General features: G+C 40.9%; 1 long non-coding RNA gene across 6 annotated transcripts; it reads left to right on the top strand.

Moving 5' to 3' along the window:
• The first annotated feature begins 497 nt into the window (after positions 1-497).
• Positions 498-64,185, top strand: LOC102553022 (uncharacterized). 6 transcript variants are annotated; one of them, XR_015631222.1, is made up of 8 exons: positions 498-572; positions 1,855-1,917; positions 14,226-14,309; positions 30,683-30,774; positions 51,246-51,315; positions 51,472-51,539; positions 57,722-57,932; positions 63,777-64,101. It is a non-coding gene; the product is annotated as an uncharacterized LOC102553022 (long non-coding RNA). The 6 variants fall into 6 exon arrangements; XR_015631221.1 differs by lacking the exon at positions 14,226-14,309 and having other exon boundaries at positions 63,777-64,185; XR_015631224.1 differs by lacking the exon at positions 51,472-51,539 and having other exon boundaries at positions 63,777-63,927.
• The last annotated feature ends 79,994 nt before the right edge of the window (positions 64,186-144,179 follow it).

Below are 144,179 nucleotides of genomic sequence, written 5' to 3' on the forward strand. Positions count from 1 at the left end.
TATAGTTCTGACCAATCAGCAAAAAACAAGGATCAGAGGTGATAATGCCAAGAAACCTATACCTAAAGGCTCTCTGTCAGTCATTTTAATAGGACATGAAGTAGTGGCTTATTAAAAAGCTATTCAGGGTTTGTTTGAGTAATTTTAAATAGATATAGTATGGGAAAGCTGCTAAGCCTGGTCCAGCAGTTGCCTAAATAGGCTCTTTGGACAAGGACTATAAGAAAGAAGAAACAAAACAAAACAACAAACAAACAAACAAAAACAAGCAATCAAACCAAGGAAACAAGGAAAGGAACGAGCGTCATGGAAAGCACAGCTACCTAAAGAAGGATACAGAGATGGACTTCATAAAGCCATGCCATCCTCATGTTCCAATACCTTCTAGAATCTTTATTTTCTACCTTTTTAAAATAATGCCTAGCAACAATTATTTGAAACATCCAGACTTCCATTGTGTTCTATAGTCTTTTGTGACCTCATACAGTACAGGCTGGGCTGTAGTTCAATGTAGCTAAAGATGACTTTGAACTCAGCCCTTGTGACTCCACCTCCAAAGAGCTGAGATTCAGGTATGCACCCCTGTGCCAGGCAAGTACTCTACAAACCGAGCTTTCCCCTTAACCTATACTATAGTCTAATGACTGCCAGAAACAGAAACCATAGTCAGCAATTAATGAACATGGATCAGGTACTCTGCCTGGGCCTTATGTGTGTACTATCTCACTCTAAGCCATATACCCTCATATACAGGATTACTGGGAGTCAAGCTAGTGAAGTCACCTGGGAAAGGGAAGAGAATAAGCAACTGTTGTAGAGAGAAGTGGATGAAACACCAATGATAACCATACAAATTTAATTATTGCTACAAAGCAAACTTTGGTTCTTTGCAGAAGGTAGAGAGCAAGGACACCTGACCACCATGGCTTCTACGTTTCAGCTAATGCAAGGGGACATGGCTATTTCTCATTGACTGAGTTTCAACTCGAAGTCTATACTCTGAGGCTACTTTGAGGGAGGTACAAAAAAGAGAACAAAGGAAGAGGGGGGAGGGCCAGAACTGTTAATTAATCTTAGAAATGGTGGCAATCTATCCAACACTAGGACCTTCAAGGAAGGGTGTGAAACATAGTCCAAAAGGTATGTCTTAGCATAGAGGCTGGGTGAGTCAAAGGGAAAACAGGCAAAAGAATGTTTACATACATTTGAAAGCCTGAATCTTTCAAAGTGACCAAGTACTTCTCACATAACAGACAATGCCAGAGTCCTTCTGTGACTTTTACACAAGGCTAAAGTTACATTCAGTGTTCAATTTTCTTTATATTTCGTTTTAGCAATGGTTTCCCTTATTATTTGTTTTCTAATGTCAGGGATAGAACCCAGAGCCTTTTATGTGCTAGGTCATCAGTCTTCACGAGATCTAGCCTAAGCCCTCTTGGAAGCTGTAGACTATTGATTCTGACTATAGCACTGAATGCTCACAAAAAGATGTGCTTATCATGGACCTTACAAACCCCGGTGTTGCTCTTTTCTTGTCACCAAACAGCTCCATCTCTCTCATTCTGAATCCACAGGATGTGACTTACAGATTCCTCTCCTTGCTAGTCTTGGGTCTCCCAGTCCATAGCAACCAGAAGCCTCTCACTGTGGTCAGTGGTCACCTGAAGAGAACATAGTCCCAGGATGTGATCTGGGGGGGGGGGGCACAGAGTGGACCAGGGACCTCTGAATCTTGGCAAGCATCCACTACCATTATCACACTTGGAAGTCAGATTCTTGTGCAAATTAAAATTCAGCATACATATGTAAATAGACCTGGATTTTGACCTTCATGGTTTCTTCCTTTGGTTTTAGATGGCGTAGATCCAGGAGAATACAAGCTACTTTTGCTAGGAAGAATCTCCTAGTTGTAAGCTGGTGAGTCCCTTCCAGCAAATTCTAGTTGACCCTACTGGCAAAATAACCACATTGCCTGAAGAGATAGAAATGTAGGTGACAGATGTAGGAGCTGTCATTTATCCTGGGTCAATTTGACTTCAGTGCACATAGGAGGAGCTACTTGGCTGTTTTATGCAGTGTCCTCTGAAAATGTGGTCAATGTTTTCTGTCCAAGTCACTGATAAATAGCAGTGATGGCCCATGTGACAGCTCCCTGTGCTTCTGTGCTTCACCCAATATCAGGCTCTTTCTGGGACCCCCTTGTCTTTTCTAGAGTTCATAAAAAGATTGGACAGTTCAGTAAAAAATTCTTGCCATACTAATTGGCAAGTTCCATACCTAGACTTCCAAAAATAAGACACTAGGAATAGAGCCCTGAAGACATTTGCTGGACAGAAGGCATCTGACCCTTCTTAAAAGTTAATGGGTGGATTATCATTCTGGGGTGAGTAGTACCAAAATCAAAAGACACAGCCCTGATCAGATATTGGTTTTAGATGATGTCATTCCAGTGTCAGACAATTATTTAAGCATCATTTCCCCTTGGGACGTAAGCGTAACTGGTCATAGTTAACACTGAAATTGTACTTATATCACACTGTCCCTTCAAGTCTCCCCTGTTGCTTTCTTTTCTCTCATATCGCTGCAAGTCTGAGAGGGATTATTTCCCCCAGAATGGCAATGAAACAACTGAAACACAGAAATGATAATTGTAATTTTTAGAAACCTAATAGTGGCAACAGTAAGAAGATTAGGCCGGTTCAAAAGTAAAGAGGAATCACCTGAGTTTAGAACAATGCAAAATAAGAGAAGCTATGAGCCAGGCCTGCTGGCATGTGCCTGTTAATCCATCTAGAATACGGGGAAAGGTGGGAGGAAAATTAGTACGATTATAAGGCTATATTTGGGTCCATAATGAGTTTGAGACTAGCATGGGCTACATGTATCCTGGTCTTAAAGAAACCCAAGTGGTAGGAGCGAGTACTGCTTTTGTAGAGGACCCAAGTTCAGTTCTCAGGTCCTGGGTCAGACAGCTCACAACCACCTGTAACTTGAGCTCCAGGAGATCCATTACCCACTACCCTCTTCTGAACTCTTCATGCACCTACACTCATGTACACATAACACACACACACACACACACACACACACACACACACACCATAATTAATTAAAACTGAAAGTCTTTAAAAATAAGCAAACAACCAAATAAATAAATGTAAAACTAGGATATTGTTTTAGTCAGGGTTTGTATTCCTGAGCAAAACATCATGACCAAGAAGCAAGTTGGGGAGGAAAGGGTTTTTCAGCTTACACTTCCACATTGCTGTTCATCACTAAAGTAAGTCAGGACTGGAACTCACACAGGGCAGGAACTTGGAGACAGAAGTTGATTGCAGAGACCATGGAGGATGCTGCTTGCTGCTTACTGCTTCCTCTGACTTGCTCAGCTTGCTTCCTTATACAACCCAAGACTACCAGCACAGTGATAGTACCACCCACAAGGGGCCCTCCCTCCTTGATCATGAATTGAGAAAATGCCTTACAGCTGAATCTCATGGGGGCATTTCCTCAAGGGAGGCTCCTTTCTCCATAACTCCAGCTTGTGTCAAGTTGACACACGAAACCAGTCAGTAAAGTTATAAAAAGTGTCTATTTTGGCACTAACCTTATTACTGTTTCTGCCTTGACACTTTATAAGCTTGTCTGAGGAAGCTCAGACTCTATCTCTAGTTCTATTATCTAAGAGTATGGACTCCAGCAGAAAGGGACCCCATAAATGGCCTCATTTTAAGCACACAAGAGATCACTTCTTTGGATGAGAGGTACATACTTCATAAATGTCTCTGAGTTAGTTACAAGAAATATATCAGGGAGAGCAGTTAAATTTAGAACCACAAACTTCTGGAACTGAAACTGAATTCAAATCTTTTTAAATGATCTGGTTTGTAAATGCTCCTAGGTCCTAGTCCCCATTTTATAAATGGAAGACATGGAGGTAGATGATATCCATGCCACAAGACTTACTAGCATTTCCATCTTAATTAGGGTTTCTATTACTATAATAAAACATCATCTCCCCGATAAACAATTCGGGGAGAAAGGGGCTGATTTCATCTTCCAACTTTTAGGCCACCTCCAAATGTTCGGGGAAGGAACTCAAACAAAGCCAGGAACCTGGAGGCAGGAGCTGATGCTGAAGTCATGCGGGGGTGCTGCTCACTGGCTTGCTCCTTATGGTTTGAACAGTCTGCCCTCTTAGAGAACTCAGGACGCACAGCCAAGAGTTGGACCCACCCACACTGGTCATGGCTCTCCAGCAATTATTGGCTAAGAAAAGGCAGGGCAGGCTTGCCTACTGCCTGATCTAAAAGAGGTATTTCCTTAATTGAGGTTTCCTCCTTTCAGATGATTCTAGTTTGTGGCAAATTAACATAAATACCAGTCAGCATACAATCCCAGTTACCCAAATAGGAAGAAGGAACCAAACAGAAAACAAACAAAACAAAAAAAAAAAAACAAAAACAAACAAAAACAAACAAAAACTACCACCACCTCCATCTCCACCACCACCAACAACAACAAGAAGCGCGCGCGCGCGCGCGCGCACACACACACACACACACACACACACACACACACACACACACACACACACACAAACCTTCAGATTAAAGAGTATCTCAAGTGCCTTCCCAGAGACTCTGTTATTTTTCTCCCAGTTATTTACTGATTCACTGTACATGCCAGTCACCGAGCCCCCCCACACACAGTCCCTCTCCCCATTCCCCTTCTCCTCTGGGAGGGTAGAAGTCCCCCCTGGGTATTCTCCCTTGCTGGCGTATCAAGTCTCTACAGGGTCAGGCCCTCTTGTGTCTCCTCACATCCTTCATCCTGAACCTCCTTTCTCCTTCCTATCCCCTCCCCTCCCCAGTCCCTTCCTTCTCTCTGCTTCCTGTGAATATTTTATGCCCCCTTCTAAGTGAGATTCAAACATCTTAACTTGGGACTTCCTTCCTGTATTGGTTTCTTGGGTCTGTGGAGCAGAGCATGTTTATCCTGTACTTCATAGGTGATATCCACTTATAAATGAGTACATAACCATACATGTCCTTTTGGGTCTGGGATAATGCATTCAGAATGATATTTTCTAGATCCATCCATTTGCCTGCAAAACTCATGATGTCCTTGTTTCTAATAGCTGAGTAGTATTCTGTTGTGAAAAGGAACCACATTTTCTGTACCAGTTCCTTGGTTGAGGGGCGTCTGTGTTGATTCCAGTTTCTTGGTACAATAAATAAAGCTGCTGTCAACGTAATGGAGCACGCGTCCTTGCAGTATGATGAAGCGTCTTGCGGGTGTATGTCCTGGAGTGGGTCTTCAGGCAACACCATTTCTAATTTTCTGATAAACCACCAGATTGATTTTCAGAGTGGTTGTACAAGTTTGCACTCCTACCAACAAAGGAAGAATGTCCATATTTATACACACAAATTCACTCAACTCCATTCTCAGCCCTTCTATGGCTTCTAATGGCACGTGAGCCTGAAAATCCGATGCTTCCAGCCTCCTTGCAAGCCCAAGGATGGCTAAACCAGCTCTGTCTGTGTCCCCTGCCTCAGACTGTGCATTCCCACTCCCAAGTGATGTCCTGTGGCTTCCTTATAGCCTGACAGGGACCTGGAGATGGCTGTGGTGTAAGCATGGTCAAACTTCCCAGGTCCTGCCTGAGCCCTGTGGCAAAGCAGACACGGGATCCCCCAATAACCCTATAACTGGTGCCAGTTATAAACTTACAGAAGTACTGTTTTGTGTGTGTGTGTGTGTGTGTGTATACCATACTTGTTCATGTTTATGCATGTTTATGTGAATTTGTGTGTATGTATGTGTATAAAATGTGCATATGTATATAATCTTTGTGTCTGTGTGTGAGTAGGCAAGTATGTGTGTGTGTGTATGAAAGAGTAGGTATGAGTGTGTGTGTGTGTGTGTGTGTGTGTATGTGTAGATGAGTGTGTGTATTGTATGAGTATGTGAATGTACTTGTAGGTGAGTGTGTGAGGGAGGTGTATATCTGTGTGTGTTTGTGTGTATGGGTGTTTGTGTTTTTCTGTGCTTTCATAGGGTGTGGGGCAGAGAGATACATGAAGATGATAAAAGCCAGACCCCCTAAGGAATTTCACTATTATTCTTAAGAATGCAATCTACAATGTGGTTATAAGAGAGGTAAGGCCTTTTGTTTAGCTCTGTTTCTGTTGGAAGTTAACTGTTTTCAATAATTGAAAAAATCCTGACCAATGCAGGGCTTGCCGTACCCTTTAGAGAAAAACAGTTCTGCTGCCATAGGCCATCCCCTGAAGACAGCAGGATCAGCCCCTGCCCTGAGAGCTCACAGGTGAGTGATTCAGGATCACAACCTTCTAGCTCAGGTACCGGAAGGCCTTGGATACCAGGAAGACACCCAGATTCCTCTTCCGTTTCCGTCATCTGCTTACATTCTACACCCATGCTTACAAACATGCAATTCAGAAAGCCTCTGAGAAAAGGAAAAAATGAACTAAAGTGCATGAGAAACTGCCGTCATAACCAGAGAAGTGGAATTTCAGCTGCCGTAGATATGTAGTGTTCTGTCAGGACATCGCCGAGGCAGGGACTCTATCTTTAGGACAACAGGCATTGTGGAGAAGCCTCAGTAGTTTTCAATTATCACAATGAGCATAAAAGCAGGACTGGCCATGCGTGTCTGATGTAATTATAAATAGATTGCATGCTAGAGCCTAGCACTCTATTAGGAGACATGAGTTTCATCAGAGGAGAAATGGGGTGTAAATATGAAATCAGAGAAGTTAAATAAAAGCCGAGGCCTTATAATATGACTTGGAAGGGACACGTGAATGGCAATTATTTTTCTTCCCTGTTCTTGATTTCTGAGCTCTGCCTATGAGAAATGCTGTGGCAAGATAATAATCTGCCCAGAAGCATCCTATACCATAGCTCTACATATAATGGTCTAATTGAAATAAACCAATATTCTCCAAAACATGCTTGATTCTAAGTTTGGAATAGTAAATGTATTAATGTAAGAGGACCCTAGACTTTCTTGTCAATTGAGAAAGTAAAGAGGTGACGATCACTTACAGTATGTATCGTATCACCCTCAGGAACCAACGTGATGAGGCTTAATGTATGGGACACTGTAAGAGTAACTCCAAGGACCAGAAAACAAGACAAATTTAAAAAACCTAATGGGCTAAATGCTTATGTTCATAATAAAATCAAGCAATAACACATAAGAAAAATTCACTGGTTGGCACTGACAGCTGAGAGAGAACAAAGTTTAACAGTTTAAAAATGGTAAATGGAGTGAAAGAATTCAGCAACCATAATTTTGTCCATATATAATTTGTAATTTTTAATATATATGTACACACAGATACTTATGTATATACAGCTCAGATAGCTAATGGATAAAAGATTGTGAAAATCACTTTTTAATCTGAGCCAGATGATAAACAGAGTAGACACTGTGCCTATTCTGATGAAACTAAGGCTTTAATTCTACATCAGAGAGATAGGGCAAGAGGAGGATGCATGGTAAAAAATATACAGAAAATGCTACCTAAGTTCTTTAAAAACATCACAGGGGAAAAGTAAGAGACCGAGGGAGAGACTATATATAAGGATGTAAAGGATGCCAAAATACACAGCAATAAATTAATTGCTTATACATTCAATATATGTATATTTTGATAACTTGAGAAAAGCAGAAATCAAGAGGAAGCTTACTCTTTTTCCTGGCACCAATTCAGTTCTTCCATTGTATCCTCCTTACTTGTGAAGTTACTCCCAGATCTCTGCCAGTTCTGGTTACAAATGCAAGTCTACGTTTGTCAGTTACTGTGTGTTTCCCAGCTGCTTTCCCTTTGACGGGGCATGAGAAGGTATCCGTAGTCCACGTTCAACTGCTTCCAGCAACTCCAAGCTGCTTGGCTCGTGCTTTTGACTCAGCAAGTATTTGTTGACTCCATAAAGAATGAATGACCAGGCCAATAGACGTAGGGCTGAGAACAGTGACTGAGAGCTAGAAGTCATAAAACCACTGGCCATTTTTGTAATCTGTGCTGCTACTGTTTCTCTGATGTAAGAGCCCCAGAATAGAAGAACATTCAGCTTAAATAAAAAAGGGTAGAGGATTTAAGGGAAAATTTCAGCCATGCTCTAGACTCAAGAGAGAGCTGGGGACGGTGTGAACATGAAGTCTGAGGCAGACTCCCCATCCACCCACCAAAGCCATGTCTGAGGGCACCTGCAATCTGATGTATGGAGGACCACACAGAGCATGTGTAGCTGTGCACCCACTATGGGTGACTTTCTCAGACTCCAGGCTTCTCTGGTCAGAAGTTTAAGCAGAATGGCACTATGACAGAAACACAGTGGTCCCCCCCCCCCCTCAGGGAGCCTAAACTGTCATTGGGCAGTCCTTTCCAAGTTTGCAGTGAGTGGGCAGAGGAACTCAAAAAGCACTGAGTTCTGTTAATGAAGACTCATTCAAAAACACCAGCTGCAAATGAACATGAGCTTGCTCCAAAAGCCTTCGGAGCCTGTGGCATTATGGGTTGACCTATAGTTTCATAATAACTGGCATTTCACCAAAGTTCACCCCTGCTATGAGGCATGGAAAAAAATGAAAGAAACAAATGAAACCCCCAGCTCCTATGCCCTAGGCTTTTGAGGAAGGGACTGAAAAAGATTTCCATTGTAACAATGGCAGTTGGGCTTAGACTGGATTAAGAGCGGGCCGGTGGGAAGCACCTGTGTATCTTGCAGGGTGTGGAGGGTTAAAGATGACTGATTGACAAGTGGGACAGTGACTGAGAGGTTGTGAAAACTTTAGGAGGTGGATCCCAAGTGGAGGAAGGGTGTCACTGGAGTGGAGGGAAGGATTGCAGAGAGAATCAGTTGGCTTTAATCTAGACCGAGACTTGATGCACACGTGGGACATGTAACTAGTTGACACTGTGCTGTCCTACCATGATGGGCTGTTTCCTCTCAAGCCATGAGCCAAGAGATATTTTCCTTCCTTTAGCAATTTTGGCCACAGTGGTGAAAAAAATTGTGATCTGGTATCTGTTAAAAAGTTTTGGCTTTCTTTTACTTTTGATCTTGGAAATAAGGAATGGTTTGCACGGACCTTATAAAACATTCAAGGCAGTTGTTCTTAAATTTTTAAGTCCGTTTTCCTTTGAGACTCCAGTGATAAATGTAGACCTTTCTCAGAAACAAATTTGAATATAAATAACAAGTTTCTGTGGTTATCTCTAGGGTGTTCATAGAATTCTGGGAACTTGAATAGAGGCACTCATGTAACAACAACCATTATGGCTATGGAGCTGTGACCTGGAGTGTGTGTGTGTGTGTGTGTGTGTGTGTGTGTGTGTGTGTGTTTGATTTATGTACATATGTGTGTGCAGATGTGCACACCTGTGTACACAGAGAAGCCAGAGGAGGTCACCAGATGTTCTGCTGTATCACTCTGTGCCTTGGTTCCTGATCCAGGATTATTCATTGAACCTGGAGCTAGACTGGTAACCAACAAGCCCCAGTGATCCTCCTGCCTCCGGTTCTCACAGTGTTGGAGTCACTGGATTATATTACCACATCTGTCATTTGATGGGGTTGAACTCAGATCCTTATCCTTGCACAGCAAATGGCTCTTACACTCTGAGCCATCTCCCCAGCTTCAGTGGCTGTTTGTTGTAATTATATTCAATGTTGATTGAAAACAACCCTTGTGTAAAGTAAATAAAAACTACAGAGTTGGCATTACACCATGAGAAGGAAAGATTATAACTGGTTCAAAGCATATCGCTAGACTATCGATATGGTTTAATGTTAATTATTAAAGATGTCAAGAGTGAATGTGATGTAGATACAGTGTGTTAGTGCATGAAATTACCAAATGCATAAAAATGGAGACAAAAAGAAGAGCTCAGATGAGAGAAACCTGAGATACATTGTAAGTATCTGCTGAGAAGATACTGTGTCTCAGTGGCTATGGAATTCACTCCACACACCTGCCTGAAAAACAAAAACAAACAAACAAACAAACAAACAAACAGAACTTTCAAAGGCCAGCAAGATGGCTCAGTGGGTAAAGGCACCTGCTGCAAGTCTGATTGTCTGGGTTCAACTTTCTAGGACCCATGTAGCATAAAGAAAGAAGGAACTTGCTCCTACAAATCTTCCTCTGACCTCTATATTTATGCTGTGGCACACATACTACCCCCACATAATAAATACAATATAATGGAGATTAATAATTTAAAGTTTTGTGTATGTTTATATATATGGCAGAAAATAATAACACACTTGCAATATTTATTACAGTGCTGACTTTAGCACAGGAATAGAGAGGACACAGTCATTGTAAGATATGATATGAAGAGGTTTAAACATGAAGCTTTCATCATAGAAAAGGAAGGATAAAACAGACAAGATGCAACATTACACACTGGCTGTCTAGGTGGTTGGTAGAGTTAATACTGTGCTAAGGTCTCTCACTATCTACACTCATACATCAAAGCAAAGTGCTTTGATTGTAAAATTACATATTGCCCAACTCATGAGGACATCAAGGCAAGTTAATGAAAAGGTAAAATTACTTCCCAAACTGTAAATATCACGAAACATTTTTAGAATATAAGCATCCCAATGTAATGTGATCTCATTTAAATTCAACCCCAAAGGGTAAGGAAACAGGGTTAGCACACTTTTATAACGGGACCTGTGCATATAAGAATGGCCATAGACTCCACATTTTCAGTTCCTGTCTATTCATCTTTTAAAAAAAAGAAAAATTATTTGATTTTTTTAATTATGTGTATGTCTTTGTGTGTGTGTGTGTGTGTGTGTGTGTGTGTGTGTGTGTGTGTGTGTGTAGGAGTACAGTGTCTATGGAGATGAGAGGGTATTGCATGCCCCAGACCTGAAGTTTTGAATAGGTGTGAGCTGTAGGTTGCAGATATGGGGAACCAAACTCACAGGTCAGGTCCTGTACAAGTGCAGCAAATGCTCTGAAGACTGTGCCATCTCTCCAGTCCCTTCTTTTCACAAGAGCCACCACACTCCTCAGATTCTTGGGGTTTTTGCAAAGCACCTTGGGAAGCCTTGAGGTGAAGGGAATGTTGTAAGAAAATACCCTAGTCTACCCACATGAACACCCTTTCTGTTATATTTAATATATTATCTATCTATCTATCTATCTATCTATCTATCTATCTATCTATCCATCCATCTATCCATCTGTGTTTGTGGGCAGTGTGAACATGTACTGACAGTTGTGTTGAGGTCATATACCTTGTGGGAGTGGTTATTGTTGTTATCCTTCTACAATGTGGGCCCTCCATATTGAATTTGGGTCTTTACAATTAGCAGCCAAGGCATTTTTTTTTCCTGCTGAGTCATATTGCTGGACCCTTATCAGCAAAATGGATCATAGACCAATTGCTGACCACAAGAATCCTGTCTCCAGAATTAGTGAGAGAAGCTTGTGACTTTTTTGATGCCTTTTCATCTTTGTTCATGTGACCAGAGAGTCCTGTTCCAACACACACACAGCGGGTAGAGTGCTACTGAGATGACCCTTGACAACACTTTCTGCTTAGGTTGAGGAGACCAGATCCAGACCTGGCAGTTCAGCCACATTGTATGGGAATCATGCAGACCCAGTCTCAAAATTCAACCAGTCCTGAGACTCAGGTGCTCCCTCCGCAGAAAGTTCCTTACTTGTGACAAGCTCTAGACTTGTCATAGTGCACGTAAATTAGAAACTTCCAGAAACCCTTTTGCTAGGTTGAGAGACTAAGTTTTCTTGAGACAATGGAATTTGAGAGGCATGGGAGTGTGGAGCTACCACAGAGGTCAGCAAGGATCTTCCATACAAGTTTGCATGAAGCCTCCACAAAACCAGTAGACACTTCAATGGAAAAACATGATGGTCCTGATAATGAACCCCTGGATCTCATGGTGCCTTGACTATTCAGGGGGATTAAATAGGTGATCCCTTTATTGGTGGGTGTGAATATACAGGGATACCTGGGTATTTTTTTAATTAAAATAAACAAGAGTCAATTATCTTTCCTCACTTCAATTGATGGGAAACTACTGTCGTGTGTAAATTCCATCCTTGGATTGTCCCTCAGCTTCCCAGAAGGTTCTGTGCTGCATAAACAATACTTTTGTTCCCAGTCTGAGACTAATTCTCATCCCTAGCTAGGACGATGGGATTGTGCCCTTCTTCTCCCTGCCCATTTCCTGTCCAGAGTTTCTTGTACACCAAGAAGGCACATCTAAGCCATAAGCTTTTTCCCTTATCTATAAAATAATTGTGTGCTTTTGTGTATGAATGTGTTCAGGAGGGTGCACATACTTGAGTTCAAGAGTGTCTTCCTTGGACACTCTGCCTCCTTATTTTGGAGACAGGGTCTCTCATTGGTTTAGAACTCATTGAGTTGGCTTAGAACTCATTGACTTGGCTTGTCAGGTCTTTCAGGGTCAGTGGTCCTTTTGGTTCCACCTTCTCAGCACTTGCACTAGAAACACATTAAAAACAAGAAAACAAAAACAAACAAGCAGACAAACAAACAAACAAACAAACAAACCTGGGTTCTGGAGGATCTCAATTCCAAGCTTGTATGGCAAACATTTTACTGACAGCCATTTTCCCAGCTCCCACAAAACAAAGCTTAATCTGGATATATCAAAATGACGAGTTCTGCTATTTTTGAGTAATTGTTAGAATTAAAGCTAAATCATCTTTCAGGATCTCTACTCAAGTTGATGCAGATTTTATGGAGTGATAATTTGAACAGCAGGAATGATAGATACATTCCATTTACACAAAAAGGGCACAGGCACAAGTATCCTGGAGACAGTTGCAAAGCCTATTCCCCTCATTTTTCATCAAATGGGAACAGCTGCTGAGAGGCTCGCAAACATCTAGGGCAGGACAAGAAAAACCTCACAAAGGAACTGTCCTCAGGAAGTGTGTGAGCCAAGAGCCTTGGAAAATCACCGTAGAGAATAATAAAGCTGGTAAATTCTAAAAAGGGAGGCTGAGTTCCGGAAAAGAGGAGAGCCCAGGATTGCAAAGAGATGACAGCAGGTCTTAGCCTCCAGATGTCCTCACTCATTCAGATTTTTTTTTCTTGCCAGTTTCACACATGGCATTAAGATGAACTATTGAGAAAGTCCTCAGGCTACTGCCACACTAATACACACTAACACACACACACACACACACACACACACACGTACACTTACATGCACACTCACATGCACACACAAAGTCTACTCAACTCAGGTTATTCATGATAGACCAAATTAAGATTTCATAACGCCCAATCAAGAGAATCAGTGAGTTTCTACTGGGGTAACTAATAGGAATGTGGGTAAAGGGTCACTTACAGGATAAGGAATGATTCAAAAGCAGTTGCCTCAACAGAAAGTCTATTGCAACAAAGCAGACAGCTAATGAAAGCAACAATTCTGGAACTTTATGTACAACTTGCAGGCATCCGAACAGCTCCAAGAATCTTTTCTCAGCACCTCTGCCAATCAGTACCCTCCTCCCACCAGCTATTTTCTCCTTTCATATACCTGGGAGGAACCTTCTAGAGTCTCCTAAATGTCTAAGTTCCCAGGCATGTGTACTTCGTTTACCTCCTGAGTGCCTTGATTCTCCTCCACCATTCTGTAAGGAATGTTTCAGTTTGGAGGAAACTGCCACACAATGCCATGTGTTCCAAGAAATGGGAAGGAAAACTCAACAATCGTTATTCTTAAATTTCTCATTTAATCTACCAAAATGTGGGCCAGTTGTTCAACTATTCAACCATATATGTATGCGTGTGTGTATATGTATATGTCTATATGAAATTGTATATATATATATGTGTGTGTGTATGCATGTGTTTGTGTATATGTATATGATGTATATGAATATGTATATGCATATGCGTATGTATAAAATTTGTATTTACATATTATATATAATGTACAGTATATGTATATGTATATTTATCGAACACTTGAATATCCTGGATGAGGTACCATGTGGAATGAGCCATGTATGCTATCCAGGCAGACGTTGTGGAGGTGGGCAGGAAGTAGATGATGCCTGTGTTCAAGAAATCTGCAGATTCTAAGGAAATTCCTCCACCATATGTTTAAGCCAGGTTAAGTAACAATAAATATGGGGCTGTGTTCTAATTCTTTCTTTCTTGTAGAGTCACTGGAAACATCTTTGTCCACAGAACATAGGAGACCACAGTGTTCTGAAGCATTTGGAAATTTTGTGTCCAGGTGAAGGGGTGAGATGAGGCATTAATCTCATGTGCCATTACATCATACTTTTTATAGTTGTTCAATTGCAACAATTAATTCTCCTAACTCTCTACTTTTTGCAAAGCTTTCTTTAATTCTCCCCTGCAGATATCATCCTCATTATGAGCTCTTACAATACATTACTAAAATATATTTTGGATGTACTCAACTCCTGAGGGAAGACTTATCACCCATGACAGTAAACATATTTCATATTAATCACTTGCCAGGTCATCCTAAAGCAAGGGAGCCATGTGAATCTCACTCCCTTCCAGTTTTCCATGTCCAACTGAGTCTCCTCAGAGTCTTTGTGTTCACCATTCAAATCAGTTGCTATTATTAATAGAAAATGAACCTTAAAGAGTAAGTGTGGAGAATGGAATTTTATAATGAGAAAGAACTAGAAAGGATCTAATTAGCCAATATCACACTGGAGCTTGTATCACATAAAGTATAATACAATAAGTAAAAGAACATTTTAGGTCAAAAAGAAAAAAGAAAAAGAAAGAAAAGGAACAGCTATTTACAACTATAGTTTGTTCACCAATAATCCCACCTGAAATTTTAAGGAATTCTGATAACATGGCCTATGTAGGAATGTGGAAGCTTTTTCAATAATGGGGCTCAGCCAACTATCAAGAGTGCTGAACTAAGTAGCAAAGAAGGAAGAGGACTAAGCTTTAATGACTCCTAAAGTGCTACTAACAAGGAAAGATTGGATATTAGTATATGTCCAATGTGTGTCTTTTTTATGATATTGCATTGAATTTCAACCGTAAAATTAAATTTAACATGCTCGGTGTTCTGGTTAGCTTTAATTGTCACCATGACACAGTCTACTTATTATATTCTACTTTCTTGTGTTTATCATTATGTCTTAAAAACTTCTTTTCTAATGAGAAACAGATATGGAGTAAATCTAACTGGGAGGACAGGAGTGGAGGAACTTGGAGGAACAAAGAGAGGAAAAACTGTACTCAGGTTATATGATGTGATATAAGATAAAAGAATATATTTTCCACAAAAGAGGCAAAAAGAAAAAAGATTTGCCTAGGTCATATTGGCCTATGGACATGTCTGTAGGGCATTGTTTTGGTTATTAATTAATGCAGGAGAACCCAGCCCGCTGTGGGTAGCTCCAGATTATGCAGATTCAACCCAGGTTGTATTGGAAAGTTAGGTGAGCATGAACCTGTGAGCCGGCAAGCAGTGCTCCTTCATGGTTTTTTCCTTGAAGTTTTTGCTTACATTTCTACCCTGACGTCCCATAGTGCTGTATTGCAACTAGGAAGTGTGAAACAACCAACCCTTTTTCTCTCCTTCGTTGCTTTTGGTCAGCATGTTTTATCACATCAACAGGACTGAAACTAGAACACTTAGTTATTTATAACCCATCAGGAATACCCTCCAAGCCCGTGGCAAGCCTACCTGGAGCATTTCCCCTTAGACTGAAGCATGTTTTAATGATGGCAGTGGCCAAATCAAATGCCTAAGATTGCCCTCGAAGGAAACATCTTAAGTGACAATTTCAATTTATTTTGTTTTACTTGGTCTCTGGCAGAATTAGCACATGCTAACTTACACGCAGAAAGGAAGAGAGAAGAAGACAACAGGGTCCATTTAGACCTCATTCAAAACAGAAGAGCATCAGGAGACATGCTCAGTGGATTGTTAAATGCTCATCTGGGTTTGCTCTAAATGAGAGGTAAGATCTCAAGCAGGCTCTCCCAGATTGCAATCTGCTGTCCTAGTTTTCTTTTATTGCCGAGATAAATACCATGGCTAAAAGGAACTTGGAAACAAAAGGGGTTATTTCATCGTGCACTTCCAGGTAATGATCTACCACTGAGGGAAATCAGGCCAAGAACCTGGAGCCTAGGCCATAAAGGAATGTTCTTTGCTAGCTAGCTCTCCATGACTGGTTAAATTTGCTTTCATAAAAGGGCCAGAGAGATGGCTTAGTGAGAGATTACTTGCTGCCAAGACTGACAATCTGAATTAAATCCCTGGGACCTCCAGTGAGGAAAGAGTGAATAGACTTCTGCTGTTCTCTGACCTCCAGACACATACTGGTACATGTGTAAAATCCCTCTGTGACATGTAGCTACACACACAAAATAAATGTGTTAAGTTAAAAAAAAATGATACCAAATGGATTTCACCCCCACAGATATAGTATAGTACAAACATTAAATTTAGTAAGAATAGAACACCGAAGTCTAGTTTAAATGTGTATTCCTGCTGTGGTCATGGAAAAGAAAATTTATCTTCCATGAGGAATCCTCACAGTGAATTTGTTATGGGAACAACAATATTGCCATGTGCCACACTGTCGAGAGAAAGAGTAGGAAGCATTACCATGACTCCGAGGAGTGTGGATTTTCTGTTAGAGATCTGAGGAGAGTAGTATGAAGCAGACATTGCTAGCTGCTTGCCGAGTTTTCTTCTGCGGATGAAGCCCATGCACCATGAGCTTGTGTTTCCTTCCTTGTAGTCACAGAAAAGTCTCAGCTAGAAAAAACAAAACTCTTAGAGGATTGACCTGCTGCCTGTTCAGAAACTCACTAAAAAGGACAGTCACCATAGCCAGATCCCCAGAAGCAGAAACTCTGGAATCCTGGCCATTCTCCTTTCCATGTACACCCATGTACAGAATCCCCAGGCCATGATTCTGAGTGTTCTGTTCTATAGCTGCACAAGTTGGATCATCTTAGGCCATCTTCATAATAAATTGACTGTTATGTGTGGAACCAGGCATACCCATAAATTTTCTATTGATTTTTCAACAAAGAGGCCAAGTTCACTGGGGAAACGACAAGATTTTCAACAAATAGCACCATAAAAAATTTGATGGCCTTATGCAAAAGAAGCCCTAAATAGTGAAAACACACACCAGCCATATTTCACACTATATATTAAAAAGGATTACAAACTTAAAATAAGCCAAACCATTAGTAATATGACTTCAGGGAAAGTGAAAGGGACCAAATAGTTGTAGCCTTGAGTTTGGGTCATATTAGTATGAATGAAAAGAAGAAATAAATCAGTAAACTAAACATCAAAACCCAGATTTCACATTTGAAAAGACACTGATGAAAAATATGCTAATGTGGACTCCAGATTGGTAGAAAATACTTAAAAGGTAACAGAAAGGGCCAGAGAGATGGCTCAGTCATATAAGTTTAGGTTCACAGCCAAAATTATAAGAGCATTGCTGTTCTTGTTGAAGATTAGAGCTATGTTTCTAGAACCCAAGTTGAATGGCTCACAACTACCTATGATCCTGTTCTCTAGGGGTTCAGCTCCCTCTTCTGGCTTCTTCAACCAACTGCACTCATGCACAAATGGCCACACACATGGACACACATACAGTCTCAGAAAAAAGCACACACACACACACACACACACACACACACACATACACACACACACAAATGGAGTGAGCATGAGGAGAAAGGAAGGCAGAAGCAGAGAGAATAAAATTTTAAAGTTAAGACAGTGGAAGAGTGGAAAACCTCACACCCTTGACTTGAGCATGATAGAAAGAAGTTTGTTCTTGTCCTAAACACTAACATGGGGAGTAATCATTCCACTCCTGTGTACTTGCTGACAAAAAATGAAAACTTATTTCCCTCAAATCTGTGTACACGTATCCACGATAGCCATTTTTTTTTGTTTTGTGAGAGAGGGTCTCACTGTGTATGCCTAGCTGATTGGAATTTGCTATGTAGCCCACACTTGGCTCAAAATCATTGCAATCCAATTGCTGCTGCCTCCTGAGATCTGGGATTGAATATATGTGTCACCACTGGTCCATAATAGCTTTTGCTTGTTAGAGACCTAGACTGCCAGTGAGTCACATGTTCAAGGACACAGGAGACTTGAATACATCTAAGTAAACCCATATACATTCACACCAAATGTGTCAGTGTCATCCGAGCTGTCTTCATAAAGTATTAGAGGTTGACCAGAAGATTTTTCATGCTGATGACTTAGCACAAAAGTGGAATGAAGTTTTGTTTTAAAAGATTTAAAAAATATTTACACTCTTGTGTCTGTTGAGTATATGTGCACATGTGTCTGTGAGTGCCCCTGGAAACTAGAACAGGACACTGAATCCCCTGGAGCAGGAGTTACATTTGTTTGTGAGTTGTCTGCTTTAGGGTGCTGGGAAACAAACTCAGGTCTTCTTCAAGAGAAGTAAGCACTCTTAACTCCTGACCCATCTCAGAAGACCCTGCAAATGAATATTTTTAACAACATGGATGATTCTTTAAAAAAAATATGTCAAATAAAAGAATCCAGAAATGCCTTCCTCCAAAGGCATTGATAGATCAAACAAATACCCTATGAAAGAAAGCAAATCAATGGTGTCCTTGAACAGGGTAAGAGAGACTGGTAGGTGGGCAAGAGCAGGAATGATAAGGTCATGTTTAGCAAACAAGTTCTTTGTCTTGACTCAGGAAGTAGAGGCTGTTAACTATGTTACAACTCCATGCATAACCCACATTTCACACTTATGGTTTATTATTGCTCAACTCTACTAAAATTTCAAACAACAGAGGTAAAAGAAAAATCTCATTGAAAGATTTTTTTTGGTGTGGTACAAATGAATATGATATCAAGTAAACCAGGTTGCATGGGTAATTCAGCTATGTGAGGTTAGAGGGAAATTGGCATTGTTCATTTTAATATCCTCTCACCATATAATCTTTTTCTCTCAATGCATTATATACTTATATCTCCTTCCATTGAACTACGTGTGTCTGATGTCATAAGATTATAAAAACTTGCACTCTGGAATGCAGTTAAGTCGTTTAATTAGTGTACTTAATTAGCAATTTTTGAAAGAATGAATGGATATGGCACCAAAATTCAGTAACTGATGAAAAGGTAGAAAGGGCTTCTGGTTCTAGCCACTCAGTAAACTAATAGTAGTTGTTAAGAATGCATCCTTCTCTCGGTCTTCATTTTAATCTTTGTGAGAATCTGTGTACTAAACAGAATGAATGAAAATTGCCTCCTTTTATGAATGAACTTGGAATTCAAGAGGTCATGGATGGTAAAGATGGTAGAGTCCTGGGAACCCAAACCTGGCCATTAAGGCTAAAGTCTTGCATACTTAAACCACAGTGTGTGTGTGTCTATGTGTGAGTTTGTACATGTGAGTGCAGTGCCCCCACAGGCCAGAAGAGGGCATAGAGGGCATAGAATCCTCTGGAACTGGAGTTACAGGTGGTTGTGAGACATCTGATGTGGGTGCTGGAAGTCAAACGAGGGTCCTTTGCGAGAGCAGTTTGTGCTCTTAACGACTGAGCCATTCCTTCAGCACCAAGATGCTATTTTAAATCATCTTCATCATCTCATTCCTGGGCACTGAATGCACCGTGGAAATACAGGCTGTTTTGCCAGGAGTCAAGCCTATACCCTCTGTTTCAGGAATGTCAAGCCCACTTACACCCTCCGAGAAGCCAGTAGTCTGTTCCTATCAGCACACCTGCAATTTGTGGTTTAGGGTTAAAGGAACCAAAAGGACAATGGGAGGGTGGTGACAGTAGTGAAATTGGTCTTGGGCCCTGAGTGGCCTTCCCACTTGCTTGTCTTTATAAGTCACTAACCAAAAATAAAATTTGAGAGCTTGATCAGACCATAGACTTGCTCTCCTTCTTTGTGCCTCCTGTCCCCTATTCTTTCATCCCCTCCCAGGTCTCTGCTGAATTCCCACAGGTTGGGTCACAGTTTGTTATTTGTCTGTTTTTCTACTTCTGTTCCTGTGTCCTACCCTCAGAGATTTTGGCTTAATGGGTCTAGAATATTGGGTATCTATTCTGTTCAAGTTTGTGTCACTTGTTTATATGCCTCAGGTTACAGAGTTGTATTACCTCAGACCATCATCTCTTAGAAGCAAACATCACCTTTTTCAAAAAGTATTTGAACATATTGCTACACACCATTCAGGATGTCCCACAACCTAGACCTCACTTGACAAAGGACCTTCCCCAGTAAATGACTGTAGTCCATGCCTGGGGTCATGAAAAGAAGCAATGAGCATAATGCATCTAGTGCTAGTGAACAAAAGAGTAGGGAAAGATGAGGAATGTATGTCAAAAAGCCACTGGAGACAATTTGGTAAGACTCCTTCCCGAAGCCTCAAAATAATGAGAGTAATACATTATAGCCATGTCCAAGATAGGAAGCCCTGACTACATACTGACCAAAGTGAAGGAATACATCAATAAATACAGAAAAGTGTGGGCCTTTTTAACAAAAAGAATGACAATAAAATTAGAATGTTGTAAAACTATTAAGTTGGTAATTTAAATAACAAAAATGAGCAAGGCTGGCTAAAATGAGGTCATTGTGAGGAAAGTTTTATAAGAACTGGATATTGACATAGCCTCAGGATCCTGCCTCACAAATAACTCATTAATTATGGAAGTGAAAATAGAAATGTTCATGTCCAGAGTCCTTGTTTATACACACGTGTTTTTACTGCAGGAAAGTACCAGCTATTGTAATAGGGTCCAGTAATCCTGGAACTTGGTTCCCTTCATTCACACGGGTCATCTCTTTTCAGGCTAGCAAACTCACTCTGAAAATACCCTTCTCTTTGGGAAGCCATGCTGGTTGACATCTCTTCCTTAGAGAGCACTTACACATGACTGTGACACACATTTCTCTCCCAAAACTCAGGTCCCCCTGTCCATGTCCCCCTGGAAAACAAGTGCTTCTTAGTGTCTCTCCTGGCTGCAGTTTTTCACATGTTAAAAGCATGCAATATAACTGATGACAAATGGTTGAATGGATGCCCTTCATTAAGAAAAATATTGACACCAAACGTTGTATACATCTTTGTAGAGGAAAAGACAGCAGCTCAATTACATTACTGCTGTGACTTTTTATTTAGTATGTACCATAAAAAGATATTTTATATGCATGCCCTATATAGATGTTAACAGAACTCTGAAATTTGTTGCCTTCTGGCAGACAAATAATTACTTTTCCTTTATAATATCTAAGGAGAGTGACTTGAAACAAGACTAGAGTTCTGCTGGGTTAGCATGAATTGTCTTTACACACATACCTGCATATATAAAGTGTGCTTTAAATGATGAATTGCGGTACTGTATCTGTGGTGATTTACCCTGCAGAAGAGAGAATACAAGGGGGGGAGGGTTAAGAGGAGGCTCCTGGAAGCTGCATAGAGCATGTGGCCACATGTAAGAAAAGATGAGAGGAAACAGGAAAGACCTGAAGACAGAGAGAACCAAAGGAGCTACTGGTGAGAAGACCTTGTGCTTCCTGTGAATGACTAGGAGACTCACGATGAATGAATTCAAACAAGACTCAGTGCTAAAGCCCTTCCTCATCTTTGGCATAAAACTTTTAGTGAAATACATATATTTAATAGTAATTTGAATTGAGATTGACCTTGGGGAAATAAAGATAAACAATAGGGGATATGAGATGCTACACAGGGGGGCTGCACCCTGCTGCATGGGGGTTTTATGGCTTACATAGTCAGCTAGTGAGGACAGATGTGACTGGCATGATCCTGCTTCTATAGCCAGTATTCAATATGAATGGTCAGGATGAGAACTACATACCAAACGTCAATTGTTTTGAAGACACCTGATGACATGAAGGAATACTCAAGAAAAGATTAAAGTAATTAAATCAATCTGGGAACGACATGAATTTTCCAAAGCTGTTTGTGAAAATAAGTCTAGTGCTGGTCTCATTGTGGTGTGTGTGTGTGTGTGTGTGTGTGTGTGTGTGTGTGTGTGTGTGTGTGTGTGTATGTATGTATGTATGTGTGTGTGTGCATGCACATGTGCGCTCTGTTAAACCAGAAATTTATGGATGTCTGTTTGGGCTATTATATACACATGCTAATAAAACTTCGTTGACTATGAAATTTTGGTGTATTGTGAATTGTAGTTCTTCTCTTCAAGATTCTGAGGTTTGGTATCTTAAATTAATGCATAGCAAATAATGGCATACCGTGCTTTAGGATAATACTCTGGAATCCTAAATTATCCCGACAATAGATTCAGAAATCAACCAAAACCAAATCTGGGCTGCACCTCGGAGGGCAAGAGCTTTCTGTCTGAGGACTGATCTGGAAGTTAGAATGACTAGGGAAGGGTATGCACCCAGATGCTATACAAATGTGCAGACTGAAAACGTTATTGAGCACATTCTTGTATACAAGAAAGGCCCTAGACAAGGTCAGAGCTATCACATATTCAGGAAAATGACTGAAAGGGGAAGAAAGCATCTTCTGCTCAGGAGAGGGACATAGGCTTTATCTGGAGACAAGGGGAAGAAGCTAACACAGGAGGAAGGAAAAATAACCAAGGATTTTTGAAAATTCCATAAGGAATCATACTATTTTTATTTATGCAAAATTATCTGTATAATTTTAGGGAAGTCTACATGTATAAATATAAATGAAAAATGAAATTATCCTACTTTGACTGGCAATGTTTCCCCTAAGAACCATAGACTACCTAAAAGAAAGCCAGATATTAAAAAAAAAAAAAACCCTTTTGAGTTTTGCCCAAGGGTATCCAAGACTCCCAAGACAGGATAGGCTATCACTGTTGACCTTTGTTCCCTTCTGGGGGTCAAAGGTTGACTCTGAGCATCTGAGCTGTATCTGACTTGAGAGTCTCAACTCTGAGACAAGCTTTCAAAGTATCAGAAGGTGCTGTGCAAGCTGCCAACAGAGGGGAGCAACCGACGGGTCTGCTCTGCTGTAATACCTATGAGCTTCTTCAGGCAACTGGAAAGATGCAGTACTGCCATTTACATCTTGATGGGAACTAGCAGCTGCCTAGTTGGGCTTAAGACCTGCTCAGCAGGAGGAAGATAATGTCTAGTACTGGATATCCAACCAAGTGCTTGGGGCAAGTGAGGTCATGGGGTTTAGAGAGGAGTTTACTCCAGCTGCCTACTAAACCAGTATAACTCCCACTGCATTCTAAATATCTGTCTTTATTCCCAAATATAAGTAAAGCTCTCACCCTTTATCAACAAACATCTTCTACTGTTTTGAGCAGGTGGAGAGAATTCCAGAAAACCACAACTGGTTAACATATAGAAAGCAACCGATTGTGGGGCATCCAGCCCCAGTGTAGGCATCTACAACACAACTTCTGCATCTGAAGTCTAGGGAAGAGCACAGAAAAGGGGACAGAAAGATTCTGTGGGCCAGAGGAGCAAGAAGCCTGCTGCAAGGCTGTACCTCTTATGGAAACTTTAATCATGATATTTCAAGACATTTCAGTAGGAGCTGGGGTGAGGTGGGCATTGGTGTTCTACCCTCCAAGAGCCTGAAATGTAGAATGTAACATTAACCTACAGAAAATAGTGAAATACAATGTGTGATTAGGAATACTCTGGCACCCTAAGTTATTTCAATGCTGTATTCTGAAGTGAATCAAAAGAAACTCTGAGAAACAGCTTCCAAAAACTACAGGTAACTAAGAACTTCCAAATGCATGTGGGAAAGCAGTCTTCCCCAGGGGTGAGCACCTATTTGCCTATTCAGTACTAAGTGGTAGGCTCTGAAATCATAAAAGAAACACTTAGATGAACTCAGCACATTGCATTTGTGTATAATAATAATAAAGAAAAAAGACATGCATTTCAGAGAGAACAAATGGGAGAACAGGAGAAAGGTTAGAGGGAGGAAGGGGAGGCAAATCATGAAATTATATTTAAATTTTAGAGAATAAAAAGAAAAGAAAGAAAAGATTTTATTTTACAAATTCCTGCAGGTATTTTCAGGTAACTATTTAAACTGTTATCTACATTTCCACACTCCCCCACTAAGAAGTCATATTTACTTGTTTGCCTCTGATAGAATTAAAAATCTTGATTGCTCTCTTCCAAAGTTCTAACCAATTAACAGCTAGAATTTCATGCAAGCAGAATCTAATTAACATATCTAATACATTCATCAACTATTAATTTAATTAGAGCATTCTGCAAATTGCCATCATGTACCCAAAGCTGGCTGAGTGCCTCGAATACTTCAGGGAAGTCACGATTGCCACAGGCATGCATGGTCTCTTTAGAGACATAAAATTACAACCAAGAGGAAACCTTCAAAACCTGTTTATCCAATCTCAAGTAATTTGGAGATATTGATCCTCTCCTAAGAGGCTGAGGTCATTGGCTGGCTTCTGAGGTGTTCAAAATTATTTTTCTCACTTCCCATATATGTCATGTTTCTCTAGAGATTTTCCTCAGTTTAGATAGTTTCCCTCCCTCTCCCCCTCCTTCTCTCTCTCTCTCTCTCTCTCTCTCTCTCTCTCTCTCTCTCTCTCTCTCTGTATGTATGTCTGTATGGGTGGTTGGGTGCATAGGGGATACATGCACATATGAGGCCAGAGGTCAACATGAGATGACTTTCTCACTTTCTGTCTACCTTTTGAAACTGGTCCTTTCATCAATCCTAAAAGCTTGTTAGTGTTAGGCTGGCTGACCAATGAACTTCTGAGGTTGGACTATCTCAAGTCTCCCTGTAAGTCTGGGGATGCAGAGATTGGCCATTATCCCTAGCTTGATGTGTGCTCTCGAGATAGAAGTTCAGGTTCTTATGCTTGCACAGTGTGAGCTTTTCCTACAAAGCCATCTTTTCCCCAGCCAAGGTTCATAAACGAGTTTTAGTTATATTATTGATGGTAGACTCCATTAGGTTTGAAATGGCAGTGGTTAATTAAGGTCCATTCTAGTAAATAATAGACACTGGTACAATCCACTGTCCCATCTCCTGCTCACAGCAGACATCATATTCTTGCGTCCAAGTAACTCATATACAGGATCCAAGACCATTCTTATTTTTCTTTTCCTTCCTTCATTTAACATTTAAGGCTGACTTTGGGGAATGGAGAGTTGAGTCATCAGGCAACAGTTGTTGGAGAAGACAGGGTTTAATTCTTAGCACACATATGTTGGCTCATAACCATCCATGGCTAGAGTTCCAGGTGATAGATTTCTAGAAGGTACCCTCTTCTAGACGCTATTGGAACTGCCACGCAGGTGGTTCATTGACACACATGGAAGCAAAATATCTACATATTAACTAAAAATAAATAGCATCTTTAGCCAAACCATTTTTACAAGATTGACTTTTATCAAAAACTAGATATTCAGTTCCTCCCCTCGATGACATACCTTGCTTCTCCTAGTCTTCTCTCACTCTTTAGCCATCATTACATGTAGAAATGGTTAGAATTTCACAGATAACTCAGCAGAACTTCACAAACATAGTTAGAACTAGAAGAAATTAGTGTATTGTCCCAGCTCCTAACTACGAGCAAGCACCATGCACTGTAATTAAACCCTTCTTTTCCTTCAACTTCCCTCCTACCTCCCTCTCCCTCTAATTCCCATTTCCCCAGGGATGTCCTCCTCCTGCAAACTTAAATGTGGCAATTACTTTATCCAGAGGAAGCCAGCAGCACACGTATGACTTCAGTTGTTATACCCTGCCCTCTCCCAACTCTGCCCCAGAGAGGATGTTAATTACTGCTGTCAGAAACCATTGGTAAAGATTCCTGGTGTACTGAGCTCTGGGATGGCAAGATTGACTTGATTGAGCTCTGTGGATTTTTTTCAAGCCTCATGCTGAGCAGAATTTGATTGACTCCAAGACCAGGGAAAGCAAGCAGGAAGGTGGTCTGGCAAAAGCATTGGCAGTACACTTGGTGCCCAGAAGCCCTGAGACATTGGCTAGCTCAAGTTCTACACAATGGTGTTGGTAATTGTTGCTCTCATCACAGGTGATGAAATTAAATAATAATGAGTGTAGGATTCTTAAGAAATGGTTTAGCCACCTAGTGAATTGTCACCGGGTTCCATCTGTTTAGAACTTCAAATACACAGAAGGGAGGTTTTCTTGTTAACCAGAGCTAATGTGGTTTGAATGAGAATGTCCATCACAGGCCCATGTTTAAATGCTTAGTCTTGACCTGGTGGCCCTGTCTGAGGAATCAATTGTGAAACCTTAGGAAGTAGAGTCTTGCTGGAGGAAGCATTTCTCCAGGGGCAGGATTTGAGGGTTTAGAGATCCCGACTCCGCTTTCTGGTTTTTGGTGGTTTTTTTAACCAGCCAGCTTCCTAACTGCTAGGCCAGCCTCCCATTCCTGCTCCCTTGCCCTCTCCACTGTGATGGACTCTCTACATCTGAAGCTGCAAGCCAAATTTAACCCTTCCTTTCCTAGTTGCTTTTAGTCATAGTATTTTTTTTTTAATTATAGCAGCAAAGCAGTGGCTGTTACAAGCCTCTTACCAGTCTGTGTATACTCCTGGTTGGTGACTCAGTCTCTGGGAGCTCCCAGGGGTCCAGGTTAGTTGAAACTGCTGGTCTTCTTATGGGGATGTCCTCCCCATTCAGCACAACCAATCCTTCCCTTAATTCTGCCGTAGGAGTCCCCAACTTCAGTCCAATGGTTGACTGTAAGTATTTGTGTCTGTTTCTGCTTCTGGTAGTCTCTCAGAGGACAGACATGTTAGGCTCCTGTCTGTAAGCCCATCATAGCATCAGTAATAGTGTCAGGCCTTGGTGCTGCCCCCATACCCCATGAGATCGATTCTAAGTTGGGCCAGTCACTGGACAGCCTTTCCTTCAATCTCTTCTCCATATTTGTCCCTACCGTTCTTTTAGACAGGAACAATTCTTGGTCAGAAATTTTGACTGTGGGTTAGTAACCCTGTCCTTCCACTTGGGACCCTGTCTATCTACTAGATGTGGACTCTTTGAGTTTCCTCTCCCCATTGTTGGGCATTTTGGCTAAGGTCACTCCCATTGAGTACCCAGAATCTCTCATATCCCAGATCTGTGGGATTTTCTAGAGGGTCCCCTACTGCCACACCCAGAAGCTACATATTTCCTTCATTCTCCTGGTCCTCTGGCCTTCTTTCCCGTCCCCCTCCCCCAATACCTGATCCTGTTACCCTTTTCCCCATCTGCCCTGTCCCACCCAGTTCCCTCCTTCCCTCTACTTCTCATGATTATTTTGTTCCTCCTTCTAAGTGAGATTGAAGCATCCTCACTTGGGCCTTCCTTCTTGTTAAACTTCTTACTGTCTGTGGTCTGTACATTTTACAACCAATAAAAAAGTGAAATAATAGTATTAAAAATGCACCAGGCCAGCAGGATGGCTCAGCCAGTAAAGGAGTTTGCAGTCAGATCTGATAGCCTGAGTTTGATCTCCAGGATCTATATGGCAAAGAGAGAGAGAGAGAGAGAGAGAGAGAGAGAGAGAGAGAGAGAGAGAGAGAGAGAGAGAGAAGAGAAATCCTTTAACACTTGGGAGGCCTAGGCAGGAGGATCTTAAGGTTGAATCCATCCCAGGATATATAAGGAGATCTCATCTTACAACAAGCAAACAACAGTAACACATTTCTTAGTCAATGAGTAGAACCAGGCTTGCAGAAGTCTGAAGGCTCAGTTGTCTGTCCAAATCATGACCGTTCTTTCCCTTTGAACTCTTTGCTGTACCTGTAGTCTATCACTGTGACCTCTCTCTGCCATCCTCGTTTTGCCATACATATCCTTCCTGTGGCCTTTGCCCAGTGTTTGATGGGTGCTGTTCTCCATAATCCTGGATGTAGATGAAATAAGAAGTAGGAAGATCAAATGAGTAATGAGGGGTGAAGACTCCAGAAGGTGATGTGACATGCCTCTAGATCCTAGTTATTTTAGTTCCTAAGAAATTTTCATGTTTTAATTTTTAAGTTGCATTTTTAGTTTTGATTTTGTGTGTACAAGTGTGGGTACCATGAACACACCATATTGTACGTGTGAAGATCAGAGGACAACTTGCAGGAGTCAGTTCTTTCCTATCATGTTGGACCTAAGAATTGATCTCAAGTCAAAAGGTTAGGTGGCAAGCACCTTTACCTATTAAAACATTTTGCTGGCCCATTCCTTAAATTTTAAAATATTTTCCTATTAACTTCAACAAACTAGACTCTTTTCTATACTATATTCCATAGCTGTCTCGCTTATGTGACAAGATATCATTCAAAGTAACATAATGAAGGGAGTATATATGTTGGTCCATACCCCGAGCGGATGGAGTGTCACAGTATATCCGCAGTCAAGAAACTCACTTGAAAGCTGGAGGTCTGCATGCATCTTTTTCTACTTAGTCTTGGACACCTGCAAGGCTATGGCATCGCCTCCATGCAGGGTGGGTCTTTCCATTGTGTTTAACACAATCTAGAAACTCCTTCATAAACTTTCCCAGAGGTTTGCCTTCTAGGTAAGATTGGATCCTATCAACTTGACAAGCCATATTCATCATCTCAGGTATATATCTGAGATAAGGTCTCTTTCTGAGCTCACTGATTTGGCTACGCTAGATAGAAAGACAGTCACAGGGATCCTTCCATCCTCTTCCTCTCCCTGGTTTTGGGATGACAAATGCCCACTGTGTACATGGCTTTTTCATGTAGGACATGGCATCCGAACTCGGGTTCTTATGCTTTTGCAGGGAACCCTTTACACACTGAGTCACCTCTCAGTTCAAAAGCATTTGTTAAACAACCACCACCCATTCTTCCTTTATCCATTCAATAGAGTAGTCCACTCCTCTTTCATTTGGTCATACTTCTCTTTTTGACTTAAGGTAAGGTGGCTCTAAGTACAATTTGCTCCATGCAGATTCCACCTAGTAAGAGCCAGCATGGTCATTCCTGGATATCCAGTATTGCTTCAGACATGGCATCATCTGTCTCAAAGACCTTGGTGTTCTTAGGTGTCCACCTTCTGTTTTGGTCTGGGTATCTGCCTGTCTCATCTCTTTTTGTAGAAAATTGACAACAAAGGACACAGTTATGAGTAGTTGATTGCCACACAAAAGGACGAATCACTGTGATGAGTATAGAGGAAGGGAGAATGGAGGAAGGCTTGAAGACATGGGTCTGAAATAAAATGTGGACTCTAGCCCAGGTCTGAACAGTTACAAGACAAGCACAATTAACATAAAACTGCATATGTATGAGTCCAGAATTTTGTAGGCTTTCTTGTGTAGTACCTTCCTACAAATTAACATAATTTACTCCTGAAACGGGGAGGTGACTCTTTAAGGAAGTTGCAAAGATTCCCAAGCCTCTCCTCAAACTTAGTCTTTAGTGAGGCTACCTGCAAGTTGGGTCCACACTCACATCCTATGAGCAGACATTGGCTCATAACTCCCAAGGAGAAATCATGTAGGTCACATATAAATTCAGAACTTCACTTATTTACAAGAAGAAGAGCCCACCTAGCCTGACCAACCCAATCTGTACAAGTGGAGCTAAAATTTTGAAGTTGCCTTCAGTTGCTTTTCATTATCTATTATTTCAAAAATAATTAGATTTTTCTATTCTTCTAAGATATTATATATGGCATGACTTATTCACTAATGCATCATCCTAGCTCAAGTTACCTACCTAAACTATTACTGCCTCCATTGTGTAGATCCAGAACCCAGGGACATATCACTATATCTCATCACTCTTGGGCTAGGTGGAGAGAACAGAGACCACCCTCTTGCTTTTGCCAAATCATTCATGTCTTGCTTCCTTAACACTGCATCATCCCAACCACACTGGCTTCTTGGTCTTTTGTTGTTTGTGTCTAACCTAAGGTCTGTGTATTTTCTCTACCTATAGTGCTTTGTCATGGGCTTTTCATGCTAACTGTTTCTTATCTTTGAACTCTGAGTGTAAATATCATCTCCTCAGGGAAGACTTCTTGACTATAGAGGTTGTTGTTTATCAATTTCCCTCAAGCTGGAAACCACATTTTGGAAGGAAGCTCCTTAAGATACAGAGTGTTCTATAGGAAAACTTGCTGAGACTCATGAAGTAAACAACTCAAAAGCCTCAGGAAGTCCCTAAAACTGACCAGATGCACAAACTATTCCCCCACTGTACCCTATGTTACAGAAGCAATAACAACTGCTGGAAAGGAGACTTGATTAACCAACCTACTTAAAAGAAACCCGTATACCTGTCAAGCTGTCTCAAAGTGGTATAGAGATCTCTAGGGTTACAGCATTTGTGAGTCATCACCTACGTTGGGGTGGGCCTCTGAGTCATCTATTTTCTAGTAAGGAACCTCTCCCCATCCTTCTGTAAGTAACCCCAATAAACTAATTGCTTCAACAAGTTGAACTTTGGTGGTATAGCTATTTTGATCTGTTATCAACCCCCTGTATGGAGGAAGAGCAGCACACAGCATCCTCTTTCATCCTGGCTGTTTCCTCTTGTCCATTGAACATCACCCACATAGTAATCCTCTCTATTTCCCAGGTCAGCAAATTCTAACTGTATTTTGCTGTTTGTTTTTGTTTAGATCTGTCTCCCGGAGCATACCTCAGCAGAAAGAAAAAAAAATCTTCACAGTTTTATCAACCTACCATGCTGACTAGGTGATGGCTTGTCAAGGCAAGTTTAAAACCCAGCTAAAAGTTCCCTGAAGTGAGAGGTGGAATCTCACTTTCAGATCTCAAATCCAGTGAAATTTGACAAATCCCCAAAGCAGGAGAAGTGTTGCTCTCTGACTCTCTAAGAGAACAGCCCAAGCAGCTACACTGTTTCTGGATGTTACTAGGGCTGCTGAGTCATGGAACCTTGAGACAATTCAGAAGAAATCACCCTTTTCTATGCCTGTTAGGATGGAGAAGCTACCCAGAGGTGCTTTAGTAAATAGCCCATGCTGATGTCTCCTCACCCATTCTAGCCCAGCATTTAGATGCATGAGCTAAAAATCTATCCCGCAATGGGATCCCATAGCGCAGTCCCAGGCCAGTCCTGCAGCAATCCCTGAGGAGAAGCTGGAATTCAGACCATACAATAGAGAAAAGAGGTCCTCATGTTTCCACCTGAGCTCCTGAGTCCCCCAAATTGACAAGCACTGTGAACTGATTGTTCTATGCCACTACAATAAACAATGCTCCATGATAAATAATGATTTTCTATATACTTCAATTAATTAAGACTATCTGCTGAAAGTGACTCACCACCTATAGTGTGGAACTCTCTCGAAGGCCCTGGGTTCTAGGCCCAGCATAGCCCTAAAGAAACACCTGACTGGAAGAAAACCTTACCAACTGAGTTTCTACTCCCTTCTGTGTACCAGAGTTGTAGGTAGGAACAAGAGTCCCAGCAACCCCAGGAAGGTTAGTAGCCAGAAGAGTCTCTTCCTTCCTGTATTAATCGCTAGGTTTATAGCTGCAATCAAATGTCAGATAAGACACAGTCTCAAGGAGGAAGTTTCATTTTGCCTCCATCACAGCAGGGAAGGCATGGCATCAAGGAACAGGAGGTCGTTGTTTCATAGCACCTCTGCAGTCAGAAAGCTTTAAATACTCAGGAAGTGGGTGTGGACTATAAAGTCTCAATGCCTCTCTCCATTTCCATGACCTTTTTCTTCCTGCGAGGCTCCACCTCCTAAAGGTTCAGCAATCATTCTAAATGGCCCTTCTATCTGGGGATCAAGTCCCCAAGCATGAGAGTCTATTGGGGAACATTTTACATTGAAACCACAACAAAGCATATGATCTACATTTGATCTGCAGATCTTTGGAAATGCATAAGGAACCTGCATAAGACACCAGGCTCCTTGCTTTTAAATTCATAGAAATTAATTTGCCTTTGACCCCATAGACTTACCAGATTAAAAGAGTTGGAAAACCAGGAGGACAATCAATAAAAGAATTGCTATGGGTTTCTGTTTCACAGTGGAACCATTTTCATCTTATGTTTTATCCACTGAGATACTGAAATGAGTATTTCCACAGAATCAACTTGAGAATTTATAGGCTAGTCCTATGGTTATAACAGAAACGAAATAGGGAAATGGATCTGCCATCCGATCTGAAGGCTAGATTACATACAAGGCACCACTCTGACCTCCCATCCTAAATATTTGTAAGAACCACCACTCTCCTGTCTTCTCTAACAGTAAATAAGAACATGTTTCAGAACACGAGGTACAGTGGATACACAAACACAGGCTTCCTGGTTTGTTACCTAGAGGCTTATCGCCATCCCAAGACTATCCCTCATGTACCACCCGGAATAGCATCAGGTTCCAAGGATGAGGAAAATGAGTAATAGTTCTTGCCATCTTCAGAATATTTTATGACATTATTCACTAAGAACAGATATCCGGGGTTCTCTGATTGGATGGCATTTGAGGGAAAGATAAAGGTCTTGGGATGGTCTCAGCAAGGTGGTAGTTATTTTTTAAACCCCTCTGGATATGGCAGAGGCACACTCTAACCAAAAAAAAAATGGAGAATACACTTGCATAACCAGTTGTTAAACTGACTGGTTATGGCTATGTCAGACACTAATTTATTGTATTTTCCTCTTTGAAGAGTAGGAAATCCTCACTTTTTCTCTCCACAGCATGATAGCAACCATACAGAAACATGAGGATCATAACACAAAACCAAAATTATTTGCTATTTCTACACTCAGACTACTTCATCAGAAGGAAGACGGTCTTGAATATAGCTTGGCATTCTAAAAATGTCCTCCCCTACAAGGGAAGATCCTCTCTAAGATACAGGTTTTATATGTCTGGGATAACTACTGGGTAAATTATTCTTAATAACATAACTAGTTATTAATCCTTGGTTCTATATCTGAATCGATAACTCTCACACCATATTCCCCAGAATTCCCTCTAACAAGGATCCAGATTTCTACATCCTCAACTTACTAAGAAGAAATTAAATTTGTTTAATCTTCTGCCTTCCTGAAAGAATAAAATTTTATATGAGACTGCAAGACAAAGGAAGAAAGGCAATGGTTGTTCACACGAGAATTCATTTATGTGACGAAACAACAGCAAGACTGTGAGAGAAAAGGCCATAGATATAAGACGTACTAGGGACCCACTTTTCTCACATTCCCATGCAGACATCTCCATTTGATCACAGCACCATTTCATCTACCTGCTGGGGCCCCACCTTTCCGACATAGAATGCAGACATCACCAATCTATCACACCATTTCTTTTACACACATACCAGGCCCTATAATCTTCTTCCTGGTACAATCCTACAAAGGGAGGGTTTCTATGCACATGTTGATAGGTATAAGTATATAAATTAACATAAGTATTATAAAAATAGAGTTGCCTTAAAACATATAACTAGAAGTAGACTTTATGTCTTTAAATCCCAGTATGAAGTAAGTATTCAGAGTATATTGAGATGTTCTTACAATCACATGCTAGAGTGACATCTGTCCCCTCTGCCCCCAGTAAACTATAGCATTTTTATGATAGCCAAGACAGAGAAGAAACCAATTCATTAATGCATATAGAAGAAGTATGGAGTTTAGACAGACAACAGAATACTATCCTACCATAAAAGGCTAAAATCCTTCATTTCTAGAAACTTGGCTGAGCCTAGAGGGCATTATGCTCAGTAATGACAGAAAAGGCTCAGTAAAGGAGCCAGACACAGAAAGACAAGTACCTTATGCCATTCTTTATCTGTACAATCTAAAATGGTTTATCTCATAGAAAATGAAAGTTGAACAAAAGTTAACATAAGCTAAGGAGAGAAAAGAAGGAGGAGGTAGAGAGAGAGAGGTTAGTTAATAGGTATACATTTGCCATTCAACAGTAATTTTAAGCTCAAATATTCTACCACATAACAGGATGATCACAGCTAATTTTAACATAGATGGAAGAGAAATCTTGAGTGATCATACCCTGAGGAAATAACTAATGTTTATGAAGATGAATATTATGGTTGGATCATGATACAGTGTATGCTTAGCTAGGAACGCATGTTATACTTTATGAACAAATATCTTGTGTTAATTTAAAGGAAAGCTTGGGCCAGTAAGATGGGTCAGCGGTTGAAACTATTTGCTGTCAAGCTTAAAGACCTTAGGTCAACCTCTTGGACCCAAAAGCGTTCTCAAAAAGTTGATTTTTTAAAAAAATGTATGTCAAAGATATTAAAAGAACAAAAAGCAAAATGCAGAGTCAGCCAGATGGGAGCTTGAAGTAGAAGGATCCTTGATCAGGGCTTCACAGCTCTTGAGCCATAAGGTAGAATTTGCTCCATTCTGATGTGATGGCTTCCTAGACAGATGACTGTATTTACCACAGCCTTCACCTTCTATTGAGTTCATCTTCAGCTTTTTAATGTGAGGTTGGTGGTAAAAATCTCTGAACTATTCAAGGCGAATCTTGTCTGTCATCCCCAGACACCTCTCCAGATACGTTTAGACAACGATCTTATCTTCGCTTCCTCTTCCTTTGAACGTGAGCAATGCTGTCAAGTCTATCAGATTGTAGTAGAATAACAAGAATTTCTAAGGAGGGGTACAGGAAGGAGTCCCGGCAAGGACGAAAAGCCTGCCTCTTCAGCAAAGAGAGAACCTGAATGAAATACTTGGATGTTGCTGCTTCTGGCTCCATCGTCTATCCTGAAGTGGGGTGATAAGTGAAATTACCAGAGTCTAAATTTAGAGCAGATCAAAATAATTCCTTTACCATACCATGTACCCTGCTACTATAGGGTATTATTGAGGCAAATTGAGATAACCATTTGGGAAAGGATCGGGGACTTATATGAATAAGAACAGCTTGTGCAGGTCACAGCAGGGATCACAATTACGTGGCCAATTAGTTCCCCAGTAGGGACAGAGTGCCAGCAAGCACAAGCTGGGGTCAGAGAGCAAGCTGCCCACAGAGTAAAACAGTGGCACCTAATTTTCTTCACATGTGGTATCTGTGTCAAATTTTCCTTCCATAACTCCTCAAAGGGTCTGAGGGGCATACAGTTCATCTGGTGTGGTGTGAATCACTTTAGGACTGACTTGTGGCTCTGGGTCAGAAGTGGAAACAGCCTCGGAGAAATTAATAAAACAATTCAGTGCCCCAAATCCTCCAAATAGATTCTCAAGCATGGTGTCACAGAAAGGACAGTGTACATCTGTCTACAGAGCAGCAATTGTGGCCCTGTTTCATATCAGCTTGGTGGTTTTGAAGAAGTCACCTGCCTTAGCCATCATCAATTCTCTCTTACAGGAGCAAACAACATTATGCTATCCTAGCCTACATATTACTGTAGACCCTGGGGCTCCACGGCAGAGGAAAGTGGCTCACACCCCGCACCTGGTGTTTGTAGACAGCAAACAGTCACCTGGAGGAGACTAGACTCCCATGCATTAACTTTGGAATCCAGGAATCTTCAGCAGTGGCAATTACCTTTAATTGTAAGCCTAAGGTCACTGGTACTGATGACTCTCTTGAATTTTAATAACCTTTGTTTTAGAAGTGCCCTTACCATTCTTTTTCCTTTTCTTTTTTTAATTATTGGATTTTTTAAATTTACATTTCAAACGTTATTCCCTTTCCCAATTTCCTGGCCCTAAGCCCCCTATCCCATCCCCCTCTCCTTTTTCTATAAGGGTGTTCCCCCTTCCCAACCACTCCCCCCTTCCCACCTCCCCCACACACACATCCCCTCCCCATTGGTGCCCAAGGAGGCCATCATTCTTCTTTCAAATCCTTAACATAAGAAAGCCTTAATCTTTCTCATCTGCATGTGAAATCTTTCCTATTAGACCCCCTTGGAGATCCAGCTGCCTAGAAGGTGTGATTGAAGGCATAGTGTGCTTATGAATACAGACAGGGGCAGAGGGATGCATTTAGGTTCCTGGATATTCATTCTGTCTCCTTATTCAAATGGAGTACACACACACACACACACACACACACACACACACACACACACACACACGTGAGCACACACCCCTACCTACACGTATACATAATACACCCCACTCGTACACATACGTGCACACATGCACGCACATTCACACACTCACACACATTCACATAACTGTCGCAGAATCAGGAAATATTTTTTCCTAGCAGTGGAAGAAATGTAAGGATTGATACATTAAGACTAATTATATTTTTTAGGGGAAAACAGAGCATATCAGAATGAGAGATGAACAAGCTGATGAATAATTTATCATGAATACAAGTAGATACACTCTTATCTATATCTTCTCACTCATAATGGAACAAGAGGCAAAGAATAATTAACAAATGGTGGGGGATTTTTTGTTTTTTTTTTTTATACCATTTCTCATATGGTATATCGGTGCTTTTGATTCTAACTAAAAAACAATATGGGAACAAGATTTCATTTCAACCAGGAAGGCCTTTTCTTTTGCTTGAAACACATTGTTCCACTTCTGGGCTCTTTGCCTCCCAAAATTTTTGATAGCCATCTCTTGTCTCTTAAGTCCCTAAAAACATTCTGATTAAGCCAATGTGTAAACACATTCTTGCTTCCTTTGGTCATTCAACCTTAAAGGATCCCCCAAAGAAGAAACTGATGGTGTCAGGGACTTCTGCTTAGTTGCTACCCTTCCCTCTCCAACACCACTTTCCTGGGTAGGCTGGGGGTTCCCCCTATCATTGCACAGAACTGCAGTCAAACATGTTTCTTGGTTTGTGTATCTCTTTTTCAGTGTACATTTAGAAAATTATGATATAGAAAAACCTTAAGGCACTGCCCCCAATTCACACAGGAAAGAGGAAAACAGAGGAGAAGGTCTGAACAGTTATAAAAAACTGCCACGGCTCAGATGAAAAGGAACAGATCAGAGAAATACAGGTGTCTCCTCCTGTACTGCTGCGGAGCCGAGCTTGGTGTAGGGGCCTAGATGGGAGGTATGGAGAGAGTGAATGGAGGGAGGCTAGGGAGAGCTAGGGGGGAGCGAGGTATAGAGAGAGAAAATGGAGTGTATAGGAGGGCAGGTGAGAGAGATGAGACTCTGGATAGAATAGTGGCCTTCTCACACTCCCCTCAAAAGCATCGGAGAAAGGAAAACAATTCCCCAACTGTTCCCATCAAGGCAGGGTGACACTCAGAACAAAACCCAACAAAGGCAGAGGGGAAAAGAACCAGAAAAATATCAATATCGGTTTTTAGTAAAACATGCAAATACAAAATAAATTGAAAACTAAACTTAATTTAATGCCATTTAAAAGGAATAACTTACCATGAGCAAACAGAAATTATTATCCAGGCAAGCACCAAGGGTGCAACGTTCAGAAGCCTCCCCGTAGCACTTTACCCATAAATAGACGCAGGAGAAGTAAGCATCTAGGAGAGGAAAATTAAACATGCATTACAGCTAAAAGCCTTGCTAATATGTGAAAAATGACATCACCTTATCTTGGAAGTAAAAACCCATCTAAAATCTACTGCTAGCGTTATACTCGGGGGAAAAATCTGCTATTCCGTTTTAAATCTAAAAGAGAAATAATGTTATCTGGGGCCTGGGAGGCAGCTCAGTGTGGAAAGTGCTTAACACTAGAAGATAATGTATGTATGTATGTATGTATGTATGTATGCATGTATGTATGTATGTATGTATATATGTATAAACATACATGAGAGATAATGACAATAGAGGATACTGTATATGCATGTATGTATATACATAAATGAGATTAATGACAATAGAGAATTATGTATGTATGTATGTATGTATGTATGTATAAACATACATGAGAGATAATGACAATAGAGGATACTGTATATGCATGTATGTATATACATAAATGAGATTAATGACAATAGAGAATTATGTATGTATGTATGTATGTTTATATACATATACATGAGAGGTAATGACAGTAGAAGATGACTCCTGACATACATATTCATAAATTTGTGCCCATCCATTTGTGCTCTCACATAAAATGTTACCATTAGAATGGTCTGGATATTCTGAGCATTAAGCTAGACAAAAGTCGTGTAAGATACATAAATTAAAAAAAAAACAATGACAACCACAAAAACATATTGGGGAGGATGGAATCAAATGTCAACAGAAAAAACTACTGAGAATAAGATAATTTACCTAAAGATTCTAAGGAAAAATGGGATGCTTATTAAATGTTAGCAGAGTTTGGCAAAATGATTACTGATGAAGAACCAATAATTGGCGCAGGAATTTACAAAATCAAGGTAGAAATATGCTTTTGGGAAATCTTATTTCTGGGGGCTGGAGAAATGGCTAAGCCTTGAGAATCACTTGCTGCAATTGCAAAGGTTCCGTCTTCCCTTCCCAGTCCCCACACCCAGTAGCTCACAGCCACTCGTACCTTCAGCTTCAATAGATCTCCACCCTTTTCTGGCCTCCAGGAGACTCCGCACACATGTGTGCATAAACAGAGACACACAAAGACGCATCAACTGAAAATATTTAAAGCCCTGTTCCTAATAACAAAACACCAATCATGTTTTGAGCTAAAATTAACTGGAAATCTGTGGGAGATATTTAAATGTTTTTTATGTGATTATGGAGGCAAAAGAGAAGCTACAAACTTTCTTACGTTGGATGCTTTCATTACTTTTTGAGCTTTTTAATTATTAATTATTTTATTTATTTACATTTCAAATGTTGCCCCCCTTCCTGGTTCCTCCTACACAAGTCCCCCACCCCATCCTCCTTCCCTTTCACCTCTAAGAGGCTTCCCCCCGCCCTCCCACTCCCACTTCACTCCTCTAGCATCCCCCTTCTCTGAGGCATCAAGTCTCCATAGGACCAAGTACACCCCCTCCCACTGAGGCCAGGCAAGGCAGTCCCCTGCCATATCTGTAACAGGGGATATGGACCAGCCCGTGCATGCTCTGTGGTTGATGGCTTAGTCCCTGGGAGCTCTGAGGGATCTGAATAGTTAATACTGTTGTGGTTGCAATCCACTTCAGCTCCTTCAGTCCTTCTCCTAACTCTTCCACTGGGGTCCCCCGGCTCAGTCGAATGGTTGACTGTAAGTATCTGCATCTGTCTCAGTCAGAGATGGCCAAGCATCTCAGAGGACAGCTACGTCAGGCTACTGTCTGCAAGCACATCTTGGCATCAGCAATAGTGTCAGGGTTTGGTCTCTGCAGATGGAAATGGGTCCCAAGACGGGGCAGTCTCTGGATGGTCCTTCCTGCTCCACTTTTTATGCCTGCATTTCCTTTAGACAGAAACAATTCTGGGTTAAAAATTTTGAAATGGGTGGGTGGCTCCATCCTTCAACTGGGGGCCATGTCTATCAAGTGGGGGTGGTCTCTTCAGATTCTATCTCCCTGCTATTGGTTATTTCAGCTAATATCATCTCCATTAGGTCCTGGGAGCGTCCCACATGCCTAGTGTCTGGTACTTTCTAGTGGTTCCCTGTAAAAGGCAGCCTGGTTCCTGGTTGAGCTAAGGCTAGAAACCGTGGTAACCCTAAGGGACAGTAGGCACTTCATTTAACTCCGGGGAAACCAGGCCCCATCACGAGCCACAGCCCTCCATAGATTTGTGGCCATGAGTCCTGTAAGGGCAATGACTCAAGGCCCTCCAGAGGTAGAGTTCATGAACAGGTCACATGGGCTCAAGACAGATCTCCATAATAATGAGGTACCTAAAGGCCTGGAGGCTTAGCCAATAACCTTTCCTTCCCAGACACTCCTCTCTGTAGAGGTATTTAATCTCAGTCCCATCCTGAGAAGGAGGGTATGGTTTTATTCACCCACCTTCACCCATGACAATAAATGTCTTAAAACCATAGACTGTCTCTTTTCATCGGGATCCATCATGGAGAGCCACAGAGAAGGCTTTGCCTATAGAACCGCCTTCTAATCTCTCATAGAAGGCCTCCCTGTGCTCCCAGTCACTGCCACCAAGCCTTCAGCCTATACCCATCAAGCCAAAGACTATCCCCACAGGACCAGTTGAAGCTTTCCCCCCTTTTTTTCCCCTCGGTCTCAGGCTAGATCCAGCCTGTGGGCCCCCAACTCCATTCTCAGCTTCCAGCTGCACCTGGATGCCCAAGAGCCTGAGAATCCAACAGCTCCGGCCTCCTTGCAGGTGTAGAGATTCACAAGCCAGCTCTGGCAGTGACCCCTGCCTCAGACTGTGTCCTCCCCACCCCCCTGGTGTGATGTCCTGCCGCTTCCCTACAGCCTGACACGGGTGCACCTGGCATTGGCTGTGGGGTAAGCCTGGTCAAACTTCCTGCATTCTGCCTCCCCAAGCGGCCCAAGTCCTGTGGCAGAGTGGACGCAGGAGCCCCAACAATTCTACAGCTCCCCCACCCTGTTCCTTACCCCACACTGTGGAATATTTCTATTCATTCTCCTGGCCCTCTGGGATTCACTCTTGTGGCCTTCCCCCCTTACCGGATCCTGCTCCTTTCCCTCCCTCTGTCTCCTGTGATTATTTTGTTCCCCATTCTCACTGGTATTAAAGCATCTGCACTTGGGTCTTCCTTCTTGTTAAGCTTCATATGGTCTGTGAGTTGTATCATGAATATTCTGCACATTTTGGATAATATCCACTTATCAGTGAGTGCATACCATGATGTCCTTTTTAGGTCTGGGTTACCTCAGTGAGGATTAAGTTTTCTAGGTCCATCCTTTTGCCTGCAAAATTCATGATGTCCTAGATTTTAACAGCTCAGTAGTATTCCATTGTGTAAATATACCACACTTTCGGTACTCGTTCTTCAGTTGATGGCTGTCTAGGTTGTTTTTAGCTTCTGGCTATTATAAAGAAGGCTGCTATGAACATAATGGAGCATGTGTTCTTGTGATATGGTGGGGCATCTTTTGGGTATATGTCCAGGAGTAGTATAGCTGGGTCTTCAGGTAGAACTGTTTCCAATTTTCTGAGGAACCTCCAGATTGATTTCCAAAGTGGTTGTACCAATTTGCAATCCCACCAGCAGTGGAAGAGTGTTTTTTTCTCTACATCCTTGCCAGCATGTGTTGTCACCTGAGTTTTTATCTGAGCCATTCTGATTGGTGGAGGTGGAATCTCCTGGTCGTTTTATTTTTCATTTTCCTGATGATTAAAGATGTTGAACATTTCTTTAAGTGCTTCTCAGCCATTTGAGATTCCTCAGTTGAGAATTCTCTGTTTAGCTCTGTACCCCATTTTTAATGTTATTTGTTTTTGGTTTGTTTTTTCTGTTTTGTTTTGTCTTTGGAGTCTAACTTCTTTGTATATTTCGAATATTAGCCCTCTATAGGATGTAGGGTTAGTAAAGATCTTTTCCCAATCTAGGTTGCCATTTTAGTCCTATTGATAGCATTCTTTGCCTTATAGAACTTTTTAGTTTCATGAGGTCCCCATTTGTTAATTTTTGATCTTAGAGTCTGAGCCATTGGTGTTCTGTTCAGGAAATTATTCCCTGTGTTAATTTCCCACTTTCTCTTCTATTAGATTCAGAATATCTGGTTTTATGTGGAGGTCCTTGATCCACTTGGACTTGAACTTTTTACAAGGACATAATAATGGATCAATTTGCATTATTCTACATGCAGACTACCAGTTAGACCTGCAACATTTGTTGAAGATGCTTTCTCTTTTTCCACTGTATGGTTTTTGCTTCTTTGCCAAGGATCAACTGTCCATAGTGTTGGGGTTTAAATCTCGGCTCGTGTCCAGACAGATCAAACCAAGCCGATATGATTGAGAGGTTTAATGAGAGAAGAAGAGTAGAAGAGGAGAGGAAAAGCCTGTCATGAGCACGTGAAGGGAGGGAGGAGAATGGTGAGAGAAGGGACAGGGACAAAGTGGAAGAGGGCAAGAGAGAAGAGAAGAGAATAAGAAGGGGACAAGCAGCCTTTTATATAGTGTCAGACACAGCTGGCTGTTGCCAGGTAGCTGTCGGGGTGGAGCTTAGAAAAAATACCAACACATAGGTGTGTGGGTTTATTTCTGGATCTTCAATTCTATTCCATTGATCAAACTGTCTGTCTCTGTACCAATACCATGCAGGTTTTATCACTATTGCTCAGCAGTACAGCTTGAGGTCAGGGATGGTGATTCCCCCAGAAGTTCTTTTATTGTTGAGAATAGTTTTTGCTATCTTGGGATTTTTGTTATTACATATGAACTTTGGAATTCTTCTTTCTATCTCTGTGAAGAATTGAGTTGAAATTTTGATGGGAATTGCATTAAATCTGTAGATTGCTTTTGGTAAGGTAGATTTTTTTACTATGTAAGTTCTACAAATCTATGAGCATGGGAGATCTTGCCATCTTCTGAGGTTTTTTATTTCTTTCTTCACGGATTTGAAGTGCTTGTCACAGAGACCTTTCACTTGCTTGGTTAGAGTTACACCAAAATATTTTATATTTTTGTGACTGTTGTGAAGGGTGTTGTTTCCCTAATTTCTTTCTCAGCCCATTTATCCTTTGTATAGAGGAAGGCTACTGATTTTGTTTGAGTTAATTTTATATCCAGCCACTAAACAACAGACAGCCCACATACTCATGGAAACTGAACAACTCCCTACTCAGTGATAACTTGGTCAAGGAAGAAATAATGAATGAAATTAAAGACTTTCTAGATTTTAATGAAAATGGAGACACAGCATACCCAAACTTATGGGATATAGTTAAAGCAGTGCTAAGAGGAAAATTCATGGCACTATGGTCCTCCATAAAGAAATTGGAGAGATCCTACGCTAGCAACTTAACAGCACATTTGAAAGCTCTAGAACAAAAGGAAGCAAACACACCCAAAAGGAGTAGACAGTGGGGAAATAATCAAACCTCATGGCCAAAAAGCAATTAGAAACAAAGAGAACAATACAAAGAATCAACTTTTGTTGATTCTAAGACCTGGTTCTTTGAGAAAATCAACAAGATAAATAAACCCTTAGCCAAACTATCTAAAGGAAATAAAGACAGTATTCAAATTAGCAAAGTCAGAATCTGAAAGGGAGACATAACAAAAGAAACTGAGAAAGATTTAAAAAAATATCATTAGATCTTACTACCAAAGCCTATACTCAACAAAACTGGAAAATCTAGATGAAATGGATGATTTTCCAGACACATATCATGTACGAAAGTTAAATCAGATTCAGTTAAGCTGTCTAAAAAGTTCCATAACCCCTAAGGAAATAAAAAAAAAACCCAGGGCCAGATGGTTTTAGTGCAGAATTCTATCAGACCTTTAAAGAAGATTTAATACCAATACTCCTGAAACTGTTCCACAAAATAGAAACAGAAGGAACACTACTTAATTAATTCTATGAAGCCACAGTTAATCTGATACCTAAAACACACAAAGACCCAACAAAGAAAAAGAACTTCAGAGCAATTTCACTTATTAATATCAATGCAAAACTATTCAATAAAATTCTTACAAGAAGAATTGGAGAACATATCAAAATGATAATTCATCACAATGAAGTAAGTTTCATCCCAGGGATGCAGGAATCTATCAACATAGTCCACTAAATAAACAAATTCAAAGGAAAAAAAATCACATAATCATCTCATTAGATGCTGAAGAAGCCTTTTACAAAATACAACACTCTTTCATGTTTAAAGTGTTGGAGAGATCAGGAATTCAAGGCACATACATAAACATAAACAAAAGTAATATACAGCAAACCAACAGCCAATATCAAATTAAATTGACAGAAATTTGAAGCAATCCCACTAAAATGAGGGACAAGGCTGCCCACTCTCTCCCTATTTACTCACTATAGTACTCAGAGTTCTAGCTAGAGCAATTGGACAATAAAAGGAGGTCAAATGGATACCAACTGGAAAGGAAGGAGTCAAGGTATCACTATTTGTGGATGACATGATAGTATACATAAACGACTCCAAAAATTCTACCAGAGAACTCCTTCAGTTGATAAACTACTTTTCCAGCTTTATGGCTGAATCTTCTCACCTCAGGAAAAACCCGGATCTCCGTGGAGTTGTGCACAAGGCTAAAGTCAGAGGGGAAAGAAAAACTAAGGACACTCTCAAGAGGCACAGTGGTGACATGCAGCCAGGGGTCAGGGGTCAGATGCAAGTCAGTGTTCCAGTTGTTAATTCGCATTAAACAGGCTGGAGGTGTGGACCAGTTTGTAGAGTGCTTGCCGGACATGCACCAATCCCCAGGGCTTGATCTCCAGCACTGCATTAAGTGCTCATTGTGGTACATGCCCGTCATCCCAGCACTCAGGATGCACAGAGTGTCAGAGAGAATGGAATTTCAAAGTCATCCTTGGATATACAGTGAGTCTGAGGCCAGCCTGGATTATCTGAGATTCTACCTCAGAAAAAAAAGAAAAGAAATCTTTTAATGGAAATAGACTAACCAGTCAAACAAAAGTGTAGTCACAGAAGCAGATCCAAGAATACAACAGAAATTAGCACAAGAGAAATTTGACATTTTAAAACATTAAAGGGTGGGTTTTCAATAAATTGTACTGAGATAGCTGGTTAAATGAAGGCAAGCTACTTCTCTGTCTCTACTTCAGTCTTAAAGTAACTGAAGTATCTGAACAGTTAACGTTAAAAAGGAACTGTGAAATAAGCTAGATAATCCTGTTTACATAATTTTGGGGTAGAAGGAATTTCTAAATATATGATGCAGAAACTGTAACTTAAAGAGCAGATGTCTACTATAGATAGTGTCCCTGAGATATGGTAGAAAAAAAACACAACCGCTTATCTACCTAATGGTTGCCTGAACTAGACCAGCATAATACACCACCACTTGACATGCAAACACCATCAAGGTAAATTCTACACAGTTCCACCCATAGATGAAGAGCTATTAGTGAGCTAAGACTGTGGATAGAGGAAGAATCCCTTTCCTCCAGGGATGAACCCATATAGAATGTCCAATCTCAGGTGGTCAGTTCTGGAGCACTGCATGTACAAGAAATGTTAAATGCAATCACTACGTTAGATATACATATATATATATATATATATATATATATATATATATATATATATATATATATATGATCATAGGAAGGAAAAACAGCTTGAGGTACTGGAGAGATGACTCAGTAGTTAAGAACAAAAACTTCTTTTGCACAATTTAGTTAGATTCCCAGTGTCCCAGTTTTGAATATTACGACCACCTGTAACTTCGTCTCCAGGGGATCTGATGCCCTCTTCTGGTTTCTGAGAATACTGGCACTCATAGTGCAGTGGATCTACCCACATGGGCACACTCATGCCCATAACTAAAATAAGACTAGAATAAACACTTAAAGAATATTGCAGGTAGCTGAAAAAGCGGGATGACCACAGTATTGGTGTCAGGAAAAGGCAAGTATCATGCATAAAATATAAGGAAGATTTTTTTTTTTACTGCAAAGTATACAGAATGAAAAACAGTAAAGCAAACAGAAAAAGACCACACTGTAACAATTTATGCATGATAATATAAAAATGCTAATAGCAAGCACCTCAATTGTGTAAAGCATGAGATACCATGTTTAATCTATCACACTGGAAGGAGATAAAGCACAGCGGTACCTTGAACTGACACCGACACAGAAACTGAGTGCTCAATGCGGCTGCCGCGCCTCTGCCTCTATCAGGTACCTTTTACTGGAGAATACAAGACTAGTGGTGGAAGATTTGCCCAAGGCTATTATGGTGGATCTATATGAGTGGTTATTGAAAGAATATTTCCCAAACCTTGCTTCAAGTAATGAACACAATCATAAAACTAAGCAAGACACAATGGGGGAATTGAGAAACAATGTACAAACATGTTAATATTCCTACTGTAAGCACTGTGTTGAATATTGATTCATAGTAGATCCTTAGGTTTAAGACTGTTATAAGCTATTTATAGAAAACTTACTATTTTTGAAAACTTCATACATACTTCACAAATACACACACACCACACACACACACACACACACACACACACACACACGTAATATAAAACCCCCAATTTCTACTCCAACTACCCCAGTACCTTCAACACATTCCCTTCCCAACTTCATGTTCTTTCTTCTTTGTTTATAATAATAGACTAAGTCTAATTAGTGCTGTTCACATACCCATAAATGTATACATGTGGGCATTGTTCACTGGTCAATGATCCCCTCCACCTCCCAGCAGCCAGCCAGCAACAATCAACATCTCCTCAGCTGGGTAGTAGTGAAGCTTGGTGACACTTCTAGGCCCCACACTAGAATTTTTTAACTGGCATGATCTAGTCTGAATCTTAGGCATCTGTGGCTATCTGCATAAGACCTACATTAAACTGATTTTTGACTCGTGGTGGCAGTTTTGTATGCTCAATTTTGCTAATTAATTATTTTCTTTTAAACTGTATATACACACATGTAACAAAAGACCGTAGAAAAATCTGCAAATATTAAGTAGCATGTGTCTACAAGTTGGAATATGGAACGTTTCCCACAAACTATTTCTCTCTCTCTTTCTCTCTCTCTCTCTCTCTCTCTCTCTCTTCTCTCTCTCTCTCTCTCTCTCTCTCTCTCTCTCTCTCTCTCCTCCCCTCCCTTCCCCCTCCGTCTCTCTCTATAAAATAGCCTGCAATCCCAGCTATTCAGGAGGCAGAGGTAGGAGTATAAGACTAGCCTGAGATATAAATTCAAGGCCTGCATGGGAAACCTAGCAACATACCACAACAAAGAAAAAAAAGTACAAATTAGGCAAGGAGGGAGATGTCTTGGCTGCAGAGCATTTGCTTAATGTGTGTAATTTCCTGGGTTCAGTGCCCCAGCCTAGGTAAAGAAAATAAACGGCAATATGAAAATATCCTGTATTTATTTGCTTTTCTTACTCAAGACCCCATCACTGCCCACCTTATAGAGCAAAACCTAACAAAAGCAGTGGATGCCACTGAAAGGTGGGAGGGTACGCTGGTTCCCAACTCTGATGTCAGGCTCCTGGCTTATGTATTGAACTGATCTGTTCATGGAAGCAAGATGACAAGGACTAAGGTAAGAGCTGCAAAGGTGCAAGTTTCTCACATACACAAATATGGTCTTTGCCTATGCTCAGTGTCCAGAATCATGTCTCTAAAGATATATAGTACAGTCCCACCCAGAAACTCCTGGAGAAGGAAAAGTGGCCTTCTAGTACAAAGGGGTGCCACAGATATTTTCAGGGTCAGAGGCAAGGGGAAGAGAAAGCAATGTTTTTCTGAAAGCTAAGGCAGAAAGAAAATCTCCCTGAATTGTACAAAGACTATTTTCTGACAGAAATTTAATAATCTATCTTCAGAGACAGCTTTATTTTTACAGGACTAAAGGAAGAATTTGAACATGTATACAGTTTGTAAAAGGCACTGATGAACAGTATCTGGTCCCTAGAGGTGTAGCCTCTGGGCAGTGGCTTCAGCATCAGCTGGTATGTGACTGGTTAGACATGCAGGGGGCTGGCTTTAATCCAGCCCCTAATGAGGTTTTTATTATTATGCTCTCTGGAGATTCATGTACTTGCTCCAGGCTAAGAAACTGTGATGGTTAATCTAGATGTCAACTTGATAGGTAGACTGTAACTTCAAAAGCTGAAAAAGAAAACACCTTGTCCAGTTACTTTTCTATTGCTGCGATAAAATACTATGACTGAGGCAACTTATAAAGGAAAACTTTTAATTTGGGGCTCATAGTTTCGGGTTAGAGCCCATTACCATCATGGCGGGGAACATGGCAGCAGGCAGACAGACACAGCACTGGAACAACAATTGAAGGTATGTATCTTGAGAAACAACCAAGAAGCAAAGAAAGATAACTCAAAATGATGGGAGTATTTTAAAACCTCCAAGCCCACTCCATGACACATGTTCTCTAACAAGGCCACACTTCCTAATCCATCAGAGTTTCACCAACTGTCAATCAAGTATTCAAACATATGAGCCTTTGGAGACCATTGTCACCTCAACCATCAAATCGTCCTTCCTTAAGTTGCTTTGGTCTGGCAGTTTTCTTTGTCACAGCAGTAAGAAAAATAACTAATGCACGAGCATGGGTGTATTAGATAGAACATCTTTTATTGCAGTTTTATAATAGGATGGAGACACTGGTCAACTATGTATCAAAGTGGTATTACATCATGAAACAAAAACACCTGAGGCACCCCCCAAAGAGAGACATTATGCCTCAAAGACCAGGGTCTCTCTTCCTTTATCCCTATTACCCTTGTTCCCTCCCTCTAATCCTTTCTTCCTCTCTGCCAGTCTTTCTTCCTCCTCCTTTATTTCTCCCTCCCACCCATCCTTTCTTTCACTCTCCCATATTTCCTCCTCCCTAGTTTCTCCCCCTCCTCTCTTCCTTCCATTCCCCCTTCCTTCCTTCCTTTCATCTTCCCTCCCTTTTCTTAATCTGAAGTCCCAATCAGTAGGTATTAATTTCTTCCTGGTATAAGTTTTTGCTTGATGTCTGCTTTTAGGTATTTTTCCTAAATATCTCTCAGTCCTTTAAACAGAGTTATCAACTCAACTCACATGAATTTCAAAGATGCCAGGCATTCTGATTAAGGGCACACCGAAAACCACAGAGCTGGCATCCAAATTCAAGCCATTTTGCTTCTGCAATGACCCTGATAGGAGAGTAACTGAGGAGAGAAATTCTTCATGAATCAGACAAATGAGAGGTAATTTAGTATTTCCTGAAACTTCCGTACCTAGATACGAAACACTTCCTGCCTACTTCCATACAAACAGTAATAGGGCCGGGAAGATTTCTCTGTGGGTAAAGTCACTTTCAGCTAAGCTTCACTCTCTGAGTTGGATTCCCAGGACCCACATGGTAAAAGAGAACCTGACTCCTGCATATTGTCCTGTGACCTTCCAAGCTGACCGTGACACTTTTAGCCACGTACATGCATGCATATTACACATTAAAACTTAGCACATGTTAAAAAACAATACATTTCTAGAGTTTCATTCTGGAAAAGTCTAGTGGAGCTTGAAAAGAGGAGGAAGCTAGGAAATGTATGCCTCTTGAAAGATTCCTTGCACGTTCTTTAATGTAGCAATGCATCTGTGGACATGAGGATGGGGTACATGGAGGGACTTCTAGGTTTTTCCACCTCTGACTGTCCATTACCAACAGCAGAAGGTACATTTTAGGGTGAGATCTATATTCTTTCATCCCCAAACACACAGATCTCAGAAAGGATCTCAGCTTCCAGAGCTTTCAGTGAAATGAGTCATCTAACACCAGTCAACATTTCTGCACTACTTTTCTTAAAAATATATACATACATCATACATACATACATACATAATACATACATACATACATACATACATACATACATACATACATACATACATAAGTGAGAAGGTTTGTGTACTGCTATCCCCCCAGAGATGTTGCAAAGCATTTTAAAAACATGAACCATCTTTATCTCCTCTGGAGAAGCAGGAGGCGATTTGAATAATAACGACAACAAAAACACAAATGAAAGCAAACACATACAGGCAATTTCTCTAAGAAAACACACTCCAGGCGCCCGCCGACCCAGAGCAGACAAATAGAGTCACTCTGGTTTTGCTTGTGTTCTTTCTTCTTGCAAAGCTCATTAAGCAGCAATTATACAGTGATCTGCAGGAAGAATAGCTGTGCCATTTGGATTCCATGTGACTGCGGAGACACTGCTGAAGAAACTCATGGAGGAAGAGTTGAGACTTCTTTTGATTGAGAGGCTGAACTTGTGTGCTGAAGTATATAAATCACTGCTCAAATACTGAATGGGAAGAGAACCCACTCATGCCTAATATATTTAAAGAGCAGCGGTCCAATTCCAAAACAATCCCTACCTTTGGCTCCTCTCATTCCCTTCCAAAGAAAGTCTTTATCTCCCTGAGTAGATATTATCTTTCATTCAAATAGTTCAAGAATGCTAATACAATTGAGAATACATTCCTATTGAAAACTAGGTAAAATCAAGAACATTTTTAAAAGTCGACCTTTGTTGTATCCCTGCTCTATTCTCTCACTGAACTTGGACAAGTACATTAACTTTTCTCAGGAGGGAAGATTCTCATCCATCCTCAACTTAGTGCTTGAAGTTTCACAGATAATTTCTGTAAGGTTTTTAATGTGGTACCCGGCGTTCATGTTGAAACAATTTAGTAGACAAGATTCTTCCTTCTCCCAGTTCTCTTCTGAGTAGAAAAATAGGAGGAAGACTCAGACCTTGCAAAATACCACTTCCTATAGCTTCTACTTACCATTCAAGATGTATTGTTGTTCTGAGGTTGTGGGCCACATGCTGCAATGTCTTCAAAATATGATGGCTTGAGCTTAGGTCAGAATCCTTAAATTTAGGAGTTCGCTTGCTTTCTTATGCTTGGAGACATATGTACTTGTGCCAATCTGGCTTAAAGTGCCTGTCTCCTCTTGATACACATCTTGTCTTTAATTTCCCACTTCCTAAAAGGCCAAACTTCTTGGCTCCTGCATGTTGACAGAGATAGGTACAGACTGCATTTGCCAGAGATACACAGGTGGTCCACCCTGCCAATGGACCTGTACCCCATAGAATGGTAGCCTGTCTCTAATTCCAGCACTGTTAACGTTCACCTACCAGGAGAAGAATTTACCCTAACCCAAGCCCTTCCCTCCACTCTCAGTCTGAAAGTTGACATGATATATTCCCATTAAAACATTGCTGGTAAAAATTCACATTTGAAAAATCTACTGTATTGTGGATAGGCTGACTCACTCATGGGAAGAGAATAGAATTTTATATTCAAAATTGGAATCTAAAAATTTGTTTCTGTCCTGTCAGAGTACTAGCTAACAGAATCTATTTGTCTACCCCTGAAAATAATCATTGTCTGTCTAAGCCCAAAATCATCTTTGCCACCAATTCCCTGTTGTAAAATGAGTCTAGTGCCCAACTGTCCTAATTAGGGCATCTAGTTCTGTGATAAACACAACAAACAAAAACAACTTGGGGAAGAATGAGTTATTTCAGCTTATAAATTGAAATTTATTACTAAGAGAAGTTATGGCAGGATCCTGGAGGCAGGAACTGAAGCACAGACCAAGAAAAAACATTGCTTACTGGTTTGCCCCTCATAGCTCACTCAACTCATTTGCTTTCTCATTTATCCCATATCCACCTGCCCAGGGATGATACCAGCCACAGTGGGACCACCCATATCAACCATCAATCAATACAGTGCTCCACTTTCCCACAGGTGAGTCTTACAGAGGCATTTTCTCATTTGAGAGTCATCTTTCCACATGATTCTAGCATGTGTCAAGTTGAAAAGAATAAGAACCAGGGCACCTGCAGTGTACAGTGTTCATTGAGTTAGCTGTGGAAGTAATACTCTCTATTCCCCTCATCCCAGACTCTAACACAGAGGGGTCAGGCCAGAGAGCTCCTGAGATTCTTTCAAATCCTACCATTCATGTACAGGTAAGTCTATTTGCTTCCATTGTCTGTGGACATTTTTAAGGACTTTGAGATGTCTTTTCATTTGTTAGATTCTTTCTGTGCTATCTGTCCCTTTAATACAGTCTGTTATGTAGCTACTTCCTGTTTCCATCACCTATTTGTTTGCCCGAATTCATGTTGGTCTGAGCAGTGGCAGGTAAGCAAACCAAGAGTAAGATGTGAGAGGTGGAGATATAGCTCAGCTAGTAGAGCTCCTATCTACCCTGCATATGGCCCTGGATTTGATCCCCAGCACTGTATAACACAACTAATATTGTAGTACACATAAATGACCCTCAAATCTCCACTAGGGAACTCCTACAGTGGATAAACACTTCCAAAGAAGCATTAGGATACAAAGTTAATGCACAAAGCAGAAGCCTTCCTAAGTACAAATGACAAATGGACTGAGAAAGAGATCAGAGAAACAGCACCTTTCACAATAGCTTTGAAATATCTTAATGATCAAAATACCTGAATGAAACTCTAACAAAGCAAGTGATAGATGTGTATAATAAAAATGTAGTCCATTGAAAGGAGAAACTGAGGAGGGCGTTAGAAGATGGAAAGGTCTTCAATGCTTGTGTGTTGGTGGGATTAATATTGTGAAAAGCAAAATCCTACCAAAAGTAGTCTACAGAGCCAAGGCAATCCCCATCAAAATTTCAACACAATTCACAGAAATTGAAGGGATAATTTTTAGCATCACGTAGAAAAACAAAGACCTAGGATAGCCAAGAAAGTCCCAAATAATAAAAGAACTGCTGGAGGTACCACCGCTCATGAGTTCAAACCATGTTTTGTACTAAAGAGCTATAGTAATAAAAAGTGTGGTACTGGCATAAAACCAGACATTTTAATCAATAGTATTGAATGAAGATCCATACATAAGTCCACACACCTATGGGCACCTGGTTTTTGTTAAAGAAACCACAAATACAAACTGAGAAAACAAAAGGCGGCATCTCAACAAATAGTGCAGGTCAAACTTATGAGCTGCATGTAGAAAGATGCAAATAGATCCATATTTATCACCCTGTTCAAAATTCAACCTCCAAATGTGTCAAGGGCCTCAACGTAAGTCTTTATTCGCTAAATCTGATAGAAAAGGGGGAAAAGGCCTGGAACTTATTGGCACAGAAAAATGCTGTCTGAATAGGACAAAGATAGCATAGGCACTAAAAAAATAATTAATTGGATCTTATGAAACTGAAAAGCTTCTATATGGAAAAGGATACTATTATACAGACAAAGCATCAGGCTACAGAAAAAGGGAAGATCTTTGTTGACACCACATATGAGAGAAAGTTACTACCTAACTATATAAAGAACTCAAAAAGCTGAACATGAGGATCTGCAGGATGACACAAGGCAACAACATGACAACCTGATCACCCTGATGAGAATTCAATATTCATGATGTTATAGAAGCTAGAGACCTCGAACCTGACTGACAATGAATTGTAATTGATTCATTGCAATGAACACTTACAAGTGAAGATGTCTGGGCAGAGGAGTGTACTGTGGGTCACACTGTGATACACTGCAGTTTCCACTACAAGATTTTTTTCTATTCTTTGCTTTGTTTTTGTTCATTTGTGTGTTTTATTTTAGAAGGACATTCCCAAGGGTAGAGGTCTGTTATGAGGAGACAGGGAGATGAGTGGGACCAGGGTTTCTGCTGTGAAACTCAGAGGGCAATAAAAAGCTTGGAAAAGAAACAAGACAAAGAATCCAGTGTAAATAATGGAGTACAGAACTAAACAGAAAGTTTTCAGAAGTTGAAGCATGTGTGGCTGAGAAACACTTAAAGAGATGTTCAGTATTCTTAGGCATCAGGGAAGTGCAAATCCAAACTACCTTCGATCAATAAAACAAATGACAGCTCATGCTGGAGAGGATATAGGGTAAGAGGAGCACTTCTCCATTGCTGTTGGGAATGCAAACTAGTACAACCATCAGTGTCATAGTTCTTTGGGAAGTTAGGAATAGAGCTGCTTTGAGATCCATCTCTGTTCAATTAGTTTTGTGGGAGTTGTCTTCAGAAATAGGGCCTTACTGTAAGTTTGCAGAGAACAGCCAGTAGCTTTGTCAATAACCCAGGTTGTTGTGGGTTTTGATAAGGCCCCTTTGGAGACCAACTCAATTAGATGTAACCCATTCCAGACAGGTTTCATTGGGTGACAAGATATTTCTAACTGAGGCTTGTCTCCCCATCATTTGATGATTCGATTTAGATTTCTTTCATATAGGCATATATTTTCTGAAACTTCTACTGTGTTAGGTTCAATATAACTGCCTCAAGTTGCCCTTAGTTTTAGCTGTCCCTCCCTACACACTCCTTAAAACAACCCTGCCCTCTTCTTCCCTGTTTGATCTTCCTGTTCCAGTTGACCCCAATCACCAGTTTATCCATAACTGTCTATTCTATTTCTCCCTCCTAGATAGATCCCTGTCCTCCAATCCCCTACTCTCTAACTAACTTCTGTGGTTATACAGATGGTAGCCGGGTTACTGAAGATTTAGTAGATATCATCCACATGTAAAGGAGTATGTGCCATGTTTGGTTTTGGGGTATGAGTTGCCTCACTCAGGATGATTTTCCCCCAGCTCTATCCTTTTATCTGTGAATTCATGACTTTTGTTAACAGCTGGGTAATATTTCATTGTGTAAATGTCCCTGAATTCCTTTATCCTCTAATCTACTAATGAACATCTAGGTGTCTCAAAGTTTATATCCAGACTGCTCTTTGCATGACTGCGACAATCCTGGAGGCCACTCAAATGGGCAAGTTAGTAAACTCCAGTGAAGGTCAGAAGGCAGATATTCTAGGCTTTATGAACTGAAGGGTAAAACTGAGAATATTATGGAGTTACTCAGAGAACATATGAGAAGTAATTTCTACAAAGCTATTGATAATAAAGTTAAAAGTAACTGTTAATCATAAGGATTGGATTATTGTGAAGGATAATACATTGCCACCCTGGGCTTCAAAACTACACTCTTTATCATCAAATTGGTTACCACTTCTCACCTGTGAAAGCCATGTGATTTTCATTCTACTACATACTTATTTCTTTAGAAAACAATTTTTATATTTATTTGAGAATTCATTCAATAAATTTTGATCACATTCACTACCTTTCCTTTCCCAACCCTTCCTTTTTTCACACCCCTGTTTCTGTTGTACATCTTTGTCCATCATCTCATGGGTGTGGATGGTCAACTTACCAAAGGCCCTTAAAGAAGCCTGCCTCACCAACCTCCAGCAGTCAGAATTGTTCCTTTGTTTAAGCAGGAGCCTTATGAGCCTGCCCTCTCCATGTTGGAATGTTGAATGGTTTTATCTTGTGCAGATCTTGTACAGTAAACCACAGCTGCTGTGAGAGTCATGAGTTCAGTGGTCATGGCAGGCATGCTTTGTCCTGGCTGACCTCAATCTCTTGCTGTTACACCTTTTCTCTCTTTTATTCATAATGATCTCTGAGACATATAGTGTGAAGACCCAGTTTAGTTTACAGCACTTATAAAAAGAGGAGGTAGCCTATATATGACTGATAGCGAACACTCTCGAGATACCAATAAGGTATGTATGCATGGGTATAATTATGGTCTATTTTTTTCAGACTTATACAAGTAGAAACTTTGTCCTGACATGTTTTGTATGGTACTAGTTTCAGTCCCATTAAAGCAAATAAATGTTGACTCTGTTTTCATGAGATAGTCACAATGTGCAATAAAAGCCCATGGCCTGCTATTGTAATTATTAATGCTTAAAAGATTAAACAGAATAGAACAGATTATAAAGGTCAATATATATGGCAAGTGGGGTTTGGTTTGGTAATTTGGGAAAGGGATGTTAGATATGTATGTATGACCCTAACATAGGCTTTCTTTATGGGTCTCAATGCAACATATACAAGAAATTGATTCAGAGACATCTCTCTAAAAATATGATCAGAGTGGTATCTTCAAGATTCAGGCAAAGAACTAGCATTGCTGGGTTCCTTCAATGGGTATAAAATCATGTTAGTGTCTATGTCGGTGTATTGCATGGTCTATATAGAGAGTGATCAGACAGAAATTATACAATTTGGTTATATAACAACCTCATGTTGCGTCAGCTGTTTTATGAATCCACCTATGTATTTAGAGCATGGTTTATTTTTTGCAATTTTTAAAAAATACTTAGTATTCTAATTTACAATGTGGAAAGAGTTTAGGAATTATGTCTGCGAATAGTGAGCTTGAATCATTCTGAGCAAGAGTTGATTTCTCCTTAGGCTGGGTGGCATGGTCCATATCTCAGAACAACCCTACTCCATTTTCTTCCTCCCTCTTTTCCTCTTAGGCGACCCAGGGGGAAAAACCCATCTGATAATTACACCCAGCTTTACGAACAATATCAAATAGCCAAAGGCCCACAGGCTTGTAGGGAAGGGTGGAAAGAACAGACTGCTTCTGGCTTCCATGATCCTAGAATCATGCTTAAGAAAGTTTTATTGGGCATCTCATTCTAAAATGATCCTATCCTTCCCACCTTCCTATCACATGGGTAAAAAATACAATCACTACTTTATCCTAGATAGCTATGTGAAACAAAACCTCGCTATAAGCTCAACCCTGTGTATTTCTCCTCTCTTCTGCACCCCCTTTCTCCTCTTTATTGATTATGCTTCCATGCAGCACATCAGATCCAGAGACCCCAACATCCTAGGCAAATGCCTTACCCTTAGATGCCAACCTATTCCTTCCCATGAAGTACGAGGTGGTAACTAATCATATGTTACCCTTCAGGTTTACAAGAGATTCATTGAACTCTTTTAAATGAATTTTGAAATATTATTGAAATATTGTTTTAGTTTTTTAGGAGAGTGTGTGTGTGTGTGTGTGTGTGTGTGTGTGTGTGTGTGTGTGTGTGTCATGTATGTAGTACCCAAGGAGGTCAGAAGAAGGCATCAGATCACCTGGAACAGGAGTTACAGGCAGTTGTGAGTGATTTCATGTGGGTGCTGGGAGATGAACTCTGATCCCCAGCAAGACCAGCAAGTAGCCTTAACAGTTGAAGCATCTACACAACCCAACCATGACAGTTTTTTTTTTAAGTATTTTTAGTCTGGCAATCTGCAGTCCCCAGAAAGAGATGTGGCCTCAAAAGTTTAGCTGCTTGTAACTGGGAACAGATGACGGTGGAGAGCAGGTTGTTCTCCACTCTTCTCCACAGGCTTGCAGTGGTTTGAATGCAGGTTGTTACCCATGGGAACTTTGCACTGTAAGTCTTTTATGTAAAGACACAACTTTATCCTACTATGACTTTATCATATTATGAAGATTTCTTGAGATGCTGGATACCGTTCTATATAATAAGGCCACCAGAGGGGTACCGCTTGAGGTCTTTCAGTGGAGACACAGGCTAAGAACAAGGAGAATGCCCCCCAAAGATTTACAAAAAGGCTATTTTAGAAACCCCTTAGCAATTTTTCCTTTATCTCTTTGCAGAACTCCTCTGTGAACTTTATTTACTCCTGGTGAGATGCTATTAGCCGGATGTCAATTGATTAATGAAAGAGCCTTCCTTGGTATCTTAATTACTGGTTATAAAATAAGCCCCAGTTAATAAAATAATGATCTGAAAATTATACAGATATTGCCAGTCATTGTTGGGCATTTGGAAAGAATCATGCACTTTATTTCTTTAAAAGTTGGTGTTTAATGAGCACTGGAAAAAACACAATTTAAAAGCTTCCTTCCTGATATCATTTAATTGTAAATTTAAAAATTTTTAAAAATATTTAATCACTTGAAAAACATCACTTAATGAAGGGAGGGGTGACAGAGCTAGCTAACAGGCAAGGTGGTAGAGAAAGTTGGCAGGGAATTAGCCTGATGGCAGAAATATGAGGGTCACGGTCAATGCTGCCCTGTAAGCAGTGGGCATCACATTGTCAAATGACGGGCTGTGTGCATCCTAAGCAGCAGAGACTAATTACTCGACAAGGAGTCTAGCAACACTGGCCTATGAACTTATCAGGGGAATCTGATAGGGTATCCAGGGAAAGGAAAACCATGTCTCTAATTAACACATCAAAGCTATGTACCTATTAAATTAGAAATGTACTCACTGTGAGGAACATTTGGTCTAACACGCTGCTTCTTTTCTTAGAGGCAAAGGTAACCATTACCTTCAATACTGAAATCTTTCCACAAGACCCTGAAGCTTAGAGTATATCCACAGTCTTTGCAGTTGCACTAGAAATGATATGGTGTCCAGTGATGTGCCCAACTGCAGAGCAACCCTGTGCACCTTCTACAAGTTGGAGACTGGACTCCTTCCTCTATGCTGGTCCAAGATCTGGAATGTGACAACTGTTAAGGTTTGTGTCAGGTCTGAAATGTGGGCATGACTGTTTGTAGTGGACTTTGCCCTGCAGGTTACCTCCCTCAGCCACTTTTGGGCATTGGAGACTGAAGAATAACCTGAGACAGAGTGCTATCTGTCTCACCCATGGTGGTATTAGGAGTGACCCACTTTGATGTACACATGATGATGATGATGATGATGATGATGATGATGATGATGATGACAACGACGACGACGATGATGATGATTGCTGTTTGCTGAAGTTTAGGGACATAATTTGAGCACATTTTCAAAAATGTCTCAAGATATCGGCATGCCCTACCATCTTAGGTCAAACAAGGACTCCAGGGCACAGAGAACTCTGATGACTATTATCTGAATTCATAGAATTCATAGACTAGCTTAAAATGCTGCTGTTTTACTAGAGCAATGTTCTTTCTGCTGAAATGAGTGATTTATTGCAGACAAGGATGTGAGAAAGAAAGCAAGGACCTCTGTACAATGCTAAGTGGGAACATAAATGAGGTTAGCCACTCCAGAAATTGGTATGGGAGGTTCTCAAAAACTTAAAAATAGGACTGGTAAGATGGCTTGGCTAGTAAAATTCTTGCTGTGCAAGCACAATGACTGGAGTTTGAATGCCCAGAACATATGTGGCCCTGGGCTGTGTAACAGATCGGTTATTCCAGTTCACCTAAGAGATAAAAGATAGAAATGAGAGAATCCCTGGAAGTTCAAGGGCCAGCTAGCCTGGTGTACACCATGGCAAACGATACAGAAACCTTGTCTTAACAAGACGGAAATTGAAGACTGACAACCAAGGTGTACAGGGTTTTCCTCCAAGGTTACATGTGTGCCATGGCTTGCTCATACCTGCATTTATTAACATGTACATGAATGAATACATCATGTACCTACACACATTATATCCATACATACACATACCAAATTTTAAAAATTAAGAAGAAACTAAACATAGAAATACCATATGATCCAGGCATCCAATTATTGGGTATATTGCTGAAGACTCTTAGTCAGAACACGACACAGCTTCTCTTCCTCCCCTTCCGCCCGCCTCTCCTCCCACCCTCCTCTCTTCCTGCCCCCTGACACTTTGTGTCCTCGTATTCTTTCTCTCTTTGCCCGAGCTATTGGCAGTCATTTGCTGATAAGGAGGAAGAGCCATTTCTCCTTTGGGTACTTATCAAAGGGCAAGATGCCCATGACACACTGAATAACCCCATACTCATGGGAACACTCAATGGACTCGGGGAATTATTAATAACAACAAAAGAGGCAGACATGAAGTTGAGAGAGTCCCAGGGCTGAGACTCCTGAAGAAGTTGGAGGGAGTTGTATGGATGAATAGGATTGATATATAATATTGTATAAACTTCTAAAGAAATTTCTCAAAATACAATTAAAATATAGAAGACAGTATAGAATAATTCCCTCTGCAAATTTCCCTAGTAACAGAGAGAGAGAGAGAGAGAGAGAGAGAGAGAGAGAGAGAGAGACAGAGACAGAGACAGAGACAGAACAGAGAGAGACAGAGAGAGACAGAGAGAGAGAAGGAGGGAGGGAGGGAGGGAAGGAGAGACAGACAGACAGGGAGAATGGTGAACCTAAAGCAATTACTAGAGCTGTAGAGATAGCTCAGTGGTTTAGAACACTTGTTACTCTTGCAGAAGACTTGAGTTCTGTTTCTATCACCCACATTGGGCCATTTTCAACTACCTGTAACTCTTACTAGATGGGTGCTGAATTCACATGCACATACTCACACAGAGACACATAACTACAAATAAAGTATCTCAAAACTTAAGTCAGTTACTCTTCCTTGCTCAGTCTCCTAAACCAGATTTCATATACCTATTAACTCAGATTCACAATCTCCAAGTGATAATTATGATGTTGGTGGTGGTGATGGTGATGATAAAGAAAATATTCAAGACAAAAGAGATAATTCTGGAATCAGGCAAGATCTTTACCTAAATTCCACTTACGATAGAGCAGCATGAATAGAGAATGTCTGATTTCTAGAGCCATCGGGTCCTGCCTGACAGAATCAATCTGAATGCTTTGAGGAAAGCTCTAGACTGATTCTAAAGCTGCCCCCTGACCTGTGAGGCACTCTTCCTTCACCCTTTCAATGAGCCATCCCCAGGAAGTCAGATAGAGCTTGCCTCCCTCTTTTGCCTTCCCAGATCATTAGATCATTAATTGGTTTATTAAGAAGAAATTCCCTGCGATACAAGACTCCTTCCATCTGACTTAGCAATTGGTACCTCAGGGCTATTAAAGAAAGCAAGCATCCCCTGAAGCATCCAACATTTATCATCATTTTCCTCAGCAAGTGAGACTTGAAGGACCCATCAACTCTCTGTTCTCTTCTCTAATAAGCTATAGGGATGGCCTGAAGTGCTCAGAGGAGGGAGCAATTAAATTCATTGATTGGCAAGATAAAATTTCAGAAGGTTGGTAGAGGGCTAGGAGTATCTCCATTATTTAGCCTCCCTTATATAATCTAGTCACCCTACTAGACCTGAGCATTGCTGATTGGGATAAAGGACGGAATGGAACTGGAATTTGCATCATTCTCTCCCCTGATCCTCCTCATGACTATCTATTTGTGTTCCGTAGACATCCTTTGGTCCACACAAACCACACTTGCCAGAGAAGCCCATCATTGTCAAGTTATAGCCAGGTATCACATAGGCAGTCATGGAATGATAGAAAAACCTCTTAGACCAGAAATCAACTCAGAAATTCCAAGATCTCAGGCCCTCAGCTTATAACCCAGAGCAGGGGTCATATGCTAGCATTAAAGGTAACTCTGATTCATTTACATTCCATGATTTAAACACCAGGAAAGTTCATGGACTGATCTTGCCCTTAGATTTTTTTATTTAGCAACTATGGGGAACTGAATTCAGTCTTTTGAGTCTGTGTCTGACAGGCTTTCCCATTTTGCATTATTCTTCAACCATCAGTCAAGGGCATCTCATCCATCATACTTGTGCTGGGTGTTGGCTGAGAGTATTTGTCTAGTTCTTATCCTTAGCAATATGTAGAAAAATGAAGGATAGATACAAAGGAATTTGCTTTTAGAAAAGACTCATGTACATGCTCTGACTTGCTCAGGCAGACATGGTAACTCACATATTACTAAAGGAATAGCCCTCATTCTTAAATACCCATGTGTGCCAGGCACCCTTCTAGCCTCTTCTCTTGCCCCTTCACTTGCTCACAGAATACCTTCTTCTTTATTATTCCCAATTTACAGATGAGGCAATTACGGTATTATCTTCAAGGCATTGTATGCCTGCTTGAAAACAGAAGGTTCCTTGGGAGTATGTGCAAGCTGATTCATGTCTGAGTGATCTTTGAGATGGTTCTCTTGTGGATGGTCTTGTCTGTGATCTCATGCTGTCACCAGCCTTGGCTCTAGACAGGTGTTTCTAGTTCCTTTAAGAAGTCCTACGGTCCAGTGATTAGGTCATCATATCCATCAACCCAATGGAACAAGTGATTGAGGTCCTACTTAGTACCCAGTTCAGGTTCCCTGGATGGCAGGAGATGCACATGTCAAAGATGTGGGGCCTTGCCAAGTTTAATGTAGATGAATTCAACAACATGGTAGCTGAGAAGTGGCTCATGCCTTGTGACAGTGATGTCAAAAACATTTCAAGCCACAGTCTCTTGGACAAGTGATAGTTCCTGAACACATTAGTGCTTCTGCTATACTGAAACTATGTTCACCATTAAATCTCCCATCTACTCTAGAAAGAAAGAAAAAGAAAGAACAATTGAGGGTAGGTCAGTCACTGAAACATTATAGAACTTGACCAAGGCCACACAGCTATGAGATATACCGCAACTGTCCTCAGAATCTAGTCACAGCTTCACATGCATAGTGATTCTCATGACAGCAACTCATTGATAATTATTGATAATCAATGTGAAATTGGTATGGTGTGTCCCCACCACCAGACAAACACAGGCAGACAGGGAAGTTCTCCTGAGAAAGGGTATCCCCCATTTTTCTCCAAGCTCAAAAGGCCATCTGATCATGGAGGACTGTTACCTGAATAGTGAGCTTCCCCAACAGTATAATTTGGTTTATAGACTAGAACACTTAGGTCCCCTGCCATTATTAAGGTTACAGGACAGCACTGTATCTTCAGCATTAGGAAGAAAACAGCAGAAGATGGAGAAATATTATAAATGAGCTCTGAAGTTGTAGCTCATTTGTATCCTGTTATTTAATACTTGATTTCCCAAATTTTGTGTATGAGCTTTTACTGTTTCTAACGTAACACGAATTAAGAATTACTGTGGAAATACTGTATCTGCTTGCTCTCAGAACATGACCTCCCCCACACCCACACACACACCCAGCTGGGAACACAAGAGACCAACCAGAGTGGAATGAAGGTCCTAACTCATGGGCATCACTAAAACACACTCAGATTGGAAGATTCTAATTCCCTTGGTATCAAATGAACTGGAGAAGAAGGATGATGTGCAAGACCTAAGCAGGTGATCTAGCTTTGAGCTCGTGAAGTTCCTGCATCAACTTCCTGAGTTCTAGCTTTATAGGCATGAGCCTATACTACACTAGACTCGTAATGATAGATATGGAGAAACTCCATTTCTTACAAACAATTCTAGTGCAGCATGGTGGCTCATGCCAGGAGACTCGAGAGTTCAAGGCCAGTCTGGGATGCTTAAGATGACTTGAAAAAGTAAAATAAAAGAAGGGCATAAAGTATTCTAAGGGGAAATATAGTGAATGTGTGTGTGTGTGTGTGTGTGTGTGTGTGTGTGTGTGTGTGTGTGTGTAACAAAACAGGCTGAGAAGGGAGAGCCATGATATTAGGGCCATCTTTGATGACATAGAGAGATGTGTGTCACGTGTGTGTCCACATGTGTCTGCAGGGGCTCAGCACCTCTGCAGAGGCACAAGGAGGACTGGTTTCCTGTCCTCTTCCTCTGCCTTTTCCTCCTGATAAAAGCCTCATAATTGTGCTATTTACTATGAAAAAGCACCATGATGAAAGTGAGCAGGCATGGAGGCAGGAGCAGGACATGGAAATCCCACCATTAACAGCAAGCACAAAACAGGGAACACAAACTGGAAATGAGGCTAAGTTATATGTTCTCAACACCAGTGGCTTTCTTCTTCCAACAAGGCTGGAATTCCTAAACCTCCCTAAACACTGCTCCCAACTGGGCGCCAACTAACTGTGCCATCACCAGAGCCTGGGGCGGGAGGGGGTGGTGCATTTCTCATTCAAACAACAAAACTCATTGCACTTGCAGTTAGGTTGGCAGCTAGCAAGCCCGAAAGATCCTGTCCCCTCTTCATCTGATAATAGCAGGGTTATAGGTGCATGTGCACACCCACACCTTGTGAATTATATGGGTACTAGGGATCAGACTGCAGGTTCTCATGCTTTCACAAAAAGCACTCCAAGCCTTCTCCCTAACCCTTCACTTTAAAAAAAGGGGGACGAAGGGGGAACTCTGAAAATATTAATGTCATCATTAATTTATGGGAATAAATTACAGGTTAGAATGTCCACCTCTGAAGGCCAGAAACACAAGACCTTCTGGAGACTCATGCTTAGACTGTCTTCTAGGTCCTCAGAGGATGATTGCTCTCTGTGACAATATGCCTGCTATGTGTACTTATCTACCGTTACTATTAGCCCATAAGTTAATACGCTGTACAGAGCATATCTTCAAAAGCAATATGCTAGACTGTGAAATCAAAGAAAGCTAGAAGAGGTGAATTATCACCTTCCAGAGCTGCTGGGATCAAGTAAACAGCAAAGTTATTTATGTCCTCCAGGTGTCCCAGGTCAACCTTGGCATGCTAAGGAAGGAGCTTGTCCTGGAAGATGACTGCTTGGGAGGAACGCATCCGAGTGATGTCCCTCTATCTAGTGCATCGTGTCTGCCAGTGGGATGTTGTTTGCAATAGACCATCACGTACCAAGTCAGCTTTGTCATTGTCCATTCACCCCTCTAGCAGAGGCTGCTAGAAGCTGGCTTCTATTCTGCTGCTTTGACATTGCCAGGTTCTTTCGGTTCCACCATGCTTTGTGTGTTGTATCTGTTACCGATGAAGCTAAACTCCAGATGCCTAAACTGTTAATAGAGGAAGTTTTACAGGATGCCCCAGCTGTTCTCAAGCTCCTGCACTAAAGCATTCCTCCTGCCTCAGCTTAGCTAGTAATCAGGGCCTCAAGTGCACACTGGTAAACCAAGTCTAGGTTCTATTTCTTTTTCTTTCTTTTCTGTTATTTTGCTTTTTAGTTTAATCTTTGGTGTGTGTGTGTGTGTGTGTGTGTGTGTGTGTGTGTGTGTATGTGTGTGTGCAATACAATATTGTAATATGATCATATCCACTCTATTTCTCTTCCAGCTCTTCGTACCCAGTATATCCTCCTCCCAATTTCATGTCATCTCCATCTCCTTTCATTTTAATAACCCACGGGGTCCAGTTAGTGTTGTTGATATGGCATTGGTGTGACCCATCCACTAGAACATGGGCATTTAGCAACCTTATCCTCAAATAAGAATGGCTCTCCCTCTCCTTATGACTTTAATTGTTATAAACTCCTCAGTAAGTGTTAGGGCCTCATGGGTCCCTCCCATACCTGGGCTAGAATGTTAAGCAGAGCAATCGTATGCAGGGAACCCCAGCTGCTATGAGTTCATGAATGCAATGAGCTTATCACATCCCGAAGAAATCATTTCACAGCTCTCCTCCCCATCCTCCTGTACACACTTCCTTAATTCTTGTTTCAGCCTCGATACTGGTTCCATTCCCTCTAGGATGCCAAACACCTGCAAAATCAGGAATATCCCACCTGCAGTGGAATAGATTTTTCTGGCGTTATGGCTCTCACCATTATTAGGGTCTATCTTGTTGAACTATTCACTTGTCTATTTTCTGTCTCCCACTGAATGCTAGCTTTGAGAACACCTGGTTGCTTCCTCCATGGCTAGTGTCCACACTAGTGTTGGAACACAGAAGTTGCTCATGAAAAACATGAGAAAAGAGAAAGTATCTGCACAGCATCTACCTTCTCTGTCCACTGCTTATGAACATACACATTGATTTGATTCTTTCTAGAAGCCTTAAAGACAATGCCATGGCTTCATTTGGAAAGTGAGGTAGCTTCCAGAAATGGAATGTGGAAGAGAAAGCAGGCAAGCACCTAGGCTGTGTCAGAATTCACACGTGACCTACCAAGCCAGGCTGGTTCCACAGTCTGCTCTTGTTCCCTTCCTTATGCACCAGTTTTCTGACAAAGTAAGCAATATAATTCATGACTCTACTTCTGGCCATTTGAACGCATCCAACAGACAGTGAGATCAATACTTGTGTGGCTGGGCTGTCCTCTTCACCCTCAATCGGCCATGTTGCTCCTTTGCAATATTGTTTGCTTTGTTCGAAGCTAAGACTGTCACCTCTAAGCTGAGAGAGAACCAGAGCTCAGGGTGAAGACTGTTTCCATTCGTACCTTACTGTGGTCAAGTATTTATGGTTCATCATTATGTGGACCTAGGCCTGCAGCTACAATACTTTCAATTACAAAATTGGGGGGATTCAGATATTCCAAAGAGTTTATCCAGTGATCGTGTCAGCTGGTTGCTACTTGGGATCTTAAATTGCCACAGGTAGCCTGAAGGTGCGACATGGTCTAGCCCCTCCCTGCTTCTCCTCTCCATCTTTCCGGGAGCCTCCCTTACGTATCTTCTAATAAGTCATTCCTGTATCTATTCTAACACCTTCTTCTTGTTATGGCTTTCTGTCAACATGCCCTCAAGTCATTCTCTCACAGAGAGAGATCAGTAGATCTAGTGTTATTTTAAGGATTTCTCTCAGGGTGAATCTTTCTAGAAAGGTTTTTCTAATCAGTCATACTATACTCTTCTGCCCTGCTCTCGCACTTATTTATCCAGGGTCTATAATAACCAACATATTGTGCATTTCTATAATACTACATTCCATTTTAGTGACTGGTATTTTTTGTTTGTTTGTTTTCTAAAAGATCACCTGCAACTAAGGGACCAAATCTTTCTCAGGACAGAAATAACAATAGAAATACTTATGTAAGTATTTTTCCAGTACACTAGATTCTCTATCAAAACCACATGTGTTATCTCTTTAATTTAATCAATAAATCATTAGTGAACTGAACAGCCATTATATAAGCACTTAATACTGAGAGAGACATGATGGCACTCTGTAACCCCAGCACTCAGAAGGCTGAGACAGGAGGATCACTATGTATGAATTTGGTGCTGATTTTGGCTATAGAGTGAGTGCAAAGCCAATATGGGATACATAGTGAAATCTTGTTTCAGAAAGCTATTGAATTTACAAGGTATTCTACCTACTCGGGGTGACTTCTGAAGATGCCTAGAGCAAATCTCATTGTCTATTCAACTGCATCTTTCTTCAGGCTTCTGAAGCCAACCATGTCCTCAAACCCATTATGTTTCTTCTTGATACTTGTCTCACTTGGACCATTCAATCTGAAAGGTGGGTAAACTTTCTATGTGTATAATTATAACCCAAACTTCCTAATTTGTATCATAGAATCTTATGTTGGACAACTAAGGCAGCTTATCTAACTTGAGTATCTGGTCCATGATATTTGATAGTCTTCATATGGGACCCAGAAAAGTATTTACTAAGAAAGTTAGTCGTCTGGAGTTCAGCTGTGGACCCCGACCCCCTTGGTTCTAGGCTCAGGGTTACTTGTCATTCCATGTGTAACTTTGAAGCCAACACTTAAATCTCAATTTCTCTCTCTGTCAAATTAGCATGTCAACCTTAGTCCCACAGATCAGCAGAGCTCCTGATTCATTTTAAAGGTTTGAAATGTATTAACTGCTAATATAGGGGACTATAAAAGAGAAAGTAAGTCCTTGATTTTGAAAATTGGGAATGAAGCCAGGAAAGGAGAAAGTATTGATCTAGCGGCTGGCTCACCTGAGGACCCCACCACAGCCTTCCACCTCTCAAATCCAAAATCTTTGTAATTTTTTATACATGAAGCATATAAAACTTTGAAGCCTAAAGTATCAATCTTTTTTTTACCCCTTCATTCTTCCTCAGGGTCCTTTAAAATGTTGTTAGCTATGAGATTACAGTTTCATAAAGATCATTACTACTGGCTTCATTGCCAGTGAAATTTTTCTCTGTAAGGGGGTGGCTTCATTTGAGGTGGAGAATGGGAAGTCTATTCAAGAAGCAGAAAGAGGGAGAAAATCAAGAGGAGACCATGATGAATAATTTTAGACATGGAATCACGCTTGCAAACTCCAGAACTCTAGGGAAGGAAATAAACTTGTTACAAGACATAGCTGTTTGCTGGGAGTAAAATCAGGATTTTATTCCCTTAATCCAGAGGCTTCTGAGCCTTCTGTTGCTAAGATTCATTGAAAATGCAAATTGAGAAGAAAACAAAATCATTTTTATTTGCCAAAATATTTTTCACCTCACCAAAGATAAACTGTTGCCAGATACAGAAACCAGGTTGAACAAATTTCCTTCTTAAAGACCAAAGGGCCAGGGCCAGATGAACCTGCTGGTGTCCTCTGACTAAAAGTCACAACTCTTTAGAGGACTGCCATTAGCAGTTAGGAAGGGTCTCAACCACCAATTATTGTTCTGCACCTCTGCATCCTTTGTGCTCTTCTTCTATCTCAGGCATCCACTTCACCCCTTCCCAGACACTCATCCTTAGCCAAAGCTTCCAGCAAAGGGGACATCCAAGACCAGACAGAGCCCTATATTTATGCACTACCCTTAAGATCCTAATCTTCTTATTGCGGCATCAGTAACTCCACTGTGAGGGGCTTGGCATTAGAGGCTTCATGTATGTACTTGTGTCTCCTGAAGTGCAGAAAGTAGGCTACACATGAAAGATTCCTAGGACTTCAAAACTCATAGGGCTTAAACAAGTCTGTTGATAGAAAAAGGGAGAATCCATACAACATCATTGATGGGAGATACCACACTGGAGTTTTCTCACTGAGCACAGACACAGACACAGACACAGACACAGACACAGACACAGACACAGACACAGACACAGACACAGACACAGACACACACACACACACACACACACACACACACACGCATACATACACACATGTGCACACACATGGCATCTAATTTAAGGTTTCTATTGTGGATAAATGCATGACTATGACTACTCTTATAAAAGAAAACATTTGGGTTGGGGATTTAGCTCAGCGGTAGAGCGCTTGCCTAGCAAGTGCAAGGCCCTGGGTTCGGTTCCCAGCTCCGAAAAAAGAAAAAAGAAAAAGAAAAAAAAAGAAAACATTTAATTGAGGCTTGTTTAAAGGTTCAGTGGTTTAGTTCATTATCATTATGGCAGGAAGCATGGAAGGATGCAGGCAGACATAGTGCTGGAGCAGGAGCAGAGAGTTCTACATCTGCAGGCAGCAGGAACAGAGAGTGCTACTGGACCTGGCTTGATCTTCAGAAACCTCCAAACCCACCCCCTAGTGACACACTTCTTCCAACAAGGCCAAACCTCTTAATATTGCTACTCCCTTTGGCCTATGGGACCATTTTTATTCAAATGAATAGACACACACACACACTAGTTTAGAAAGACAAAATTTAGGTAAAAGTATAACTAAAATAAGCTTCTGTAAATGCACTCTTTCTAGGTGAGATTGTGGGGAAATGCTTTTTCTCCTATCTTCCGGCACACTCTGTGGAGACCTATGGTTTCACAGAATTTGTGAGCTATTAGGATCTGACTGTCTCCATAATAAAGCTTGATTTGGGAACCTCTTGCTCAGCTGTGAATGTGGACAAGCTCTCTCTCTTCTACTATCATGTGGGCACTTTGACCCAGGAGAAGCCACTGAATGGAATGGAAATGTTATGTAGAGAAGAACTAGACTCAGTCAGTTAAGAAACACAACTGAAGTTCAAAATATCTGGTGCAAACCTGGCTTTGTCCAGAGTTAAGCAGGAGGACTTAAAGTTGGAAACTGTAGCAAAAAAAAGAGCTGAAGACTCACACTCTGAGCAGGATTGCAGTGTAAGGTGCAGAACGAGGAGAAGTTTTACATCAATAAAATGAAAAGATGTGAATTTGAGATTTTACTCTGAAAGCGATTTCCTGCCAGCATCTGGGGACTTTACTTTCCTTCTCCCAAATCTCTTACCAATACCTGGAAGAGTGAGCAGAGAGTCTCCCTGACTGCCTTTTTCTGAGAAAAGCCCACATTCCCACCAAAGACATGTTATTCCATGAGATGATAATCCAATCCCACTGTGAACACCCTTCTCAATGTTCTGACCCATTGAGGGAGGGAAACACACTTTCTCTCTCTCTCTCTCTCTCTCTCTCTCTCTCTCTCTCTGTCACCTAGGCCAAGCCTTCTTCAATTCTCTGCCCACATTGGAGGTTTTAGAGCCTCAAGTTTGGAAGAACCCAGTGATTCATGTGTGACTCAGCCCACAGGCCAATCACGAAGTGAGCATGGTTTGCTGGTGACATGAGCAGTTGTTTAAAGTCAGAATAGTTTCAAATTTTCTGTTCTTTTCTCATCTAACCTTCCTTCTAAAGGGGCTATAAACTATTCTGGCTGAAGCTGCTTCCTTTTTATCAAGGCTCTAGCAGATGAAAGGCAAAGAGCAGACACGGGGACAATGGACTTTGAGCAGCTCTGTTCTTTCTCTCTGCAAAAGAAAAGAAATTTTAGCCCAAAGATGATCCAAAAGGCCATGCCAGGCCAGCCTCTTTGTGCCTTGTGTTTATAATATAAGACTTTCTTGGGAAACTCTGCTCAACAAAAAGTGCTGTGGATGTCACATACCCATGTACCCAAACCACATAGATAACTTTACATTTTCTAGTAACCACGTTACAAAGAAATAAGAGAAGCCTTTATGTAATTCACTAACCCCATCATATAGCATTTCAAAAGGATATTTTGAAATATTTTTAGAATTGTTTGTGAAGGATTTTGCCTTCTTCTGTCTTCTTGCCTGCGTTTGTGTGTGCAGCACAGCCCTTGTATATGTGTGTACATGTGTGGAGTTCAGCTGTCTTTTTTTTTTTTCCGGAGCTGAGGACCAAACCCAGGGCCTTGCACTTGCTAGGCAAGCGCTCTACCACTGAGCTAAATCCCCAACCCCCAGCTGTCTTCTATGAGGAGCTGTCCACCTTGATTTTGAAACAGTATCCCTCACTGGTCTGGAAGTTACCAAAGAAGATATGCCAGCTGTCCATTGAGCCCTAGGGATCTGCCTAGGGCTCAAGCTCTGGGATTACAAGCACATACCACAATGCCTGGCATTTTTAATGTGAGTTCGAAAGAATAAGGTCATTGTGCCTGCAAAGCAAGCACTCACAGTCTCTGCCGTCTCTGGGTCCTATGTAATTTCTTCTAATCTACAATATCAACATCTATTTTATATTGATGATATATTCCAATTGAGATCTTCTGTCACTCAAATGGACAGGTGAGTATGTGGCCACTACACTAGACCAGCAAGCTCTAGACCTGGGCTGCACCTGCTTGTTCAGAATATGAAATATTAGCAAGTCATAGAGAGGCTTTTGCTGGCAATAATAAAATATTAATAGAGTTGTATATCAGTAAGTGTTTTCTGTGTTGGAGATGAAAAGCATATATTTATAAAGCTTTTATGATTCTTTTAAGTGTTTGGAGGGTGAAAATGAAATAAGATAAGAGGAAGATATTAGAGCATATGAAAGAGATGGATGTTGCCAATGAAAATATCCTGAGTAATTTATAACCTAATAGAGAAGATGGATGTTTTCAAAGGCTTTACCTCTCAATGAGAAACAATATGTATAGAAATACCAACATGAAAGGAAACAGCTGGTACATTCTACAGAAATTAGAGACGACTTTCTCCCTCTAAGGTAGTAAAATATTGTAAAGAATGTTTATTGTAGGCATGGCTCAGGGGGAGGGATAGAACCTGAATTCTGCTTTAATCTCCTTCCTGACCTGTAATAACACACTCTACCCCAAAGTAACTTAGGGAAGGAAGAGGTCACAGCCCATCACTGATTGGAGTCAGGATGGGAAGTCAGGGCAGGAAAATGAAGGTTTGCTGTGCCAGGCAGTATTATCTCTGGCCAGGGACCTCGCCCACAGCCAAGGAAACAGGGAAGAACTGTAGATGCTGCTGTTTTCTGCCTTAATCTCAGACTTATTCTCAGCTAGCTCTCATAGGCAGACCAATGACATTTACCTAGGGAATAGTACTTACCACAGTGGGTTGAGCCCTCCTACATCAATTAACAAGACAATTATCTCCCACAAGCCAACCTGACCTGGGCTTCCTCACTTGAGACTTTTCCTTTCCAGTTACTCTAAGCAGTATGAAGCTGTCAATTGATGTTAGCCAGGACACACTCCAATAAATTACTAGAAATATAAAAGAGGATACCACAGTCATGAGACATATATATCTCATATCATTAAAAGGGATATTCCTCATTCTAGCTACTTTAATTCCTTATCTTGGGGAAATTGCTCCGGATGGTTGTAAAAGTGAGCATAAAGACACCGACACAAGAGTGCTGAAGACTTGGAGTCGACCCAAATACCCACTAAGAGGCAGGAATGAAAGGAACAATGATCCCATCTGGATGTCCAGAGCAGTGTTGTGAAGCCATTTAATTGCAAATGGAATTTTCCTTTATTACACACATGCACCTAGTTCACGAAAATGTTAATGTTGAGGGGCAATACAGATCTAACACCATTGAAAGCACCCACCTAGGTTTGGGGAGGTTACTCAGTGGCTAAAGTACTTCTTACACAAGAAGAGGACCTGTGTTTGACCTCCAACACCATTGTAATGAGCTAGGTAGGATAACACATAACTGCCTTCCTGACTCTGGGAAGAAGGACACAGGAGGATATTGAGCTGCAAGGTTCATGGAAGACCATGTCTTTAAGGATAATGTGGGTAGTGTTTGAGGAAGACAACAAATGTCAAGTTTTAGTCTCTGAATTTCCAGGTGCCTGTGCACACACAAACATGCACACAGAGCAAGAATGAACCTCACATGCAAAAACGGAGCATTTATAGAACTTATTCTCATTTTACTTTTTGGAAAACATTATTTTAATGGGAAGCACATGGTGTTTAATTAACAATTAGAATAAGTAATACATTTCTTTACATTTCGATTACAATGGAAACAGAAACATAAGGATTCCCAAAGGGTTACTATGGAGAGGGAGATTTCCTTCTAGGGCGAACATTACAAAGAAAATACAAGGGATTCATTCTCCAGTCAAACTTATTCTATTTTCCTCTGACTTTGTCATCTGGACAAAGACTTCATTTCAAGCCTTCAACTTTCTCTCTCTCTCTCTCTCTCTCTCTCTCTCTCTCTCTCTCTCTCTCTCTTTTTTGGTTCACTTGGAATTTAGAAGAAACACACATACACACACACACACGAGAGAGAGAGAGAGAGAGAGAGAGAGAGAGAGAGAGAGAGAGAGAGAGAGAGAGAGAGAGAGAGGAGACCTGTAAACTGATTTCCTATCTGGCAGGTTTATAGATTACAACCATCACCCAGGGATGGTGCGAGTTTACCTGACAAGTGTGAAGGCCAAAAAGCTCAAGGGGCAAAAGGGAAGTGGTGAGCTGGGAAAATGTGCAACAGCAAAGCTATTAAAACATCAAATCAGCTCAGCAAAAGGTCAGCCAAGAGCATGTCACATAAAGAACAGAACACAGAATGCACCTTTCCGTGGCGAGCATGGCATAGTTATATTCCGGCTCTCAGAGAAAGATACACTGTGATTCACAGGCCTCTGAGTATTCCCTCCCCATAAACCTGCATAATGAAACCTCACCCCTTAGTCATGGTTAAACTAAATAGCTAAACCATAGCCATAATGCTATGGCATTAAGATGTAGGGTGTATAAAGAGATGGGGTTTGTCAACTTCAGACATTGTAACAAAACATCTGAGACAATGATCTCATGAAAAAAACTGACTTGCTTGGTCTTCAGTCCAAGATCAGGTGTACAAAGTTTTGGAATTTGGCAGGGATAGCCTGGCATGTTGTAAATATACCACTGATGAAAATACTTGTCTTATGAATCAGAAAGCAAACAACAGAAGACAGGAAGAAACTGGCATCATATAATACCCTTCCAGGGTAAACCCCAATGACTTAAGGTGGTCCCATCAAGTTTGTTTCATAAGACTTAACCCCTTTACCCCTGGTATCACCACCCTGGGTGCCAAGCCTCAGAGCAAAGGTGATAGGGATGGATACCTTATAAAATTCACCCAGGCAAATCTGTGTCCTCTGTTGACAAATCTGGAGCACCTTGAACTTTCCAACACATTTTTGACATTTATAAGAAACCAACTTTGTCGTGATTTTGTTATTGCAGCAAACAGACACTAAGACAGTGAATTTTTTTACATCCTCACATATCCCCCTATCTCTTCCCCTCTTTCTTCCCTTCTCACTTTCTATAGCAAGCATGTCCCCCTACACATGATCATATAGTTTCACGCTCAGGCTGCAACCATAGTTACCTCTTCCCTGTCTCCCTCTGGGTCCATTTAAAGTGCCAAGCCCCTTCCTCCATATTGTCAAGTGATCTGGAGCATTTTCTAGGAAGCCAGCCCACCGCCCCTACATATTCCATCTGCTTTTTTGTTTTGTTTTGTTTTGTTTTAACTCCCTTAATTTCCAATGTGATTGTACATTTTCAGTTCTCCTTGGAATATTTCACAGGATGCCTTAGAGATAAGGACTCGAAGAACCACCTGGAGCTCATAAAGATACCCAGGGACTGGGTGCCAGGTGCCTCCTGTTAGTAAGTCTTTCTCACTTTCCCCTTCTTCCCTCTGGCCCTGCTCCTCTTGCTTCATTCATTTTTTTCTCCTTCTTTGTCACTGCAGAGTCAGGATCTGCAAGCAGGCTATACCTGGGAACTCTTGTCTGACTTTCCGAGGAGGACATGAACACCCAAACAGGGATCAGGCATCAACTGCAAAACAGAGCAAGGACCCCACAGGAGCCTAGCTCACTGAATTAATGGGTTTACTGGAGGGATTTCTAAGAACATGGGTGTCTTAAAGGCACCAACACCACCAAAGAAGCAGCCACTCCAATGTGGGTGATGCCTTGCAAATGTTGTAGCCTGCCAGCCATGCAGAGATCTCTGTTATTGAATATCAAGCAACTGCTTACTGATTTTACATATGGAGGTGGAGGTTGGTATGGATCTTGTAAGCTTCTGCATTTCCTAAATCTACTACGTTGTACCTTTGTAAATTTATTTATATTCTGAGTCTTATGAGTTTCCCCTTGCTCCTGAGGTTTGAGATTAATAGTGATGTTTCAATATAGAAGCTGAGTGCTGGTGCTCCTGTGAAGTTTACTCTTATCTCCTAAGGTAAAGTCATACTGAACTTATTTACTTTTCCATTTGATACTTCTATACACCTTCAATGTGCTTTCTAATTTTCATGTCCCACATCTTGCCTTCATATCTTTTTAATGCTTTATATATTTAATATACATTTATATATGATATAAATCTATGCATATGTCTGCAATGTTGGTGCATTGTGTGTATGCTTGTGCTTTCAGGGTCAAGAAGAGAAGAGTATTCAATTCCCTACAACTGTATTTAAGGGTGATTGTGGGACACCATGTGAATGTTATGAATTGGGTCTTCCATAGAAGCACTAAGTGTTCCATACCACAGAGGCACCTTTCTGCTCTTCTTGTTTTCGGGTTGTAAAATTGAGCCTCAAGATAGTTTTTAAATATTTGTTTTTAATTATTTATATGCGCTGCTTAGACCTATCCATCTGCATGTGGGTGCCAAACAAGGGCATCAGGTATCCTCCACACACTCTCTACCTTTGAGGCAGTGTCTCTCTCTCTAAACCTTGACTAGACTGCAAACCAGCAAAGTCAAGGATCTACCTAGCTTTACCCTGTTGAGCTGCCATTCCACACGCTTGCAAGTTCACTTTTTTTCTATGTTGGTACTGGAATCTGAACTCTGGTCCTCATGATTGTGGGGCGAGCTCTTTTAATCTCTGAGCCGTCTCTTTAGCCCTGAGATGCTAGCTCTATGCGTGAGGTTTCCCTTCTGTCCTTTGCATTTTCCTGATGGACTGTCAACACATATTAGATCCATAAAAAAGCATCTGCATCTTTCATTTGGCCACCGTGAGTTACAGTGCTTGTGTGTTCTTCTCTGGATAAACTGTTTGCACGTAAGTCTGTTCCTAGAGGAGGGACCATGGTGCTTAATGATGCTTTGATTGTGGAATCTGTGTGCATACTGAGGGACAACTTGCTTTCCAGCTATACATGCATAATCCAGGAAGCAAAGAACACTGGATAGAGAAGGAGATCTATGTATGATGGACAGCTTGGCTGGGTGGTTGCCAGGCAGCCACTCAAGTGACAAGCAGTGAGCAGCTTCTTTAGAGAGCAGGAAGGATTGCTTTGACAGATACCATGGCTCTTTTCAAATAAATTATTTGCTGTGATTGCAAAGGAGTGTTGATGATCCACCTCCCTGGTAAGCCTGTGAAAGTAAGTTTCATTCCTGGTCAGTGTGCAGTCATCTTTCCAAGTCCATTGACCTGTTGAAGAGCCTTGCCTGTTGCCATCAACAGAGACAAGATGTTTTCATGAGAAATAGACTCAATTAGTGTTCTCAGAACAAATGAACATGTGAGCTGCCAGGAAAGCCCTTAAAACTGCTAATTTGTGTCTCAATGATTGCATCATTTGATGGTCTCCACTAAACTTCTGTCAGCTCACCACCCTGTAAGAGGAGCTAACACCAGTGAATACATGCACTATCCTAGCCTCTGACTCCTGAGAAAGGAAGCCTAGGTTTCTGTGCAGGAGCAAAGAGATAAAAAGTAATGTTTGCTCATCCATTATCTTCCAGAGGTTGAATTGGGGCTGATGTTTAGCCCCCACAGTATTCCATGGTCATTCCCTCAACCACATTACCAAGTGAGCACCTGTCCTCATTTCAGATCTCAAAAGTTATAAGGCCACAAATTCAACCTGGGGTTTTGCAAACCCATCTTTGTATGGGTCAGGGTGGTGTTGACTAGGGTCATGAGACATGAATCAAATAGGTCCCATAACCTGCTTCTATAAGTGGAGTTTTGTGGGTGCACAGCCATATCTCCTTGTATATAGACTGGCTAGAGCTTCTTTGCACTGAGAATATACAGGATGAGCTCCAGCAGAGAGTTCATGGCTTTAAAGTTTACAGTTCCCAAACTCTGCCCCCATTCTTTATAGAATAAAATGTTAGTGGCTTCTTGAACTGGGAATGGCACCAAAGACAAGTTATTTCCTGTACAGAACACTGAGAGACAGCTGATAACAGAATGGACAGGCAGATGAAAGAACTCCTAACGACCTCTTTTAATGTTGTAAAAGGGTTAACTTAGGATGCCCAGATTTCCAGCAATTGACTCGGGCCTCTTAACAGCATAGAGATGGTCACTGAATCCAGTACACATGGTAAGAGCTGCCTTGGCTTATGTTCTTTTGCCTTAGGACTAGTCTTGGGCATTTGCTACTTTTCTGATGAAACTAGAATTTGCTGGCAACCCAATTTATCCATCCATCTTTGCTTCTCTATATGCCCCATGTGCCCGTCTGAGCAAGTGGTGAGTCACACAAGATCAATGTCTGCAGGGACTCGGCCACACATCACTCACTTGGGTCTCTTTCCAGCAGCCTTCGTCTGAGCCAGAGAGCCCAAGCTGAGCCGGAGGCCTCTGCTTCTATCACACTCACCGGGCTGACAGCAAGGGGGCAGCGAGAAGAGGCTGACAGCTATGTGACCTTTAGTTAATTGAACAACAGATCTCTGAAGCTTTCCAGACACTGTGGGGAAAGGAAATGGAAGGGATATATCACGCAGATAAACATTTTCTGATTTACCCCATCAAGTAAGGGGTGTGTGTGTGTGTGTGTGTGTGTGTGTGTGTGTGTGTGTGTGTGTGATTATGGAATGTTGGGGATTTGTGCACAGATAAAAGTAAAATAAAAGAAAAACAGGAGGAAAAAGCTAAATATCTGACAATTCCCATGGAGGAGGATCAAGAACAATTCAAGGTTTTGATAACAGACAAGTGGCCAAAATATCTGTTTTGGAAGCCTCATAATATCCTTATATGACTTTAAATTAGTATGATATGTCATGCCCATGGGTGCTATATATGAACAACTATAATGACAGTTTTGAACGTGCCCAAAAGCTACTACCAGGCAAAGTTATTGCCAGAACAATATAACTTATGGTTTTAGCTAGTGTTTATTTTGCATGGTATAGAGCTGGGGTAGGTACCTGAACACAGCTGCTCGGAGACAAAACTCTGTGCTAATAATATTTTGTAGAGATCTTCCCAATGCTACTTATCAATAATTTAATTCAATAATTTCTCAGGCATGCAGCTCCTAGTTGGAATTTTATAACGTTTCATTTTCCTTGTAGACTCATGTATAACAAATAAATTTAAATCCTGCAGTGCGTAGAATGACATGTGATAGTCAAGAAAAAAGATGGAGGCCGGACCCTGCTCCAAAGGGTTTGGAAACCTGGCCCTTCTTCCTTCATCTTGACTCTTTGCATTATCAACCAGGAATTCTCAAAGGCCAGGGACAGAGGAGAGAGATAAGCTGAGAAGCTGAGCAAGTCAATGTCCCCAGCAGGATTTGTTTTCAAATGATCTTGCTTAGTCAAAATTGCCCAATAAATATGTTGGGATAGGATATGCTATACATATGCTGACCATGAGACACTAGGAATCCTGGCAATAGAGCCTGGGGACCATCAGCTTAATAATTCACTGGGACATTCTGTACACATCAAATCTGAAAACCAGGAAAACACAGCCTCCACTTCTGTTCTTAGGTTGGAAGCCCCAGACTCTTCCTGCTCTGTCCTCCATCTACCCTATGGGAATGGACGGCAGATAGTATGTATTTCAGATGAGGCAGGGTCAGGTGCACCTTCCTCGTCCAGATTCTATGTCTGTGGAAAAAGGTGTGAAATACAAACCATTTCCCAAATTCCCCTTGAGATAATTCTGCCACAGATATACACAGTAGCTCAGCAAGGCTTATGCCTTCTCTCACCTGCTCTCCTCCCCAGAATCATAGAATTGAACTGTTTGCATCTCCATCAGGATTCCAGGAAGAACTTGATAATTACTGCCCTGTCTCCAGGGTTTGCTACATCAACTCAGTTTTCTTAACTATTACGAAATGAGATCGTTCAAATAAATATATACAACCAAGCTTTCTTCTTTCTTGCCTACAGTCCATCTGATCTCCCATAACTTTAGGATCTACTCCCTAGATCGCTGCTTGCTTTCCAAGATCTCCTTAAGTTTCTCCTGCTATTGGTTTGATTTCTCTCTTCCGTAATCATATCCCTGTGTTCCAAGAACTTTACGTAAAGATCTTCATTCCTGATGCTTCATATCATGTCAGTATGTCATGTCCTTTATTACCGTGATTCACTATCAATATCCACACTCACTACCCCACAAACTTGGTTAGACAAGGACACATCCACTTAATCCTAGTGTCTATACATCATCCACCTTCATGCATTGTTAAGGTTGGCTTTAACTGTTAACCAAAGACAACCTAGAATCACCTGGGAAGAACATCACAATGAGATGCCTACATTGGACTGGCCTGTGGATGTGTCTGTGGGAAGTTGTCTTAATTAACTGATGTGGGAAGACTCAGTCCTCTATGGACGGTATCATTCCCTAGGGAGGATATCCTGAATTATACGAAAGTGGAAAACTGGAGCCGAATTCAAACAAGTGAGCATGTATGTCTTCATCTCTCATTTCTCAAGACTCTGGGCATGATGTGACCATCTGTCTCTAAATTCCTATTGCTGCAGCTTTCTGAAATAATGGACTAAACGGACCTGGAGCTGCTAGCTAAAATAAATGCTTTCTCCCCTAAGCTGTTTCGTCATGATGTTTTATCACACCAGCATAGAGAAAGTAAGATATATATTCTTAACCTTCTTTTTATATAAGTGAACAAACCATAAGGCAAAAGCTGGAGTATGAGCTTTATATGTGGGTATAGGGTAGAGGTAGGGGGCAAGCAGCTGGAGCTCAGTGATAGAGCATTTGCCTACCAGGAGTAAGCCCACAGTTTTGGTCTCCAGCCCCTTGCTAAAATCTACTTTAAGCCTCGTGTCTGAAATATATATGTTCATGTTCTACCTTGAGATGACTTCTCCTTTCTGTTCTTTGTATATTAAAGACCAAACTCAAGTGTTGTGAGCCTGTCCCTTCCTTGCTTATGTTTTGTTTCCTTGTTTTCAACAACCATACAGCCGTATCACCTGGATGTGGCAGAAGTTTCTAATTCCCTGTGACCATGCTGTTTTCAGGCATCTGTAACTACACTCATCGCATTATATGACAGCTGTTGGCCTGCTTGTCTGTCTCTGATACAACACAAAGGGAAAAACGCAAACCCGGCTGTGTCTCATTAAATGCGAATTAGCAATATGCAGTACAGCATTGGTGAAGCATGGTGGAGAGTGAATGATGAGGTAAAGGACAAATCACTGATTAGCAGGTGAGTAAAATTATGAGTGGATCGATGAGCAGAGGTGAAACACTCTGCAAGTTTCCAGTAGTTAGAAGTTCGAGTTTTGGGAATCCGCTCTGGTTGGTAAATATAGCCATTACATACAGACTGCTGGGGTTGGGACACAGACAGAGACAGCATTTTGGAGTGGTAGTCATCTCCAGACTGATCCTAGAAGGCCATGGGTTCCCTCAGAGATGTCCAGACACCTATGAATGCCATGGGAAATGTCCAGTCTTTCATCTGACAGTCAAGACAAATGAGTAAGAAGGCCCAAGTGGTCCTTTAGCCTTTGACTTACATTCCTTCCTAACATAACCGGTGGCTTCCATAAAAGTCTCCTGAGATTATTACAATTTGATGTTTTAGCTCATACCCATCCATCAGCCAATAGTGAGGCTGCCCACCTGGGGTTCTACACCATTTCTCCTAACAAAAAAATCATTTGTTCTTTACTTTAAAACCCATTAATGTAAGAGGCAGGAGAAATGGCTCAATGGTTAGGAAGACCGACTGGTCTTCCAGAGGCCTTGAGTTCAATTCTCAGCAACCACATGGTGGCTCGCAGTCCTCTATTATAATGGGATCCAATGCCATCTTTTGGTGCATCTGAGGACAGCTACAATGCATTTGTATATATTAAATAAATAAATATCATTAATGTATTTATTATTCAACGTGATGTTTTTCATAATGGTGTGTTCATTCAACTGTATCTTGCACTATTCAATTCCCTTATTCTTTGAGTTTTTTATGCCACCCTACATGAATCCTTCCTTAATTGTACCAGGCAAAAAAAGTATTGTTAATTTGCAATAGAGGTGGGGGAGAGCAAAGCCAACCCTTCTCACAGTCAGATTCCATGGGTTTAGCACAGTTTTACCATCAATATACTATGTCAACTGGTCAATGCTTTACTATGTAAAGATTTATTTACTTATCTTTCTGTGTGTATACATGGCTCTGTATGTGAGTATATGTGCATGTGTATGTGTGCACAGGTATATGCAGATGAGAGGATGGCACTGGGTTTCTTCCTCTATCTTTCTACCTGATCCTTTGAGGAAGGGTCTCTTTTTGGACAGAGTGCTTGCAATTTTTGGCGAGGCAGTAATGCATCAAAGCCCAGCCATCCTTCCGTCTCTCCTACAAGCCTCTTTAGAGCTGAGTTACTAAGTGCATGGCATGATACATGAACACCAGGATCCAAACTCTGTTCCTCATGACTGTGTAGCAAGTAACTCTTAATGACTGAGCCATCTCCCCAACCCTCTAACTGCCATCCTGTACCTTACTTTCTGTGTCTGGAAAGAGTCAATATAACTTCATAATATATCTTGAGTAGAGACTAAAGGAGTTAAAATTGAAGGCATTATGCAGAATATCCAGTAAAAAAGAATGTTCCAGCATACAGACATCCCACTTCTCTTTCTTCTATTGTTTACTTACCCAACCCCTGTGATCTTTGCCACTGTATTCAAATACATTCATTATATTCCCTGACAATGCCATTTATGACTGATGTTATGGTGAAATGGCCTTTCATATTGACTTGTTCGATACTTCTAAGAAACTTCTAGTACATCATTTATTGAGGCATTTAAAACTTTATTATTATTTTATTAAAATTACTATTATTAGTTATTTTTAACTAATTCACCAGAGTATGCATGGCTGCCTGGGCACTTCTGAACCTTACTATCTTTGTATAGCATGTGAAATATTAGTGTTAGAATCCAGAGATGTGAGGATCTCAGCAGAATGTATATTGATGGTTTCCCTTGGCTGTGTTCCTGACAGGGAGGGACCAACTGCAAATCACCAAATGGACAGGATGCCACAGAAGCACTTCAGGCAATTGTTATGAACAGCTCAGTGCATGCTGTCCTTTTAGATTCTTATCTGCTGATCTGCACAAGACTGAGCTCCTTAACTTTCTGTCATACATGGGGAGGCATCCACCAGGTTCTGCTCACTGAGGATGCGAAAGAAGTTAGTGGTGGTTAGAGAGAAGAGGCTTGGGAGACTCCCCCTTTTACCTAACTCTATAGGTATTTAATAATGGGGGAGGGGGTGTATAGCCCCTCTTAAGTTACCTATAAATATCCTTAATTAGACTCATTGCTTCACTAACTGAGATTAGACCTGAGCAGAATTCTTTCTTTGGTCTGTCCCTGGCGTCCTATATGGGATGAAAAGACATTTATTAATCTACCCAGGAAAAGTTCTCTGAATGCCAAGGCACTAGGATCCTTAAAAATAATGGTCAAAGCCTCAGAGAGCTTCTGTCTTGGCTGAAGATCCACTGGGTGAGAGAACACGGTCTCTAGCTGGCTGACTCTCTTATCTCACCTATCCCAGCTTATGCTCTGCCTGTCTCTTTCCTGGAGCTGCCTCTCTGTCTCACTGGCTTTGAGATCTGTGTTCCTGTCAGTTATACCATTTTGCATGGAAAACAAAAGAAGAACCACTAAATGATTAATGAACTTCTGGGTGTTATGAGTTCCTTTATTCTTCATTTGGTGCTTGACTGCCGTTCCCATGACTCTTTCTGGAACCCCATTTCCATGCCAGAAAAAAAATCATGTAGAAAGAGAAGGTTTAAGCCAAGTCTTGGTCATGGATGTGACTGGTAAAACCTGTCTGTGGTCTACAGTTGTTTGCCTTTTACTCCTCAAGCAGGAATCAAACACACACACACACACACACACACACACACACATACACACACACACACACACACACACACACACACACACACACACACACATCTAAATGGCTCAAAAGTATCCAGATTCAAGTGGAGACTGAAAAAGAATCACTAAGGACTGGAGAAATGGCTCAATGGTTAAGAGCAAGTATTATTCTTACTGAAAACCTGAGTTCAATGTCCACTCTCCAGGTTCTGATGGCTCACAGTCTTTGTAACTTCAGCTCCAGGTGTTACATATCTGCTATATGCAGGCATTTGGATTCATCTGTACATACCTACAATGAACAAACAGACATAGACAGACAGACCGATTGACTGACTGAAGACAGACACACACATACATACACAATTAAAGATAAAATATCCTGTTGTATTATAAATTCTCTGAGAAAAGTAACTTAAGGGAAGAAGGGTTTATTCTAACTTCAGTACAAGTGGGTAGAGAATTCATCTTGGGGAAGATGTGGCAGTGAGTCACAAAGGGTCTCATTGTAATCACAGTAAGGAAACAGACAGCAGACAAGAAGTAGCATCATCTAAAAATCCTCAAGGTCAGCCCCAAGAGACACACTTCCTCTAGCAATGTTCCATGACCTTGCCAAAATATGTCAGCAGTTGGAAGTCAAATGATCAAACACATAAACATGGCTGACACTTCACATTCAAACCACAGTGATCGTCCATTTTCCAGAGACCAGCAGATTATTTGCCAAATGGGGACAAGAACTGGGAGAAATATCTGGATGTAAAAAGATTGTACCTCTCCAACCAAAGGCTAGGGAGATTAGGACTCAGCCAAAACTCCAGGGATGAGTCTAGGGCTGGGTGCTAGAGGCTGCTCTGAGAGTTCAGGAGAACCTTAAAACACTGCAGGGATTCTGGTGGCCTTCTCTCATCCTTCTTCTAGACTCCAGCCTTTTCAAGGTCTGGGGCATCAATCATGTTCACCTGTCTGTATAAATGAGGGTGTAAGGCAGAGAAAAGGCCACTTCAGGGAATCAGCATGGTGAGAAATAGCTTTGCCTCGTTGTTTCTGTTTTGTTTTGAGATTATAATCCAATTAGAAATTCTCTTCCTTCCCTTTAACCTCTCCCAGCCCTCCTTCAAATCCTTGGCCTCTTTTACACTTGATCTTAGCCAAAAGGCCGAGAAGCGATCTTGGCCTCTTTTATTACACTAATTGTTACTGAATATATATATATATATATATGTATATATATATATATACATATATACATATATATATCACATCACTTCATCACTTAGGTGTATTTTCCCCTTCTTTATTCTCAATTTTCATACCTATAATACATTTTATATCTATAACAGTTAATAGTTATGGATTCTGATTATGTTATTTTAATCATATAAGTACATTAAACTCTCTCTCTTTCTCTCTCAGTGTGTGTGTGTGTGTGTGTGTGTGTGTGTGTGTGTGTCTGTGTGTGCGCGCGTGTGTGCACGCCAGGGTGCATGCGTGTGCTAGTTTTGATTAATGAGGTGAAGTACTATAGAAATCACCTGGTTATGGAGTATCAATGAAAATTGTGTGGGTTAAGTTGACCTTAGTATGAAATATTTTCTTAGCTAGGTTACTCAAGATGAGACCCACACTGAATGTAGACGGTACCATTGCTTGGGCTGAGCCTTGGACTGAAAGGAAAGGAGAAAGTGGACTGAGGACTGGAATGCTTCTATTCATCCAGTACCCTTTGTGCTTGAGTACAGATATAATGTGAATATTTGCTTCTGGTTCCTAACACACAAGTTCCCCTAGTGACAACTGAAATCTGGAATTGTGAACCTATGAAACCACTTCTCTCTTAAGTTACTTTTAAAATATTCTTTTATTTGGTAATTAACTCACTTGTTTTATATCCCAATAGAAACTTCCCCTCCATCCTCTCCTCCCAGTCTTTCCCTCTTCCGTCTCCTTCCCTATGGAACCTTTTCTCCTCAGTGAAAGGAAGGCTTTCTATGGACATCAACCACCTTGGCATATGAAGTCGTAGTAGGCCTAGGCTCATCTCCTCCTATTGAGGCTAGAAAAGGTAGCTCAGTTAGGAGAGAGAGCTCCAAAGTCAGCCAACAGAGTCAGAGACAAACCCTCTTCTGCTGTTATGAGTTTCACATGAAGACCAAGCCGCAGACCAATTACATATTTGTAGGGGCCATAGGTTCCTCCAACGCTAGCTCTTTGGTTAGTAGTTCCATCTCTGTGATCCCCTATGGGCCACGATTAGTTGATTCTATAGGTTTTCTGAAGTGTTTTTTACTTCTTTGGCTTTTTCAATCTCTCCACCTCTTCCACAAGGCTCCCCAAAATCTGCCTATTCTTCGGCTGTGGGATTCTGCAAATGTTTCCATCAGCTCCAGGGTGAAGCCTGTCAGAGGACAGTTATGCTAGGCTCTTATCTTCAAGTATAGCAGAATGTCATTGATAGTGTCAGGGACTGGCTTTTTCTCATGAGATAGGTCTCAACTTGGGACATTCCCTTAATATCTGCTTCAATTTTTATCTCTGCCCACCTTGTAGGCAGGATGAATTTTGGGTTGAAGGTTTTGTGAGTAAGTTGGTGTCCTTACCACTCCATTGGAAGTCTTTCCTGTTACAGGAGGTGCACATTCCAGGTTCCATGTCCCCTTGTCATAGTTCAAATATGCTTTACCTAGGAAGTGGCATTATTTGGAGGTGTGGCCTTGTTGGAGTAGATGTGTTACTGAGAGTGTAGGCTTTAAGACCTTCATCCTGGAACTCAGTCCTCTGCTAGCAGCCTTCAGATGAAGATATAGAACTCTCAGCTCGGCCTGCACCATGCCTGCGTAGATGCTACCATGTTCCTGCTTTGATGATAATGGACTGAACGTATAAGCCAGCTGCAATTAAATGTTTTCCTTATAGGAGTTGCCATGGTCACGGTGTCTATTCACAGCAGTAAAACCCTAACTAAGATAGCCCTGTTGCTAAGACTCTAATCTAGGATCACCTTTATAGATTCCTGGGAGTTTCTCTTGTCTTTGGTTTCTGGCTCATAGCAGAGCTGCACCCTAGTGATTTCAGTTCTCTCTTCCAGGCCTCCCTCCCTCAGTGATCCCCACATTTAATCCCTGATGTTTTGATCCACGGACCCTATTTGTTAAGACCTATTATCAGAGAAAACAGAATCAAAAGTAAGAGACAAATTGGTTTCAAGGAGTAAGGCTATTGCTGTGATAAACCTGACCATGTGCCTTTGGAATAGTTTCGTGGACAGACTGTAGTAAAGTTTGAAGTTTGGGCCTAGGAAGCCATTCTATGCTGAAAGCAAAGCTTAGGGGGATGTTCTGATGAGAGTTTGGAAGACAATAATGCTTTAGAAGCATAGAGTATGAATATCCGATTCAGGATTGAGGGCGGAACAAGGACTCTATCACAAGTGAGCTAGAGGTTATTAGATGATATTTTGGTCAAGAATATGTTTCATTCTACCTATACCCCGAGAACTTGGTGAAGCTGAATTCAAAGATAGGAGACTTATTGACTTGACAGAGGAAATTTCAAAACAGGATGCTATTCTGGCAGTCATTGACGAATCAGCTATAATTAATCAAAAGATCAACACCATTCTGTACTGCATTGGGAAAATGGGAAAAACATGCTGAGGAAAAACCTCACTGGAGGGTAAATATTCAGCTTGCAGCAGAACTCAGAAGCAGTATTATTTAGAGTGTACTGTTTTTATAGTCAAAAGTGCAAGGTTGAAAGGTCATGGAAAGCAGCTGAAACCAGTCATCATGCAAGTAGCACTCCAGAACGTTGGTGATGCCATGGCTGTGAGGCATGTGTTGAGGATATCTGCGGACTTGAAGTGAACCAGCTCAGGAGGGAATCTGTGTTTATTAGGGTTGTGGACTTGGAGGGGTAGTGCTACATAAGACCTTTTTGGAACCCAGCCAATGTGCTGACAAGTTCCAGATGACGGACAGGACTGTAGAATTTTCTGTTTTCTTGCTGGATTTTATCTTTGCTCATGCATTATTATTCATTTGCTCTGCCCCTATTCTTTCATTTGGGAATGAAATAGTCAGTGTGTGCCACAGTATATTGAAAGTAAGTATAATTTATTATTATTATTATTATGATGATGATGATGATGATGATGATTGTATAGGAGCTTTTCATTAAGAAACTTAGTGATTTTACATGTGTGAATTTTTAAAATCTTTGGGGACTTCTAAATTTTTATTATATAATATTATGATTTAAAGTGGTGTGCTTATGTCAAGTTACAGGGTTGGGGGGCAACGTAATGCTTACATTTGATCGGTAACTTGAAAATAGTGTGCAATCACCCAGGATGATAACCTGAGTGAGGTCTTAAGCTAGCCATTGGGCTAATGAAGCAAGACCCACACTGTACAGGCAGCACCATTTAATAGATGTGGACCCAAACTGAATGAAACGGAGAAAGTGTGTTGAAACAGGCATGCACACATTCATTCGTTTCTCTCCTCTTAACTGTGGATGCCTATGACCAGATGCTTCAGGTTCCTACTACCTTGACTGCCTCACAAGGTTAGACTACAGCCTAGAACTGTGGGCAAGTGAACCCCCTTTCTCTTAAGTTTCTTTTAACAGGGTATTTCATCACAATGACAAAAAACAAAGTTAAAACTCTCTCTCTCTCTCTCTCTCTATATATATATATATATATATTCTTATATAACATGTATATATTCATATTTATATATACTTCAAATAAAGACGGAAGATGTTATTCAATTAAAATTACCTGGTTTAAATCTGGATTTCAGCTTATGTGCAGCAAACTAGGATAATTTCTAAATGTGTCATATTTTAAGCAGATACAACAGGAGAGATGCTGAGAAGATGTGTGGGAATGGATGCAAAGAACACTGTGGTAGCATCTAACACAAAGTAAGCACATAGAACGTGGAACCCATCAGCATCAGAGTCACCTGCACAGACAAGATCTACTTCTGTACATTTCACATATCCATCTTGTAGGGGTTAAAATGTTTGGGCCATATAACATCAGATGGCTCAGAAATTCCTGTAACTTTAGCGCCAGGGGAATTTTTATGCCCCTGGCCTCAGCAGGTACCCACATTCATGTGCACACACTGCCCACACACATATACACATTTATACAAAATTAAAAGATCTTTTAAATGAAGAGAAATATTTTAGATGCCCATTATTAATGAATAAACAAATGTGGTACTCATATTATCAAATATTACTCTTCTACATGAAGATTAATTTCTGATACAAAATATACAAAAATTATAATGTTGAGTGAAAAACTACAGATGCCAACTGCCATTTATTCAATTGTCCAGAAAATATAAATGCAAAGGTCAGTGGTGTTGGGCAGGAATGGAGGCAGTGAATCATCAGTGCTGAACTCAGGGTCCTTTCCTGAAGGGGTTCCCCCAAAAATCTGGGAAGAGATAGTCACTTGTCTCTTATTATCTTGAATATCAAGAACTTGGCACTTTTAAAAGGCAACTCCATAGCTCACACATTATAGCTTTATTAAGTTGCTGCTTAAGAAAAGTTATTTTCTGAAGCATATAAAAATAACAGTAAAGACTATCCCTGGATTTGAAATAAACTTATGGATTCTGAGTATCATGGCTTATTTATTTATTGTGTGCATGCATGCATACACACACACACATTCTTTCATGCACATGCATAAAGAGGTTAGAGGCCACCCTAAGGTGGGCTTTTCAGTTACTCTCTATCCTGGTCTTTGAGAGAGAATCTCTCACTGAACCTGAAGTTTATCCACTGATGTAGAGAAGCTGATATCATCACTGCTATCATCAGCTGATCTGGATGGCCCACGAGCTCCAGGTAGCCACCTGTCTTTCACCCAACACTGATGGGATTATAAGTCTATACCAGTACATCTGAGTTTTTATGTGAATTCTGCAAATGGACCTCAGGATCTCATTGCACAGCCTTGCACAGCCAACTCTTTAAACACTGAGCCTCCCTTACCATTGGCTCCTGATTTATTACTTAGGAGGTGTGCGTGTGTCTTCATGTAGGGTGTGGTCCCTCTGTTTTTTGTTTGAGTCACCATGTATTTCTGACAACAATGCTGCTTAGTGCCCAACAGGGGCCTTAGAGGTGATAGAATATGTTCTTCCAGTCAAGACCCAGAGGCAGAGAGGGAAAGGGTCTGCTGGAGGACATACTTCACCGCAGGATTAGGAAACTGGGAAATGTTGGTTATGCAAAGGAGAACATGTCAAGCCAGAGCAGAACACTGAGATGTCCTCAATGGAGCCTGAAGGTCAATTTTTATACTTACAGGGAACACAGGAGCTGGGACAAAAGAAGGGCAGCAGGCTGGAAGCCAGGTCTGAGTGGTTCTTGGTTGTTCTCTTAAATTGGAGTATTTTCATGTAAAAAGCAAGAACATTAGCTATTGTTAATCTTTCTAAAGGCAGGTGAGAAGTTTGACAGCCCAGGGTAGAAAGAATTAGAGGGGCAGGAACTAGTAATTACCGCCATCTGGAGACAAAGGCGTGTGTGTGAGGTGCTCACACTTTTGTGTTCACCATTCTCGGTGTTTCTGTTCATAATTTAGTTCCTTTTTTTGCTGTCAGAGGAGGCAGCTTTCCCCTGTGATATTGGCAAAGGAAGGTTGCAAAACAGAAAAGACACCGCACTTCACTGGAGAGTAGAAATTTACCAACTGCGCAGGTGTAGTTAGCAACATAAAAAGATGACTTGCTCCTTCCAAAAGTAATAGATAATTTGTATTTTAGGAGTTGTCTTAGTTGACTATAACAATCAGTTTGACACAGCCTACAGTTATTCGAGTGAAGAGCCTCCATAGAGAAAATGCTCAGGTCAAATAGGCCTGTTGGAAATGTCTTGATTTGTTCACTGAAGCAGGAGAGCCCAACCCACTGAGGGTGGCACGATTTCTTTGGCTATATAAGAAAGCCAGCTAAACATAAGCCAGGTTGTGAGTCAGAGAGCAAACAGCAGCCTCTGAGGTTCCAGAAACAATTCTTGGCCATCAAGTGAGTGCTTTGGTTGGGGGTAATGTTGTGTGGAATAACAAGCAACTTTTGTCCCCTAAGTTGTATTGGGTCAGAGCATATCATAGCAACAGAAAGCAAACTAGGACAGGGGTAGATATTTTACTTTTCTTCCCTCAAGCCCATGTTACCTGCTGCTGCCCATGCTTATGCCCATCTCATCACTGATACCTTAAAGACTATTTAACGAACACATTGTGGAAGTTTTAGATGTCCAGTGAGTAGAACCATGACGAAGATTTGGCCATGGACAATTGACAAAAGGGGAATTGTGTTCCCACAGGAGAAAGACCAAGTTTGAAAGAAAGCACACATTTCTCACTGTAAGTTTCTGCTGAGGCTTCCAGTTACAGTGAGTTTAGACCCAGTCAGCACAGATCTGTGTCCTTGACACTGATGGCACAGTGAGCAAAAGGGTATCAGGACCCACTGTGTGTGGGGTTGTCAGCTCTTGATCACGGTTAGATATGAGACAAGAGAATAATCAAAGCCAGACACAATCATGTACGGAGATGTGACACTGGAACCCATTATCATGAACAATTAATAGGCATTCCTAACTGTAACATGAGATTTAAGCCAGCTGAAGGATTGTAGGACAGTTTAGAAAACCATTCACATGCGAAGTGGCAAAAGCAATATTTTATATCCACTATAGCTTAAAAATAATTTTTAAATTGGAGAAGAAAAATAAGCCTAGAGTCGCTTCAAGATCACAGAAGTAGTCAATATACATTAAACCACAAACGTTATCATTTCCCTTTAGTGATGCAGTTTTAAAACAAACCTTGGGCGTTCTTTCTTTGAAAGTGTTGGGGATGCAAATGGCAGGGTGGTGCAGGCAGGTTAACTTGAGGTAGGAGAGTTTGGTCACAGCACAGGAGCCTCATAGAGAGCCTCGTATAGAGCCTGGTGGTCCCCAGTCACTGCAGCTGCTGACCACTTTGAACCATCTCCCTGACCACGCACACAACCCATCTTCTCTCCTTTCCAACTGCAGACCTAGGGAATGAGAAAGAGGCAGCATCCCCACCAGCTCACAAAGCCAGTCCACTGTCATTCATAAAACGCTCCTACTGTTTTAAGCCATTCATAAAACCCTGTTCGCACAACTCCCAGTCAAGTCCCTACACTGCAAGGCTTCCAAAGCCTCTGTCTATGTACTTTTAAAAAATAATAGATGACTCAGAAGTAGCATTTTTAAGGAGCAAGCAGATTGCTAGCACTAAATGCTTTTATGTAGGGATTCATGATTTGAGACAACCAGGAAGGACATGGGGACTAGAGAGGAGGGAAATTAATGTGTGATGCCAGTGAGGAGAGCGAGCTGAAGACAGAGCAAACTGCTCACTTGTGCAGAGCTACAGCCCAAAACTTCCCATGATGACCTTAGTCTAGGGGAGATCTTCAAAGGTTGTGCCAGATTCCCTCTATGCTGTTTGGGTACATCTTTGATGTTCTATCAAAATGGGTACGGTAGCTTAAATTGATTATCAACCTGGTAAAATCTAGGCTCACCCAAGGGATAAGCTTCTGTGCATCTGCGATTGAGTCCCTAGATTCAGTTAACTGAGGTGAAGAGACATCTAAATATGACAGTGCCATCCCAGAGGCTGGGGTCTCAGACTGAGTCAAAAAGAGAAATTTAATTAAACACTGACATCCATAACTCCCAGATTCCTGATCGTGTGGCCAGCTGTCTTCTGCTCTATTGTCATGGTTTCCCAGACAGTGGGGAAAACACTCTCAAACTGTGAGCCCCCAAAAATATATAAATTTAATCATGCATATACATGTGTGACTGTGTATGAGTTTGTAAATGCACGTTCAGGTGTCTGACCAGAAGAGGACAAAGGACCACCTGGAGCTGAAGTGACAAGACACTTGTAAGCCATCCACCATCTATCCTGAGACGTAAACTCCAGTCTTCTGCAAGTGTGTTCTCTTAACCCCTCTGAGCCAGACAAACCCTTCCTTAAGCTGCCTTTGTCAGGCACATTGTCACAGCCATGAGAAGAGTAAGTTTCCTCTTTAAAGTTATTAATTTGTCAGCTATACTTATATCATTTGGAAAATTCACACTACACACCTCAACGACAGTTCATGATATTTCCCTATTAGTTTTGATATGTTTCATCCATAACTTTACACCAAATAATTCCAATCCTTGAGATGATACAAATTAACTTCTAAGCATATATCCCCACTGAAAGAGAAAGTCAAACTCTGTTAAAGAATGGATGAAGGGGAAAAAGCATGACAGAGAACTGTCTCCATCAGTTTTTAAAGATGCAGGAGTTGTGTGTATCTATGACAGCTTGGTATCAAATGCCCTTTACCACACCCTGAATACAAACAGAGTCATCACCTCCCTGAGGCACATTGCTATGTGGTTCTCAGGTCACAATGACCTCTGACATTCTGCTCTTTTAACAGCAAGGTACCTGGTGACAGTCCCTAAATTGTCTTTCCTGTACTATGCTCAAATTGTAGATTTTGTATTAATATCTTCTGCTCACGTATCTTATGCAACCAGTTAAATTAAAAAATAATTTCAATACAGATTCAACCTTTGATATTGCATACACCAGAAAACAACCCCTAGTAAATTTGTTGAATCAATAAATGGATGTGTATGAACAAATAGAAAAATGAATGTATTCATGTGCAGTATTTAAAACACTGGGTGAAAACAACCACACTTTAATGAACACTTCATGCGTGTTTACATGTGGATTAAATTAATTTCGCACCTTTCAATCATGAGCTGGAGCTTGTTCTGTGGGGTCCCCGACTTCTGTAATAAGGAGTAAACTGAAGATGCATTGAATTCTCAGCTAAATTCAGACACTGGCTCAGTTTTGAACCAGTTCAGCCCTGGTAAGTCAGCAGGCTGCAGGAGGGGGGCTGCAAGAGGGGGGCTGTAGGAGGGGGGCTGCAGGAGGGGGGCTGCAGGAGGGGGGCTGCAGGGAGGGGTCTGTGTGGCTCCTCCAGGTTGTGATGATTTTGGTGTATGGAATGAGACGAAGGGGAAAGAGGCCAATGTTAGATAGAAAATGTCATAGTTTGGTAGTTTTATTGATGCTTCTCAAACCTGACAGCATTCACAAATCATCTATGTATCCTCTGAAACTACTGAGTGGGCTGCAGTTCCCAGTGGTCTCATCCTCTTCTATTCCATACTTTGCAAACAACACAAATGCTGTATGTCCAGCTTCGTACTCTTACTGTACCGAGAAATGGCCTAGAAAGATCCAGAGTCTTTTACACATGAAGAAACACAGTGACCAAATGGTGATCACAATGAGGGGGAGTCTATACATGATAATAGAAAAACATGGATTGTATTTTAAAACCAGAGCAGAGGGAGAGCTTTTGAAAGAAAAACTCAAAGTGCAACATCCACACCTAAGCGATGCTAAAGTTGGAGGAGCTGTGGAGAGGACTCAGTAGGTACGAGCACTGTTGCTCTTGCTCAGAGCCTGGATTCAGGTTCCACAACCACTTGGCAGCTCACAATTCTCTGTAGCTCCCGTTCCAGATCTGATGCTTCCTTCTTGCTTATATGAACACCAGGCAGGCATGTGGTACACGTACATAGGAGTAGACAAAACAATCACATGCGTACTACAAAATATATAATCTAAAAATTAAGGTAAGTAAATGATTTTAGTTCTTTCTTTCTGAGCTGGGGACTGAACCCAGGGCTTTGCGCTTCCTAGGTAAGCGCTCTACCACTGAGCTAAATCCCCAGCCCCAGTAAATGATTTTAATACTTGTCCTAATTTCTATCTTAAAATGCCAGCTTTACAATAATATTTCATTAATTCTTTGAGAATTTTATACAATGTATTTTGATAATCTTCATTCCTCTCTCCCCCGTTCCTTGAGCATCCACCTTGATTAGAAAGATACGGTACATGTGCATGTGAGTACATGCAAGTGTGTGTGTGTGTGTGTGTGTGTGTGTGTGTGTGTGTGCGTGTGTGTGTGTGTATTCCTTACATGGATTCTTTTATTTTAATAGTTATGTACTTTCTAGCATCCACGCATTCACATTTATCACTTTTTAGAAAATGAAAATTAATATACAAATGGAAAAAGGAATGCAAGCAGATGGACAGTAAGGAAAAAGACAGATAAGGACTATGATTTATCGCAGCTATCAGGATTGGAGATAATTATCAGGTTTTCTCAGTTCTCTCTCTCATTAGAAAACAATAATAATCGTGGTTGTAACTATGTATTATCCGTGTTGACAAAATGCATTGAAAGTACTTAGCATAGCACTTGATGCAGGTACTAAACACTGGCGATCACTACCGTGGCTTCATCACTGTATCAGTGCTTGGTTTCTTTTGTTCGCTGAAAGGGTAAGGGCACAATCAGTGTGCCACTAGCAGGACTAGCCATGCTCTGGTCCTCCCTAGTATCCTTCCATGCTCAGCTAGGATAAGAGCTGATCAGTTGGATCAGGCTGAAATGGGCAAGACAGGGGTCAATGTGATGGTGTTGAGGTCAGATGGGGAGTGGAGCAAGGTCACCTGAGCATTACAATGGCCTCTGGTGCTCCTGACTAAAGTTACATGCCACATTGCCGGGGGGCAAAGCTTTGAGGCAAGCTAAGGAAGCAATGACCCACCCAGGATCGTGGGGGGGGGGAAGGTTTAAAAAGGCTCTAGAGAGCAAGCACTGGTAGGTGCTTATTAAGACAATCTTTTTTTTTCCCAACAGCAACAACAAAAAATCTGGTACAACTGAGTCACAGACATGAACTTGTTATTTTTTTCCCCTGTGGGTGCTCCGAAATTACAGTCGATCTCGCAAAAATTTTAAACAACAGACTGAACTATAAGAGCTGAAGGAGAGGGAAAGTGGGTACATTTTAAGAAGAAGTAGAAGGAATGCCTCATATAAACATAATCTTAGAAGATTGGATTCCTCTCATGTCTGATGAACACGTAGAGATGTACCGGGATAATCAGAAGCGGGAGGCTGCAGCGACTTGGCACAGATGCTGCAATAGCATGAGGGTAGATGCCTCCGAAGACCCTCCATTTACCCAGAAGCCTCCATTCTCCACATTTCATGGTGGCAAACCAAAACTCACTGCCCAGCCTTCTACTGCCTGTCTAGGTTATACACAGCTTAGATCTCAATGACCTGATGTCCAGTTTCCCAACACTTTCTTCATCTGATAGGATCTCCAGGATATCAGCCTAGCTTCAGAGAATCTCCCTTGTGGATAACCATATCCCTCTGTCTCTTCAAATTGTGAAAATGCAAATTTTCAGTGCTACCAGCAGAAATCCACCTTTGTCTGCTGCTTAGCTTGAGCATGCTCACTGGGAGCTCCTGTATAGATTTCGAAGGCCATAAACCAATCTACTAATCTCTAAGAGTACTTCTCTTCCAGTTCCCCTTGTCCTCCTGACCAGGACACAGGTCTTATGCCTACACAGTGATGCATTTCTTGTCATTCTGCTATTAGGCTTTGTTCAACTCTCACCTTGTCACAGTCAAAACTTGCTGTGAAAGAGAGTAGGAAATTCTCTACAGTAGATTGGCTTCTGGGCATGTCTGCATAGGATTGTTGGTATTTAATTCCTCTAGCCCACTATGGGTAGCACCAATCCCTTGTCACACAGTTCTGATCTGTATTAAAAATGAATGAAACTAATAGAGAGCAGTTAAGAGCATGGGCATATATGCTTCCTCCTGCTATTGACTGTAGATAAGCTGTGACTAGCTGCTTGAAATCCTGCCTTGATTTCCCCCTCAATAATGAACTGTAGCCTGGAACTATAACCCAAATAAACTATTTGCTCCACTAAGCTGCTTTTGGTCAGAGTATCTGTTACAGCAACAGAAAGCCAAAGCAGTCATTATTCTGTATCCTCCCTCTCCCCTGCTCTTTCTAAATCCATTTCTGCAATCTTCTGGGTACCAACTGGTCTTCACCTGATGAGCATTCAGTATCTTTTCTCTGGTTCTCCCTATGGTCCCCTCTTCTCCCTGACTAGATTTTCGTCATGGAAGAGCATTCCACTGATGCCTTCCCATCCTTGAGAACTTCAAGTCTGGCCTCAAACACTTTCCAACCTCTCTTCCAAGCCTCAGATTGATGTTCCATGAGTGACCATCTTAGTTGATCATTTCTTTGTTCCTGAAACCTTGCCTTTTCCTTCCTCAAACTTCTGAATCTCTTGCTTGTATGTTTTACAGTTGTCTTTGACTGGTTCTCTCACATCTCCTAGATATCTACTGGCAGATGTCTCCCAGTCACTGTTTAAATATTAGTCAAACCTAACCACATCTCTGACTGCCATTGGTCATGGCTCAGATGTTTAATTAACAATTTTTTCATGTGTCTAAAATAAAACTCCTGGTTTTTCTTCTTTGATAAAATGTTCTTCCTACAGTCTGTCCACACAGTAAATGGGAGTATCACTTCTCATGTGGTTTTTAGATCATGTGCTGCCCAGACAATCCTTTCTACCAATCCTGAAGCAAGCCAAGCCAATTCTTCTTGCCTTAAGACCTGAACTGTATTTCCCATCTACCTCATGCTTCTCCATCTCCTTAAATAATTTTTTTCTGTCCACCTCTTCTATAAAACAAGTCCTTGTCTTGAATCTCTGTTCATCTCCTCATACCATGACAAGAAATCTTGGTTATTGACTATGTATTTCTTTGTTATTAATCTTTTCTCTTCTATTCATGGTAATCTCTGCTAAGGCTTAAACTTAATTTTGATAGATATAGGCAAACTAGATACTAACAAACACTCAAATATCTGTGAAATGGGTGGATAGATGGATAAATGAATACTACTACAGCATTGTGGTTAATTTATTTGCCACAGTCTTGCAGTATTATATCTCTTGGTTAATTTTTCTGCCATATAGCATGATAATCTCCTTAAGAGAAAAGGAAAAGTTGTGTGAGTTGGGAGCAAGGTGCACATGTAGACATCAGAGGACAACTCTTCTTTCTTTTGAGCACAAATGAAAATCCATGCTGTCAGCATCAAAGTATGTAAATATAGTACAAAACTTCCAGTTATTTGGCTTTCATGTCCTTGGCACAAACATATGCTCCAAACCATCCATGCACGAGAAAGTTGGCAGTGAGATGAATTTGTCATAATCTCTACTAAAAACACAAGGCCTGCCACTGAGAAATGAGCTGTCCTTTCACCCATGAAGATGAAGGAAACTTCTACAGAACCATCAGGAAAAAGATGGCCTTTCAAAACAACAACAACAACATGAACAGGATGATGGCCAATGGGTCTGAGGTCCTGACTGTCTAATAACCTTAGGATCAGCATTTTCTCAGCATCTTAGCCCCTGTTAATTCTGAACACTGATAAAGATTTTCATGCATCGCCTCTTTTAATTGGTAGCATGACCTTATTAAAGTCTGCACTGGGAGAAGAGAAAACAAGGGCTAACAGAGTTTAAGAAACTCACTTGGAGTCCCAGAATACAAATACCAGAAACCTGTCAAGCTGGGCTGTAAAACAGAGAGACGGAGTGTACCCTTTCCTCTCCAGTCTCTCCCTTTTATACATTGCAGAAGGAGGGGTGGAAAGAAGGAATGCCAGAGGCAGACGATGATTACAACAGAACAGTACTTTCTAGAGAACACCTAAACTTGAGTATATTACAGTATGTACAAGCCTATAGGAGTTAAAGATAGATCAAATAAAAATATGGGCACCAAATCTTACCCTTAACCAAGGGCCTGTTGACATTTGGGAAACAACTTATACAAGAAAGCATATAATTGGTGAGCTTATTTTTCCAGAGGGTTAGAGCCTGTGACCATCATATCAGAGAACATAGAGAACATAGGCCTGCAGGGAAGCTGCTGGGACAGTCACTAAGAATTTGAATCCTGATCCTTAAGTTGGATGCAGAGAGAGAAAGAGAGCTAACTGGGAATGGTGTGGGATTTTGAAACTTTAAGGCCCACTTCCAGTGACATATCTCCTCCAACAAGGTCATACTTTGTAGTCCTTTCCAAACATTTTCATCAATTGGGGACCAAGAATTCAAATGCATGAGTGTATAGGAAACATTCTCATTCAAACAACCATGCTCCAAGACCAGCCCTCTATAGGCAGGCAGCAATTCTCAGACCTTATGTTGACACTTGACCTTGACTGGCAGCTGCTTCAGAATCAAATCCCCAGAGTTAAACATATAATAGGAAAAAAAATCACTGGGCTGTGAAATAAGAGCTGATTAGAGCAGGAGAACAGACTATCAAGAGCAATATCTCAGACAGAAATTAAAGCCCATACAGAGGAAATCAGTCACTGAACAACTGCTTTCAGAGTCAATGTCTAAACCTTCAGGCTTAATTTTGTTTAGCTGCTTTTCTCAATCACAAGCATAGTTCACAGAATACCACATTTTGGCTTCCACCATAAACTACTTCTCAATAAACACAATAACATAAGGAATGTTGTGGATCCAACTGGCTGAATGGATACAGATGCTTTCTACCAAGGTTAATGGCCAGATTTCAATTCCTAGGACTAATAAAGTACATAGAAAAACTGATTCCTATAAGTTGTCCTCTGAGCTCTAACCACATGCAGTGACATGCACACACACACACACACACACACACACACACACACACACACACACCACACACCACACACACCACACACCCACACACTCTCACAAGCATACACACTCACAGACACAAATTTAATAAGTAAAATATAATTAAATAATAATTGATGATATTTCTAAGCCACTGTTGTACCCAGACGTCATGAGCCTAAAGGATTTAAGGGTGTCTTTATGGATCCTGGCACCAGAACATTCTAACCTAGTAGACAGTGTTCCTCACCACAGGCTGCCCACTCTACCGGGAATGTTCTCCACCTAGTTAGCTTGTGCAATTAGGTATAAGAAAGATATCAGTAGGGTGCCAGTCCTGTTTGTAGAGCTTGAAAAGCTGCTGTTCAAAGGTGACCCACAGCTTTTAGAATGAAGCCTCAAGTTTAAAAGTCAGAGTGTCTTAACTCTGGGGCAGCAAAAATCTTAACCCATAGATATGTATAAGAAAGTTGCCAGACATTGAATAGTCTCAGAAAGGGAGTTAGCTGTGAGATCACCAAGGAAACAAAAGCTGGATCTCAGTGGCTGTGTCTTCCACTTCAGCAAGATCCCCTGTGGTTTAACATTTATGGACTTAGTTGCAGGTAGTCTTTTGCTATGCCTGGAGTCAAAACATCAAGTCTCTTTTCCAAATATAATGTAAGGAAGGGTCTTCATCCTCAGAACACCTGGCTCCATTGTGACATAACTTACATTGTGATTTTGAAACACACAGCCCTCCTCCCCCTGCACTTGGTGTTTTGTAGAGGATTATGGGAAATTCAGAGAGATGCAGATCCAGTGTGAGAGGGAAAAAAGGTATCTGATCTTAACTTCCCAAACACACTACATTTCATCAATATTCACAAAATCTCTTAAATACATAGCACAGCTCCAGGGAGATGGTTCAATGGTTAAGGAGTCTGCTGCCAAAGCCTAGGACATGACCTCAAATCCTGGAGCTCACATAGTAAGAGGGAACTGACTTCCACAAGCTGCCCTCTGACCTTCACACATTTACTGTGGAATATATATCAGCCTTTATACACACAAACACATCCTACAAGCATACACCCACACAAGTAAAAACAGTGAATAAATATAATTTAAAAGAAGATGAAATAAAATAAAATAAAATAAAATCCATAACACAGAACCCACCTCACTAGGTAGCCCTTTGGGGCAGCTCGCCTCTTTGCTTTATAAGCCTTTTCTTTACTTCACCTGCCCATGCCATCTGCTGGATTCTTCCCTTCAATAAGCCAATAACCAAGAGTTAACATCTTACCTCATTACCTGTAACTAGCAGGTGGATTTCATCTGAAATCATCCCTCAGCCCCAGGTCTCTCTAATATGTGCTCCTGAGAGACTCGGTGGCCTTTTTGAATATATATGCATATTCCTGCGGGTCTATGATCACCCCTACCCTCCAAGGAAGAGTAGCTGTCACTTGTGAGCAAACATTGAGATTCATTTGTTCACACTTCCTCCAAGCCACCAGCAAACAATGTGGCTCAGGTTTCAAAAGATTCATTCATCTTAAAAAAAAAAGAAAAAAAAAACTATGCCAGTTTGCCTGTCTCTGTGTACTCACAGTGCCTTATTGGCCAGCAGAGTGCCAAGTATACCCTGGACCTGGGGTTCCCATTGACTGTGAGCTGTCCAATGGGAGTGCTGGGAACTGAACTCAGGTCCCTTCCAAAAGCAGCCTGTACTCTGAGTGCTGAGCCATCTGTTCAGCCCAGTGCTGGTTTTCTCAATAGTTTTTACTGTTCATTGTTAAGAGCTCTGCCAACACCTGACTAACAGATGCAGATGCTCACAGCCAACCATTGGACTGAGCCCAGCACCTCAATGGAAGTTGGGTGGAGGACTGAAGGAGCAAAAGGGGATTTCAGCCCCTTAGGAAAAACAACATTATCAACTATCTGGATCCCCCAGAGCTCCCAGGGACTAAAGCACCAACCAGAGTATACATGGATGTGTTCATTGCTCCAACTGCATACATAGCAGTGGATTGCTTTATCTGGTACCCGTGGGAAGGGAGGCCCTTGGTCCTGTGGAGGCTTGATGCCCCAGTGTAAGGGTATGCTAGAGGGATAAGTTAGGAATGGGTGAATGGGTGGGTGGGGGATCACCCTCTTAGAGGCAAAGGAGAGGAAGGAAGGGATAGGGGTTTGCAGAAGGGAGACCAGGAAAGGGGACATCTGAAACATAAATAAATAAAATAATCAATAATTTTAAAAAGACAAAAAAAAAAAAGAGTTCATACCCCAAGCTATTAAGTGTTGTCCTTTGCCCTGCTGTGCCTCTTCTAAACCATAGTTTTTATCACACCATACTCTTTTCTCCCTTCAACAAGATTCAATTCATGTGTACAGAAGCCACTCTTTGTAGAGCATACTTCAGGAAAGACTGGAGAGCAAAGGATATGGATCTCAGGGTCATACAACCTAAATTTCAGTCTGAACTCTTGTGTTTCTTTCTCTGGTGCTTCGTGGCTCCTTTCTCTTCCACAGTGTTCTGCTCTTCACCCAAGTGCCACTTCCAACTCTAATACCCTTCATTCCTGTGTTTGAAGACATTTTGTGTCCTCCACAAGTTACTGGGTAAATGAGACACTTCCATTGAACGTGATGATTGGGTGATCTGGTTTCAAGGCTTCCTAAGTTCTCCCATCTTTCCGAACCATTGTGGCCCATTACTTTGGAGATTCTGAAACCTACAGTCAATCCAATCAACTCAACCACACTCAACCTCAATGACACTTGGTGGCCACGGTCTCAGGAAGGGGAAAATGTTCTGTCAGGGAAGCACAATCATTTTAACCAAAGGTTCCTTATTCATGTTTGTGTTATATGTGTGCGATATGAGAATGATGATGATGATGATTATGATGATGATGATGTGTTAATGTATGTGTTGTGTGTTTTTATATGTGCATATGATGTATGCACGTGTACAATGTGTTAAGGGAATATATGCATTTCTATATATGTGTGTGCTTATATAGCATATGTGGTGTGGGGGTATATGATGTATGTGCGCACACACACACACACACACACACACACACACACACACCAAAACTACCCTATATACCCCATACACATAACACACCCTGCATGTCTATTGGCTATACTTGCAGGTACATGTAAGTGTGCAGGCACATTCATCTGTGTAAGTGACCGAGGCCAGAACAAGAAGCTGAACATTTTCCTCCACCATTTCAATCATCCTTCAGGGGGACAGCATCTCTCAGTGAACTGGAAGATCACTGCTCAAGCTGGAGCAACTGGCTGGTAACCTTTCAGGATTCTCCTATCTCTGTTCCCTATTTCTATCGTTGTAGCACATGAAGCCTTTTATGTAGGTTCCGCGGATTTGAACTTATATCCTCACACTTACAGAGTAATATTCTTTCCAATTGACCCATCTCCCCAGCTCCAAATGTTGTGTTTTCTGATTCCATCAACACCCATGTAGCAGCATGGATCTTCTGCACCCCGATCTTGATTCTGTGATAAAGTTAAAACACGAATTAACAAAATCCAACCAGTACAAAGCACCATGAGTCTCCTCAGTCAAACCCAGAGTCTGAATTCCCTTAAGGGCAGGAAAGTTGGTTCGCTGTGGCTTACTCTACTGAGTAGGTAGGATGATGAATTGGCCTGATAGAGACATTGAAAGGCCAGCAGCAGGGATGCTACAGATGGAAGGTAGGTGCCAGTCTAGTTCAGAACACACAATGAGGACATTGGGGAAGCTTCAACTAAGAGGAGAGAAAGGGATCCAGCCAGATGCCTCACAGCTGGAAGTGATGGCTCTGATATTACTAAGGAGCAATAAGGCAATGACAGAGGAAGGAACTTACTGATCTCCAGATGGAGGAGTGTTCTTGGATCACCTAGAGCATGGGTTTGGTGCTCATAGGTGAGAGCCTTTTGGATCTAGATGGATTAGGCAGAAAACCCTCTCAAACATCTCATAGCCAGTGAAATCTTATGAAGCCAAGCAGCCCTTAGCATCACAGTAACCATGGCTCCATATAGGCTTTAGAGAAGTCCTAAAATTTCATTCTTGAGATAATGATCTTGTCCTAGAGCCATTCATAGTGAGTTTCCCTCTAGGGAGTATACTATTTTAAAATTTAGAGGGCCCTCTCTCTGTTTCACATCTTCAACACTGCTGATCTACTATAATAGCAACTATAAGCAATGTAGAAAATGTATGCCCATAAAACTTTACTGGACTAGAAATGAGCCAGTTTTGATTCCTGAGCTGAAGTTTGCCAACTCCTAACCTATAAGAAGTCAATGAAAGAGTCAATACTTACCTTGTTCACATCTGCAGGAACCCAATGTAATACACTCTACCAGAAAGGGTATCTGCCAATTTTCAGTCTAGGAACTTCAGATACCTTTTATTTTAGAGTGTTGTGTGCCCACAAAGCCTCTTCTCTTCAAGTTATACCTGGTCCTTCTTCAAAACACCACACAGAGAACTCTTGAGCCTTAATCATTCATTGTTCCAATGCAAAGACATCAGACAGCAAGTATTATAGCCCTGGGGATCAGCACTGCAGATGGCCAGCTGAATAGTCACGTTTCCATTAAGGAAATTGGACTCAGTAGTCTTTCTCTTTAACTTTAGGTCCTATTGGACTAGAGGTTAATGACCAGAGACAAGTTGTTCATAACTTTGGGAAATGTTAGCAGCCTTTATTGATTCAAATTTAAATGAAAGGAAGATGCAACTCTTTGGAGCAAGCAGTAAGCAGATCAGCACCCCATACATGGATCTCTCTCTCTCTCTCTCTCTCTCTCTCTCTCTCTCTCTCTCTCTCTCTCTCTCTGTGTGTGTGTGTGTGTGTGTGTGTGTGTGTGTGTATGTGTGTGTGAAGTCAACACCAGGCCCCTTGTACAAGCTGGGTAAGTACCATACCTTTGTTCATGGCCACAGTTCTCTCAGGTATCTTCAGTCTAGGGATCTGGTCCCTCTAAATAGTTTTCTTACCAGGGCAGGGCATCATTTTGACATGTATTGCTATTTCCTCCAAATAGTACCCTCTAGGAACCCTCTCTTTCTTTAGATAAAACTCACATTTTTGCCCATGTCGCAGACTTTGTATTTTCTCATTTCAGACATCACGGCATACCCTGAAGCACCCCTCCACAGGAAGAGCTTCTGTTCTTCAGTTATTTATTTATTTTGTTATTAAACACCATCACCACATCCCAGCTCCATTTGTCCTTCTAGCCCCCATTTACATGTATCTTTGAGAACATATTCATTTCTCACTATACCTGGATTAGATGTTATTTCTATAATCTAACCTGTCTCTCACTGTTCGCATTTTTACTCTTTTTCCTTGTTTAGTCTACTTGGAAGCAATGTGATTGCTAGCCTTCATTGTATCACCACAAGTCTGATAGTATTCTGAAATACAAAGCCTCCTTCACAAAGGCTGTATATGTACAGATGATGTGAAGGAGTGCAGAAGCATGCGATTTGAAAAATTGAAAATAAACATGAAAAACACCAAAATCTTATCATGTCTGACAGTTCTGTAGATAAAGAGAAAATTTCATTCTTCCTTTCAAAAGTTAAATTGATGCCTCAAACTGACACACAAACAGCTTTTCACATTGTGTGAAATTTTCTTCAAAGGTTGGGGGTTACTACAACATGAAGAACTGAATTAAAGGACCACAGCACTAGGTAACCTGAGAACCACAGCTCTAAAAAAAGATGGGCTCTAACCACCATGCTTCCGCACAGTGCCTTTGAACTGGGGTTTAGCATCAAATTACCCTGAGAAATCAGTGAAGCAGTATTAGACTAATGTATGTACACATGTGTACCTCAGTCACTAAGCTGTACTCTTACTCCTACATCAGAATAGGTGCTTTAAGAATCATTAATGCCTTTTTTGTTAATAAGCTGACTAAAAGGAAAATTTTAGATAAAAATAAAAACATGGCCTACAGTTCCATCATCTGAGAAGTGCTGTGACTGAGGTGTGTGGCCTCCAGAGTCTCGATACACTTTCAGATTTTTTTATTGGGATCAAATTGTATACGCTGTTTTGGAACTTTTCCGTGTGACAGTACCATGACCATCTTGCTGTGTCATATGTGTTGCTACACCCTTTTTAATGGCTGCATAATATTTCATATCTGCAGTTTTTCACTAATAATCTGCTTTGAAGAAAAAAACAATGTAAAGGGATGAAGGTCAATAATTGAACCAATGAAATATGAGATAGCCACAGATTAATAATCGCTGAAGATTGTGGGGCAGGCACATGGGACTTTCATGTTATGTGACATGCTTTTATATATCCAAAGCTTTTGTATATTAGGAAGAAAAAAATCTTTTTGATAAGTGATGTTGGGTAAAGTGGAGAGAGAGAGAGAGAGAGAGAGAGAGAGAGAGAGAGAGATCCTTGTTTGATACCATTTCAACTATAGACTAAAGATGACCTAAAGGTATAATAAACAAAAGAGATTAAACTTTGAATCTTCTAAAGCACTCCAGTGGGAACTGTCAAGTGTCTCTTGCTATGACCAATAAGTATCTTAAATAAATTTCAGGGACTTTAATTCTGTATCCCAACTCCTCCCCAGTTCTGGGAGAGCTATAATATAAGTACAGGTAGCATGTGAACTGAGAGCATAGATATATTTGGGTAAATCTTTATTTATAAACAGGCAGTTAGCTAAATTTTACTTTGGGCCATTGCTGTTTCAGAATGCAGGCAAGCGTGCACACACACACACACACACACACACACACACAACACACACTTATACACAAACATATGCTTGAGAGCACACATACATAGAGAGAGTACAAGTCAGATTACAACAAATTCAAAGCAAATAATAAAGAGATGTTCTGGAGATTGAGAGGAAAACATTTGAAAGTCACATATCTGGTAATATCTATAAGTAGTTGATACACAAACATGTAAGCAACCCAACCAATCTTACAGAAAGAAAACAAATGACTCAATTTAGCAATGGAAAGATGAAATAGTCCATCCACCGTGACACACTAAAGGCCTGTTCTCAAACACAAAAGACATCGGAGTCGGCCTAATTCGGGGGTATTCACCCAGCAGATTTGAAAGCAGTGTATCAGAGAGATGCTCGCCCACTCAAATTTACCACAACGCTATTCACAGTAACCACAGCGTGGATTCAACTCCGGGGCCCACCATCAGCTGAGTGGAATGGGATATAACACCGACTTTTAATAACTTCTGTCTTTGGTGATAATATGGGCTGAATTGAATGATTTTCTCGTAAGTGAAACTAGCCTGTCACAGAAGGACACATGCACGAGGAATCTAAAAATCAAATCCTGAAACAGTAAGTAGTTCGGTGGTGTGTTGTTACTAGACAACACCTAGAGAAGGCAACCTAAAAGAGAAGGGCTTATTTCGGTTCACAGTTTGGGAGTACAGTCAGCCATAGTAGGAGAGTCACTGGGGAAAGAACATGAGGCAGCTAGTCATACTGCATTCTCAGTCAAGAGTGAGAAGCGCATGCTACTGCCCAACTCATTTTCTCATATTTTTGCAGTGGGGGACCTCAACTTACGTGCAGGGTGATTTTTCCCACTGCATTCAATCTCATCTATAGACATACACAATAGTTTGTTCCCAGGGTGATTCTAGACACCGCTGAGGTGGTATCAGTATTAGTCATGCTGATGGGTACAGAGTTTTTATGGTTGGGACAATGGGAAGATTATGGTCAAAAGATAGAAAGCCTCATTAGTAAGGAACAATGTTTTCATTTTAAGAGATATGCTGCCAAGCAGGGTAATATTGTAATTAACAATGTATCATGCATTTCAATATTGCAAGTAGTAAATTTCAAATGTTCTCTACATAAAAATCAAGCGTTGAGGTGATGGGTGTGATAATTACCCTGATTTAATTATTTTACATTGTGTTCATAGAGCACAGCATCATAGCTCATAAATATATACAACAGCACATTTATTTTTGTGCAAATCATTTCTTTTCATTTTTCCATTAATTAATGAGTTAATTAATTAATTCACTTTACATCCTGATCGCTGCCCTCCTCCTCTTGGTCCTACCCTCACAAAGTTCCTTCCTATATCACCACTTTCCTTCTCTCTCTGAAAGGGTGGAGCCCCTCCCCCATATTCTCCATCCCTGGCAACACCAAGTCTCTGTAGGGCTAGGCACATCCCCTCCCACTGAGGCCACACTAGGCAGCCCAGTTAGGAGAAAAGCATACATAAACAGGCAGCAGCTTTAGGGATAGCCCCGGCTCCAGTTGCTTGGGGGGCCTACATGAAAACAGAACTACATATCTGCTACATATGTATGGGGGCCATATGTTTGGTTGGTGGTTCAGTCTCTGAGAGCCCCCAAGGGTCTAGGTTAGTTGACTTTGTTGGCCTTCCTGTGGAGTTCCTATTCTCTCTGGACTCCCAATCCTTCCAACTCGTCCATAAGACTCCCTTAGCTTCATCCAATGTTTGGCTGTGGGTCTCTCCATCTGTTTCAGTCAGTTACTCAAGGACCGTTATGCTAGGCTCCTGTCTGCAATGATAATAGTGTTAGGGATTGGTGCTTGCCCATGGGATGGGTCTCAAGTTGGGCCAGTTATTGGTTTGTCATTCCCCTAGTCTCTGCTCAATCTTTGTCTCTAACTTTCTTTTAGACAGGACCCATTTTGGGTCAAAAGTTTTGTGGTGGGTTGGTGTCCTTATCCCTCCAGTGGTGGTCCTGCCTGGCTGTAGGAGGAGACCACTTCAAGTTCCATATCTGCACTGCTAGCAGTCTCAGCTGAAGTCATTCCCAAAACCTCCTGTGAGCCTCCTCATCCCAGGTCTCTGGCAAGTTCTAGAGATGGCCCACACACTTGTCAGCAGCTGATTTCCATTCATTTTCCTGGTCTACTGGCCCTCTCTCCTGGCTCTCCCCACACCTGATCCTGACCACCCTTCTCTCCCATCACTCCCCTTCCCATCCCTCTCCACCCAGTTTCCTCCCTCCATCTTCCTCCTATGACTATTTAATTCCCCCTTCTAACTGAGATTCAAGTGTCCTCTCTTGGGCCTTCCTTCCTGTTTAGCTTCTTTGGGTCTATGGAGTGTGGACTGAGTATTCTGTACTTTATGTCTAATATCCACATAAGTACATACCGCGCCTGTCCATTTGTGTCTGGGTTACCTCACACAGGATGGGATTTTCTAAGTCCATCCTTTGGTTGAGGGGCATCTAGGTTGTTTCCAGTTATTAGCCATTACAAATAAAGCTGTATGAACATAGTAGAGCACACGACCCTAAGGAATGGTAGAGCATCTTTTGGTTGTATGCCCGGGGATGGTATAGCTGCATCTTCATGTAGAACCATTTCCAATTTCCCGAGAAACCACCAGAGTGCCGCAACCAAACATTTCTAACTCATAATTTAAAACAAAAAAGAAAAGACCATCATCAGACCCCAACAGTATCTAACAGGAAAACTGATTGAGAATTCCAACATATCCATTGACAGGCCATTTCAACAGGATGCCAGAGACAATACACACCTGTCATTCTAAGTTGAATTCTAAGAGGATCTATAAAGAAAGTAAACACAGACTTAGGAAGCTTCAGGAGTTGTGTCCCAGTCCAATATGGAATCTATGCCAAGTCACATCACATACACCTAAGTTTCTAGCTCTTCACACGCTTCCAGAAGGAGCAGTGTAGGTGATAGTAAGGCTCACTCAGTACACCTCATGGCATATTAGATTCTTCTCACAGCTTTAAGAGATAGGCACAGATCATGAACACACAGAAGCTGTTTATATCCACTCATGACCAAACCGTAGTACATTCTAGAATGGATTGGTGAGAGGCCCAGGTGGGTCCTCTTCTAGGTAAAGAATTATTGATATTTGATGGCTGTCAAGAGAGTTACTTTCTTTTGGGGTAATGGCCACTGATAGGCAGCCTAAATGAATAGCCCTACAACCATTTGTACCTGATCAGCAGTGACTAGACACAGTGAGATATTACGATGATAAATATTATTAAAGTACATATTAATTAATAATTAAATGATATTTTTTAAAAAGTATGGAGTGGGGGTTGGTGGGTCCTGGAGCAAATGTAGGAAGGTAATTAGAGTAGGTAAGATCAAAATATACTATAAATGTGTATACATTTTCAATGAATAAATAAACATATACACTTTTAAAAGAGAAAAATAGCTGTCTCTGATAGGCTACCTAGTTGGTAACTAATGAATGCTATAAATTTTATAACATTATAAAATTACCTACTTAAAACCATCAATCAGTTTACGTAATAAAAAAGACATAGATTCAAATATAAGATCTATGTAAGACATAACTTAAAATTCATATTTAAAATTGTACATTTTGCTTCAATGATTGTAATTTCTAAAATTTGTTATATGAACTATAAACAAAAATGGCTGTGATGCAAATTTAACTCCCATGAAAAAGTGTAATAGACAGAGTCTTTCACAAGTGAAAAAGAATGTCTACCTCTAGAAGGGACCAACCAGGGAGTGTGATGAGAGACCCAGCTACCAGAATGCTTGCTGGCCTGAAAATTGGAAATGTCCTTCCCATCATCAAAAAACTGTGGATGAAAGCATCTCTGTAATTGATCGAAGTGAAGATGCTCAGCTGTCAGCATTAAGAGCTGGACATGTCGTGAAGAGATTTCCACCACAGCTGGCTGTGGAATTAATCACCAGTGCTCCTCGCCAAGGAGCTCTGTCAGGCAGCTGATCCACCAGCAAAGAAAATGCCGACTAGACAACTAAGCAGTTTTCCTTAATTTCTCTCCCTACTAGTATTTTTAAAATTTGTTCTATTTGTAATGATGTGCCTGTGTGTGTCTCTGTGTGCACATGTGAATGCTGTGCCACAGAGGCCAGGAGAGGCATTGGTCCTGTGGAACTGGAGTTACGGGCAGTTGTGAGTTGCCCACTCTATAATGTGGGCACTGGGAACTGAATTCAGGCTCTCTTCTAGGGCAGTATGTCCTCTTAACTGTCAAGCCATCTCTCTAGCCCTTTTCCTTTTGCTATTAACTGGTAAGACTTAAAAATGTCCTTGAGTAAAGACTTGACCAGCTTAAAAAAGAGCAAATTATGAGAGTATTTACAAAGAGAGTGAACATACGCTTAGGAAGCTTCCTGAGCTGTATCCCAGTTCAAACTGGAGTTACTCTTCAGTCTGTGCCAAGCTATATCACATACCTGCAGGTTTCTGTCTCTTCATGTGCTTCTAGAAAAAAACAGTGAGGATGACAGTAAGGCTCACCTGACACACTTCATGAAGTATTAGATTCCTATCACTGCTTTGAGAGACAGACAAAACATCAGTAGCTTAAAACAACACAGGTGGGCTGAAGAGATGGCTCTTCACTGACTGCTCTTCCAGAGGTCCTGAGTTCAATTCCTAGTAACCACATGGTGGCTCACAACCATCTGTAATGAGATCTGATGCCCTCTTCTGGTGTGTCTGAAGACAGTGACAGTGTACTTATATATAATAAATAAATTTAAAAAAAACCCACAGGTGTATTATTTCATGATTAGAGAAGCCAGGAGTCTGAAAGAGTACTTCCAGGCTACAATCAAGGGGTGCATTTCATCTAAAGTGCCCCCAAAAAGAATTGTCTCACTTACAGGGGTCACTGCATTCCTGGACTCCTTCTATTTCCAACATCAGGGACTGAGCATCCTTCTTCACCTAAACATATGTATGTATGTGTGTACATACATGTACAGGTGTGCTTATACATGCACACATGTACACACTGTGTATTTAGATGTGTGGAGCTTGGTTTATACCCATATGTGGTCTAGAAGTCCAGAGTATTCAGGGCAGGGCACTGGGCTGGATAGACTCAGGCAGGAGCTAGGGTACACTAACAGCTGGACTCTCTTCATCCTCATAGAAACATCAGTTCTGTTCTCAGCTTTCAGCTAGCTGGAGGAGGCCCCAGAGATGGTGGAAAACAATCTTTTTACTTAAAGATAACTGATTACAGACTCAACCACACTTACAAAACACTACTTTTTTCAGCAACTCTTCCATTAGTGCTTGTGTAGATAACCAAGCAAACACATAAAACTCAGCCAGCACTTTCCCAGATCTACTCTCCTTCCTTCACATGGAGGACTTGGTAATACAATCCCATGAGTCAGTAGTCCATAAGCATTTGGCTCCACCATGTCCTTGTCATATAAGAAAGCACATTCATGGCCTGCAAGGATAAAGGCATGTGCCCCTGCTAGGGGCTCTTCATCCACCCGCTGATGCAGGAGCCTGCTTTCTGTTACCCAGATGAAAGGCCATTCCAAAGTGAAAGACAAACAAGCAGAAAGGGGATGGCAATGCCAGTCTTTAGGGTTAAACCTTTAGGAGGTGCATAATCTAGGTTCAAACCCAATTTGCCAATAGCCATTTTGAGCTATGGCGTCATCAGGGAGAGCCTACCTCAGACTTTTTGTTGATTAAATGGGAAAGATAATAGCAGCTATAGCAACCACATAGACATATGAGTGTTTAAAAGTCAGTGTAGCGTCATTCTTGTAGGCAGTAAGACTAAATATTACTCAATATTTTACATATGCCTATGTATGTATACACACATAAACATATGCAAAACACTTAACTATATATGCATATTTTATGGGCCACCTTAAGCAAAGAAAGACATTTAGGAGAGAAGAAACTGGGAAAGTGGGTGACACAAATGTTTGAAGGGAAACAAAACTAAAGACTACATTCTACAAGGGTAACCGTAATTATTTTGCCAGTGAGAATCTAGAAATACTAATAATTTGCTTTGAAATTGTTTGTATTTTAACTTAATCATAAGCTTTCTGTACAGTTAAAATATTTCTGATTAGTTATTAAACATGCAGATACCTATTAGGAAGGAAGCCTCAGGTACCAGCTCTAGCAAGTAAAAGGAACAAAGACACATTGTTTTGTTGTTGTTGTTGTTGTTGTTGTTGTCGTTGTTGTTGTCGTTGTTGTTGTTGTTGTTGATGATGATGATGATGATGTTAGCACAGTTGGGGTGGAACTGCAGGCAAGCACGTGAAGGAAAAATCTAAGGTCAGTAGGACAGCACCGAGTCCTTCTCTGACCTGAGTCAGTACCCTGGCTCACAGGCATAGCAGCATTTCATTCTCTCATCTATCACCATGGATTTCTGAGCCACCCTCAATGTGCTCTCCTGTAGGGATGACATTATCCGACACAGCACACTTTATTGGCAAATGCCTGTGACAGACACAGCATGCAGTCAGCAGAGGGTAGCCATGTTAATGTCCCATCAGAAAAACCTGTAAACTCACTCTTTTCCAGTCATCCTTTCCTCCCTTCCTCCCTTTTCTTCCTCCTTTTTCTTCCTCCCTTCCTTGCTCCATTCCTTCCTCCCTTCCTCCCTTCCTCCATTCTTTCCTTCCTCTCTTCCTCCCTTCTTCTCTTACTCCTTCCTTCCAAGCTCTCCTCGAGTCCCTCATTCTGGCTTTATTCCAGATGCCTGGTCAAGCCTTTTGACCCCTCCCTTTTCCAAATCAGCTGTTCCAAGATTGGCACCACAGTCACTGGACAAGTAGATTTGCATTTGTTGGTTCTTCCTGGCTTATATCATCAGGGGACTCTAGAAGGTCGCAGCACCCCTTGCCAAACACACTAGATGATAACAACCATTAAAATGTGCTTTCTATGTTACCCAGGGAAGGACTCCTAGAGCAGAAGAGGGAATCTTGAGAGGAGGGATCTGCATAATGTCTCATCTCTGCCTCCAAGTTGCTTGCCAGAGGATCACGCAGCTGATAAGGCTGCTCACTCAGACATCTACCCCAGAAAGTCCAAAGGTACCCCCTTGCCTGTGTTCCTGGTAGAATGGTAGAATGGAGGCTTCTCACAAATGATGATGGCCTGGCTCGTCTCTCCTTTTTTTCTTTTATGTTTCTCCTTTCTAGTTGAAATGAAAGGGTAAAACGAGCAAAGGTGAACTGTGTCCATAAAAGCCAGAGTGTGGACCATCACAAAGTGACAGAGTAGCTCAAAGGAGGAAAAACGGAAAGCTATCCAAATAGCCAACATTATATGCCCCTACCCTGAATCACTCCTAGAATGGAAACTCTTCTGCTTTCAATATTATGAAAACCATTTACTTTAATAAGATTTAACAAATGGTTACTGTGTACCTGATAACATCCTAGCTTTTGTTTTGACTTAGGGCTTCTTTATGTAGTCTGGACCGTTCTCAAATTCAAGATAGTTCTGGCTCAGCCTCCTGAGAGCTGGGAGTGTAAACATATATTAACATGTCCTACTTTAGGCCTCCTTTGTACGTCCCTTACAAGCATAGTTAATCTATGCATTATCTTTGAGGCACCATCATTGTAACTATTGTATGGATAAGAGAATTGAGGTGTGCAAAGCTTCAGCCAGTGACCCCTATATAATATACTAGTTCTATAAATTATTATGCATACATATTTGAAATTAGGTAGTATGTGGCTGGAGGGATGGCCCGGAGGTTAGAAGTGCTTACTATTTTTAGAAAGGACTTTTGTTCAGTTCTTTTTTTTTTTTTTTTTTTTTTTTTTTATTAACTTGAGTATTTCTTATATACATTTCGAGTGTTATTCCCTTTCCCGGTTTCCGGGCAAACATCCCCCTCCCCCCTCCCCTTCCTTATGGGTGTTCCCCTCCCAACCCTCCCCCCATTGCCGCCCTCCCCCCATAGACTAGTTCACTGTGGGTTCAGTCTTAGCAGGACCCAGGGCTTCCCCTTCCACTGGTGCTCTTACCAGGATATTCATTGCTACTTATGGGGTCAGAGTCCAGGGTCAGTCCATGTATAGTCTTTAGGTAGTGGCTTAGTCCCTGGAAGCTCTGGTTGCTTGGCATTGTTGTACTTTTGGGGTCTCGAGCCCCTTCAAGCTCTTCCAGTTCTTTCTCTGATTCCTTCAATAGGGGACCTATTCTCAGTTCAGTGGTTTGCTGCAGGCATTCGCCTCTATATTTGCTGTATTCTGGCTGTGTCTCTCAGGAGCGATCTACATCCGGCTCCTGTCGGTCTGCACTTCTTTGCTTCATCCATCTTGTCTAATTGGGTGGCTGTATATGTATGGGCCACATGTGGGGCAGGCTCTGAATGGGTGTTCCTTCAGTCTCTGTTTTAATCTTTGCCTCTCCCTTCCCTGCCAAGGGTATTCTTTTTCCTCATTTAAAGAAGGAGTGAAGCATTCACATTTTGATCATCCGTCTTGAGTTTCGTTTGTTCTAGGGATCTAGGGTAATTCAAGCATTTGGGCTAATAGCCACTTATCAATGAGTGCATACCATGTATGTCTTTCTGTGATTGGGTTAGCTCACTCAGGATGATATTTTCCAGTTCCAACCATTTGCCTACGAATTTCATAAACTCGTTGTTTTTGATAGCTGAGTAATATTCCATTGTGTAGATGTACCACATTTTCTGTATCCATTCCTCTGTTGAAGGGCATCTGGGTTCTTTCCAGCTTCTGGCTATTATAAATAAGGCTGCGATGAACATAGTGGAGCACGTGTCTCTTTTATATGTTGAGGCATCTTTTGGGTATATGCCCAAAAGAGGTATAGCTGGATCATCAGGCAGTTCAATGTCCAATTTTCTGAGGAACCTCCAGACTGATTTCCAGAATGGTTTTACCAGTCTGCAATCCCACCAACAATGGAGGAGTGTTCCTCTTTCTCCACATCCTCGCCAGCATCTGCTGTCACCTGAGTTTTTGATCTTAGCCAATCGCACTGGTGTGAGGTGAAATCTCAGGGTTGTTTTGATTTGCATTTCCCTTATGACTAAAGATGTTGAACATTTCTTTAGGTGTTTCTCAGCCATTCGGCATTCCTCAGCTGTGAATTCTTTGTTTAGCTCTGAACCCCATTTTTTAATAGGGTTATTTGTTTCCCTGCGGTCTAACTTCTTGAGTTCTTTGTATATTTTGGAAATAAGGCCTCTATCTGTTGTAGGATTGGTAAAGATCTTTTCCCAATCTGTTGGTTGCCGTTTTGTCCTAACCACAGTGTCCTTTGCCTTACAGAAGCTTTGCAGTTTTATGAGATCCCATTTGTCGATTCTTGATCTTAGAGCATAAGCCATTGGTGTTTTGTTCAGGAAATTTTTTCCAGTGCCCATGTGTTCCAGATTCTTCCCTAGTTTTTCTTCTATTAGTTTGAGTGTGTCTGGTTTGATGTGGAGGTCCTTGATCCACTTGGACTTAAGCTTTGTACAGGGTGATAAGGATGGATCGATCTGCATTCTTCTACATGTTGCCCTCCAGTTGAACCAGCACCATTTGCTGAAAATACTATCTTTTTTCCATTGGATGGTTTTGGCTCCTTTGTCAAAAATCAAGTGACCATAGGTGTGTGGGTTCATTTCTGGGTCTTCAATTCTATTCCATTGGTCTATCTGTCTGTCTCTGTACCAATACCATGCAGTTTTTATCACTATTGCTCTGTAATACTGCTTGAGTTCAGGGATAGTGATTCCCCCTGAAGTCCTTTTATTGTTGAGGATAGCTTTAGCTATCCTGGGTTTTTTGTTATTCCAGATGAATTTGCAAATTGTTCTGTCTAACTCTTTGAAGAATTGGATTGGTATTTTGATGGGGATTGCATTGAATCTGTAGATTGCTTTTGGTAAAATGGCCATTTTTACCATATTAATCCTGCCAATCCATGAGCATGGGAGATCTTTCCATCTTCTGAGGTCTTCTTCAATTTTGTTCAGTTCTTACCACACACGTGGTGGCTCACAGCCATGTGTTACTAATTCAGAAGAGACATGACGCCCTCTTCTGGTCACCGTGGGTATTACACTCACATGGAATACATACCCATACAGAGAGACACTCAGATACAAATGAACAAACCTAAAAACAAAATTTTAAAAAAGACTTAACTTGGGTAGTATAGACCATGCCAACCTAGAAATCTTTTTATATTCATATATTTTAATAAATGAATTAATTCTCTTTGAAACGTCTTCTAAGTAATTCTGCAGTGCTGCCAGGCAACTCTTTTGACTTATTTAATACAATATCACTGATCTCATTTCTGCTTGAGTTGTAGTAGAAGCAGTGCTTAATGCATTTGTGTTTCATTCAGTTTTAGATTGTTTCTAGAAATATTACCAAAGTTCTTTAAATAACTATTTCAACGATATTTAGACTTTGCCCTCATATCTTATTGAAGGACATCCTGTGATCTCAGTGGCATAACCTATTATGTTGATTTGCATTTTTAATCAAAATAATGCAGGGAAATAGATTAAAATCAAAAGAAGTACTGGAAACTTACAAATAAATCTTTTGAAAGTAGTACTCTCTCAACCTCCTGATCATCAGAAAAAGTCCCTCCTTACTTTTAATTTCTACTCTCTTAGAGCAGACTGATTTGACTGTTTCTGCACTTACCAAGATTAGACAAAAATCTATGATCTTCCTGCTGTGGGAATTGAGGTTTGGAACACCTCTATCACTGGTTTCTCATCTGGCTTAACAGAATTTCCCCTAATGATATAGCTTCTCTTAATTAAATGGGAAATTCACATTTACATTAATGTGAATACGTCTGGTCTATGTGCCAGTTAGTTTTGTGTCAATTTGATACAATCTGTGGTCATCTGAGATGAGGAACCTCAATTGAGAAAATGTCTTTACTAGATTGGCCTGTCAACAAACTTGGGGGCCATTTTCTTGATATGGGAAAATTCAACCTCTTGTAGGTGATGCTGCTTCTGGGTAGGTGTCCCCATATACTGTAAAAAAAAAAAAAAGCCGAATAAGCCATGGGGAACAAACCAGTAACCAGCATTCCTTCATGGCCTCTGCTTAAGTTCCTGCCTCCAGGTTCCTGCCTTAAGTTCCTGACAAGACCATGCCTCAGCAAAGGACTGTAATCTATAAACTGAAAGAAACATTTTCCTACCCAAGTTGCTTTTTGGTCAGTTTTTCTCATAGCAAAAAAAGAATTCAAAGCGGAATGGTTGTTCTTTGCTGGAAATGTATCAACTGAAATTTTTTTTGTACATTTCCATTTATCTATCTATCTATCTATCTATCTATCTATCTATTTTTGCTTTTTTGTTTTATGTTTGGTTTGTGTTCATTGGTTGGTTGGTTTCAGTTTTACAAGACAGGGTTTCTCTGTGAAACAGACATGATTGTCCTTGAAGACACTCTGTAAACCAGACTGGCCTTGAACTCATGGAAATCTGCCTGCCTTTGCCTCCCAAGTACTAGGATTAAAGGCATGTGCTACCACTGCTTGGCTACTTATATTTCTTATGGGTAGTAATTGTCTTATTTTTCTCTTGTGCCTATCCATCCATGTGTCTACTCTTTTGCTTTTACTTTGAGATGGGTTCTTCCTATATACCCTTGGATATCCTTATACTGACTATGTAGCTCAGACTGATTTCAATTTCTAAGTGCTATAATTATAGCAATGAAGCACCATGCCTGGCAGGGAAATTCTCTTTGGTTTCCTAGATCCAATGTTCTCATTCTTGATTTCTTCCATTTCTTGTGGAATACATCCTACACAGCTGCTCAAGAAGGAGCATTTTGGTAAGTTTCCTTTGAACTGGGTGAGCATGCATTCACAATTCAGTGATAATTTAGCAGGGTAGAAAAATTTAGGTTGAAATTGATTTGCCCTCCATAAAAAAATGCTGTTATAAATTCTTTTACACATCACTTGTAACTCTATTTCTGTTTCTCCTTTCCCTTTTCTCTCTCCCCTCCTAATCTACTCCAATGATTTTTTTGTTTTGATTTTTTTATTTGTTTGTTTTGTTTTGTTTTTTGGTGTTACTGCTTTGAAGCCTTATCCCAATAAAGTATGTTGTTCCTTAAGATTTTTTAATCAGAAATCCCTGATTTAGGTGTGGCTATCATGTAGGTTTTCTATCATGTGACATTTCCTTTTCAGTTCTACATATAGGTCCTCTTGGCATCTGGGCTTTTGAAGTCGTGGTCATCCGCCTTCCTCCATCCACAGAGTACTGAAATCATGAGTATCCTTCATCATACTTCGTGTTTGGGATGAGCATCATTCAAGATGTCTCTATTAGTTCTCATTTTCCAACTCTCCCCTTTGTTCTACTTTGTAGATTTATTGAACTTCATTTTCCACTTTCCAGTGTAGATTATTTTCTAATGCAAAGTTTTTAAAATCGCAGACTTCCCCATTCTATTTCTGACTCTACCACTTAAAACTTCAGAGGTATTTGACAAATTATTTAACTTGTTTCGACTCAGTTTCCTTTCACAGAAAATGGGGATGGTAATACTACCTGACTTCCAGGGTTCTCACAAGGATGAAATGAACTGAAATGTAAATTTCAGAGATTGTTTGACACAGGAACAGCAAGATAATTCATTTTAAATTTAAAAATTATAGGTTTCTCTAGTTCCAACCGTCTTTAGCACCAACGATTAACACAGACTAATAAAAAGTCATACCTTAAGTTAACTCAACTTCCCAACTTGTTCATACCCAATAATTTCTTCAAATAATTTCTAATTCTGAAGGAGGTAGTCATCTTTGCAATGTGTCTCCATTCTTCTTCAAAGTTTTTCACTCCTACATACATATTCTAGAAAGATTCTCTACAGATTTTTCTTACTGGTCTTGTAGACATTCAATATATTGGCCATGGTCTTCTGGAGGAAGCATTCAGAGAATACTGGGTTGGGAAGAGGACTTCAGACTTTCATATTTTAAGAATACTTAAAAAACTGGCACTTTCTGTCTTAGAGGATATGTGGTTCAATGCCAATCAAGAAAATGTTTTAGCCCTGCTTACTGTGGTGGTCTAGTCATAGCCTCAGTGTAAATACAAAGAACATTTTAAGCTGAAGGCATTTAATCATGTGGGAGTTTTCCTCATCTCATCAAAAAAAATTTTTGACAGATAGGCAGATAGAAATCCTCAGTTCCTGCCCTTATGGTTTTATTGATGTACTATGACCTGGAAGTGTAAGCCAAGTATACCCTTTCCTCTCTGAGTTCTTTTTGGTCATGGTGTTTATCACAGCAACAAAAAAGCAAAATAGAGCATTTAGATGACATTTATGCATCATGGGCTCCCTCATAAGAGCACCCCTGTATGCACACCTACAGACATATTTATTGTCCTATTAATATTTGTCTGTTGAGCTCACAGCAGGGTAAGGAAAGTATTCCTTCCTGGACATAGCAGGCTGTGGCACCCTCTAGTTGGTAATCACTCCCTCATTCACCTTTAGAAAAGCCATCCTTCCCTCATTACAGTCTACAGACCCCACCCACGTTAGCTTCATGTATGTCATAGGATGTGGATTCTGGATTCAGCAGGGGTCACATGGCCAATGAGAATACAGTATCCTTTTAGTCCATCCACTCCATCTGGGATTAATTTAACCTGACCAAATAAACATCAGTTTGTGGACTGGTTTGAGTGATACTGATACTTTGTGCCACAGATTGTGGCAAGAGAAACATGATTTTCACCCACTAAAGAAATCTTGGGAGAGGAAAATGACAAGAAAGACAGAGAGTTGGGGAAGAATGCACTGAAAGATTGCTAACATGCTAATTAACCCACCATCTGCGTACATTAAAGTTACTCGATATGAGACTGTCCAATCATGTGAGCCATGAATTTCCACAATTTTGAGTTCGGATTCTGAGTTAAAATTTTGTCCTTTTTAAACAAAACATCCTGATTGACCTAGGAATGCTATAGGCGTAAAGGAAAAAGTGGACAAAATTCATTGGCTAGGAAAACATCTCATGGCTATGATATATGACAGTTATAAAGATTTCTGAAAAGCTCTCATCCTGACAAACAGCTCATTCATAAATTGACCTTGGCATAGATAAGAACAGAATGTTTTATTAGACATAATACAGGTAAGAATAATCTTTCAGGAGATAGGATTAAAGAATATCTTCTGGGGCTGGGGATTTAGCTCAGTGGTAGAGCGCTTACCTAGGAAGCGCAAGGCCCTGGGTTCGGTCCCCAGCTCAGATAAAAAGAACCAAAAAAAAAAAAAAGAATATCTTCTGCTCAGATAATGTTTACAGTCATCTGTTTTCATTGTTTCCTAACAGAAATGGTGCTGGTAATTACATCTACTTAGGATAGACCTGGAAGCTGTGATTCAGACGTGTGTGTGTGTGTGTGTGTGTGTGTGTGTGTGTGTATGTACATGTGTAGGTATTGGTATATGTATATGTGTGTATGTGTATATGCATATTTTGCATCTGCGGGTACACATACATGTGAACATACTTAAGAAACTACAGAGTACAGAAAAGAAGAAAAGGTTGACTGGGGACTCATCAAAGTTTTAGATTCTGGTCCTGCCACTAACTAGTAATACACATGAGTACTTTACCTACTCTTTTGTTTTGTGTTCCTTGTTTTTAAATTATCACAATTGTTAAACCAACATTGCTGGGACACTAAAAGAAATACCATCTACAAAGAATGTAGCCTCATGGGTAGGGTAGGATCCATGGGTAATGCACTGGCCATGCAAGAGAGGGGATCTGAGTTAGACACTTCAGAATGCACATGAAGTCAGATGTCAGAGTATACAGCTACAATTTGATGAGGCACAGAGACAAGAGAATTCCTGATAGTTCTCTCTCAGATAGACTGGCATACAGGACAATAAACAACAACTTCAGAAGGGGAAAGAAATCCTTCAGGTGGACTATCAGGAATTCTCTGCTCTGACTTCACATGGGTTCTGAATGATCTAACTCAGGCCCTTTTTTTGTCTGCAACTAACTAGTAACCAAACAGACATTTCTTCAGTCATTCTCCTTACACCACTGTGTGGCCGGCCACCTATACTATCTTTAAAAATACAGGCAAAAGCTAAAAGTAATCTCCAAGCCACTCTCATATTTGTAGATGTGTGAGAATGCATCTGTAAGCAAATTGTTGGCCACAGCTATCAGAAAGGCTGGCCTTTAAATAGGAAGAGGCTCAACTGAAAGCTCAGGAGGCCATTAAGCAACAGTCCACTCTCCACACCCGTCAGAACAAAAGGATAGCTGAGCAACCAGGATTGCTTTTCTGAAGGGAAGAATACATTGTTGGCAACATCTGTGAATATACTTCTGACCATTGAATTTTACACTTTAATCAGATGAGCTGTGTCATATGTAAGTTGTCTTTCAATTAATCAGATACAGAGGACAGTGAGTAAGGTGGCCATCAGTACTCTCTTGGTGCATAGGCATAGATGAACATTCACCTAAGCCAACACACATTCTATTGGCTACTCACTATGCCTAAGTTCTTTTCATTACTGTATTTATCGCAAATATCCAATAATTTAGAAAAGAAAACTTCACACACTTGTGCACGCCCACACACACACACACACACACACACACACACACACACACACCATCACAATCAGTCGATCACAGAGCCAAGACTGAACTCGATGATCTGTATTGTCAACTTGGTGGCACTGCCCTGTGTAGAGCACATACACTCATCAGACTCACATGTGTGACAAATTCTACAATCAATGGTATACTGGATTTCCAGGATGAGTGATCCCTTGGGTTGGGACCAGAAAACATCAGGTTCTGCTGTTGGGAGGATGCTAAACTCATACACATCCATGGAATAGAATCTGCTTTTGTACATGAAAGTTCTTACCCTTAACTCAGGTGATTGTGTTTATAGAAAAAGAAATTTTTGCTTAAGTTTCAATTAGTTATCTTAATCAGATGAAGAATAACTTAAAATGACCAGAGTGCTTCTAAATTGAAGCACACAATTCTAGTCAATAAATTCTGTCTTACGCATCCAGTCAAGGCACTCTCTGAACTCTGGAGAGCTTCTTTCAAGTAATTTGGAAACTGATCCCTTATAATGGTGGTTCTCAACCTGTGGGTCATGACCCTTTTGGGGGTTGCATATAAGATATCCTTCATATCAGATATTTACATTACAATTCATAACAGTAGTAAAATTACAGTAATGAAGCAGAAACAAGATAGTTTTATGCTAGGGGCTCACCCCAACATGAGAAACCATACTAAAGGGTCACAGAATTAGGAAGGTTGAGAACCACTGTCTTGCTTTAATGAATGGATTTATCTGTGTGTGCATCTGTGTACACACAACTGCTTCTGAGCAATGGGGAAGTCACACTCAACCCACAAAGTTTTGTGTCAGTTACGCTCTCGTTGCTGTAATAAATCATCTGGCCAACGTGGCTTACTGAAGGACAGGCTTATCACAGTTCAAGGATACAGTCCCTCATGGAACAGAATGTATGGGCATGATACAGCTGATCACACTGTCACACTGGGTCACTAATCACAAAACAGAGGGGGGGGATATTGGTACTTAACTTGCATTCTCCTTTCTAATCACTCTGGGACCCAGCCTATAAGATAATGTCCATATTTAAGGACTCCTTGCCAGGCATGCCCAGATGATTTCATCTCCTAGGTTCATTTTGAGTTGTCAATGTTAATCCTAGCAAGGGCACAAATCATCTAGTCTTATCTCTGTTATTTTCTAGGTGTGTAAAATTAATGCTAGGTAAGAAATAAAAAGCACCAAAAAACCTAGGTTTATCCAACTTTAGAAGAGGACATGTAGGCAAGAGTTTGCTGACATAGTCATCTCTAAGTTTGCTCACTTTGGATATTTCAAGTACAAATATTTGGCACATTCCCATTAAATGTTCTCCAATATTTTCATTGCCAAAGATTGAATCCATTTTTCCTGTGCAGCCTCCATTTGTTGTAGTCCTGGTAATTTACCTTAAAATACTTCAGTGTAGGGTACATGTTCTAGAAACATGTGCTGTGAGTTTATTTATGCCATAGAAGAGTTATGATGTAACACTAATAATATCTTATTTGAAAGCACACCTTAAAGACAGTGCCTCAAAGATTCACCAAAAAATTCACATGAGGTCTCTAATCCAAAGCAAAATGTTGGTTAAGGAGCACAAAGAATAAGCAATGTCTTGCATGCAGACATGGAAACCTAGCATAGGCCCAGACACAGATGAGCTTAAAGATGTTTTCTAGGCTCTGGATTTAGAAGTTCAAGTGCTGATATGGAGGACAAATATATCTTGGATTCAACCAGAGTTAAAGGTTCCTATGACCCAGACTTGTCGCTTTCAATGAACCTTGCATTGAAAGAAAATATGTCTCGTGACCTAAATTTATTATTGACGTGTGAGTTCCTTTCTTGGGACCTACAGCTTATAGTCACCTGGAGGAAGAAATTTATAAATTCTTGTCTATCTATTACTCATAGAGGCAACAGAAATTAATCAAAATACCCAATAATCATGGAAGTTTGCAATAATACTCTGAGATACTTTAGAGTCTGAGCAGTACGTGATTGAGCACTGGATTTAAGAATGAACTATGTGAGCTGAAAACAAGCCTCAGTACAATAAGCTCTAAGTTTATTCTTCAGCACCACGTAAACTGAGCTTGATGGTATAATCCTGGGACTCCAAAAGTAGAATCAGGAAGTTCCGAAGTTCAAGATCATCACTGCTAAGTAGTGAATTTCAGACCAGTTTGAGCTACATAAAACCCTGTATCAAAAAGTATATTTGATCATAATACTGTAACAGAATAGTTTCTGAATACACATAGGATATAATTACGCAAGTATTTAAAAGCAGATGGTGGAGTAGAAAAGATGGTGCAGTGGGTAAAACCAATTGCTGTGCTAGCCTGATGATTTGGATTCAATCTCTAGAAGTCATGCAAAGGTTTAAGGGGAGAACTGATGTCCCCTGATGGCTGTCTACCTGTCGCATGTGGATGCCACCACATCATATATACACACAATGATAGTAACTTCAAAACACATTACAATCTGTTCCTAGAATTATACAATCAAGATCTCGGAGGAGGAAGAGGAGACATGAGCATCTGTGATATTCATCATATTCCAGACGAGTCTTAAAATCCCAGCCCATCATTCATTCATGGGTCAGCTGGTCTTTGGAAATTACATAGTGTCATCTCCCTCAAAGTTTCCTGTGTATGTCTATTTTTATATATCTCTTAATGAACAAACAAAATAAAAAAACAAACAACATGAAGAAAGAAATACCCCAAAAGAGCCCTTGAAGTACACATCAGAGAAGGATGGGTAAAGGCAGGGAGGGAGGAAAAGCAAAGCAGACATGATGGGCATTGGCATAGGGACAGATGCAACAGTAATCCTCGTTGGGCATCTCCCTGTACTCCGAAGTAACTGCAGGGACCACTAGGCAGACAAAGGGCTTTCCTAGGAGCTGAGAAATCAATCATTAGTTACCAGCTTACATTGGCCAACTTTCAGTTAAATCCCTGGCTTGAGTTTGTATCAAGCAAATGAATTCTAGTTATTCCTCCTAACTCTTGTTGGCAGAAGGCAGGAAGTTTACCATCTGTTCAGTTGTGCTCTGGCAATAGGTACACATGCTATTTCCCCAAGGCCATGAGTGGAAAGCAGCAATACACAACAGAACTGAGGTGGGGCTCTGATGCTCTGGTGGGGAGAATCCACTGAGAAAGAGTAGGAGCATGCTTAATGACCTGGGTCAAGGACCTTGCAATTCCAAAGCAATCAAAATACAGAATTCTTCAGGGCTAGCCATTGTGTGTTATATAACGAAACCTATGCTCTTCCCCCTCTCAGCATTCCTTAGGTGCCTATAGTTCTTTACATAGCCCCAGCGCTCTCCTTTGTCCACTTGGCATATCATGTGTTGCTGCTCTTGTTTGGCTCATGTTTGGGTAGTCATGTTGCTGTAACTGCATGAGTGCAGCTTCGGAGACTATTGGTCTCCCTGGTCCTCTGGCTCTTACAATCATTTCATCCCACTAAACATAATGTCTTATTTTTCACTTTATTCCTGTTCTGTTGATCCTGTATCAATATGCCTTGATTACTTGATTACTGTGGGTTGAGTTTTTGAGGGCAGAGAGAATTAAATCAGAGAAAGTCAAATATTGGGAATATTCTTCAGTCACTCTCCACCTTTATCTTTTGAGACAGTATCTCATGTTTAACCCAAAGCGCAATGATTTAGCTTAGTGAGCAGGCTAGCAAGCTCTAGGGATCTTCCTGTCCCTACTTCTTTCCTGTCTCCAGTGATGGGGGCCTTTAGCCCCTACTGCTACACAACGCTGTTACTTTTCTTTTGTTTTTGCTTTTTCCTTTTCTCTCCTCTTCCTTCCTCTTCTTCTTCTTCTTTTTAATGCATTTGTGTCAGGCAGAGATCTGAACCCAGGTCCTCATGTTTGCAAAGAAAGCACTTTACTGAGACCTGAACCATCTTCTCAACCCCCAAACACTTCCTAAAGCTCCATGTTTCTCAAGAAGTATGTGTGGGAGAAGACAGCAATAGCCAGTCAGCCAGAGCCATATAGATCATGGCAAGGAGGTGGGCATTACTGAAAGCAAAAAGAGCTTAATCCCCCAAAGACCGGTGATATTCTTTCTGTTACCCACCCCTAAAGTTTAGGCTTAAATGTTTATTTCTTCTCAGAGTTCTCAAGTATCAGGCTCTCAAGGACTCAGAACAACAGTTCTGAAGTCAGCCATATAAGCTAAGTTATGAGCATCTGAAAGCTTCATCATTAATGAATCTCCCTCCAAAGTGTCCCACTTATGTGACTGGCGCTAACTGTGGAGAAACCTTTCCAAACAGATGTCCTTACAGACTCACCTGAATGTCTTCACAGCATGGAGGTTGGCTTGCTCCAGAGAAAATGATTGAAGAAGTTAGATAAGGCCTTCAATGGCTTTACTAACTAGGCTACAAAACCACATGCTGCACTACACTGAGTGTGAGTTCCTTAAGCCAGAGTCTTGATTTATTGAAAGATGATGGGCTGCTGTGAGGTCACTCAGCAGAAGGGAAGGTTACAGGACACTATGAGTAGAATCTGACTTCATTGATATCCCTCTGATTTCTTGCTCACCGAGTCATTGAAGAATGGTCTTGCTTAGAGATGTCAATAAGCAATTTGGTGATGTTTTAAGTCTGTTCTACCAACCAAGTTACAGGATCAGAAGGCTGTGTTTCTCCTGGTGCTGGAGAGATAGAAAAGCTGCTGGGATACCCTAGAATCCCTGGCCCAAGCATAGGAAGATGCTTCAGTGGGTAAAGGGCTTGCCACATAGGCACACACAACAATCTGATTTTGAGTCCCAAATGTGTATTTTAAAAACTAAGCACATGTCTGTACCTCCTAAGTGTAGTTATGGAGCAGAAACAGGTAGATCTGGGGGCCTTCTGGCCAGCAGAACTATCTGTTGGTGAGTTACAGATTCAGTGAGAGATGTTTGAAAATAAGGTGCAGAAGTGATGGAGGAAGATGTCCCAATACCAGACTTAGGCTTGCACGTGCATTTGCACTGAGGTGCACACCTTCAGGAACACATATAAACACAACGCATATATGTACATACAGACATATACCTCCATAGACCTTTATTCATAACATGAATCAGAATGCTAACCTATTCATTTCACTTAGGCTTCCAGCCACCTAGTCTGAGAAGACAAACCCAAGCAAGGGTTTCATTTGCCAAGAACTGTGTCTTTGTAGCTTCGGGTTTGGAACACATGGCAGTGAATTTTCCTCACTGTTTTGTCACAAAGGACTCACACAAGGCTTAAAGTAAGAAGGTAAGTTATGGCCTTTACCTAAAATAGAAGACACAGAAAGTAAGACAGAACTCTAAAGCTGTACCCCAAAGTGCAAAGCTCTTTGAGGTAGGAGTGTTTGGAGAAGCAGGAAGACTTGAAGAGGAGAACGGATAAGTTTGGAGGTGCCATGAATATCTACCTGTTTAGGGCCTGAATATAGCCAAGGACTTCAGAGGTTTTCTAATACAGCAGAGGGAACCAGAACATTCCAAGCATGGGGAGACAAGAATATGACATCTTTGGTGGGGATCAATTTATCTGTTTAGTTGCTCCATGCTCTGCCAGAGAGATATTTGCCTGAAATATCTCACTCACATCTTTGTTCTGGATTCAGTTAGATCAGTGTTCCCTGGTTGCTTCAACACATAGGACCTTCTGAACCACTCCACCTAAAATAGCTGTTTCCAGCCATGATTCTCTGGCCTCTTCCTCTGCATTGCTGATACAATGCATGATATCTGCTATTACATTTAAGGGTTTTATACACACACACACACACACACACACACACACACACACACACATACATATACAGACACACACATGTGAGTGTGTGTCTATGTGTCTATGCCTCTGTGTGAATTGTGTGTGTATATGCACACAGAGGGTGTTCTTCATCAGGTCTTTTTTGTTTTTGTGAGTCAAAGTCTCTCACTGGTCTTAAACCTTCATAAGTAAACTTGGCCCCACAACCAGGGAGCTTCCAGAGATCTACCTGTCTCCATTTCTCATCTTGCCATTGCTATGGTAATAGGCACACGCCACTATGTTCATCCTTTTACACTTTTTATTCATATTTTATTAAATACTTTGACCATTTTTACCCCCCCAACTCCACTTAGATCTATCTCTTTTCTACCCATCTAACTTTGTACCCTCTTTTTTTGCATCCATTAAATCTAATTTGTACTGTTATTATATATTTGGATGTGTGGACTTCCTCAGATCATGGTTGACTTACCAGTCTACACTCTTAAAGAAAGCTGACTCTTTATTGTGAGATGAGCTAATATATAGGTATAACAAGAAATCACTAGGAATTGTTTTAGCACTATGACCTTATAGCAGAATAGTAGTAATAGGTTCTCCCCTAGGGCCTATGAGCTAGCAATGGGTTCTTGACCTGACAAGGATACCAGGTGTGTGTCTCATCTTGTGAAGTAGACTTTAACTCCAATGAGAGAGCCATTGGTTACTCCCATGATGGTCATGCTACTGTTGCTCCAGGCCATGTGCATATTTTGGTCAAGTCCCTCCCATTCCTTCCCCTTCTAAGTCCTCCCTTGTATTGATTATGACTCTTTCCTCTCAAGTTCGAGTGTTCTCAGCTTCGTTCTCTTTTTTCTAACCCCCCCCCAGCCCATTTAGTGCCACTATGTGCATAGGACTATGTTTTAGAACATGGATACCCTCTCATGAACCACATCTCAGAAGAAAATTTACCCTTCCTTTCCCAGTGATCATCATTTTTAACTGTGACTTAGCTATGTGTAAGACTTCCTGACCTCCTACCCACTCCATGCTGGCATTTTTCTGGCTTGATCTGTAGTCATTCACTACATCTGCCTCTTAAGGTCTTTTACTCACCTTGTCAATTATTCCTAAGCCTTGAGGGGTGAGGATGTAATACAGATGACCAATTTAGGGATGAGCATTATGTAATATCTTAATCTCTGCACCTTATCTAGCTATGTGTCCCCAGATTTTTACATGAGTTATAGAGAATAAACTCAGGTCCTCATACTTATAAGACAAATATTGTACACACATATTATCTACCTATCATTCTATCTATCTATCTATCTATCTATCTATCTACACACAAGCACACACAGAAGCACACACATGTATACACACAAACACAGATACATGTACACATGCACATTTGCACACATTCACTGTACAAATTTGGCACCTATTCTCATATTTTCTCATATTCTCATATTTTATAAACAATATTATCTATTCCAGCTTCTCAAGAACAGATTCCTCTTCTAAGCATTTCCAAAATCCTAACACTGAGCAGAACATATTTAAAATCAATATTTGTTGGTGGTGGATTGTTGACTCTAAGCTGAGATTACATTCATTGTCACATGTAAATAACTCTCATTTCTAGCTCTCAAATATTTCACCTGCCAGTGTTCAGAAGTAACAGCAACAACAACAACAATGACATCAGACTTATTGGAATAGCTGTATGTAAAGATGTTTTGAAGTAATGTTGAAATGATGTTTGAGATCAATTAGAGTAGTGTGTGATCAGTTTGCCAGTTTGATCAGTTTCATGGAAGAAATAAGTCATCCCCATAGAATCTGCATCTTGCCTTTCTGCAACGTAATGCTTTAGTTGAAATATGACTTGTTACTGTCCTCAGCTTACTAACTCACTGATAGTTCTGTATTTGTGCCAAAGAATCGTGTGTCATTTCCTTAACTTCCTTATCTACAAAAAAGATTCAGTAGTGTTTTTATCTCCTTGATTTTTGGAGTGAAGATTTAGAAGACATGCATTGTGTTCCCTTAGAGCAATCACAAAAAATGTGCTCAGAAATGTTAACTGCTCTTCTTACAATGATGGCAATAATGATTATGGTAACATAAGTTTTTCATGGACAGCTATTTGACAGCTTTACCCATAGTAGATAACATAAATATTAAGTGAACTCAGAGGTTTGTATGAATCGGAAGCTTATCAGAACAGTATGGTGGTTAGATTGTTAACTTAATTGTGGAGTATTAAGTACAGTAGTGCATTAATGAAGTGTGTGTGTGTGTGTGTGTGTGTACTTGTGTTCATGTCTGCATGTGTGCAAATGTGCATGTGTACATGTATCTGTTTGCGTATATACATGTGTGTGCTTCTGTGTGTGCTTGTGTGCATATAGATAGATAGATAGATAGATAGATAGATAGATAGATAGATAGATAGATAGATAGATAGATAGAATGATAGTTAGGTAGATAATATGTGTGTGAATTGTGTGTATTTGTATGTGTGTGTGTGAGTGTGTGTGTGCGCGTGTGTGTGTATTTGTGTTCATGTCTGCATGTCTGCATGTGTGCAAATGTGCGTGTGTACATGTATCTGTGTTTGTGTGTATACATGTGTGTGCTTCTGTGTGTGCTTGTGTGCAGATAGATAGATAGATAGATAGATAGATAGATAGATAGATAGATAGATAGATAGAATGATAGGTAGATAATATGTGTGTATGTATGTGTGAATGTGTGTGTATGTGTATGTGTGTGTGTGAGTGTGTGTGTGTGCGTGCGTGCGTGCGTGCGTGCGTGCATGCGTGCGTGCGTGTGTGTGTGTGTGTGTGTGTGTGTGTGTGTGTGTGTTTGTATGTCTGGTTTCATACAGCAATTCTCATTTCCATCTAGGATTAACAGAGGCTAAGAAGACCTACCACAGTCATGGAAAACTCCGTCTCCTGGCTAAGATTCATACGAGCTGAGCAGCAGCATGTCCACGTTCCTTTTTCTGCCTTCTGGTCTGTGGAGACATGAGCAGGCAGCCTCGCTTCCTTCTGTTAATCCTGTCTACCACTCTTGACTCCAGGTCTTGCTTGCCATGAAGGACTGCATTTTTCAAGCCATCCCAAAATCAATGCTTCCCCCACCCTTAAGTTACTTCTTGGCTGTTATTTGGTCCTATAAATGATAAAAATAATAGATACAAAGGTTATGAAAGGATAGAACTTAAAGAGCAAGTTACCTGTCTCCTGTGACAGAATGGATTTTTCAAAGCGGCTGGAAAGACAAATAACCCTCCCACCCTCCTCTTTTCTCATCCTGAACTACAAAGAACACCGAGAATCTGAGCAAAAAGGCCCCTGCTGGCCCAGAGTCCTGTCTGCCAGCTCCTCGGTGAGTGGGACAAGATCCAGTGACCTTCAGAGATGAACACCAGATGTCTACTGTCTGTCTTGGTTAGAGTCACCAAAGGCTTCTGCCTGCTTCACCCCAGTGTGACCAAGGACAGCATGTTTTACCTTATCACCAGCTGTCCCCAGACTGTTACAGCCTTGGCGTAATTAAATCTGAGGTCTTACTCCTTGTGGCTTAGGACATACCACCTGTAATTAGTCTCCTTGGAGATGTCAAATTTTTGTATTTAAGATATCAAGCATGATTTTGATCCCTAAGGATAGGGAGACTACTATAAAATTTTGAGCAATTACAGGCTTAGTGTCAGTTTTCCACCAAAACCCACAGGAAACAATTTCTTCAGTCCAATTAACATAGAGAGTAATGGCATAAACCTTCCATTCTATGTTAAGTATGAAGTTGGCAGCCTGAGAGCCACAAAAGACAAGAAACATGGTTTGTGGGAATATTTTCTATTCAAAATATGTTTGGAAGGCAACATGAAATTAACTGCTTTTGACCAAAAATGAGAATGTGAATTCGTGGTAGGATAATAAAAGAAAGAAGAACCATGCTTCAGATCCAGATAGAGGAAAGTTTGTATCTTGGCTTTGCTGTTATTCTGAAGTATGGCTGTAAACCCTACCTTCCTCTCTGACCCTCAGTTTTCCTTTCTGCTAGTAGCAAGAGCCAATTCAGAGAAGTTTAATATGAAACTCAATTAGAAAAAATAAAGTATACAAAATACTTTAGTGCTTGCATAGAATACTTTCTCCATGACTCTCTCTCTAGCATTCATCCATCATGTACACTTATGTGCTGAACAACACTGAATTGGGTTTGCATGAATTGGAATATTGCTATTCCAATAGAAAGATGATGGCTCCTAATGGTGCATAGGGTATTTTGTGTGGTAGGCCCCACAAAGAAGCAAGCATCCAGGTGAACTCAGGACTTTCCAGCCAATGAGACAGATAGGGAGAGTTCTAAGAAGTGCAGTATTTAGTACCATAAGTATTTTTGACAAAGAGGTTGTTCTATGTGAGTCGGAGTCAGAATAACCTAAAACAAACCTTCATAGATGAGTCAACTCAATAAATGCTGGACATTACAGGTGACTTTAAACAGTTCCCTGCTCTCTTGGGATGTCTTACTACTGTACTGTGTAGAAGGGTTCAGGAGAGAATTGTGGCAATGTGGGCCAGTGAGGACTGGACCTTTTAGGTAAAGCAGGGGCTTGACTCAGATACTGAGAAGGATTAGCTAAAGTAGACAAAGATCAAACTACTACACATCTCATCTCCAGAGCACAGGCCAAGAATCCAGAGAACCAGAAGTTTGTGCTAATGCATGAGAAGGGAGTCTCAATTCAGGGATTGTCATATTATATTGGCCTGTATGCATGCCTGTGGGGGACAGTCTTGATGATGAACTGATGCATAATGATGTGGAAAGATACAACCACCTACTGTGGGTGACACTATTCCCCTGGCAGGTAGTCCTGACCTCCTGTAGTCATGTGCTGTACCTGTATACTAAAATAAACCCTTTCCTCTCCTGCATTGTTTTTGGCCAAAGTGTTTTATTACAGCACTAGAAAGTGAACTAGAACACTAAGACCAGTTGCGTGCATATGTGTTTTCTGTCCCGTGGCTTTGCCACAACATCTCCTAGTAGATTTTTCATTTCCTCTTAAATAAACATTTCCTTCTCAGATGATTCTAGGCTGTGCCAGGTTGCCAAACAGCCCTGAGCAGGATAGTTATTGGTAAATAAAACAAAACAAACAAATACACAATATTGGGAAGAGTCCTATGGCAGTAGTTCTGGTTTTAACTGCCGTGAACTAGATAACTGTGGTTCAAAACACTGGGTATCTCCATAGCTCAGCTCTTTTATCTACAGGACAAGAACAGTGATGTGCCCTGGTACTCAGAGGTGTGATGAGGACCAAATGGCATTTAAAACATAAAGCACTTAGCAGTGACCTGTCATTTTATTGAAGGGTCATTAAAAGTCACCAAATTAAATCAAGTGAAAAGCATTGACACCTACTTGGCCAGCCTCACAAATCTCCTCAGAGGAGACGTTTTAGACAGCACAATTATAAAGGTTCTTGTCTACATTACAGGTTGTGGGTTGTTGCTCAACTTAGGAAGCTGCCTGGAGTGTTTACTTGACCTGTGATTTCCAGGGCATTCGTGGGAGTTGAAAGCTTCTGTGCCAGGTGCTATGCAAGCTGAGAATCCACTGACCTATGATATATGAGTCTTAATTACTATCCACAGGAACTGCCTAGTACTTCTGACTGACACTTAGAAAGTCATATGACAAAAAAAAAAAAGGTATTTGGGATGGAAACATATTGTCAGAGAGATGGTTCTTTGCTGTTATCTCCCCCTGATTTGGGGTAGGCAGAGAGGAAAAAGTTGCTAAGATATGACTGGACAAGCTTCCTGACTGTGAAATTAAACTTTAGAGTTTGCTCTAAATGCACACATGCATGTGCATGCAGATCACCATGTTAGACAGAACCACATTCTAGAGGAAACACAGGTTCATCGGTCAAACGTATTTCTGGATCCAACTGTCAGTACTTGCTTGAGTTCAGACAAATCACTGGGCTCTCAAATGCCCCAAATTCTTTATAAAAGTGGTAATAATAGCTGGAAGGAATGTAGAAAACAATGAGATGAACTATAGATACTCCTCGCCATAATTAAAAATGAATATGGGGTGAGAGCTTTGCTAGCACTATGAGTTTTTTATGAGTATGTCGACTGTTTAATGTGACCATGAGTCCTTTAGTGAGTCTTTGATTCATCCATAATAAAATGAGGCTAATAGAGTCTACCCTACCTGGAGGATTCACTTTTTCAATAAATATTTATAGAGTCTCTTTTCTAGAACTAAGATGGTTTTTAGAAAAACAATATTAAGCATTAAAGGGCCAGGACTTCCTTTAAAGCTATAAAAGTCGCGAGGAAAGAGAAAGATAAAATGAGGGGAAACACAGGTAAGAATGTAGAAGAAAATAAATAAAGGGTCATGACAGAAAATTGAAGACAGTAAAGAAGGAAGTGCTTTGCGATGGAAAATGAGACACTGATTCAAAACAAGTCAGCTTTAAATTTGTCTTAGATTTACTCTTATTTTACATGCATGTGTTGGTCCACATGTATGTCTGTGTACTGGGTGCATGCAGTGCTCACGTTGGCAAGAGAGGGCATCAAAGGCCCTGTAATTGCAATAACTAGAGGTTGTAAGCTGCCATGTTGGCTCTGTGAACTGAATTCAAGTCCTCTGCGAGAGCGGCAGAACTGCTAAGCTGTATCTCCCGCCTTACACTTTGCTTTTAATAAACAAGGGTAGCCAAGAAGGCCCTGACAAATGTCAAATGGAGGGGTAACTGCACAAATCAGTGCCCTGTTGGGAATTAATTAACTGGTTGAATAGTTAATGGTGACCAGATATCCTCCAGGCTGTACAGACACAGAGAGCACAGGCAACGTCTGGCTGTGTTGTCTATGGAGAGCGATGAGGAAGGCAACAGCATTTAAATCACTCAATATTGCACCAGGCACAAATCAATGGCCCACATGTAGCTGGGAATCATTAGTGTCCCTGCAGCAGTCATACAATAAAATTAGCAGTGTGCTCCCCTACGCAACCAGTGCAGTCCATCTTCAAAGCAAGGCAAGGTGGCAGTATTTGCTTCTTTCTTAAGAAGGGTACCCTTCTGCCATTTTTTTAATAAAAAGTACAATTCCCAAGGCTGGAGAGATGGCTGAACAGTTAAAAGAACTTGTTGCTCTTCCAAAGGACTCAAGCTACGATTCCAGCATCCATATCAGTAGAAATCCAACCATCTGTAATTCTAATCACAGAGGTCATAACATCCTCTTTTGGCCTCTTCATGCACCTGCATATGTATGGTGTTTACACACACACACACACACACACACACACACACACACACACACAGAGAGAGAGAGAGAGAGAGAGAGAGAGAGAGAGAGAATGTTTAAATGAAAATTAAAAAGAACATTTTAGATATGTTGGTTTATACTCTAAAGTCCCAGCGTTTAGATTGTAAATGCTTGAGGATCAGGAGTTCAAGTCATCCTTGACTAAATAGCAAGTTTGAAAACAGTCTGAGCTAGTATGTGTCCCTGAAACTGCTTATATTAGAGTATTGGAGTCTGAGTTTGAAGAAATGGTTACAATTCAGGCTACCCTTGCTTGCAGAGATGGTGAGAATTGTCACCAGGCCTGCGCAGTTAGAACTAAGATACCCATACTTACCTAACAAGCCCTCTTACCTATATCCCCAGCCAAATAATGTTCCCTTTTAATCCAATTCTATAAAATTCTTATCTACAATTCTCTTAGCATTTCCCCTTAACTTTCCCAGAGGCTCTTTTACATAATAAATCAGGTTTATATTGTTAAAATGTTTGGTTCTTCATGAAAATGAATTCTCAAAGGAACACAAGCATTTAAGTAGGAAACCTGAAGAAATGCCTTCAATTCCTCGGAACATAATTATCTGTCATGTAACAAGTAAGGACCATGTCTAGTTAATGGGAGCTAGCTGATTTTACCGCGAAATGCTTTCTTATTTGACTCCAGGTAACTGCAGAGAATCACGACAGACAAGGCATTAAACACCAGATTCAACCACTCCTGCACTCAGCAGCCTGCCTTTGCAGGGTCTCCTAATAGACATCACTTGACTGCCATCGTTGTCAGAGATAGAGCTGTCTCAGTTAAGATAGAAAGGAATGGTACCAGTAAACTTCTGGGGGAAATCCCAGTGGCCCTTCTCCTCTTGGCATTCCAACCATCAGAAAACGAAGCCACTCTTAGATGTATCTGCCTTTGACCAAGTCCCACGAAGTCGCAGGTCTTATTCATATTCTATTACAACATTAGAAGTCAAGGCTTTGTGAAAAGATGCCCATTTATAACGCACATGTGAAAGCAGAGTACACTTGTGGGTTCAGGTGTGCCGTTTCAGTTTGGGCTCAGTCTTTTGCTTGGCAAAGTGATTGCTCAACCAATTTACCTGGTCTTTGAATACCTAGCATTTGAAGGGGCACAGCCACTTAATGGTGAAATCGTCTGTGTAGCTAGACTGTTTGAAGATGCTTTGGAGTTGTCTGAAGACCTTCCCACTTAACTCAGTGATGCTAATATTGGAGGACACTTTCCAAGGTCACCATGCCTCACAGAACATTCTTTAAAGATTTTCTTCTTCACTCTTAGACAGCTTCCTTCAAATCCCATTGACGCAAAGCCTTTGTATTGATCAGCTAGTGTACTTATGGGTTATCTTCCCATTTTCTTAAGTCAATAATCACTGTGTTGGGTGTTTAACAAGATTTAGGTTATAATAGCAAAGCACCATCACTAATAATAACCAAGGCATGGGGTTGACAAGAGGGCTCAGCAGACAAAGGCAATTTACCATGAAACCTGACAATGTAAGGTCAATTCCCAGGACTCTGACAATGAAAGGAGAAAACTGTCACTACAGGTCATCCTCTAACCTCTATATGCAAGCTATGACAAGCACTATCACACACACGCACACACACACACACACACACACACACACACACACACACACACTTTCTCTCTCTCTCTCTCTCTCTCTCTCTCACACACACACACACACTAAACTTGTAAAAAAACAACCTAAGCTATGAATTAAATTATGTATAAGAATGACACAATATTTCAGAGAAAGCATGAGTACAGGAAAACATTAGAATTTGTGTTTTAGTTTCTTGTATTTTTACTGTGAGACAAAGAGAGAAAGAGTTTATTTTTGCTCAGAGTCCAAGGTTAGGCTCACTGTGTTGGGAAGGTAGAGTTGCAGGAACTTGTGGCAGCTGGTTACATAGTGGTCATAGTCAGGAGGCAAAGAGATGGATGATGCTATTTGGCTCCTTTTCTTCCTTTTCTTCAGTCTGGGATGCCCAATTCATGAAACGGGGTGGACAGCATTTAGGGTAGTTCTTGCCATTTCAATTAACTTAATTTAGAAACTCTTTCACAAACACACCCAGAGGTTTGTTTCCATGGTAATTCTACATCCCATTAAGTTGACAATCAAGATAACCATCAGTTTACAAATCTATAATTAACCACATTTTTTATAACAGTGTTTGTGAGTCCTATTAATTCATCACAGGAGCTGTTTTACCTTCCTATTTCAAGCCATCTTGATTTAAGTCTATTGTTTCCTCACATTTGATCATTTGAGCTACCTTAAATAAGTGGCCTCACTCTGTCAGAGCCTTGACAGTGAGTGTGCAAGATATATGAACATGTTAAAAGACTTTTCAAAACCTTACCTTTTAAAGGCAAGATTTGCATTTTTTCTTTGTAATTAATGGCTAATGAGCATCTATTGTAGTGCCTGACATTTAAAACCTGCAACAATCAGCACGAGGCTGATATACACAAGTGCAGAGAGAGACACAGAAACTCTGCTAACATGTATGCAGATTGCATTGACACTAGTAAAATAAAAATTAATTAAAATTTAGTGTGGGACAGAGATGGAATTGGGGGGTCTTCAAAGTTTTAGCAAAATATTTTTATTAAGTTTCTGAGAAGTTCACACACACACATACAATGCATTTTAACCACATTCACCCTCTGTCTCTCTCCCTAACTTCTCTCAAATCCATTTCTCATTTGCCTCCTCAACTTTAGGCCATATTTTGTATGGTTTTACAACTCACTGTGTCCAGTTTGCATTGCCCATATAATCCTGGATATGTGACCATGCACTGGAGCATGGGAACACAGCCTTAAAGAAAACTGACTATTCTTGCTCCTAAAACCATTAACTGTCAACAGGTCCTCAGCAAGAGGTGGGGCCTCATGAGCCCCTCCCTTTTTCTGCTGAAATGTTGGCTGGCTTGATACTGAGGTCTTGTGTAGGCAACCACAGCTGCTGTTGAGTTCACGAGTACAGTGATCCTATCATGACCAAAATCTTTAATCTCTTGCCCTAGAAATATTAAGAGAAATGGGGGGAAAAAGCTACTTAAAAACACTAACAAAAATAATGTTCTAATTCAGACAAGTCTTTGTACCAATACCATCAATATTATGAGACTTTCACAGGCTATTAGAATGCAAATTTTCAGATTTCTAGGTCCTAAACTATGATTAAAACTTCAAACTAATTTAACGAATATTCTGGGTAAGTTTGATGCCTATTAAGATGTGGCAACTACTAATCCAGGCCTGCATTATTTTTCTAGTGAAGAAACTAAGGTGCTGGGAGGAAAATGTGATGTTACTGTTGAGTGGCAAAAAGCAGCTAAGAATCAAGGTATGATTTGTGTTATCACCTTCATCTTTTATATAATGTTTGCTCTAAAATACTATATTCTCACAGAAATACCAGCACACAATCTTCCCCAGAAATATCCACAAACAACACAATTTGTTGATAAAATGGCTTAATATTTACACACAATAAGAGCACATCTTTCTTAAATCCTCTCTCGGTTACTTAGAATGCATCTCTTGCTCTGTGATGTATTTGGAACAATGATAATAATGAATCTGTATGTACTCTATACATCAACAACTAATTATTGGAAGTGTTTGTTATATGTAGCTGTGGAAGCTTATAATACAGAACCTACTACCGTAGCTACAGACCCTGCTGGCATTGAAGGCTAGCTGACTGCAGGCTGTGCACTATTTAGCTATTATCACCTTCCTACAAATATCCTTTTATCTCCATTTTGAAGATGTAAAAATGCTACATAGGAGTAGCACACAGAGAATCTCATTCAGAGAGGGGTTGAGCTTCCAGTATTGTGGTCACAATCTGACTAACCCAATGACTCTCTGAACTCACAGAGTATAGAAGTATGCTAACATGTTTCCCAATGTAAGTGAGTGTTTGCTACAGGACCTCTTCTCATTGGTAGGCAGAGCATAACTCTCTGTAGACACTCTACCCTTTGTCCATTTCATTAAATTCACTACTTTTTCAAACTTCAACAACAAAGGCAGAAACAGCCTGGTTTCATCAGATTGGCCAGAGAGACTATTTCTGCTTTTCATTGTTGCGGATACTTCTTTCTGTACATTTGGGGTTGTTGTTTAGATGTTCAAAAAATATTTTAAGTCGTGTTCATTTGTTATCTTTGAGGCTTCAGGCTATGTTAATGGGAGTTACTATTTCAGAATCTGAAAAAATTAAAATGCCATGTGGCAAGAGAATAACACAGTAAAATATAGATTGTTTATACAATTGATTTTCTTCTTAAAATAGCTGCTGATAGCAATTATTATTATCAGTAATCACGAACATTTACAAATATCTACAGAGAATTTATCCAGTGGTAAGTTACTTTATAGAGACTATCTCCCATAATTCTCATTACAATTATATGATACCAAGGCCGTTATAGACAGAAACTAGCCATCAGTGATAAATAAATTTGCTAGAGAGAAAGAGTCCATAAAAATGTTTCTCTTGAACCCTTTCTCAGAGAACTCCACCAGTGCCTGGCTGTTGAGTCCTACACGACACTGCCTTCTACTCAGAGCTCTGCCCAAGCTTTGAGAGCTCCTGTTAGGAGTCCCAAATATGCAGGCTAATAAGAAAATGAAGTTCTGGAGCCAAGTGGTGATGAGATATTTCCGAATTCCAGTGATGTGGTGAATGAGAAGAGCAGACAAAGAATAGCCTATTCCGAAGAGACAAAAAATGGGAGAGCATAATAAATCACAAGGGACGTGACAGTGCAGCTGAAGAATTGGGGAAATAGGAAAGCCATACAATGAAATAGAGTGAGAGTTTAAGGGACCTCACTGTGGCTGCCCAGAGGCAGTCTCCAGAATACCATGACTCTTCAATTAGCAAAGCCAAGGATGCTGACATGGTTGACACGACAAACAAGGAACTCAAAAGTCAGCTTGTAAAATTGCCCCACATGTGGCCCATACATATACAGCCACCCAATTAGACAAGATGGATGAAGCAAAGAAGTGCAGGCCGACAGGAGCCAGATGTAGATCGCTCCTGAGAGACACAGCCAGAATACAGCAAATACAGAGGCGAATGCCTGCAGCAAACCACTGAACTGAGAACGGGACCCCCGTTGAAGGAATCAGAGAAAGGACTGGAAGAGCTTGAAGGGGCTCGAGACCCCATATGAACAACAGTGCCAACCAACCAGAGCTTCCAGGGACTAAGCCACTACCCAAAGACTATACATGGACTGACCCTGGGCTCCAACCTCATAGGTAGCAATGAATATCCTAGTAAGATCACCAGTGGAAGGGGAAGCCCTTGGTCCTGCTAAGACTGAACCCCCAGTGAATGTGATTGTTGGGGGGAGGGCGGCAATGGGGGGAGGGTGGGGAGGGGAACACCCATAACGAAGGGGAGGGGGAGGGATTAGGGGGATGTTTGCCTGGAAACCGGGAAAGGGAATAACATTGGAAATGTAAATAAGAAATACTCAAGTTAATAAAAAGAAATAAAATAAAAAAAGAATCAACTCATAAAAAAAAATTGGCCAATGACTTCAAAGAAGGAGTAGACAAGAAGAGGAATAAAAGAAAGAAATCAGCTCAGTATGTGAATAAGAAAGCCAGCAGAGCAGAAGACAAGCCAAAAGCACTAAGGAAACAATCCATAAGGAAATAGAAATTTCTAAACAAAATGAAATCATCAAAGACCACAACAGACTAGAAATGAAGACCTCAATGAAATAAATCTAAAACTCCCCAGAAGCATCACCAACCAACTAAATCTAGCAGAGGAAAGAATATTAATGAAACACGAGGTTGAGAAAATACTACATTTAGACACCAATACAAAAAAAAATTATGATCACAAATTCTAAGACATGATTAAGAGGGAGATCTTAAGAATCTATGAGGACAAAGAGGCTTCTGAAATAAAACTCAAAGCATATAAAATATATTCAATAATATTATATTATAAACTTTTCTAAATATGGAGGGAAGGAGACAGCCAAGCTCAAAAAACCCCAAGATACATGACCAGAGGAAAATCTCCTGTGACACACCATAGTTAAAATACTAGCAGTACAAGAACTCAAAAGGCTGTAAGGGGAAAATAGCACATAAAAAACAAACACATCAGAGTAATTTCAGAGCTCTCAGCAGAAACCTAAAAGCCAAGACAACATAGAAAGATACGTTCGAAGGCTTTAAAATAAGTAACTGCCAACTAAGATGGCAAGATCCATCAAATTTACCTTTTAAAGTAAGGAGAAAGAAAAAAATCATGAGAAGCACAGGGAGATAGCAATTCGGACCACAAAGTCAGCGTTGTAGAAATATTTTAAAAGCCCGCTAACCAGAGTAGGAAGAAAGATGGCCTCAATGACAAGGGCTTGGGGATCATTGCATAATCCAGGAGGAATAGATGGACAGAGGAGAAGTAACTAGGAATTGATCATATCCTGCTCCGCACAACAGCCAACCCATAGTACATATGTGGGAGCAAAAGAACAAGAAGCAAGGGATTGGGGATTTAGCTCAGTGGTAGAGCAATTGCCTAGCAAGCTCAAGGCCCTGGGTTCGGTCCTCAGCTCCAGAAAAGAAAAAAAAAAAAAAAAAAAAAGAACAAGAAGCAAAGAAGCCCATCAGAAAAGCAACACTGTGACTACAAGAACCAGGAAACCCTTGTCGCTAAAGGCCTAGGGTGCAAATTATGCCAATTCTCCAGGTGAAAGATGTGCACTGAACAGAACAGCAGGATGTACATCTGGGTTTGGATTGCTCTTGTTTTCTTACAATCTTAAGGTGAAAATGAATGTACAATTAACCGTGAGTGTTGGGATATTCTAGCAATCTAAACCGAGAGTTCATAGCTGTCAGTACAGAGATTTAAAACTCTAGAGAATGCAAAAAAGAAATGAATTCACTTCAAGTGCTCAAAAAAAAAAAATAACAACATTCCAAAACAAAAGAAGAAGAAAATGAATAAGAATATATGCTAGCGTCTATATTGGCATCAGTGTCTATCCTAGGAGATAGCATATTCCAATATGCTGGTATTTCTTTTTGGCTAAACCATCAGTAGGTGATCATTTTCTACTTTTTTACCTCAATGTAAAATGATTCGATCATTACATAGTTTAGAGAACAGTCCTGAAATACTAATCTTGACAGTACGGCTGCAGCCAAGCAATCAATTCTCGCTCTCCCTCTCCCTCTCCCTCTCACTCTCCCTCTCCCTCTCCTTCTCCCTGTCCCTTCCCCTCCCCCTCTCCCCCTCCCTGTCCCCCTCTCCCCTCCCCCTCCCTGTACTTCCCCCTCCTCCTCCCCTCCCCCCTCTCCCTCTTCCTCTCCCTCTTCTTCCCCTGCTCCCTCTCCCTGTCTCTCTCTCTTTCACTCTCTCCTTAAAAAGATATAAAGAAAGAAAAATATTAACTGAAAGCACATTTCACAGCTTGAAAAAGCACACAGAAACCCAAACATATGCACATAATTTAGGGTTAGGGTTACAGTATATTGTGCCCACTTTTACCAAGCCTACACAACTCCCAGCACAGGTAGTCCAGGATCTACCGCAGCAAACGTGAGCTATGTGTGAAGAAGTGGTTATGCCTGGGTTGAAACCAAGCTTCATCTACAGAATCTGATGGGAGAACAAATAGAGTTTAAGGTGGACACAGAAGAATCTGCAATATTTTTCTAAATATTTGTTTAGAAAACTCTTCCACCATTGTGTCGTAGAAGCAAGAATGTTTCTGCACTGTCCCCCACTGCTTGTTGCCTCCAGAATAAAGCCTTAGATACGTTATATATTCCTGAATATTTGAGTAAATAAAGACTGACTAAAAGCTTGTACGATGCTAAGGAGAGAGAGACTTCTAGAAGGTTGTTTTCTGTTTTCTATGCTTCACTCTTCGCATTTATTGATATTAGTAATTTATTTGCTACATGTTCTGCTTTCAGAATTCGAACAATCAGAAATGACAGCCCCATTATCTCTCAAAGGTTGCTTAGTTCCTCTCTTTATCCTTGCAACGAAATTCACCTCTCCTATTAACTTCTGTAACTTATTACACTCTCTCCCCTTAACCTAAAGAGTCCGAGAGGCTTCTAGAATCCTGATATCACTGTGGGACTAAACATTTGACTATGACAGATCTGACAGAGCTAATGTCATTCCCTTCAGTGGCAACTTGTGATTTTCAAGTTTTCATCTCTGCTGGGGGAGTTATAAACTGTGCACTTTGAATTTATAGATATTCAACGGGGACTCTGACAAAACAGGCTCATCCCTGTGAGGAATGGATGAGTCAGGCAGAGAAGCCTAGCCATCATAGGAGGCCCAGGGAGGATTTGCTTTGAGCTCTTGACAACTTTTTGTTTGCATATACCTCTCAAATTTGCGATTGTATTGGCTATTTTCTTTACTGTGGTGATGAAAGACTTAACAAAGATCAGCTTCAGTTTAACAAGAAATGCTGTCTCCCTGGTGGGGAAAGTCTGATGAAGGGAACAGAGTGCTTAGTTCATTGTATCCTTGTAGAAAAAGCAGGGGGTGCTGGGGCAATGGAATGGCTCAGTAGATAAGAGTATTTGCACATGCAGAGGACTCAGTCAGTTCTCATCACTCTTGGCAGATCCTTCAGCCACTTCATCGGTAACTCCAGGTCTAGGAGAGCCAACATTCTCATTTGGTCTCCACAGGAACTTGCACACATGTCGGGACACACACACACACACACACACACACACACACACACACGCGCGCGCGCATGTGTATTTGTGTGTGTGTGTGTGTGTGTGTGTGTGTGTGTGTGTGTGTGTGTGTGTGTGTGTGTGTACAATGAGAAGGCGGGAAGCAGGGAAGAGAGGACAGGAAATGGGTTCAGGCTAGAGGACTTAAGTCCCACCTGACTCACTTCTACCAAAAAGGTTCCACTTCCTATATGTTCCAAAGTCTCCAAGAATACCACCACTCTCTAGAGACTTTGTTGTAACACAAGGGCCTCTAGGGTACCCTTCACATCCATACCAAGTCCCCTTAGCCTCTTTCTCCTAGTATCCAGGAGTCCTTTTATATTCTAATAATATGTCCACAGTTTGGCACTAGCCACCTCCAGGTGGTTTCTTTCAGCCATCTTTAGAACTCTATGAAACAAATCTCCTTATTCCTTCTCAATACTACATAATACACACTGTTTCTCATGACCAGATCATACAGACCTTTCCAGACTGTGTCTCGCCCCCTCTGTGTGCATTAATAGCCCCACACTCTGCTGTCTTGTCCTATGAACCTCAACACACATCTTTGAGTTCACATAACTTAGATCAGTCTACATTTCTTTGGAGAAGTTCCTCAAGGCCACTGCATTGAACACATCCTCCATCATGAGCTAGTATGAACCACAGACTTTCTCCCTGGATGCACAGAACCATACCCTGATGCCTTCCTCTTCTTTCCTATTGATGAATTTCTAAATCATTTTTGGTATGATCAATATCTCTCACATAATCACATAATTGCCATTGCTGAAGCACAAAATGAATTACTCTGTTCAGATTTGTGTCCTACTAAAGGTTATGTTTCCATATTGTAGTGATTAAAATTCGTTCTTTAAAAAATGCCAGAACAATGAAAATGTGGCCAGTCTAATGGGTTGACATGTCCTAAAACCCAAAGCCTCTATAAAAGACACAGGAGGAGTACGTGGGTACTCTGACCACAAGTGCCACAAATTGGAAGATAACAGAATACATTGAGCTAATCGCATTTTATTTGAAATTGTTAGCATGACAAGAAGATATCAGACAGTAGCAACAGCCTTCATAATCACAGGCTTTTTATAGTTATGAATCCAAAAAAATATCTCAAATCAAAATAACTCTTCCCTCCTTTAACCAAGTTCTTATACATTTATCATTTTAATATTCTCCCCCACTTGAAGACATTTTAAAAATCAAGGCCAGCTCTTGAATTGAGAGACAGGGAAATTGGTATTTAAATAGAAGTAATGGGACTGGAGAGATGGCTTAGCAGTTAAAAGTGTTTGCTGTTTTTTCAGATGATCTGAGTTTAGCTCCCAGCTCCTTGCTGGGCAGCTTGAAGTACCTGTAACCCCAGCCTCAGAAGATCCAGCTTCATCTTCATTACTACACCAACATCTGTAGTCATGTAAATATCTACCTACCTACATACACAAACACACACACACACACACACACACACACACACACACACACAGTAATAAATATTAAATAAAGAAGTAATATGACCAAGGCAAGAAAGCCCTTGCTGTACTGCGACTAGAACACTATGCTTTCAGCTGCCCCATCCAAGCTAGTTTCTCACACCTTTATTCCTTCCCTTTGCTCCTAAGTCAGCCTAGAATTTAACCTCACAGGCTTACCAGATGCTAGCCTCTTTGCCAAACTCTAGTAAAGGTATGCAAAAGCCAAA

This window comes from Rattus norvegicus, chromosome 10 (assembly GCF_021556685.1).
Source record: "Rattus norvegicus strain SHRSP/BbbUtx chromosome 10, alternate assembly SHRSP_T2T, whole genome shotgun sequence".
In the NCBI taxonomy this organism is placed as follows: domain Eukaryota; kingdom Metazoa; phylum Chordata; class Mammalia; order Rodentia; family Muridae; genus Rattus; species Rattus norvegicus.